We start from the raw sequence: 144,179 nt of genomic DNA on the forward strand, positions 1-144,179 counted from the left end.
AAAACAATTTCAAAACAGTTAGACAAAATGCACACAGGCAGAACTTAAAAACTAAAAGGAAACTTTGTAAAAATGGAGGGTGATGTTGGCAGTAACTGTAAAACTCTACAGTGAAACCAAGGAAAAAGGCTGCAACTACCACCTCAGGTTGTCTTTTTAGTCGATGCAGTGTTCAACTAACAGACACATAACAATAGATCAATGAACAGAAGTTTGCATTAACAGAAAATGTCAGGGAAACATATTTCAGTGGTATACCAAGCATAACTTTAAAGCAAGACTCAGTAAGTGAAAGTAAAAATATTTTTTTATTTGGGATTTTCTCTCACAATGTAGAAACATTGAATTAGCACTTTATAACCTTTCAAGTTTGTTGACATTTTGGAGGTGATTTCTTGGTTATGCAACGTGACGAAGCAGGGCATAATTGAAGCCAATGTAAAATCACGCTAACATGTTGACTAAGTTTTATGAAGCCTTGTTGAATCAAGAACAAAAATGCACTCACAAGTATGTTCCTTTTACATTATAATACACATTAGTTTGGCAGCAGTTCTAAAAAATACATTTGCATGACAGACTGTGTCAGTCCATTCCTACACTGCTCCAAACACTTAATCCCCTGAGTACTAAGCTTAAAATGTTTGGGTTTCACTACTTTTATATTTGGGCTTATAAACAATATGTAATGTAAATCGATCATTGTGTATTAGGCATCAAATTATTCCAAAGTACCTCAGCTAATATAAGCATGCTTGTTAATGTTCTTATAAGGTAGTGTTTTAGGGAAAAATCCACAATAAAGTAAATAATTTCATAAGCAAAATCAGATTTTTTCTATACATCATTGAATTCTAATCACAACACACCCATACAATACAATACAAATGTTCTGTGCAAACACAATGCACATTTGTGTAAGAAAAGGCTTCACAATGAATGTGAACAGAAAAATGAAATATTTCGCATTTTGACCAACATGTTTTTGACATCAGCCCAAAAATCCTTTTGGAACTGTTCTGCCATTACGCCAACACTTTTCAAACCCTTTTTCTTGCACGAAAATGCATTGTATCAAAATAATGTGAACAGAACAATGAAATTAGTCACCTTTTGTGCAAGCAATCCAATATGTTTATGACAGCCATAATTATGTCACTATTTATCCTTGAAATCAGACCACAAACAGCCTTGTGGAACTTTTCTGCCATTCCAAAAACACTTCTCAAACCCTTTTTCTTACACAAGAATTTGATGTATGTATGTGTGTATGTATGTGTGTATATGGATGTATGTGTGTGTGTATATGGATGTGTGTATATGGATGTATATGTGTGTGTATATGGATGTATGTGTGTGTCTATATGGGTGTGTATATGGATGTGTGTGTGTGTGTATATAGATGTATGTGTGTGTATATGGATGTGTGTGTGTGTGTGTATATAGATGTGTGTGTGTGTTTATGGATGTATGTGTGTGTGTATATGGATGTATGTGTGTGTGTATATATGTGTGTATATGGATGTATGTGTGTGTGTGTATATGGATCTGAGTGTGTGTATATCGATGTGTGTGTGTGTGTGTCTATATGGGTGTGTGTGTGTGTGTGTGTATATGGATGTATGTGTGTGTGTATATATGTGTGTATATGGATGTATGTGTGTGTGTATATGGATCTGTGTGTGTGTATATCGATGTGTGTGTGTGTGTGTATATGGGTGTGTGTGTGTGTGTGTGTGTATATGGATCTGTGTGTGTGTGTATATCGATGTGTGTGTGTGTGTGTGTGTCTATATGGGTGTGTGTGTGTGTGTGTGTATATGGATGTATGTGTGTGTGTATATATGTGTGTATATGGATGTATGTGTGTGTGTATATGGATCTGTGTGTGTGTATATCGATGTGTGTGTGTGTGTGTGTGTCTATATGGGTGTGTGTGTGTGTGTGTATATGGATGTATGTGTGTGTGTTTATATGGCTGTATGTGTGTGTGTTTATATGGCTGTATGTGTGTGTGTTTATATGGCTGTATGTGTGTGTATATGGATGTATGTGTGTGTGTGTGTGTGTGTGTGTGTGTGTGTGTGTATATGTATATGTGTGTGTATATGGTTGTACGTGTGTGTGTGTATGGATGTATGTGTGTGTGTGTATATGGATGTATGTGTGTGTGTATATGGATGTATGTGTGTGTATATGGATGTGTGTATGTGTATGTATATGGATGTGTGTGTGTGTATATATAGATGTATGTGTGTGTGTATATGGATGTATGTGTGTGTGTGTATATGGATGTATATGTGTGTGTATATGGATGTATGTGTGTGTGTGTATATGGATGTATGTGTGTGTGTGTATATGGATGTATGTGTGTATATGGATTTGTGTGTGTGTGTATATGGATGTATGTGTGTATATGGATAGGTGTGTGTGTATATGGATGTGTCTGTGTGTGTATATGGATGTATGTATGTGTGTATATGGATGTATGTGTGTGTATGGATGTGTGTGTGTGTGTATATGGATGTATGTATGTCTGTGTGTGTGTGTATGGATGTATGTGTGTGTGTGTGTGTATGGATGTATGTATGTGTGTATATGGATGTATGTGTGTGTGTGTATGGATGTATGTGTGTGTATGTATATGGATGTATGTGTGTGTGTGTGTGTTTATGGATGTATGTGTGTGTGTGTATGGATGTATGTGTGTGTGTGTGTGTATGGATGTATGTGTGGGTGTGTATGGATGTATGTGTGTGTGTATATGGATGTATGTGTGTGTGTGTATGGATGTGTGTGTATGTATATGGATGTGTGTGTGTGTGTGTGTGTGTGTATATATAGATGTGTGTGTTTATATGGATGTGTGTGTGTGTATATGGATAGGTGTGTGTGTATATGGATAGGTGTGTGTGTGTATGGATGTATGTGTGTGTGTATATGGATGTATGTGTGTGTGTGTGTATGGATGTATGTGTGTGTGTGTGTGTGTATGGATGTATGTGTGTGTGTATATGGATGTATGTGTGTGTGTATATGGATGTATGTGTGTGTGTATATGGATGTGTATGTATATGGATGTGTGTGTGTGTGTATATATAGATGTATGTGTGTGTATAAGGATGTGTGTGTGTGTGTATGGATGTATGTGTGTGTGTGTATGGATGTATGTGTGTGTATGTATATGGATGTATGTGTGTGTGTGTGTGTTTATGGATGTATGTGTGTGTGTGTATGGATGTATGTGTGTGTGTGTGTGTATGGATGTATGTGTGGGTGTGTATGGATGTATGTGTGTGTGTATATGGATGTATGTGTGTGTGTGTATGGATGTGTGTGTATGTATATGGATGTGTGTGTGTGTGTGTGTGTGTATATATAGATGTGTGTGTTTATATGGATGTGTGTGTGTGTATATGGATAGGTGTGTGTGTATATGGATAGGTGTGTGTGTGTATGGATGTATGTGTGTGTGTATATGGATGTATGTGTGTGTGTGTGTGTATGGATGTATGTGTGTGTGTGTGTGTATGGATGTATGTGTGTGTGTGTATGGATGTATGTGTGTGTGTATATGGATGTATGTGTGTGTGTATATGGATGTGTGTATGTATGTATATGGATGTGTGTGTGTGTATATATAGATGTATGTGTGTGTATAAGGATGTGTGTGTGTGTGTATGGATGTATGTGTGTGTGTGTGTATGGATGTATGTGTGTGTTTATATGGAGGTATGTGTATGTGTGTTTATATGGAGGTATGTGTGTGTGTGTATATGGATGTATGTGTGTATATGGATGTATGTATGTGTGTATATGGATGTATGTGTGTGTGTATATGGATGTAAGTATGTGTGTATATGGATGTATGTGTGTGTGTATGGATGTATGTATGTGTGTATATGGATGTATGTATGTGTGTATATGGATAGGTGTGTGTATATGGATGTATGTGTGTGTGTGTATGGATGTATGTGTGTGTGTTTATATGGATGTATGTGTGTGTGTGTATATGGATGTATATATGTGTGTATATGGATGTATATATGTGTGTATATGGATGTATGTGTGTATATGGATGTATGTGTGTATATGGATGTATGTGTGTATGTGGATGTATGTGTGTGTGTGTATATGGATGTATGTGTGTGTGTGTGTATATGGATGTATATATGTGTGTATATGGATGTATATATGTGTGTATATGGATGTATGTGTGTGTGTGTGTTTATGGATGTATGTGTGTATATGGATGTGTGTGTGTGTGTATATGGATGCGTGTGTTTAAATGGATGTATGTATGTGTGTATGTATGTGTGTATATGGATGTATGTGTGTGTGTATATGGATGTGTGTGTGTGTGTGTATATGGATGTATATGTGTGTGTGTATTGATGTATGTGTGTGTATATATGGATGTATGTGTGTGTGTATGTATGTGTGTATATGGATGTATGTGTGTGTGTGTATATGGATGTATGTGTGTGTGTGTATATGGATGTATATATGTGTGTATATGGATGTATGTGTGTGTGTGTGTTTATGGATGTATGTGTGTATATGGATGTGTGTGTGTGTATTGATGTATGTGTGTGTTTAAATGGATGTATGTATGTGTGTATGTATGTGTGTATATGGATGTATGTGTGTGTGTATATGGATGTGTGTGTGTGTGTGTATATGGATGTATATGTGTGTGTGTATTGATGTATGTGTGTGTATATATGGATGTTTGTGTGTGTGTATGTATGTGTGTATATGGATGTATGTGTGTGTGTGTGTATATGGATGTATGTGTGTGTGTATATGGATGTGTGTGTGTGTATGTATATGGATGTGTGTGTGTGTATATATAGATGTATGTGTGTGTATAAGGATGTATGTGTGTGTTTATATGGATGTATGTGTGTGTGTATATGGATGTATGTGTGTGTTTATATGGAGGTATGTGTGTGTGTGTTTATATGGAGGTATGTGTGTGTGTGTATGTGGATGTATGTGTGTATATGGATGTATGTATGTGTGTATATGGATGTATGTGTGTGTGTATATGGATGTATGTATGTGTATATGGATGTGTGTGTGTATGTACATAGATGTATGTGTGTGTTTAAATGGATGTATGTATGTGTGTATGTATGTGTGTATGTATGTGTGTATATGGATGTATGTGTGTGTGTATATGGATGTGTGTGTGTGTGTGTATATGGATGTATATGTGTGTGTGTGTATTGATGTATGTGTGTGTATATATGGATGTATGTGTGTGTGTATGTGTGTATATGGATGTATGTGTGTGTTTATATGTATGTATGTGTGTGTGTATATGGATGTATGTGTGTGTGTATGGATGTGTGTGTGTGTATATGGATGTATGTGTGTATATGGATGTGTGTGTGTGTGTGTGTGTGTATATGGATGTATATGTGTGTGTGTGTATTGATGTATGTGTGTGTATATATGGATGTATGTGTGTGTGTATGTGTGTATATGGATGTATGTGTGTGTATATGGATGTATGTGTGTGTGGGTGTTTTTGGATGTATGTGTGTGTTTATATGTATGTATGTGTGTGTGTATATGGATGTATGTGTGTGTGTATGGATGTGTGTGTGTGTATATGGATGTATGTGTGTATATGGATGTGTGTGTGTGTGTGTGTATATGGATGTGTGTGTGTGTATATGGATGTGTGTGTGTAAATGGATGTATGTATGGGTGTGTTTATATGGAGGTGAGTGTGTGTGTTTATATGTATGTATGTGTGCGTGTATATGGATGTATGTGTGTGTGTTTATATGGCTGTATGTGTGTGTGTTTATATGGATGTATGTGTGTGTGTGTATGGATGTATGTGTGTGTGTATATGGATGTGGAGGGGTCTGTATTATATTTGAGGAGGGTGGAGGGGTCTGTATTTTATTTGTAAGGGTGGAGGGGTCTGTATTATATTTGAGGAGGGTGGAGGGGTCTGTATAATATTTGTAAGGGTGGAGGGGTCTGTATTATATTTGAGGAGGGTGGAGGGGTCTGTATTATATTTGAGGAGGGTGGAGGGGTCTGTATTATATTTGTAAGGGTGGAGGGGTCTGTATTATATTTGAGGAGGGTGGAGGGGTCTGTATTATATTTGAGGAGGGTGGAGGGGTCTGTATTATATTTGTGGAGGGCGGAGGGGTCTGTATTATATTTGTAAGGGTGGAGGGGTCTGTATTATATTTGTAAGGGTGGAGGGGTCTGTATTATATTTGTAAGGGTGGAGGGGTCTGTATTATATTTGAGGAGGGCGGATGGGTCTGTATTATATTTGTAAGGGTGGAGGGGTCTGTATTATATTTGTAAGGGTGGAGGGGTCTGTATTATATTTGAGGAGGGTGGAGGGGTCTGTATTATATTTGTAAGGGTGGAGGGGTCTGTAATATATTTGTGAGGGCGGAGGGGTCTGTATTATATTTGTAAGGGCGGAGGGGTCTGTATTATATTTGTGAGGGCGGAGGGGTCTGTATTATATTTGTAAGGGCGGAGGGGTCTGTATTATATTTGTAAGGGCGGAGGGGTCTGTATTATATTTGTAAGGGCGGAGGGGTCTGTATTATATTTGTAAGGGTGGAGGGGTCTGTATTATATTTGAGGAGGGTGGAGGGGTCTGTATTATATTTGAGGAGGGTGGAGGGGTCTGTATTATATTTGTAAGGGTGGAGGGGTCTGTATTATATTTGAGGAGGGTGGAGGGGTCTGTATTATATTTGTAAGGGCGGAGGGGTCTGTATTATATTTGTAAGGGCGGAGGGGTCTGTATTATATTTGTAAGGGTGGAGGGGTCTGTATTATATTTGTAAGGGTGGAGGGGTCTGTATTATATTTGAGGAGGGTGGAGGGGTCTGTATTATATTTGTAAGGGTGGAGGGGTCTGTAATATATTTGTGAGGGCGGAGGGGTCTGTATTATATTGGTAAGGGCGGAGGGGTCTGTATTATATTTGTGAGGGCGGAGGGGTCTGTATTATATTTGTGAGGGCGGAGGGGTCTGTATTATATTTGTAAGGGCGGAGGGGTCTGTATTATATTTGTAAGGGCGGAGGGGTCTGTATTATATTTGTAAGGGTGGAGGGGTCTGTATTATATTTGAGGAGGGTGGAGGGGTCTGTATTATATTTGAGGAGGGTGGAGGGGTCTGTATTATATTTGAGGAGGGTGGAGGGGTCTGTATTATATTTGAGGAGGGTGGAGGGGTCTGTATTATATTTGAGGAGGGTGGAGGGGTCTGTATTATATTTGTAAGGGTGGAGGGGTCTGTAATATATTTGTGAGGGCGGAGGGGTCTGTATTATATTTGTAAGGGCGGAGGGGTCTGTATTATATTTGTAAGGGTGGAGGGGTCTGTATTATATTTGTAAGGGCGGAGGGGTCTGTATTATATTTGTAAGGGCGGAGGGGTCTGTATTATATTTGTAAGGGCGGAGGGGTCTGTATTATATTTGTAAGGGTGGAGGGGTCTGTATTATATTTGTAAGGGTGGAGGGGTCTGTATTATATTTGTAAGGGTGGAGGGGTCTGTATTATGGTTAACTATCGCTGGGGAATAGATGGTGCAGTGCTATCAACACACTGTTCACCAGACATGGAGCTACTGATTTTGATATTTGTAAATATTTTATTCTAATATTTTGAGACACAGCATTTTTGATTTCCATGAGCTGTAAGACATAATCATCAAGATTGAAACAAAAAAGGTTTGAGATGTTAACTTTATGTGTAATGAATCTAGAATATATGAAGGTGCTACTATTTGATTTGAATTACGGAAAAAACTTTTCCACAATATTCTAATTTTTGGAGATGCACCAGTACGTAAGTAAAGTATAGGCCTCTGAGTTCCCTAGATCAGTGTTTCCCAATCCTGGTCCTCGGGACCCAAAGGGGTGCATGTTTTTGTTTTTGCCCGAGCACTCACACCTGATTCAAATGTTGCCCTACCACTTAAACACTTGATAGACGTAATCAGTAAGTCTTTAATTTGAATCAGGTGTGTGAGTGCTTGGACACAAACAAAACATGCACCCCACTGCTCCAGACATTTTCAAAAGAGGTGCTTAAATGGTTCAGTACTCTAGTGTCTACAGACTAGTCAGAAGAGTGCAATGCCTTACTTTCCATCTGGATATATATTTTTTTTAATAGTGCATCTCCCTCACTGTGAAAATAAGAACAGTATTCCATACCCATAAAACAGTCTGTACAGGGTCGCTACAGTAGGGTAACATGGGGCAAACACGCACCCCCCCTTTATTTTTTGTATGTTGAAGATGGCTGTGCTCAAGGCACTGGATTATAAAGTAAAATAAATGGCTACAGTTGACAGATTATTTTGCATTTAATAAAATTACTACTTTTTTTCCAGCTACTGGGGTAAAATTCCCCCATAGGGTTATCTGCCACATGGGGAATCTTGTCCCAAAAGAAGATAATGCCTCAGGGTTTTTATGAATTGGTCCTATTTTTATACACCACTTACATTTTCCTTACATGCCATTTCATACAGTTAAACAAAATGTTTAATCATTTAAATAAGGTAACATTTTGAATCCCAGCAGTCCTTAAAATGAGATACAGAAGAAAACGTTTTTAATAGTTGGCGGAGAAGGTGTGATGATACAGAGGATATTTGTAGTGGATTAGGACTTGTGGCAGCCAGAGGTGTTGAAACAAAGAACGGTGACATTTTGTGTTTTTTGTGAGAGTTACATGGAGGGGGGGGGGGCGATATACCCCTCGTTACCATACTATTCTTTGTCAGGAATAGACCGTTGCTTTTACCTTTTCCTGTCTTGTTTCGCAGGGTTGGGAATTGAAAAAACAACAACGTTCAATTAAATCTTCAGGCATCCACAGAGGATTTTCGATTGCTCAATCAAAATATTTGACCAATCAAAGAGCGCTTTCGACTCCACCCGATCGTTCCACGGCTGCTTCCGACCGCTCCAATCTTCTCGACACGGCCATTTCAGACAACAGCTATGCAGTTGGCCATATACTTGCAGTGCTCAGTCTCAGATGAGGCTTCCGCCTTCTTGTTCCGCAATTGATGACATCAGCGTCTTAATACATTTTAGGCAAATAATTCATTTCAAATGGGTTTTACACAAATGTGTCAAACAGAGTTCACTTGTTGGAACTATTGCATTTCATACCACCGTAGCCTATTAAGTATAAACGGGATTTCAATAGATGTTGTTTTGATGAGTATTTTAAACAAATCACCACACCCTTTTCATCAAAACACAGACGGCTTGTGCTTGTATCTGTTTTTAATTACAGTAAATACGTTAACTTTAGTGTGACATAATAAATAACTTGAAAGAATTGTGAGCCAGGCCTACCTGTCGTTATTAGAGAAAACCCGATGCACCAAACCAAAAAATACCAGGTCGACGACTTCATCTCGCAGTCAGACAAAACAAATTGTTGAAGAAAAATAGTAACTTAAAGCTGTTTTAACATATATTTTCGTTTCTCAGAGTTTACAAAAAAACAAGACCAACTTATAAAAGTCAAATGTGAAAACTAAAGCGCTGAAGAATACCATGCAGCCCAGTGGCAGTTCTAATACGTTTTAAAGTTTCACTTTCACTTTCCCCTGAATATGGTGGTCATAAAAAAAGCAAGCGCTCCATCTAGTGTTGTTATGTAGAGATTACAGTAACACGTCTTAGCCAATACTACTTACACTTAGTAGTTAAAATGAACTGAATATGCAGTTAAGACTGCAATGAAAATGCTTTGTGGGTCTTTTTTTCTTTCATAAAGACAGGCAGCCTACTTAATATTAGGGTTGTGTGGAAGATGTTACAGAGAGTAATGGAAAATAGAAAACTGTGTGGGTGTGAAATGAAGGTGGCTGATATGATACAAGCAGATTGTCTTGGGCGATGTACATAAAGCAGAAAATTTAAGTGAAGAATGTCAGAGACTTATTAAAATGTAAGGTAACATGGAGTAAGGCAGTATCTTATTTCTGTCATACAAACGTTTTGTGGGGGGAGATGGCCATGCTTTTAAATAACAAACTGTAAAGGAAATTAAATTGCTGTTCTTTCACAGATTTTTTTTGGTTATTTCATCAAATGTGTTTTTTAGGAGAGTGGTGTTTTGCTCAGCTAGCGTCGTACGATGCCCCTGGGGTTAATTGACCCCTTATTCTTCCCAGTTGAAGACTATACCATAGGGCATACCTGCCAACATTTGGGAGGGGGTGGAAGTATTATTTACATTGCAATATCAATGATCTGTCTGTCCTTTCATGATGAAGGATGAAATCCCCTGTTTGCCCTTGTGTGCCTCTTCTGTGCGATGGTGCCACTTTGTTTTAATGTGCTGGGTAATGTCATTTTTACCGCCGTGGGCTACATTAAAATCAATGCCACAAACCATGGAGGTTGTATATATCAAAATTAGAATATCATCAAAAAGTTTATTTATTTCAGTAATTCCATTCAATAAGTGAAACGTGTTTATTACATTCATACATTACACACAGACTGATATATTTCAAATGTTTATTTCTTTTAATTGTGATGATTATAACTGACAACTAATGAAAATCCCAAATTCAGTATCTCAGAAAATTTGAATATTACTTAAGACCAATACAAAAAATATATTTTTAGAAATGTTGGCCAACTGAATAATATGAACATGAAAAGTATGAGCATGTACAGCACTCAATACTTAGTTGGGGCTTCTTTTGCCTGAATTACTGCAGCAATGCAGCGTGACATGGAGTCGATCAGTCTGTGGCACTGCTCAGGTGTTATGAGAGCCCAGGTTGCTCTGATAGTGGCTTTCAGTTTTTCTGCATTGTTGGGTCTGGCGTATCGCATCTTCCTCTTCACAATACCCCATAGATTTTCTATAGGGTTAAGGTCAGGCGAGTTTGCCGGCCAATTAAGAACAGGGATACCATGGTCCTTAAACCAGGTACTGGTAACTTTGGCACTGTGTGCAGGTGTCAAGTCCTGTTGGAAAATGAAATCTGCATCTCCATAAAGTTGGTAGGCAGCAGGAAGCATGAAGTGCTCTAAAACTTCCTGGTAGATGGCTGCGTTGACCTTGGACCTCAGAAAACACAGTGGACCAACACCAGCAGATGACATGGCACCCCAAACCATCACTGACTGTGGAAACTTTACACTGGACTTCAAGCAACGTGGATTCTGTGCCTCTCCTCTCTTCCTCCAGACTCTGGGACCTTGATTTCCAAAGGAAATGCAAAATGTACTTTCATCAGAGAACATAACTTTGGACCACTCAGCAGCAGTCCAGTCCTTTTTGTCTTTAGGCCAGGCAAGACGCTTCTGATTCTGTGTCTTGTTCAAGAGTGGCTGGACACAAGGAATGCGACAGCTGAAACCCATGTCTTGCATACATCTGTGCGTGGTGGTTCTTGAAGCACTGACTCCAACTGCAGTCCTCTCTTTGTGAATCTCCCCCACATTTTTAAATGGGTTTTGTTTCACAATCTTCTCCAGGGTGCGGTTATCCCTATTGCTTGTACACTTTTTTCTAACACATCTTTTCCTTCCCTTCGCCTCTCTATTAATGTGCTTGGACACAGAGCTCTGTGAACAGCCAGCCTCTTTAGCTATGACCTTTTGTGTCTTGCCCTCCTTGTGCAAGGTGTCAATGGTCATCTTTTGGACAGCTGTCAAGTCAGCAGTCTTCCCCATGATTGTGTTGCCTACCGAACTAGACCATTTAAAGGCCTTTGCAGGTGTTTTGGGTTAATTTGCTGATTAGAGTGTGGCACCAGGTGTCTTTAATATTGAACCTATTCACAATATTCAAATTTTCTGAGATACTGAATTTAGGGTTTTCATTAGTTGTCAGTTATACTCATCAAAATTAAAAGAAATAAACACTAGAAATATATCAGTCTGTGTGGAATGAATGTATAAATTATACAAGTTTCACTTTTTGAATGGAATTACTGAAATAAATCAACTTTTTGATGATATTCTAAGTAAGATGACTCAGTAAGATGTAAGATGCACTCAGTAAGATGCATGTAAATTGTTGCGTCCAACACTGTTGAAATGTACAGCTGTATTTTGATTTCTTTGCGGGAACACCGCCTTCACCTGCCATTATTATTGCTCGCTTTCGGGTCTGAAGTTTCCGCAAAGCTTCCACAGAGATCAACTGCGCAACTGGGTTATAGGTTGCCAGGTTGAGGTGACAAACGTATTGAAAATTGTATGGTGTTTGGATTGTGTGATTAGGATGCTTTTCATACAAGATCTGGCAACTGGTCAATATTAAACAAACATATTGGTCCGATTATTTATAAAGGAGTTTGGGCCATGCAAATTACGGGAGTTTCCCGGGAGAAATAACAAACCGGGAGGGGTCCGGGAGATAGAGCTAAAAAACTGAAGAAAGCCGGGAAAAACTGGAGTGTTGGCAGGTATGCCATAGGATTTCACAGAAGAATACCTTTTTTATTTACCTCACCTGCACATACCATTTTTTCTTTTACTTTTCCTTTCACTCCAGTATGTACAGTTAAACAAAACGAATCACCCTTTAAATAAGTCAGGATTTAAATTTCCAGCAGTCTTTAGACACATGAACAAATGGTTTTAATTAGTTTGTTATACTGTAGGCAATTAATTGAATTGTGATTGACTGAAGGAATGAGAGAGTTTTAACACCCTGTTGGGGCCAACATAATTTCTGGAGGACCTTCTCTTAGACAGACAAAAAAATATGACTTTCATATTGAGCTAGACTGGTATTTGAAACCAGGGGTGATATAAAATGCTTTATACTAAGAATAGTTTTAGTTCTTTTAGTTTTTTATGTAGCTAATGCAAACATCTATGGTACTGTATCAGAATGAGACAATATTCCTTTGACCAAAAAATCTATCCGTGACAAAAAAATCTATGCTTGTGGAAATGGTCATTTAGAAATCTCGAAATCACATCATTAAATGGCATATTCAACGTACCTACTCAAATGGAACACCATAGGAAAGAGCCAATATAAAAAGTGTGCCCCCTGTCTCATAAAAGCCATAAAACACATTTTCTTCTGTTTCAAAAACTTACAGTTCCATTGACGGACTGTTGCCACAAAGAAGTTCTCTTCCACTAGGGGGTGTCATTTTCCACCTCTCCTTCTCCTCCACTAGGGGGTGTCATCTACCACCTCTCCTTGTCCTCCACTAGGGGGTGTCATCTACCACCTCTCCTTCTCCTCCACTAGGGGGTGTCATCTACCACCTCTCCTTCTCCTCCACTAGGGGGTGTCATCTACCACCTCTCCTTCTCCTCCACTAGGGGGTGTCATCTACCACCTCTCCTTCTCCTCCACTAGGGGGTGTCATCTTCCACCTCTCCTCCTCCACTAGGGGGTGTCATCTTCCACCTCTCCTTCTCCTCCACTAGGGGGTGTCATCTTCCACCTCTCCTTCTCCTCCACTAGGGGGTGTCATCTTCCACCTCTCCTTCTCCTCCCCTAGGGGGTGTCATCCATAGACATAATAAAGAGTAGACGCCACATGGCTGCTGGGCGCGAGAAATACTGCCGCCATCTTTGACCGGTCATACTCCTATTTGCGTAGCAGCAGAAGCAACGATGCCAGAGCACTGTGCAGCATACTCCTGCTCATATCGGCGGACCATCGAAAGCAGGGCTTGGGGGATTTCTTTTAACAAGTTTAACTATACTGTACTATTGGTTGTATTTTGTGACTAGAATATTACCAGAGAGTTGAGAAGGAGCAAGGATCTTTGATATTACTGTACTGAAATCGTATCCAGCTAGCTGTTTACTGCACCAGCCGGTGTTCACCCAGCGAATTGAGACTTGATAAGTCATATTCTATAACACTGACTTAGATTACAACTGACACAAGAATGCTATTGTAGAAATAAAGCTAATATTACTGGTATAACATTGGCCAGCTAATTTTACCCAAAGTGGCACAGACTGTATCATATATATTTATATAAATAAAAGACGGTATTATCATTGTTGGGCAGTACTAGCGTAGCTAGTAACTTAGTATTTTGGTGGTAGCTTCACTATTTCCAGAATCAAGTAACTTTTCAGTAGTTGTAACTCCTTTATTTACCGAGTAGCTTGGCCACACAAGCTACTTTCTTGTCATGTGAAATTAGCACAACTTAAAGTAGCTTCCTATGTAATGAACTAGCTGTCACGTCCTGGCTGTGCCCCTAGCCATCTCTGCGCTGGGCTCGGGGCATAGCCAGGACAGGACAGGAGGTGGCCTTTAGCCACCTCTACTGCTTTTTTTGGTTTCCCCAATTGGAGGCAGGTGTTAGTTATTGCCTCCAATTGGGGACCCTGTTTAAGTTTAGTTTGTAGGCCCCGAGGCGTGGTTCATTTTGGTTTTGTTTATCCTGTGTAAGGAATACCCACGTCACTGTTGCTGCCTTTCGTTTTGTTGAAGTCCTTCTTTATTTTGCATTAAACATGGATTATCTTCACCAACTATACTCTGCGCCTGTGTCCTTCTCACCCCACGACTGTGACACTAGCCTACTGCTGTGTTTGTGTTAATTAGCTTGCTACATTTGACTGGGTGGTAGCTTTTGTGTAGTGAAGCTTTATTCATGGCAGAGTAACTAATAGCTTAGCTCACTGCAATTTCCAAGTAACTTGCCCAACACTGTGTATTATTCACATGTAATTCACCCTAACAAAAGTAAGTTACCTCTCATGTCTCATACCCACCACACTTAAAATAAAGGCAACAGAACATCTGATAGTAGAATGGTTTTCAAACAAGCTTATTATTTAGTTCAGCGGTATGTGCTCACCTACAGGTTCAGCCAAGATCACTTGGAGCTCCTATTTAATTCAATCAGATCGTCAGGTAGGGTTGGTGTTCTTTTAATTACAATTCGGAAAATATACCTAATGAATATCTTGTCTTGTGAGTAATGTATGTATTGTGTGCCTGTTTTCCATACATGGCGCCTTGAATAACAATCCTTCGACACGCCAGTTCCAGGCCATCTTCCGCTGCCTGATGGTTTGGTGTGGTGTCTCACATTGAGGAGACTCAGTTTGGCATCGACAACCATCATTCTGACTTGTTGTCATTGGTTGTGTCGGTGTTTCTCAAAATAAGGCTGCACCACATTACCAAACTCACCTCTCTTGGACTACAGAAAGGGAGCTTGAGGAAGAAGCTCTGCAAAACTGTCCTCTTTCAGGGGTTTTAGAGCGTGTGCATGTGTGTGGTTCCACGACAATTCAAGACTTTAATCCTAAATTCCAGCATCCCAAAACTAATTCTAAGCTTTATATCTGTACTTTAACCTTACTCATCACACATAGTATCTTTATGTCATATCTGTCATCATTCTGACAAGATTAACACTGAAACTGAAAGCAATGGCTTAAAACTGCCTGGAAACAGTGGTCTGTCACATTATATGTGAATACTGCTGTAAGTGTTGGTGGGTCTGTAAATACCTCTGTTTGTTTGTGTTTCATGAACTCTAGCCTCATGGTGTGTGTCTCCAGGAATCAAAATGTTGGTCTCCTTTGCCTTACACTGGGTTTGTGAGCTTGTGTATAATGACGTTTATCTTTACATTATGTCTTTGTGTTTGTGATTGTCTTAGCCCTGATCTCTTTCCCTCTGGGTTCTGAAAAACACTTGTAACTGTGTTTTGATAATTGCTACATGAATTAAGTTTGCAGACTTTTCAAGGGAGTTTCAACAAAGTAAATGTGCAGTTTAAATAAAAACTGTCACTTTTTAGACTGGGACCCATGTGTTTATGTTGGGAGGGGGGCTGTGAAAGGAGAGAGAGAGAGAGAGAAATATATATTTTACTTTACTGCCACTATTTACACATTAGGTAAATTAGGTCAATCAGAATAATAGTCAAACTGGAAATGTCCCTGTTTTTCTCCCTTTTTGGGGATTATGTTCACAGTTTTGATCTCGGACGCCTGGTCCCTTTATATCATACATCAGAATATTCTCTTACTGTTAAGCCCACTATAAATATAAAAATACGCCGAACCATGTGTCCTGTATCATAGCTACATGTCTGACCTTTGCAGCAAAAAAACAGCGTGAAAATCAGGAAGGTATTCACTGAGGTATGATTAATTAAATGCGCTGACAGCTAGTTTCACCTGCCAAAACAGATTACACTGAGTGGAGCGGCGGACCGGTCCAAGATGGCGGCCCCACGGCTCGTCAGCGCCAGTAGATAGTAGCGGTCGATGCGGCGTCTACTCTTTATTATGTCTATGGTGTCATCTACCACCTCTCCTTCTCCTCCACTAGGGGGTGTCATCTACCACCTCTCCTTCTCCTCCACTAGGGGGTGTCATCTACCACCTCTCCTTCTCTTCCACTAGGGGGTGTCATCTTCCACTTCTCTTTCTCCTCCACTAGGGGGTGTCAGGTGTCAGAACAGGAAGTAGGAGGGTCTAGAAGTCTAGTAGAGCTGCTGTAGAAACAGAGACTCACTCATCATCAACCCAGGATGGAACTGACACCAGTCTATTGGATTCTCTGTAAGTACTCTTCCTCCTTGTCTCCCTCTTTTCCTTAGTCTTTTCCTTAGTCAAGCATTATTAATGTTTATGTGTACAGCACACTAATTGTTCATTCCATGTTTATGGAGAATGAACAATTACTGTGTTCATCAATTACTCCGTTCATACAAGTTCATAAAATTTTCTATACACTTTATATCTGGTTAAAGTAATTTTTATTTACACAGATTTGTACCCACACAAATGTTCACTTTTACATGTTTTCATTGAACAAACTGCATAGGCTGGAAAATGATGTGAACCTCTAGGATAATGACTTCTTTCAAAGTGAGTAACTGAAGTCAGTTGTTCCCTGTCATATAATAAACCCACAAAGTTCATTGTCTGCCCCTAAAAACAGAGACCTGTTGAAGTGGAATACGACCCAGTGAAAATAAATATCAGCAGACCTCAGAACAGTTGTTGAGGCTCATAAAGTTAGAGAAGGATACAAAAGCATTTCTTGAGACTCTGCCTCCATCAGTCTACAACCAGACAGACTGTCTCCAACTGGAGAAAAGTCAGCATCACTACTCATACTAGCAGTGGATGTCCAGCAAAGATCAGAAATGTGGAAGAAATAATAGATCACACTGGTCAGTTGATTAGATTCACCTTTATTGTCATTGAACAGTACAAGTACAGAACAACTAAATGCAGTTAGCATCTAACCAGATGTGCAAATAGAGGGCACATTTTTTTGTATTAAGTATATGTATATTACAAGTGGAATGTGTAGATGTGCAATGAAGGCAAATGCAGTACAGATGGCAATACTAAATGTGCAGAATGTACAAATAGAGGAGGGCATAAAATGTGCAAATATTAAGTATAGCATATATTACAAGTAAGATAATATAGTAGAAATGGTCATTCTAAAAGGCACTTTAGATGTGCAATTGAGGCAAATTGAAGGAGTAAGGTAGCATGTGCAACTGAAATGCAGGGATAGCAGCAGAGGGGTTCCTTAGGTAGACACGTACCTTTAACTAGGTCCCTGAGAGGCAGGGGGTATGTGGTTAGTGATGGTTCACAGTTAACCAAAACAACACCACTGATCCACATGATGAACCTTTCACTATTATATCTTCTTTCTAGATGAATTGTCTTACAACCAGCTAGTTCAATGTGTTAGAGGATGGAAAAACACTCACTCTGTATGAGGATGGAACAACACTCACTCTGTATTTCTCTGTGTTTCAGTGCTTTTCATCTCCAGAGTGGCTGCAGGTGATTATTTACAGTATTTATGTTTCCTCTCTCAGATCATTTTCATGCTAATATACTATAAACTATTTACTACTTACTCTGTCAGTGTAATGCAGATGTGAAATCCACTCAAATCATGTTCACAACTCAAAGACTGATTTTTTTGGGAGTGATATTTTTGCAGTGCAGGAGAATATCATATCTCTATGAATCTTACAATTGACTGAATCAGTTGACTGACTCGAGTCAGACTTGAGTCAAGTCATGTGACTCGAGTCCCCCACCTCTGGTATATTGTTCTGTGTGTAATACTGGACATGTCATCTACCTGCTCCTGTGTTGTACAGATGGTCATGTGATCCTGGAGAGCCCCGCCCTTCCTGTGACTGAGGGATTTAATGTGACTCTGAAGTGCAGAAATAAGACAAATCCCTCTGACCTCACAACTGATTTCTACAAAGATGGATCCCTCATCAGGACTGAGTCTACAGGAGTGATGACCATCCCTGCAGTATCACAGTCAGATGAAGGACTTTACAGCTGTAGACACCCTGAACTAGGAAGATCACTAGAGAGCTGGATGACTGTGAAAGGTGAGAATATGAACTAACAGAATCACCAGATAGATGGATGACTGTGACAGGTGAGAATATGAACTAGAAGAATCACCAGATAGATGGATGACTGTGACAGGTGAGAATATGAACTAGGAGAATCACCAGATAGATGGATGACTGTGACAGGTGAGAATATGAACTAGGAGAATCACCAGATTGATGGATGACTGTTACAGGTGAGAATATGAACTAGAAGAATCACCAGATAGATGGATGACTGTGACAGGTGAGAATATGAACTAGGAGAATCACCAGATAGATGGATGACTGTGACAGGTGAGAATATGAACTAGGAGAATCACCAGATAGATGGATGACTGTGACAGGTGAGAATATGAACTAGGAGAATCACCAGATAGATGGATGACTGTGACAGGTGAGAATATGAACTAGGAGAATCACCAGATAGATGGATGACTGTGACAGGTGAGAATATGAACTAGGAGAATCACCAGATAGATGGATGACTGTGACAGGTGAGAATATGAACTAGGAGAATCACCAGATAGATGGATGACTGTGACAGGTGAGAATATGAACTAGGAGAATCACCAGATAGATGGATGACTGTGACAGGTGAGAAAATGAACTAGGAGAATCACCAGATAGATGGATGACTGTGACAGGTGAGAATATGAACTAGGAGAATCACCAGATAGATGGATGACTGTGACAGGTGAGAATATGAACTAGGAGAATCACCAGATAGATGGATGACTGTGACAGGTGAGAATATGAACTAGGAGAATCACCAGATAGATGGATGACTGTGACAGGTGAGAATATGAACTCGGAGAATCACCAGATAGATGGATGACTGTGACAGGTGAGAATATGAACTCGGAGAATCACCAGATAGATGGATGACTGTGACAGGTGAGAATATGAACTCGGAGAATCACCAGATAGATGGATGACTGTGACAGGTGAGAATATGAACTAGGAGAATCACCAGATAGATGGATGACTGTGACAGGTGAGAATATGAACTAGGAGAATCACCAGATAGATGGATGACTGTGACAGGTGAGAATATGAACTAGGAGAATCACCAGATTGATGGATGACTGTTACAGGTGAGAATATGAACTAGGAGAATCACCAGATAGATGGATGACTGTGACAGGTGAGAATATGAACTATGAGAATCACCAGATAGATGGATGACTGTGACAGGTGAGAATATGAACTAGGAGAATCACCAGATAGATGGATGACTGTGACAGGTGAGAATATGAACTATGAGAATCACCAGATAGATGGATGACAGTGACAGGTGAGAATATGAACTAGGAGAATCACCAGATAGATGGATGACTGTGACAGGTGAGAATATGAACTAGGAGAATCACCAGATAGATGGATGACAGTGACAGGTGAGAATATTAACTAGGAGAATCACCAGATAGATGGATGACTGTGACAGGTGAGGAAACATTCTGTATATAAACTCTAGTGTACTGGTGTCTGATTGTGATGTATGGGTTTGTTTATATGTAATTGTGTGTCTCAAATTGTAAGGCTTGTATCTATGAATTTTTCTTTTTCCTCTTCAAGCTCCTATTATTAATTCCTTAGATGCATCCTCATCTCCACTTCCGTCCTCATCTCCATCTAATGTCCTAGGGGTGTCAATGTCTCTGTCCAGACTGTTGAGTAGTCTACTGGTGGTGTCTCCATACCTGGTGGTGACCACTGTACCGATGGTGAAATACAGCATGAACAGGAACAGAGCTAAAGGTGAGAACCCTACTTTTACACAACACTACCCTAGGGTGGACAACTTATACAACCTTTGATTTGATCCAGAAATCACAACTAGAATCTTAAAAATTCCAAGTTCAAAATATTTTCCAGTAAGCTGGACAACTTATACAACTTTTGAATTGATCAAAATAGTACACTTAACTTTAATACACATTTTCAAACTTGGAAATTTACTGTTATATCGTAATAACTTTTTTTCAAAAAGTATCATAGAAACCTCATTCCAAGTTCACAATATTCTACCCTAGGGTGGAAAACTTTTACAACCTTTGATTTGATCCAGAAATCACAACTCGAATTTTCAAACATTCGCAAACTTTGAGAAAGGCAGTTTTATTGCAATAACCTTTTCAAAAAGATTCGTAGAAACTTCATTTCAAGTTCGAAATATTATCCAGTAGGCTGTGCAACTTTAACAACATTTAAATTGATCGAAATAGTACACTTTAATTTAATACACATTTTCAAACTTTGAAAAATACAGTTTAATCACAATAACATTTAGAATTTTCATCATAGAAACTTAATTACAACTTCTAAATATTCTACCATAAAGTGGACATCTTTTACAATCTTTGATTTGATCCAGAAATCACAACTCAAATCTTCAAAATTCCAAAAACACAGTTTTATTCCAATTACTTTTTAAATAGCATTTATCAAAGTTTGAAAATGTGTATACATTTTCAGTGTACTATTTCCATCAAATTAAAAGTTGTAAAAGTTGTCCAGCCTACTGGAGAATATTTGGAACTTGGAATGAAGTTTCTATGATAATATTTGAAAAGGTTATTGTGATATAACAGTCATTTTACAAATTTGAAAATGTGTTTAAAACCTATGTGTACTTTTCCGATCAATTTAAAGGTTTTAAAAGATATCCAGCCTACTGGAGAATATTTTAAACTTGGAATGAAGTTTCTATGAAACTCATTGAAAAAGCTATTGCGTTAAAACTGCGTTTTTCAGAGTTTTAGAATGTGTTTTAAATCTAAGTGAACTATTTCCATCAAATTAAAGGTTGTAAAAGTTGTGCATTCTACTGTAGAATATTTTCAGCTTGGAATGAAGTCTCCTTGATACATTGTGAAGATGTTATTACATTAAAACCATTTTGAAAAAGTTATACAAAAATATAAAAAGAGCGATATAATATATTTTTTCAATGTTAAAGAATGTGTGTAAAATCTAGGTTTTATTGTTTGATCAATTAAAGGCTTGTAAAAGTTGTCCAACCTAATATAGAAGATTTTGATAAGTCAAAATAGAGTAATCAGTGAAGACTGCAAGTAGTTTTTAATATTTAAATGTTTACTTCGAATGTCTGTAGAATCTCTGTGGAATGTCTGTTAAATCTCTGAATATAAAACCAACTTTACCTCGGTGCGATTTGAGATGTTTTCGATTTACATAGTAGTAAACAGAGTAGTAGGAGAAGATGGATGGATGGATGGATAAACAGAGTAGTGGTTGGTTATTTAACTGTCATTGTTTTCTAAAAAAAAAACTAACCCGCAATTTTTTCATTATAGGTACTGTATAGATAGACTAAAAATGTGCTGGCTACAAGTTTCAGTAGCTATGTAATACCATACCATACCATCATCTTCCGCTTATCCGGGGCCGGGTCGCGGGGGCAGCAGTCTAAGCAGGGATGCCCAGACTTCCCTCTCCCCAGACACTTCCTCTAGCTCTTCCGGGGGGACACCGAGGCGTTCCCCGGGCCAGCCGGGAGACATAGTCCCTCCAGCGTGTCCTAGGTCTTCCCCGGGGTCTCCTCCCGGTGGGACGGGACCGGAACACCTTCCCAGGAAGGCGTTCCGGAGGCATCCGAAACAGATGCCCAAGCCACCTCAGCTGACCCCTCTCAATGTGGAGGAGCAGCGGCTCTACTCTGAGCTTCTCCCGGGTGACCGAGCTTCTCACCCTATCTCTAAGGGATCGCCCAGCCACCCTGCGGAGAAAGCTCATTTCAGCCGCCTGTATCCGGGATCTTGTCCTTTCGGTCATGACCCAAAGCTCATGACCATAGGTGAGAGTAGGAACGTAGATTGACTGGTAAATCGAGAGCTTCGCCTTGCGGCTCAGCTCTTTCTTCACCACGACAGATCAAAACATCGACCGCATTACTGCAGAAGCTGCACCGATCCGTCTGTCAATCTCCCGTTCCATCCTTCCCTCACTCGTGAACAGGACCCCTAGATACTTAAACTCCTCCACTTGAGGCAGGCACTCTCCACCAACCTGAAGTGGGCAAGCCACCCTTTTCCGACTGAGGACCATGGCCTCGGATTTGGAGGTACTGATTTTCATCCCCACCGCTTCACACTCGGCTGCAAACCGTCCAAGTGCATGCTGAAGGTCCTGGCTTGGGGGCCAACACGACAACATCATCCGCAAAGAGCTGAGACGAAATCGTGTGGTCCCCAAACCTGACACCCTCCGGTCCCTGGCTGCGCCTAGAAATTCTGTCCATAAAAATTACGAACAGAACCGGTGACAAAGGGCAGCCCTGCCGGAGTCCAACATGCACAGGGAACAAGTCTGACTTACTGCCGGCAATGCGGACCAAGCTCCTGCTTCGGTCGTACAGAACCTGACAGCCCTTAGCAAAGGACCCAGGACCCCATATTCCCAAAGCACTCTCCACAGGATGCCGCGAGGGACACAGTTGAATGCCTTCTCCAAATCCACAAAACACATGTGGACTGGTTGGGCAAACTCCCATGAACCCTCCATCACCCTGTAGAGGGTATAGCTGGTCCAGTCCAGTGTTCCACGGCCTGGACGAAAACCATACTGTTCCTCCTGAATCCGAGGTTCTACTATCGGCCGTATTCTCCTCTCCAGAACCCTGGTATAGACTTTCCTGGGGAGGCTGAGAAGTGTGATCCCCCTATAGTTGGAACACACCCTCCGGTCCCCCTTCTTAAAAAGAGGGACCGCCACCCCGGTCTGCCATACCAGAGGCACTGTCCCCAACTGCCACACGATGTTGCACAGGCGTGTCAGCCAAGACAGCCCCACAACATCCAGAGACTTGAGGTACTCAGGGCGGATCTCATCCACCCCAGGTGCCTTGCCACCGAGGAGTTTCTTGACCACCTCAGTGACTTCAGCCCAGGTGATGGACGAGTCCACCTCTGAGCCCTCATCCTCTGCTTCCTCAATGGAAGACGTGACGGCAGGATTGAGGAGATCCTCAAAGTACTCCTTCCACCGCCCGACGACATCCCCAGTTGAGGTCAACAGCTGCCCACCTCTACTGTAAACAGCGTTGGTAGGGCACTGTTTCCCTCTCCTGAGGCGCCGGATGGTTTGCCAGAATCTCTTCGAGGCCAGCCGATAGTCCTTCTCCATGGCCTCACCGAACTCCTCCCAGGCCCGAGTTTTTGCCTCCACAACCACTCGGGCTGCAGTCCGCTTGGCCTGTCGGTACCCGTCAGCTGCCTCAGGAGTCCCACAAGCCAACCAGGCCTGATAGGACTCCTTCTTCAGCTTGACAGCATCCCTTACTTCCGGTGTCCACCACCGGGTTCGGGGATTGCCGCCTCGACAGGCACTGGAGACCTTACGGCCACAGCTCCGAGTGGCCGCTTTGACAATGGCGGTGGAGAACATGGTCCACTCGGACTCAATATCTCCAGCCTCCCTCGGGATCCAGTCAAAGCTCTGCCGGAGGTGGGAGTTAAAGATCTCTCTGACAGGAGACTCGGCCAGACGTTCCCAGCAGACCCTTACAGTACGCTTGGGCCTGCCGAGTCTGTCCAGCTTCCTCCCCCGCCATCGGATCCAACTCACAACCAGGTGGTGATCAGTTGACAGCTCCGCCCCTCTCTTCACCCGAGTGTCCAAGACATGTGGCCGCAGGTCAGATGAAACGACAACAAAGTTGATCTTCGACCTGTGGCCTAGGGTGTCCTGGTGCCACTTGCACTGATGGACACCCTTATGCTTGAACATGGTGTTCGTTATGGACAAACTGTGACTAGCACAGAAGTCCAATAACTGAACACCGCTCGGGTTCAGATCAGGGGGGCCGTTCCTCCCAATCACGCCCCTCCAGGTGTCACTGTCGTTGCCCACGTGGGCGTTGAAGTCCCCCAGTAGAACGATAGAGTCTCCAGTCGGAGCACTTTCCAGCACCCCTCCCAGAGACTCCAAGAAGGTCGGGTACTCTGCACTGCCGTTCGGCCCGTAGGCACAAACAACAGTGATAGACCTATCCCCGACCCGTAGGCGCAGGGAAACGACCCTCTCGTTCACCGGGGTAAACTCCAACACATGGCGGCAGAGCTGGGGAGCTATAAGCAAACCCACACCAGCCCGCCGCCTCTCACCATGGGCAACTCCAGAGTGGTGAAGAGTCCATCCTCTCTCAAGGAGTGTGGTTCCAGAGCCCAAGCAGTGCGTAGAGGTGATCCCGACTACCTCTAGTCGGAACCTCTCAACCTCACGCACGATCTCAGGCTCCTTCCCCGCCAGCGAGGTGACATTCCACGTCCCTAGAGCTAGTTTCCGTGTCCAGGGATCGGGTTGTCTAGGCCCCCGCCTTCGACTGCCGCCCGATCCTCTCTGCACTGGCCCCTTATGGTCCCTCCTGTGGGTGGTGAGCCCACGGGAGGGCGGCCCCATGTCGCTCGTTCGGGCTGGGCCCGGCCGGGCCCCATGGGGAAAGGCCCGGCCACCAGGCGCTCGCGAACGAGCCCCAACCCCGGGCCTGGGTCCAGGGTGGGGCCCCGGCTGCGCCATGCCGGGCGACGTCACAGAACACACGATTTCTTTCATCATTAAGGGGTTTTTGAATTTTAGCTATGTAATAGTAAGCCTAAAATTATTTATGGTGATGGTGTGATGGACGAATTGCATCGAAAAAGAACACATTTCTCTCTGTTGTGCTTTACAAAATGTAGTTCACATAGCATAGTGGAAACAGCCACGGAGTGATTGTAGTCATTGTTTTCATTACTGTATAGCTATTAGCGAGCCATTTACAGTAATCTCTTTCTAATTTAACACGTAGAATGTAGTGTTGCGATCCTGTTATACAGTGGGGAGAACAAGTATTTGATACACTGCCGATTTTGCAGGTTTTCCCACAGGTTTTCCCACAATAATATAGAAATTCACATTGTGTGATTTTTAAGTAATTAATTTGCATTTTATTGCATGACATAAGTATTTGATACATCATAAAAGCAGAACTTAATATTTTGTACAGAAACCTTTGTTTGCAATTACAGAGATCTTATGTTTCCTGTAGTTCTTCACCTGGTTTGCACACACAGGGATTTTGGCCCACTCCTCCATACAGATCTTCTCCAGATCATTCAGGTTTCTGGGCTGTCGCTTGGCAATACGGACATTCAGCTCCCTCCAAAGATTTTCTATTGGGTTCAGGTCTGGAGACTGGCTAGGCCACTCCAGGACCTTGAGATGCTTCTTACGGAGCCACTCCTTAGTTGCCCTGGCTGTGTGTTTCGGGTCGTTAGTGCCTGTTACATAATGCTCAGGTATCCTTGTCAATCCAAGGAATACAATGCTGTCCTGTCTAAACAGGACATGAGCCCTTGGACCTCAGGACCAACAAGCCCAAATGACTCGCAGCTGTCCCTGCCCGATGTCCTGTTCTGTCCTGGATGTGTCGCTGACCAAGTTGCTGCCTGAGGATTCCTGTGGCCACTGCCCAAACCCACCTGATTGTCTGTGTCCTTGTCCACCTGGCTGTGCAACTGACTTCTGTTCAAGGACTCACAGCCCACTTGAAGTTATTTACATGCTTGTCTTCTGATCATTAAACAACATTGACGTGGGCCATGAGGTTATGTTCTCTCATAATCTTCACTGGGCACAGCTAGAAGACTGGCCACCCCTCAGAGTCTGGTTCCTCTGTAGGTTTCTTCTTAAGTTTTGACCCTTCTATTGAGTTTTTTCCCAGTCATTGTGCATTAACTTTTGTTGTTTGCTCTTTGGGGTTTCAGGCCAGGTCTCTTTTTAACTTTCAAAAAGGGAAATACATTTATTTTCTAATAGCTAGCCAATGCCAAAACCTTTGTAAATTTACATGTACATTTGTTATCTCATAATCTGTTGTTTGGAAAATATTGTAATGTCATACAAACCTTCACAATTTTAACAAAGTGCGCGCTGTGAAAAAGTGCTATTACAATTTTTCTCAATCACTTTGCCTTAATTCTCTAATGAGAATATTTTTTTTCAAAACACATCTCTGAACAATTAGTTTCTTGATTTGAATTTCTTTTTCACTCTAGCAAATTGCACAGGTTTTGTCACATGTCTGTAAAAGAGTAAGTACAACTGTCTACAATTTGCATAAGACCTACATGCACTTGGCTGATTCTCATATCAACGCCTGAACATTCATTGTGTGAGCCATCACATGCGAAATGATCCATCTAATAATCAAAATCTGTCAAACATACATGTATATTCCATAAATATCTATGACATGTAATGTTGATGTCTGCTAAATTGCAAATTACCTGCCAGGTGACATAGTAATGATATCTCAAGGGAAAACATCAGATATGATGTTGACGAAAATCTCTTGCCAGACCAACACGAGCGACAGGATGTCCACCAGGAAGATTGGAAGTTGTAGTGTTACGTACTGTGAGGAGGTACAATTCATTGTTTTTTACAGAACTACCACAGGTTTTGTTATTGTTGTTGCAGATTTTTTTTCCTTGCATGGATTTCATTGTGTGGCAACATTTCTGTTCACCTTTTATGACTTTACATGTAAGAAATATCTTAAAATGGACATGCAAATGTCCATTTTAGCAATGTCCATTGCTAGAAAATAAATTTACAGTATATATACCAATGTGTATATATATATACCTTTTTCTGTTTTGGTATGGAAACTTTGAATTAAGGAATTGAGAAATGTCTGTCTTTCCATTGGCTGGTATGTAAATCTTTACTCTGATTGTGACACACATGTCTGTATAATATCAGAGGATTATTAGGTATTTGGGCCATATCCTCCTGCCTAGACAAAGAAGGGTGTCAGTCTTTTGTTCCTCAGGAATGTGGTCCTTGGGGGGAAGTAAGATCAGTTGGCCCCTTTAGGTAAACACAAAAGTAAACATTATGGCAGGATGGATAAGGTGGGGGGACAGCCCGCCTTTTGGGTAAAGCCTTTGTGACACAAGACGGATGGGCAACAACTTACCACACTCCTTTTCACTGTAATAAATACGGATTGTGCATGTATGGAGTCAGAGACTCCTCGGACGATTATCTTGGTAAGCGTTTGACGTGTCTCTCTTATTTGCAAATAATTAATAAACTGTTAGAAGGTGCCAAGAGAATTTTGTCTCTGTTTCTTACTCCTTTAAGAGTCGATCGATGATATTACCATCACAATTTGGGGGCTCGTCCTTGGTTACTGATCCTGGGGTCCCCTACTTAAATCTTGGCTGGTTATCCGTGCACGGCCGGAGACTAGGTTTCTGGAGCCCGATCCCCCCCCCCCCCCCGCTCGTGGATTGGGGGCGCCCAGCTTCAATGGTTTTTGGGATTCCTCAGTATAGGTACCTGGGTTTAATTTTCGAACTCTGGAGGTATGTGCACATTACAGTCAGCGTTTCAGGTAAAACTATTAACATTATGGTGGTTGGACCACTGTGTAAAACACTGGTGTAAGGTATATCTTGCAAAAGGGCTGACGAGCTTATCAACACATGCTGTGCACGTTGATCGACGTACCAGGCTGACTGGTAGCGGCTTGATGGCCGCACCTTTGTGTTCGCTATGGATCCGGCGTTTTCACCGCGCTTGGGTTTGCTGGGTTTAATTATGGGTAAGTACGGCAGTACATCTTTGACGGACTCTCGTGTTTACGCTGGACTGGCAAACATTGTGTCTGTCGGTTATGGTGTTTGGACATGTGAACAAATGTTTCTTTGAGTGTTATTTGGTTTTCCGGCGACTAGCGTTTTCGTTTGGTGACGGATGCGCAGCCTGCCGGGCTGATTGGTGGTTGATGGCCTTGGTAATGTATGGAAGTTGCTGAAGGCGTAATATAAAGTTGTTTGGAATGCGTAGGCTACGGTGTGTAGCACGTGGTGACTGATGGAAGCTTCAGGTAAGTTTGTGTGGAGTGTATTGATCTGTGTTGTAGTCCTTTTTGATCATCCCCTCTGACCGCCCTCGCCCTCCCGCAGTGTTTCCGCCGATCGCTGGGACTCATCGTCCCATCAAGCCCGGCGACTCTGCTTCGTTGGAGACCGTTTTTTGCTCCGCTTTGGAAGTGTTGAGCGTGTCTACGCGTTTCAAAAACAGGTCCAAAAGTGGTCTGCCTCTTTGGCCTCTCCGCGAGTGATCCCACAGGAACACGCAGGAATGCTGAACTGCCTGAGGGAGGGGTGCGGACGGTCAGACAGGAGACGGGAGCATCGACCGGTGAGATCATTCCTTAATACAGCTTTCATATGCTTTAGTGAACTGTGTGGTTGGTTTTTGTATGTCGGATTTGATGGTTTTGTGGAAGCTGATAGATGGATTTGGGACAGTATGGTAAATAGAAGTTATTTTTGAGGTGTTTTGGTTATAGCGTCTGTAGTTCGGAAGATGTCGTTTTTGTTCCGTGTCATGACAACCATTCCCATGCAGCTAACCTATTGCGTTGCGATTTCGTGCAGGATATTAAGCAGTTGGACTGCGGCAGTTGGACTGCTTGGAAATATGCAGTTTAGGTTGGACTTAAATATGCAGTTGAGGTTGGACCTCATCCTTAACATATAAGTGCCTGTAGAAGGGAGTAGGGATTGCTCCTGTAAATTGCCAAAATTGTTGGTCAGCTTATGGTTTGAATCAGTAGTTGTGCTACTGAAGTTGTATATGTACGCGCCGATTGTGTTTGTTCTGTATGTGGTTGTGGCCCAGGTCACGGGGTTTTGTCGATATCTGTTTTTGGTCGACCTAGTAAATGCATTTGTCCATTTTGGTATTCCCTGTGCACGAGAGATCCGATTGGCTGCATCGTGTATTCCTTAATATAATATTTGATCTTGTTTCCCGAGGTTGGTGTTAACTTGGAAGTTTTGTAATCGCAATGTTTTGTCTTGTTTGGTGTCCGTTTTGGTGAGCGCATTCATTGCGTTGTTAATATGGTTATTTTGTGGGGCTCGCTTTTTCGGCTTTTGCCTTGGTTGCGAATCTGCGAAATTGTATTTGCATTCTAGTGTTGTGCTGATGGCTGGCACAAGTGGAGGTGTTCGCCTGCTAGTTTAGGATTGTATACGTGTATATTATCCTGCATTTATTTAGAGGGATAGATTAGAAATAGGTATAATGATGCTTCTCTACTTTGGTGAAATATGCTCTCGGGGTTTCGTAATGAGGGGTTAAAATAGTGTTTTCTCTCTCCTTGTATGGAGTAGAATACGGACCATGGCGATCGACTTTAATATTAAGATAACATGCTGTTTTCCATAAAGACTGGATTTGCAGCCAATATGGTCATAGCCTGAAAAAGAGGGTGAAATGGCCACGGCCAGTTTGTTCCCTGAATACATAAACCGTTACAATTGGATGTCCTATTGAACATTTTCAATCGGGTTTCGTTAATTGATGTAGTTTCACTTAGTTTGTATTTCAAATGATACCTGGGTTAATACTTTTCGGGCCTATGCCTGATGCCTGTTACTGCCGTTTAAATTCTAGCCTGGTAAACTGGGTTGATTGATGTGTCTGCATTTGGAGATCTAGCCTGGGGTATCATGGGGTTCACTCACTGATTGTTCCTTGATTTGGAGACTTCATGCATCTGTTTTCTGTTAACTTGCCTTTATTTTGAAAGTTTTTTCCCCTTGTTGCTGTGTTGATAAGAAGCACATTTTTTTGGCGAACAGCAACAATATTTGGTGGGTGGAACAATAACTCTGAACTTTCAAGTTAACGTGGGAGATCGGCTAGGTTGTAGGCATGACGTCTTTTACTCCAGGCAGTCTGAAGACCATGTCAGGTTTTCGTGTGGGGACTTTCATTGGCTCCAGGAAGGGGGGCAGCCCCCTGGGTTGGCCTTTGCTCTAAGTTTTCCGTTCAAGTTTTCTGCCTGTCCTCACCTGTGGTGATTTCCCCTACATGAGTATGTTTAGTTTTGGGATGGTCAACCATTAAGTGACAACTAAATACATTTTCCTCTCAATAGCCTTTATGGTGAACTTGTTGATTTTGTAACCAACTGTTGTAAGGGTGGAGAACTCCAGTGATCCACCATTGTTAATTGCTAGGACAATCTTGATGTCTTTGCATGACATTTGCGTGGACGTAGCGATTTTGGCAGTCCGCCACTATTTAGTATAACATAGACATACATCTAAAGTTGAGAGAATTCCCTAGACTTTAGGAGGTAAATTGAGTCATGATGCTGGTTTTGTTTCACCTTGGTTTGGCCGTTGCCGGTGGAAATGCTAATTTTTATATGCTAATTTGGGAGTTGTTTCAATATGCTTCCGAGCGACACGATGTGGTAAGTTTTTAGATTTTTTTTGTGGGTGTTTTTCTCATTTTCGCATTTGTTTTTCTTAGATTTTCAGTTTGCAACTTTTTCTAACTCTGGAGGTACGTGCACATTACAGTCAGCGCTTCAGGTAAAACTGTTAACAGTACGGTGGTTGGACCACTGTATAAAACACTGGTGTAAGGTATATCTCGCGAAAGGGCTGATGAGCTTATCAACACATGCTGGGCACGTTGATCGAGGTAGAATTTTCTTTTTCATGTCGGTCCTGTAATGGTTCTGCTTTCACTTTGAGTCAATTTCCGTTGACTCTGTCGTGAAAGCAGGGGGGGACTGTATGAAATGATTATCTATGATGAAAAAGAGTTGAATTTAGAGTTCAAAGTGAATTAAATAGGTATTTAGAGAGTTACATGAAGAATTTTGTTTTTCTGTTTCCATAGTTATAGCATTGGAACATCCCTTAAAGTGTCCGTTCACAGTGGTTGTCTAATTGGGTTTTTGAAACTTTTGTTTTATACAAAATCTAACATGGTTATGGTTGAGTGGAATACATCTTACCATTTTGACTTGGTTTGGATAAGAAATAACTAATTTGATGGGAGTGTTACTGTTCAGTTTGTTTAATATTTTATTAGAAGTAATCATATTAATATCATGCATTATGGAATAAGTGGGTAAAAACGTGCATGGAGCACATTTTGTTATTCCTTACATGTTTACTACATTTTGCCATGTATTCTAATTCTAATTTAATTTCTGTCCTATTAGGCAATCATTGGAATGTTAATGGTTAACAGAGGTTTATTTGAGGTGAATGATGAGAAGAAAAAAAAGGGTTTGTTCACTATTGTCTGGCCTGGGTTGTTTCTCAAGATAACAACGTGTCCCTTGATTTATGACAGAATTACAGAAGTGTCTTTTATGTGTTAGGATTATAAGAGACTTGGAGATATTCACACTGAGTTTCATCTTGTAGAGAAATTAGACTAAATAACAGTTATGTTAGCTGACCTTCAAAATGGTGTGACATGTTTTGATTTGCAATAAGGTATTTGATTTTTATGTGAAAAAATTGTGAATTTGATTGTAGTTCCGATACAACACAATCAGATGTAAATGATATAGGTGAACTGAGAATTGTCCATTAACTACTCTTTGAGAGTTATACTTCAATGCAAGCAATTGGATTAAAGGACAACTGTGAGGTGGCTGAGATGAGATGGATCTCACAGACACACAGACAGACTGTCCTACAGCTACGAGCGGTTTCTACCCTGGCGCTGCACGTCTACAGTGATGCCTGGTTCCTGACAGTTGGACTAATTCTAGTCCTGACGATTCTGCCATGTGATGGAGAAGGCAACCTCCAACCGAGAGGATGGAGGCAAAGGAAAGCTCCGGTTCTGGACAACGTTTACGGGGGCACGGAAAGACCAACTGCACGACATCATGCCACGCTGATTGGGTCCATACCAGGTACATCTCATCTGCTGTCCAGGTAGTAATTGACATGAGAGGACTCTGTAACAGTGACAAATTGAAGGATGTATTCAGTGATAGGTGATAACACACCCACGTTGATGATGCATATCCCATATTGTCATTATATGTGTCACTTGAAATCATTTCCTTTGACCAATGGTTTTAACATAAAAGGTTTTGCTGTACTATGTTATAATTCTGTATAATGACAATGTGTGATCTTGGAGTTAATATGAAGGTAATGATCTAGAAGCATTTAAATGAGGAGCCAGACATTTCAGATTTGTTCCGTTCTCTAATCATTAAGGGTAATGGTATTGACTGGGTCATGTTGTTAAAGAGTACTGGTTTGTTGCAGTCTACATCCTAATGAGTGAACTGTTTAAGGTTTGATACCAAGGTTTGACATGGTATCAAGAGGATGGATTGTTATGGAAACTTTGAATTAAGGTGCATTTGAGAAATGTCTGTCTTTCCATTGGCTGGTATGTAAATCTTTACTTTGATTGTGACACATTGTTATGGAAATTTTGAACTAAGGTACATTTGAGAAATGTCTGTCTTTCTATTGGCTGGTATGTAAATCTTTACTTTGATTGTGACACACATGTCTGTATAATATCAGAGGATTACTAGGTATTTGGGCCATGTCCTCCTGCCTAGACAAAGAAGGGTGTCAGTCCTTTCTGTTCTTTATGAACGTAGGAGAGAGGGATCTGGTATATGTCTTAGGGGTCATTCTTGATTGGTCACAATGGGTTGTGGGGTTAATCATCTGCCGACCTGTAGGTTGTCTTGATGCTTTAAGTTTTCCTTAAGGGTTGAGAAAGTTAACCACATGAGGGAAGACACCATGTCCCTTGTGTCAAGCCCAGGACATGTGATAGAACAAAGGGCATGTGTTTGATTGACATGAGACCGATGGGCAACAACTTACCACACCCCTTTTTCTATGTAATAAATATGGATTGTTCATGTATGGAGTTAGAGACACCTCAGACGATTATGTGTGTGTAAGCGGTTGACGTGTCTCTCATAAAAGTCTCTGTGCATAATAATTAATAAAACGGTTATGATGTACAAAGATAATTTAGTCTCTGTGTCCCTTACTCCGAGTGTCGATACATTGTAAATTGCCATCACACACATACACTCACCTAAAGGATTATTAGAAACACCATACTAATACTGTGTTTGACCCCCTTTTGCCTTCAGAACTGCCTTAATTCTACGTGGCATTGATTCAACAAGGTGCTGAAAGCATTCTTTAGAAATGTTGGCCCATATTGATAGGATAGCATCTTGCAGTTGATGGTGATTTGTGGGATGCACATCCAGGGCACGAAGCTCCCGTCCCACCACATCCCAAAGATGCTCTATTGGGTTGAGATCTGGTGACTGTGGGGGCCATTTCAGTACAGTGAACTCATTGTCATGTTCAAGAAACCAATTTGAAATGATTCGAGCTTTGTGACATGGTGCATTATCCTGCTGGAAGTAGCCATTAGAGGATGGGTACATTGTGTTCATAAAAGGATGGACATGGTCAGAAACAATGCTCAGGTAGGCCGTGGCATTTAAATGATGCCCAATTGGCACTAAGGGGCCTAAAGAGTGCCAAGAAAACATCCCCCACACCATTACACCACCACCAGCCTGCACAGTGGTAACAAGGCATGATGGATCCATGTTCTCATTCTGTTTATGCCAAATTCTGACTCTACCATCTGAATGTCTCAAAAGAAATCGAGACTCATCAGACCAGGCAAAATTTTTTACAGTCGGCCCATTCTCCTCTGACCTCTAGCATGTGATGGTAATTTTTAAAGTTTAAACAGTTCTATGAAAATGGTAGGTAAGACAGGAGAAATCAATTGCCCAATAAACGGTTTAATATACTTGCAAGGAGAGAGTACGCAAGTTACAAAGTAACAGTGAATAGTCTCTAAAGCATTGGGAAGTACATTCAGTACTTATAGAGAAATGGGTGGGGTTAGGAATCCACATAGTCGCACCATAAAACCACCTATGTTCCTTATCCTTCCTACCCCCTGTTGTGTATCTTCCTCTATCCTGTCCTAAAACCCATGGATCTGCATCCACCCCCGTCCTGCTGGAGCTTTATGTTTACCTCAACACCTCATACTTCCTTTCCCACAGCACAACCAACATTCCTTTTCTCATCTAAACAGTTGCTCAGTCATTTAATCAGTAAGAATACATTGTAAAAAGAAATTTCTCTGACAATCCGCCCTATATCATAAAATGTCATGTAGTGGTCACATGCAACTTTTAACCAATTTTATTACTAAAACATGAAACTTCAACTCACTAATCTTTAAACACAATCTTACACAACATGATTATTTATGATATCATCATCCCAGTAGTTTGGGAACGGAAACACATCTGAAATGCCTGACTCCTCATTTACACGCTCCAGGACCATTACCTGTGTAGTAAATTTAGAAACACAGTTTTATTAAACAAGACAAAAATATACCACAAACAGACAATAGGGCAATAGCGACTAAGGCAGTTGTCAATAACTTGTATATTGTCATCCCCCAGGGACTAATCATAGAAGATAACCCTGAGAATGGGTCCCACCCATGAACTGTATTAAGTTCCTCTATTCCTTTATTAGTTTCTTGGACTAAATTAATTACCTTTTGTGATGCATCTGAAATGTATGTACAACACTCGGATCCCACCACCTTACAGACACCGCCCTGGGAAGCCAAAATCAAATCTAGTGCCATCCTATTCTGTAAAGCAACTGAACGGGTTTCACTCAGCTCCATACCTATTGCCGCAATTGTGTCAGTTGTCAAATTCATGTGTTTCTCCAACACTTTGGACAAGGCCATTATCTCTTCCTGTGAGGTGTATGTGCCATATCCTGGGATCAATACACTGAATATACGTTGAGTTCTAGTAAGTGTTCGCTTATGGCGAGGTTGGAATTGATGTAAAGCAGCCATTTCCCTGTGGTCAGCCCGCCTAATCAAAGGGACCAAGTATGCCATGTAGCATACTCCACCTGCGTCTCTAGGAATGCAACTGTATGCAGTCCCACCACAGACTATATAGACCTGCTCCAGCAAAGCTCCTAGAGCCGTGAAGTTGGCTTGAGTCGTGGTGGGACAATCACTTTGTCCTAAACTCTGTGTGGCTCCTGGAGCATCTGCAATACAGAGCGAGACATTATGCAATTCATAAACAGGTATTGGTGGCCAAGTCTGGGCACAATCACGCAAACTGAGCTGCTCAGGTATCAAGGGAGTAGAACAATCATGCAAATTGATGGTCATTGAATCTATGTTCACGTATGTTTCCCATGGGATAGAGTTAACCACTGCATCAATACGAATAGAGAAACCTGAGGGTAAGGGAGTACAGGTCCTACCTGTTCTGATTCTATCCTCCTTAGTGCGACAGTCTGTCTGCACCAGGGTCATTTGTATCCTTACAATTAAGCCACCTTTTCCTATTTGCTCATTGTAGGTTAACTTAAATAATTTGGATAAGTTTATCACCATAGGACGACGGTGGTTATTAAATTCTATTATCACCATATAGACCAAATCCATGTTAGCCCCACTCTGCCGGTCAGGAATGGCTGACGGGGAATAACTGTCCTTATCTGGCGGCATCATTTGTGATGCCACATCCGCCCAACCATATGCCTGCCAGTTTGCTACTGAAAATGGGATAGGGGTTAACATAGGATAATGTGAAGATGTTGGTATGTGTTGGCAAATCCAACAATTACTCATGTTCTTGTATTTTGCATAGTCAACCATTATCCTAAGGGCTATGTTGTCTGGCTCTAACAGTGCTCTCCTTACTCTACTTGGTTCAGGACGACGTGGTGCAGGAGTAGGAACTACAGTAGTACGTGCAACTGTTAAGGGACATATCATAGCGGGTCTACCTTTAGGGTGGTCAGGTGATCTGCAAGGGGCGTCATCCTCATCGGTCCTGAAACACCAGTAATCCTGGATTACTCCTAGAGGTTTGGAAATGTTAACAGTACAATAAACATATCATAACATCTCACCTATTCACATGGTTGGGAAAATGGTATGAGGGGAACATAGTGTTCCCTCCTGTATTTAGGTGAGTCCAATACCACTTATTATCCTTCAACACTGGGCTTGTCAGTACATAGCAATCCCCACCCGGGGGGCAGTTCATCATGTCACAAGAGATTAACCTAGTCTGTTCAAAATCAGGCCCTATCTGTCGTTCTGACCTTTTCTCATGGTGTACAAATGTCTCTTTCCTTGCTTCATTAGGTGTCATATTTACAATCTGTCCAGAATCATCACAGAGTGGTTTGGAAATCCACACTATCGGTATGATGGTGATAATACTTAAAATCAGCAGGCACCCGATGGTGCACCTCATTCCTCCAGACCTCCTGAAGGGGTTCCATGGTCCTGGTCTCTCTGGCTCCATGGTTGCAGGATGTGTTGGAGTTGTTGGTTACTAGCACCACAACCCACGCCGCCCTTAGGTAACTTCAATTTACCTATTCTTTCGCCGTATCTTCTAACGCTGGAGCCTTCTTACAGTGTGTGGCGTGGACCCAGGTTCCTCGTTCAGCAACCTTGACAGCAGACTGAGTGACCAGTTGAACTTGGTATGGACCCAACCAGCGTGGCTTGCTCCAGTGCTTTCTCTTGCAGTCCTTGATGACTACCCAATCCCCAGGCTTGATGTCGTGCAGCGGGCCGTCAATGGGAGTTGGTAGAGCAGCTTTCACACTCCTATGGATGTTGTTCAGAACCTTTGACAGATTAGTGCAGTAAGTTAACATTGTATCATTCACATGTTCTGTGGTGAGGTCTGTGTGAGTAGGGGCACCTAAGCCTGTGTTCATTGGTCTCCCAGTGATGACCTCATGAGGGGAGAGGCCTGTTTTCACCCTGGGCCTTCCTCTCATGTATGTAAGCACAAGGGGGAGTGCTTTAACCCAGTTTAACCCTGTCTTTTCACCCAGCTTTGAGAGTTTCATTTTAATTGTTCCATTTTCTCTCTCCACTGCCCCTCCACTCTGCGGGTGATAAGATCACAGTGGGTCTTAAGATCAACTCCTAGGTACTCAGATATCTTCTGAATAGCTCCGTTCACAAAGTGTGATCCATTGTCACTTGACAGTTTCTTAGGAATACCCCATCTGGGTATGATTTCAGTCAATAATGCCTTAGCAACTGCTGTCGCGTCGGCCTTCCCAGCCAGGAAAGCCTCAACCCATTTTGAAAACATATCAACAAACACAACACAGTATTTCTTACCCTCGCAGGGGTTCAACTCAATAAAATCCATCATCACATGATCAAAGGGGCCATCAGTGGGAGGATGGCTGGACTGGGGGACTGCTTGTCCCCGACCTATATTAATCCTCAAACACACTAGGCATTTTGAACAAAAATTCTGAGCATAATTTGTAAAGCCCTGTGTGTACCAGTACTTATTTACTATATTCACCATCCCCCCTTTTGAAGCGTGATCTCTTCCATGTGAGAGCACCACATAGAAGTGGAAAAGACATTTTGATAAACAGGGGTTACCATTAGGACCTATCCAAACCGTATTTACATAGTACGCCCCTGCTGTTTTCCAGGCGGTTCTCTCCTTAGGTGAAGCCTGAGATTGCGCTTTAACAAGATCAGAGAGGGAAACTGTGGGGGTCAGATGGGTCATCTGCAAAGCAGAATGAGGGGGGGTCTGAGCAGCAGCTTTAGCAGCTGCATCTGCCCTGCGATTCCCAAGAGAAACAACATCTCTGCCTGTAGTATGGGCCTCACATTTACAAATGGCCACTTCCCTAGGTAACAGGACAGCTTCTAACAGGTTACGAATAAGTTGGCCATGTTGGATCTGTGTACCAGAAGACGTAATAAACCCCCTCATTTTCCACAATGTACCAAAGTCATGTACAACACCAAAAGCATATCTACTGTCAGTGTAAATGGTAACACTTTGACCCTCAGCAAGGATGCAAGCTCGAGTGAGAGCAAACAGTTCTGCAGCTTGAGCAGAGAGATGGTGTGGCAGTCTGTGACCCTCAATCACATCATGATCAGTGACAATGGCATAACCCACATTATTAACAGTGGAAATAGGAGATTTACTGGCAGACCCATCAACATAAAAAACAAATCACAATTCGGCAGAGGTTCATCAGACAAGTCATCACGAGGGGTACACTGTTGGTTAATAGCAGCAAGGCAGTCATGCGTAGGGAGGAAAGTGGCTGGATTTAAAACAGGACTACTTACAACAGTGAGATGGGGCAATGACAGCAAAATGTTATGGTAATGCAGAAACCTAGCACCTGACAGATGACTAGTCTTGTGTTCTAACAAAATGGAGGCAACAGAGTGAGAAACCCGTAGCTCAAGTGGCTGATAACACACCAGAGGTCGTGATCGCAGAACAGCATCTGCTGCCACAGCCTTCAGACAATAGGGAAGGCCTTGTGCCATAGCATCCAGTTTAGAAGAAAAGTATGCAATTGGCCTCAACTTATCTCCATGTTTCTGCATTAAAACAGAGGACCTATGTGATGGAAATTCCAATGCATCGACACTCGGAGTAAGGGACACAGAGACAAAGTTCTCTTTGTACATTATAACCGTTTTATTAATTATTATGCACAGAGACTATTATGAGAGACGCGTCAACCGCTTACACACACATAATCGTCTGAGGTGTCTCTAACTCCATACATGAACAATCCGTATTTATTACATAGAAAAAGGGGTGTGGTAAGATGCTGCCATCGGTCTTGTCACAAGAGTTTACCCAAAGGGCGGGCTGTCCCCCCACCTTATCCTTCTCAACTCCTGAGGAGACACAATGTCTGGATAGTCAACAGAGACACTAAAGGGTTATACAGATTTACGAGTACCCCTCTAATCCACCCGTGCCAGTCAAGGATGTCTCCTATTCAAACACCAGACCCCTCTCTGCATCTTTAACTAGTAACTCATTCATACATGTATATGACAACAAAGAATACATCCTTCTTCTAGGCAGGAATACCTAATAATCCTCTGATATTGTACAGACATGTGTGTCACAATCAAAGTACAGATTTACATATCAGCCAATAGAAAGACAGACATTTCTCAAATGCACCTTAGTTAAAAATTTCCATAACACCTATAACCATCCTTTTCACACACTGCTTGAATAAACTTATTTTTAGGATCAGGGAGCCCTAAGGTAGGAGAGGTAGCTAGGACCTGTTTCAGAGAAGTAAATTAAGCATCCCCCTTAGGAGTCCACACTACTCTATCATTTGAAGCGAGCTTCTGGCCATAGGCCATGTCCTGCAAGGGCTGTACCAAACGGGCATATTCAGGAACCCATTGTCTACAGAAACCTGTCATGCCCAGAAAGGACACAACTTGAGTTTTAGTAAGAGGTTTTGGGATGCCAACAATGGCTTCTATTCTGTCTGTACTGAGACTTTTACCCTCTGGTGTAAGTTTATGGCCCAGAAAAATAACCTCCTTCTGGACAAACTGCAATTTATTTAAACTGGCTTCATGACCTTGTGAGGCCAAGTACTGTAACAACAGCACAGTGTCTTTTTCACACGTATCCTTATCTGGGGAACAGACAAGAAGATCATCAACGTATTGGATAAGGGTACTACCATGTTTAAATTGGCCGCAAACACGGCAGGAGATTCACAATAACCTTGAGGTATTCTCGACCACGTGTACAATTGGCAGGAAAATTCAAAAGCGAACCAAAATTGTGAATCCTTGTGCACAGGAATGCTAAAAAAGCGTTAGCTAAGTCGACTGCTGAGAAAAATTACTATTGCTCGGATCTTGAGTCATGATTGTAAATGGATCAGATACAATCGGTGCGCGCGCATATACAGCCTCATTAACTTTTTTAAGATCTTGTACAAATCGCCAAGCCACAGGTTGTCCAACAACCTTGGCTTTCTTAACTGGGAAAATAGGAGTGCGACAAGTGCTGTTTGGACATGAAACAATTATGCCAATTTTTCTAACAATGCTTTAAATACAGGAGCTATCCCTTCAATAGCCTCCGCTTTCAGTGGGTATTGAGCCTGGCATGGTCTATGGGGTCCTCTAGGTGTAACTACAAGAGGCTGTGCATTGTTAATTAACCCAACATCATATTTATGCTGTGACCACAAGGAGGGTGGAACTTCCGCTAACCTAGGATCTGTAGCAGCCACCTGGACTGCACAGACCTGACGGACCCAGTCGTCATGCGGCACAAGATGTACTTCCCATTTACCCAAAACGGTGCACCCTCTCCCACCATGTGACAAGGGACCCAGTCCAGTACTGTATTGCACCCCTTCACCCAAGGACCCAGGCTAGCCCACGTGCCAAACACAGGTTTAGCAAGGGGGACATGGGGGTCTGAACCCTCCACATCAAAAAAGCGAGACACCTCTCTCACATTCCGCACAGACCATGCACAAAAACCCTCCAAAGACCAGTATACATATTCACCCGCCAAAAAATTACTTTTACCATTGTCGAACCACACCTTCTCAAAACCAACATCCTGACTTTCTGAAACCTTTGCCGAGCAACGCAAGTCGCTAATATCCGTAAACAAAGCCGAACCTGTTTCTACTCTATTCATCGCCTTATTTACCAACTCATGTGAAACAGCTCTAGGCCCTGTTCTTTCTAAATCCCATGAATAACAATAATCAACAGCCTGAACACCATTTTGAACTGCTTGCAAAACAGTATGTTTAATTTGCATGCCTTTGTCTGAACATTCTAGTGTGATCCCTAACTGTGTCATCAAATCCCTAGCTAACAAATTAACTGGGCAACAACTGGAAAACAGAAATGAATGTCTTGGATAACACTTGCCCTGTTTATCCATCTCGGGAAAAAGGCACCTATCCGTCCACACAGCGCCATGATGGTTATCCTGTATTGAGAACCAGCACCCCAATTATACGGGCCATTCTGTACGGGCCAGTCTCCTTTCACCCTTCCCCATCTGAGCTGTAAGGCTTTCATCATGACCATTTCCACTTCAACTATATTTGGTTTATATTGTTCAATCATCTGAAGAAAAACACGATTGAATTCTTCTCCTCCTTCCATTTCCGGGTTGGGTAGTGAGGCGGCCACGTCTTTAAGGTCGGCAGGCGACCATGGCCGGTAGACGAAAATAGTTTGGGGCGCGTCGTTTTCACCTCCTGGGGCCGGATTTGCAACTTCTACCATGCATGATGTAGAGCTCCTGGTCCTCCCAGCAGTTGGGGATGTGGCACCAAGTCGGCCGCGAGTGAAGGGTAAATCTTCTGGACAGGAGTGGAACTATCTCGCGACATTTTCGGCGACTTTTCTGCTCTTGGTTCAGGATCTGCTGCGGATCTTCGTGGTGAGGCAGCAGCACATGACGGGGGTCGGCCAGAAGGAAGGCAATCCAGGTCCACATCCACTCTAGTAAGAGGAGCCAGAACACATTGATCAGTAGTCCCTACACTGCTCTGCCTAAATCTTTTATCAGTCTCTTCTTTCCACATACCATAAGCTTACCAATCTACTTTCCGTCTCCCTTTCTGTATTTTCTTAATTTTCCCCTGCTTGTATTGCTCCAACTTCTCTTTCAACCCATGCAACTGTCTTTGGCTAAAGCTGCCATTCTTTGGAAAACCCAAAAACTCCCAGAGATACAATTGTTCACATGTCCAAACACCATACTTATCTTTCATTACCTCTGCCGGCCCAACGTAACTACGAAGGACGTTCAATGGTTTACTGCCGCACTTCCCCATGTTCCCAATTTACCCAGTAAATCCAGTTTACCTCAACCAACATGCCCAGCATGCGTTGATAAGCTTGTCAGCCCATAAGTGAGATATTATAAAAGGTCCAACCTTTTACTGCAGTTTTTAACTATAAAGTCCAACTTTAACTGCAGATTTATTTGAAAGGTCCAACCTTTACTGCAGATTTTAAACCGCGGTCCAACCGCTAACCGTATTGCGTTCTTACCTCCAAATTCAATTTCCGCAGGAAACCTGTACTGATCAGGCACGAGTCACAGCTCCAGTCAGGTACTCTCTCTCAACCCCTCAAAGGATAGCCTATTAGGGGGATAATAGAGTTCCAGAGATTGTTCTCTGGCCGTGCACGATAAACCTGTTGTGGAAAAAGACTCGAGCCGAGCAGGATTAGGATCACGAACGTGCCCCCAAAATGTGATGATAATTTCTAAAGTTTAAACAGTTCTATAAAATGGTAGGTAAGACAGGAGAAATCAATTGCACAATAAACGGTTTAATATACTTGCAAGGAGAGAGTACACAGGTTACAAAGTAACAGTGAATAGTCTCTAAAGCACAGGGAAATACATGGGGTTGGGGAATCCATATGGTCACACCATAAAACCACATATGTTCCTTATCCTTCCTACCCCCTGTTGTGTATCTTCCTCTATCCTGTCCTAAAACCCATTGATCTGTATCTACCCCCGTCCTGCTGGAGCTTCATGTTTACCTCAACACCTCATACTTCCTTTCCCACAGCACAACCAACATTCCTTTTCTCATCTAAACAGTTGCTCAGTCATTTAATCAGTAAGAATACATTGTAAAAAGAAATTTCCCTGACAAGCATCAACAAGGCATTTTCGCCCAAAGGACTGCTGCATACTGGATGTTTTTCCCTTCTCACACCATTCTTTGTAAACCCTAGAAATGGTTGTGTGTGAAAATCCCAGTAACTGAGCAGATTGTGAAATACTCAGCCACGCTCAAAATTGCTTAAATCACCTTTCTTTCCCATTCTGACATTCAGTTTGGAGTTCAGGAGATTGTCTTGACCAGGACCACACCCCTAAATGCATTGAAGCAACTGCCATGTGATCGGTTGATTAGATAATTGCATGAATGAGAAATTGAACAGGTGTTCCTAATAATCCTTTAGGTGAGGGTATAACCTACTGTATATGTTCATCTGTTTAAACGATATAGAACCTACTGTATGCTCATCTGTGTAAACATTATTTGTTAGTCTCTCTCTTCCTCTTTACCATCTCTACACCACTTGTTCCTCAGAACAAACAATATATTTATGGAAACTCTCTTCAGCGGTTGATAACCACAACCCCTCTCTGTCCATCTCTCTCTACACTTCTCTCTCTGTCCATCTCTCTCTACACCTCTCACTCTGTCCATCTCTCTCTACACTTCTCTCTCTGTCCATCTCTCTCTACACTTCTCTCTCTGTCCATCTCTCTCTACACTTCTCTCTCTGTCCATCTCTCTCTACACTTCTCTCTCTGTCCATCTCTCTCTACACTTCTCTCTCTGTCCATCTCTCTCTACACTTCTCTCTCTCTGTCCATCTCTCTCTACACTTCTCTCTCTCTGTCCATCTCTCTCTACACTTCTCTCTCTGTCCATCTCTCTCTACACTTCTCTCTCTGTCCATCTCTCTCTACACTTCTCTCTCTGTCCATCTCTCTCTACACTTCTCTCTCTCTGTCCATCTCTCTCTACACTTCTCTCTGGTTTCGGTCTGTCTCGCTCCATCCATTTGTTTAACACATACAATCACGTTTTTCAGCTTTGAAACAGTGTTTAAAAAACATCAGCAAAAGAGAAGTGTGAAGTTTCTACTACATATTTAGTGTTAGTTTTAGTATCACATATTTCACTAGTGGAACCAGTTCATAATATCAGCTGTGCTGTTTCACACTGTGAGAAAGGGAGAGTTGTAGTTCATTATAAATGTTTTAAAGCCTTTAAACTTTTTTTTTTAATGAGCAGCCAAATGCTGTTTTGTAAAATTAGGAAATAAATATATTGTTATCATGTTGTTTTCTACTTAAAATAATCCAGTGTAAAGCTTCCTAGACCTGGTGGTTGTGTGTGTAGTATCCTGATTGTCCAGTAGTTGGCAGTAGTCCATGTGTAATAATGCAGAATAATGTCTGATGGGTATTAGCACCCACTGTGGATGTCTGTGGTATTACATCTACAGATACAGCTCCGGAAAAAAATAAGAAACCACTGTCTCTTAATTTTAACCCTTCTATTCCTCACTCAAAACCTTCCTTTTCGACTTTTTTGGAGAGGAAAGAAAAAGGTGCAGTGGTCTCTTTATTTTTTCCGGAGCTGTTTTTAGAGGAACATAGGTATAGCCAGAATTGTAGGCAGTGGGATGTTTCCACGGAATACTGTAGATGCTCAGAATAAGCATAGAATCAGAATTTAACCTCTGTAATGACCAACCAGTTTTTTTCTCAGTGGTTGATTTAACACTGTAATATATGAGGGAGAAACAGCCTTTCTGACCAAACATCTTCCTGGACCCTCCAATATCTGCTTCCTCTAGCGTGGAAGGTAGAGTGAAAGGTGGAAGGTAGAGTGATAAACGTGGAAGGTAGAGTGATTAACGTGGAAGGTAGAGTGATAAACGTGGAAGGTAGAGTGATAAACGTGGAAGGTAGAGTGATTAACGTGGAAGGTAGAGTGATTAACGTGGAAGGTAGAGTGATAAACGTGGAAGGTAGAGTGATGAACGTGGAAGGTAGAGTGATAAACGTGGCCTCCAATCTACATTCAGTTCAGATATGAGCAAAAAGTAACATAAGAATGTCTGGTTTTCAGTAACTTTATTCGATGATGTAAAAATTATCATAGTTGTGTCCGTCATACTGCTCATATCCATAACAATATTGGTTTTGTCAGTGTCCTTGTCAAATCCCTAGTAGTGTTGATGGCTTAAATTATAGCGTTTAGACCAACGATAGCAATCAGAGAATAATTTAGCCTAGCAGAATAATTTACGGTGGCTATCGTTGGTCTAAACGCTATAATTTATGCCATCAACACTACTAGGGATGTGACGAGTACTCTGGGACCAAGCCTTCTGAATGGGACAAGTCTTTCCTGCCTCTAGTAGAATTACTGGTCATCACTCCAAATAATGTGTATTTGGCACAAAAGTACTGAAAAAAGTAGTTAAGGGTGATTTTGGTAAAGAGTTTTGGAGCTCCTGTTATCATCCAAGCAGGTTATGTCAGCAGTTGTCCTCTCATTTGGTTTTCTAAAATATTGATTTTTATTTGCAATCTGTAAATTCACAGTTGGAAGGAGATCTCAGAGGATTTTCATGAGACTGTAGGACCCTTCTTATATTGTTAGCATATTATAATCTGTATTCTGTCTCTTCCTTTACCTCCTCTACAACCTTTATTCCTCTGAATAAAGGATGTGTTTTAAGAAGCTCTTTTGTGAAGTGGTTATTAACCACAAACCCTCTCTGTCCATTTCTCTATTTAGACTTCTGTCGGCTCTCCCTCCATCTCTTTCTTCACATGCACACTATGTTCTTATTTTTAGATGTTCTGGTCTTGACCGCTATCAACAACATCAGAGAATTGAAACGGCAGAGGTTAAAATAGAAGTGTGAAGTTTCCACAACAGAGTATAAAGTGTTAGTTTATCACGAGCACAAACACACATCACTGATACAGCCTTTTATAATCTTAAAAATTTAGCTAGAAGTAGAGGATTCCACGCTTTGATCTCCAGTAGTTTGGACTAATGTAATGGCCTGTTTTTAGGTCTCCCTGAGAAAAAAATTGCAGCTCATTCAGGATGCTACTGCTCGGGTTTTAACTAAATCTAAGAAAGTTTAACACATTATACCAATTCTTAGGTCTCTGCAGTGCCTTCAAGTATTTCAGAAATTATTTTAAGATACTACTAATCTATCAAGCACTGAACGGTTTAGTGTCAAGAAACATCTGACCTACTCTCTCAGTATGAACCTCTACAGGTCATTACTAACTGGAGGTACCTGGTACCAGCAGCACTCATCAATATGTCATTACTAACTGGAGGTACCTGCTACCAGCAGCACTCATCAATATGTCATTACTAACTGGAGGTACCTGGTACCAGCAGCACTCATCAATATGTCATTACTAACTGGAGGTAACTGGTACCAGCAGCACTCATCAATATGTCATTACTAACTGGAGGTACCTGGTACCAGCAGCACTCATCAATATGTCATTACTAACTGGAGGTGTTAGGGAAATTTCTGTAACCTGATAAAATATATTCTGAGTAAAGGACTGAGTCCCAATGTTTAAATGCATAGAGGAGTGTGGGAGAGGGGATCTGGGTTTTGTCCTAGGGGGCATTCTTGATTGGCCACGAGTAACTTTAGGGTTAATCATCTACCTATCAGTAGGTTGCTCAGATGCTTTAATTCCCCCTTAAGGGTTAAGAAAGTTAACCACATGAGGGAAGACACCATGTCCCTTGTGTCAAGCCCAGGACATGTGATAGAACAAAGGGTGTGTTTGGTTGACATGGGACAGAGGGGCAGCATCTTACCACACCCCTTTTCCCCTCCTTATATACTGATGCATTTCCTATACTGATTTAGAGATTATTCATTGTTACTTTGTAACCTGTGTATTCTCTCCTTGCAAGAATAAAACTGTTTATTGTGCATTTGAGTTTTCCTCTGTCTTACCTACCATTTTCGTAAATAGATTGGACTTTAGAAATAGCCATCACAATTTGGGGTGCTCGTCCGGGCTCCTAATCCTGCTCGGTTTGAGTCTTTTTCCAAACAGGTTAACCGTGCACGGCCAGAGAGAGATTTTCTGGAACTTCCATTATCCCCCTAAAAAGGAGTGCCTGGCTGGAGCTGAGACTCGTGCATGATCAGTACAGGTTGCCCGTGGAAATTGAATTTGGAGGTAAGGGCACAATACAGTTGAAAAAAATAATAATATATATATTTAAAAAAACAAAGGCCATTGGATATGTGTTAGGGCACATTTTAAATCTGCAGTTATATTATCTCACTTACGGGCCGACGGGTCTATTAACAGGTGTTAGGAACACGTTAATTGAGATAAGAGTGTTAGGGCACTTCAGCGTTAGGGCGCGAGTATACTAAGAGTTAGGACTCCTTTTTGCGTTAGGACGCAAGTATATGTGTTAGAGCACACTATTTAGACTAAAATAGATCTTGCATTTCGCCACGTTAATTTGCCAGGTTTTCTGAACATGGGTAAGTCCGGCAGTAAACCATTAAACGTCCCGTTGGGCCAGCAGAGATAATGAAAGAGAAGTATGGTGTTTGGACTTGTGAACAATTGAATCTCTGGGAAATCTTGGGTTTTCCGAAAAATGGCAGCTTTAGCCAAAGACAGTTGCATGGGTTGAAAGAGAAGTTGGAGGAATACGAGCAGGGGAAAATTTAAAAAATACAGAAAGGGAAACGAAAAGTTGATTGGAAAGCTTATGGTATGTGGAAAGAAGAGACTGATAAAAGATTTAGACAGAGTAGTGTAGGGACTACTGATCAATGTGTTCTGGCTTCTCCTACTAGAGTGGATGTGGACCTGGACTGCCCTCCCCGACGACCTCCTCCTTATAACACTGTGCAAAAGTCTGCAGCTGTACCTGAATCAACGGCGGAAAAGCCACTGAAGCTGTCTCAAAACAGTCCCCCTCCTGCCCGGAAGTTTTATCCTTCGCTCGTGGCCGACCTTGGTGCGACATCCCCAATTGCTGGGAGGACCAGGAGCGTCACGTCGTCTGGGAAGCCTGAAGGTCATTTCCCGATGGTAGAAGTTGCGAATCCTGCTGCAGGAGGTGAAGGCGACACGCCCCCAACTCTTTTAGTCTACCGCCCATGGTCTCCTGCCGACCTGAGAGACGTAGCCGGTTCGCTGCCCAACCCGGAGAAAGAAGGTGGAGAAGAATTCAATCGTGTTTTCCTCCAGATGCTTGACCAATATAAACCGAATATAGTTGAAGTAGAAATGGTAATGATGAAAGCATTACAGTTACGGTGGGGTAGGGTAAAAGGAGACTGGCCCGTGCATAATGGCCCGTATAATTGGGCCGTTGGTTCTCAATACAGGCTGATAATCATGGCGTTATGTGGACGTATAGGTGTTTTTTTTCCCGAGACGGATGAACTGGGAGAAAATGTCTGACTGCAAACAGAAACAGGGAGAAAAAGTTACAGACTATCGTAATAGATTTGAGAAATAATTCGAAATTCACAGCGGAATGGGCCGCAAGCCAGATGGAGGTAATGATTCTCCCTGGGAACAACAGTGTAAGATGAGACTGTTTGCGGGTCTGCTCCCAACATTACAGAAAAATGTAAAGGAGCACTGTGTGGCCTTGGACGAGGGCCGCATGGAAATCGTTTGGCCATATATCAAGCACGCTGAAAAAGTCTGCGAGGACCAAGAGGACAAGAGACAAACCGATAAAGGGAAACGTGAAACAAAATTACAGATGACCCAGCTAGGTTTTTACAGCGGCTACGACCAAAGAGGCCGAGGACGGGGCAGAGCGAGAGGACGAGCACAGACTAGAGGCAGAGGACGAGGGTCTGCTAACCGAAACAACTATGACAAAGGTTGCCATCGGTGTGGCTCGTTTGAACATTGGGTACGCGATTGTCCTGAAAAAGACACAAGGGAAGATGGACAAAACAATAGAGACAATTTTAATTCCAGTGGATTTACAGTGAACAATCCAAGGGGAACTCGAAGAAACGAAGGCTACCAGGAGGAGGGGTTTTGACGCTCGGAGGGGGCAGGACAGGACACATCTACCGGTGAGATCAATCCATTACATGACCCCGCATATATTGATGTTATGCAGACACTTAATGTACAAGCATTTAGAGAAAACGTAGAGTACCAAGTTAAACCCACAATGTTTCTTACAATTAATGGTAAACAGATAGAATTTTTGGTTGATTCTGGAGCTGGATATTCTGTCCTTAGAGCCCAGGATTGGAATCCGCTTCCGAAATTGAGTGGTAGAACTATAATTACGGTAGGGGCTAGTGGAGGATAGACTACGGAGCGATTTACAACCCCTCTGTCGGTTGTAGATGACGAGGGCCAGCGTTATCCGAGACATTCATTTTTGTTTTCCAATTGTTGTCCAGTTAATTTGTTAGCTAGGGACTTGATGACACAGTTAGGGATCACATTAGAATGTTCAGACAAAGGCATGCGAATTAAACGTACTGTTTTGCAAGCAGTTCAAAATGGTGCGCAGTCTGTTGATTATTGTTATTCGTGGGATTTAGAAAGTACCGGTCCTAGAGCTGTTTCACATCAGTTAGTAAATAAAGCGATGAAGAGAGTAGACACAGGTACGGCTCAGTTTATGGAAATGGGCGACTTGCGTTGCTCAGCGAAAGTTTCAGAAAGTCAGGATGTTGGTTTTGAGAATGTGTGGTTTGGTGATGGGAAATGTGATTTTTTTGACGGGTGAATATGTATACTGGTCTTCGGAAGGGTTTTGTGCATGGTCTGTGCGAAATGTGAGAGGTGTCTCGCTTTTTCGACATTGAGGGGTCGGACCCCCATGTCTCGCTGGCTAAGCCTTTGTTTGGCATGTGGGCAAGTTTGGGTCCTTGGGTGAGGGGATGCAATGAAGTAGTGGACTGGGTCCCTTGTCACATGGTGGGAGTGGAATTTTCCGTGGCAGCCCAAGCCTATAGAGAGAGGTTTGGGTGCACCGTTTTGGGTAAACGGGAAGTACATCTTGTGCCGCATGACGACTGGGTCCGTCAGGTCTGTGCAGTCCAGGTGGCTGCTACAGATCCTAGGTTAGCGGAAGTTCCACCCTGCTTGTGGGCTCAGCATAAATATGATGTTGGGCTAATAAACAATGCACAGCCTCTTGTAGTAACACCTAGAGGACCCCATAGACCATGCCAGGCTCAATATCCACTGAAAGCGGAGGCTATTGAAGGGATAGCTCCCGTGTTTAAAGCATTGTTGGAAAAAGGCATAATTGTTCCATGTCCAAACAGTCCATGTCGCACTCCTATTTTTCCAGTTAAGAAAGCCAAAGTGGTTGGACAACCTGTAGCTTGGCGATTTGTACAAGATCTTAAAAAGGTTAATGAGGCTGTATATGCGCGGGCACCGATTGTACCTGATCCATATACAATCATGACTCAAGTTCCGAGCAATAGTCAGTTTTTCTCAGTGATCGACTTAGCCAACGCGTTCTTTAGCATCCCTGTACACAAGGATTCACAATTTTGGTTCGCATTTGAATTCTCTGGCCAATTGTACACATGGACCAGATTGCCTCAAGGTTATTGTGAATCTCCTGCTGTGTTTGCATCCGCGCTAAAAGATAACTTGGAAGGGTTCCAATTTCAACATGGCAGTACCCTTATTCAGTACGTTGATGATCTTCTTGTCTGTTCTCCAGATAAAGATGCATGTGAAAAGGACACTGTACTGTTGCTACAGTACTTGGCCTTGCAAGGTCATAAAGCTAGTTTACATAAGCTACAGCTAGTCCAGAAAGACATTATTTTTCTGGGCCATAAACTAACACCAGAGGGTAAAAGTCTCAGTGCAGACAGAATAGAAGCCATTGTTGGCATCCCAAAACCTTTAACTAAAACTCAACTTCTGTCTTTTCTGGGCATGACAGGTTTCTGTAGACAATGGGTTCCTGAATATGCTCGTTTAGTACAGCCCTTGCAGGACATGGCCTACAGCCAGAAGCTCGCGTCTCATGATAGGGTAGTGTGGACCCCTGAGGGAGATGCTTCCTTTACATCTTTGAAACAGGCCCTGGCTACCTCTCCTACTTTAGGGCTCCCTGATCCTAAGAAGAAGTTTGTTCAAGAAGTGTGTGAAAAGAATGGTTATATGTTGAGGCCTATTGCATACTTTTCTTCTAAATTGGATGCTGTGGCACAAGGCCTTCCCTACTGTCTGAAGGCTGTGGCAGCGGCAGCAGATGCTGTTTTGCGGTCTCGGCCTCTGGTGTGTTATCACCCACTTGAGCTACAAGTTCCTCATTCTGTTGCCTCTATTTTGTTGGAACACAAGACTAGTCATCTGTCAGGTGCTAGGTTTCTGCATTATCATAACGTTCTACTGTCTTTACCCCATGTCACTATTGTAAGGAGTCCTGTTTTGAACCCGGCCACTTTCCTCCCCACTGAGGTGGATGGTGAGCCGCATGACTGCCTCTCTGTTATTAATCAACAGTGTACTCCTCGTGATGATTTGTCTGATGAACCTCTACCGAATTGTGATCTTGTTTTTTATGTTGATGGGTCTGCTAGTAAATCTCCTATTTCTGCTGTCAATAATGTGGGTTATGCCATTGTCACTGATCATGATGTGATTGAGGGTCACAGACTGCCACACCATCTCTCTGCTCAAGCTGCAGAACTGTTTGCTCTCACTCGAGCTTGCATCCTTGCTGAGGGTCAAAGTGTTACCATTTACACTGATAGTAGATATGCTTTTGGTGTTGTACATGACTTTGGTACATTGTGGAAAATGAGGGGGTTTATTACGTCTTCTGGTACACAGATCCAACATGGCCAACTTATTCGTAACCTGTTAGAAGCTGTCCTGTTACCTAGGGAAGTGGCCATTTGTAAATGTGAGGCCCATACTACAGGCAGAGATGTTGTTTCTCTTGGGAATCGCAGGGCAGATGCAGCTGCTAAAGCTGCTGCTCAGATCCCCCCTCATTCTGCTTTGCAGATGACCCATCTGACCCCCACAGTTTCCCTCTCTGATCTTGTTGAAGCGCAATCTCAGGCTTCGCCTAAAGAGAGAACCGCTTGGAAGAAAGCAGGGGCATCCTATGTGAATACTGTTTGGATAGGTCCTAATGGTAACCCCTGCTTACCACAATGTCTGTTTCATTTCTATGCGGTGCTCTCTCGTGGTAAAGATCACGCTTCAAAAGGGGGGATGGTGAATATTGTAAATAAGTATTGGTACACACAGGGCTTTATGAATTATGCTCAACATTTTTGTTAAAAATGCCTAGTGTGTTTGAGGTTTAATATAGGGCGGGGACAAGCAGTTCCCCAGTCCAGCCATCCTACCCCTGATGGCCCTTTTGACCATGTAATGATGGATTTCATTGAGTTGAACCCCTGCGACGGAAAGAAATACTGTGTTGTGTTTGTTGATATGTTTTCCAAATGGGTTGAGGCTTTCCCGGCTGGGAAGGCTGATGCAACAGCGGTTGCTAAGGCATTATTGACTGAAATCATACCCAGATGGGGTATTCCTAAGAAACTGTCAAGTGACAATGGATCACACTTTGTGAACGGAGCTATTCAGAAGATGTCTGAGTACCTAGGAGTTGATCTAAAGACTCACTGTGCCTACCACCCGCAGAGTGGAGGGGCAGTGGAAAGAGAAAATGGAACAATTAAAATGAAACTCTCAAAGTTGGGTGAAGAGACAGGGTTGACCTGGGTTAAAGCACTCCCCCTTGTGCTTACATACATGAGAGGAAGGCCCAGGGTGAAAACAGGCCTCTCCCCTCATGAGGTCATCACTGGAAGACCAATGAACACAGGCTTAGGTGCCCCTACTCACACAGACCTCACCACAGAACATGTGAATGATACAATGTTAACTTACTGCACTAATCTGTCAAAGGTTCTGAACAACATCCATAGGAGTGTGAAAGCTGCTCTACCAACTCCCATTGAAGGCCCGCTGCACGACATCAAGCCTGGAGACTGGGTAGTCATCAAGGACTGCAAGAGAAAGCACTGGAGCAAGCCACGCTGGTTGGGTCCATACCAAGTTCAACTGGTCACTCAGTCTGCTGTCAAGGTTGCTGAACGAGGAACCTGGGTCCACGCCACACACTGTAAGAAGGCTCCAGCGTTAGAAAATACGGCGAAAGAATAGGTAAATTGAAGTTACCTAAGGGCGGCGTGGGTTGTGGTGCTAGTAACCAACAACTCCAACACATCCTGCAACCATGGAGCCAGAGAGACAAGGACCATGGAACCCCTTCAGGAGGTCTGGAGGAATGAGGTGCACCATCGGGTGCCTGCTGATTTTAAGTATTATCACCATCATACCGATAGTGTGGATTTCCAAACCGCACTGTGATGATTCTGGACAGATTGTAAATATGACACCTAATGAAGCAAGGAAAGAGACATTTGTACACCATGAGAAAAGGTCAGAACGACAGATAGGGCCTGATTTTGAACAGACTAGGTTAATCTCTTGTGACATGATGAACTGCCCCCCGGGTGGGGATTGCTATGTACTGACAAGCCCAGTGTTGAAGGATAATAAGTGGTATTGGACTCACCTAAATACAGGAGGGAACACTATGTTCCCCTCATACTATTTGCCCAACCATGTGAATAGGTGGAGATGTTACGATAATGATTATTGTACTGCTAACATTTCCAAACCTCTAGGAGTAATCCAGGATTACTGGTGTTTCAGTACTGATGAGGATGACACCCCTTGCAGATCACCTGACTTCCCTAAAGGTAGACCCACTATGAAATGTCCCTTAACAGTTGCACGTACTACTGTAGCTCCTACTCCTGCACCACGTCGTTCTGAACCAGGTAGAGTAAGGAGAGCACTGTTAGAGCCAGACAACATAGCCCTTAGAATAATGGTTGACTATGCAAAGCACAAGAACATGACTGATTGCTGGATCTGTCAACACATACCTACATCTTCACGTTCACCTATGTTAACCCCTATCCCATTTTCAGTAGCTGACTGGCAGGCACACGGTTGGACCGAGGTGGCAGCACAAATGATGCCGCCAGATAAGGACTGTTATACCCCGTCAGCCATTCCTGACCAGCCGGGTGGGGCTAACTTAGATTTGGTCTATATGGTGATAGTAGAATTTAACAATCACCGTCGTCCTGTGGGGGTGAATATATCCAAATTATTTAGGCTAACCTACACCGAGCGAGTAGGAGAACGTGGCTTCATTGTAAGGATGCAAATGATCCTGGTGCAGACAGACTGTCGCACTCAGGTAGGACCTGTAATCCCTTACCCTCAGGTTTCTCTATTCGTATTGATGCGGTGGTTAACTATATCCCATGGGAGAGATACATGAATTTAGATTCAATGACCATCAATTTACATAATTGTTTTACTCCAGCTATACCTGAGAAACTCAGGTTGCGTGATTGTGCCCAGATTTGGTCACCAATACCTGTTTATGAATTGCATAATGTCTCGCTCTGTATTACAGATGCTCCAGGAGCCACACAGAGTTTAGGACCAAGTTATTGTCCCACCACGACTCAAGCCAACTTCACGGCTCTAGGGGCTTTGCCGGAGCAGGTCTATATAGTCTGTGGTGGGAAAGCATACAGTTGCATCCCCAGAGACGCAGGTGGAGTAGGCTACATGGCGTACTTGGTCCTTTTGATTAGGCGAGCCGAACACAGGGAAATGGCTGCCTTATATCAGTCCCAATTTCGTCATAAGCGAACACTTACTAGAACTCAACGTATATTTAGTGTTCTGATCCCAGGATATGGCACATACACCTCACAGGCAGAGATAATGGCCCTGTCCGTGGTTTTAGAAAAACACATGAATTTGACAACTGACACAATTGCAGCAATAGGTACGGAGCTGAGTGAAACCTGTTCAGTTGCTCTGCAAAATAGGATGGCACTAGATTTGATTTTGGCTTCTCAGGGAGGTGTCTGTAAGGTGGTGGGATCTGAATGTTGTACATACATTTCAGATGCATCACAAAAGGTAATTAATTTAGTCCAAGAAACTAATAAAGGAATAGAGGAGCTTCTTACAGTTCATGGGTGGGACCCATTCTCAGGACTTTCCTCTGTGGTTGGTCCCTGGGGGAGGTAACCTGTACCAGCAGCACTCATCAATATGTCATTACTAACAGGAGGTAACTGGTAATCATGTAGCTTAGTTAGTAGAGCATGGCGTTTGCAGTGCTAAAGGTTTTGGTTTCGATTCCCGCAGGGGGACAAATTGGAAATGTATTCACTCAATTGCATCGAAAGGAGCCAGTTGAGGTGGTTTGGGCATCTGGTAAGGATGCCCCCAGGACGTCTCCCTAGGGAGGTGTTCCAGGCACGTCCAGCTGGGAGGAGACCTCGGGTTAGGCCCAGGACTAGGTGGAGAGAGTATATTTCGACACTGGCCTGGGAACGCCTCGGGATCTCCCAGTCAGAGCTGGCAAATGTGGCTCTGGAAAGGGAAGTTTGGGGTCCCCTGCTGGAGCTGCTGCCCCCGCGACCCGATACCGGATAAGCGGATGAAGATGAGTGAGTTAGTGAGTATTCACTCAATACTGTAATATACTCTATAAAAGGGTGCCACTAAATGACTAAAAATAAAGTTGTAGTTTAATATGTTAATAATAATGTTGTGTACAGCTGTGGAGTTTAGTTATTTCTAAATAACAAAGTGTGTGTAACTTTAACAAACATGTAAAAACAGGAGAAAGTATGAGACAGGAAGAACATGGATGGTTTGCAGGGAAAAAAGCCTTCTTAAGATTAGAGACCGCTGATGGCTACTCATTCCCTACTCACATCCTACACACACCCTACTCACACTGGACAACAAAAGACCATTTTGAGATGCTTTTTTGAAAGCATTTAGACATCCTTCCCTTTAGACATTTTGGACTTGACTGAGATTGTAAAATCCTGAGTATGTTAACGAGTTTACCAACATCAAGCAGAAAAGTTAAATAACATATATAATAATAGTATTAACACCCCTGTGATATTTCATCTATAAAGAACACTGGAACAGCAAGGTGACTTAGCAGCCTGTTGCCTATCTACATCTATAGATGGAGGTATTGGTGACATGAGACATTAAATAATGTAATGTAAAATCATGCAATATGACACAAATTATTGTTTAATTTACAGTTGATTTTTATCACAAACCATGTGTACTGCCTGACTGACTGAAGGAACCGGGGTTAATGTGTAAATCATTAAACGAGTTACAAAGCGACTGTCCCAAATGAGCTCCAAAGAGTTTGTTTGAATTTTGCCTGGTCAAATAGAACAGTTTCTTGAATGCGATTGGCTGAGCTCACATCTTAATCTGAAAAGGCTCCACCCCCTCAGACATGGTTAACGGCAATGCTTCTGGGGTATTCACCCCTGTGCCTGAATCAAAAGAGAAAGAAAATCATGTAATACCGAGTGTAAAGACATGGTCCTTAATGTGGGCCTTGTCTGGTGACCTGGTCATTAATGTGGGCCTTGTTTGGTGACCTGGTCATTAATGTGGGCCTTGTCTGGTGACCTGGTCATTAATGTGGGCCTTGTCTGGTGACCTGGTCATTAATGTGGGCCTTGTCTGGTGACCTGGTCATTAATGTGGGCCTTGTCTGGTGACCTGGTCATTAATGTGGGCCCTCTCTGGTGACCTGGTCATTAATGTGGGCTTGTCTGGTGACCTGGTCCTTAATGTGGGCCTTGTTTTGTGATGTGGTGGTCAATGTGGACATTGTCTGGTCTTAAATTCTGTCAGGCTTCAAATGGGAATGAGGCACAGAGAAACGTGGAGTTGTGCAACTGTCTTTAATTATCCCAGAAATGGCGTAGCCCAACAATGCTCTTAAAGGCGAGACAGTAACACACAAAGACCAGTGGAGCAGAGGGAACATATATACTGGGGGGAATGTTTGTGAATGAGGATCAGGTGCGCTAAACAAGACAACAGGTGAGATGAACTGATGGGATGGACGGTGGTGTCAGAAGGCCGGTGAAGTCAACCGCTGGAGCCTGGAGGACAGGCAGCAGTTGTGTGCTAGGGTAGTTGTGTGATGGGGTAGTTTGTGTGATGGGGTAGTTGTGTGATGGGGTAGTTTTTGTGATGGGGTAGTTTATGTGATGAGGTAGTTTATGTGATGGGGTAGTTTGTGTGATGGGGTAGTTGTGTGATGGGGTAGTTGTGTGATGGGGTAGTTTTTGTGATGGGGTAGTTGTGTGATGGGGTAGTTTATGTGATGGGGTAGTTTATGTGATGAGGTAGTTTGTGTAATGGGGTAGTTGTGTGATGGGGTAGTTTATGTGATGGGGTAGTTGTGTGATGGGGTAGTTGTGTGATGGGGTAGTTTATGTGATGGGGTAGTTGTGTGATGGGGTAGTTGTGTGATGGGGTAGTTTTTGTGATGGGGTAGTTGTGTGATGGGGTAGTTGTGTGATGGGGTAGTTTTGTGATGGGGTAGTTTATGTGATGGGGTAGTTTATGTGATGAGGTAGTTTGTGTGATGAGGTAGTTTGTGTGATGAGGTAGTTTATGTGATGGGGTAGTTGTGTGATGGGGTAGTTGTGTGATGGGGTAGTTTGTGGCAGGCAGGTTTAGAGGTGTAAAGAAGCTCAGGGTCTTTTTGTATTGTTTCTTTGATTTGACAGACCGCTGGCCAACTCCTCCTACTCCTATTGCCCAACTCCAAACCTTTCACCTGCTGCCCTCTTTCCCTCGTTTAACTGTGTTGTTTTGTGTTCTCCATTATATCACTTTTAAACATATACATACAAATTAAATCCCAACGTCTGTTTCTCATTGTCCCACATTCAGTCTGAACACAACCGCCACGGTCAGAACATCCAGACCATACTTCACCAGAACCTCGTCCCCGGAAACACGGGCCATGTCTAGTGCTGTAGAACCTATTGCTGCCTAGAATCAACAGAGTCATCAAAACCTGAACCATGTTTAATGTGTATTTACCTACTGTGTTGGTAGTTCAGTGTAGATAGTGGTAGTAGTAATATTATAGTAGCATGGTGCATTTAGATACTGTGTTGGGGTTCAGTGTAGATAGTGGTAGTAGTAATATTATAGTAGTATGGTGCATTTAGATACTGTGTTGGGGTTCAGTGTAGATAGTGGTAGTAGTAATATTATAGTAGTATGGTGTATTTACCTACTGTGTTGGGGTTCAGTGTAGATAGTGGTAGTAGTAATATTATAGTAGTATGGTGCATTTAGATACTGTGTTGGGGTTCAGTGTAGATAGTGGTAGTAGTAATATTATAGTAGTATGGTGTATTTACCTACTGTGTTGGGGTTCAGTGTAGATAGTGGTAGTAGTAATATTATAGTAGTATGGTGCATTTAGATACTGTGTTGGGGTTCAGTGTAGATAGTGGTAGTAGTAATATTATAGTAGTATGGTGTATTTACCTACTGTGTTGGGGTTCAGTGTAGATAGTGGTAGTAGTAATATTGTATTATGGTGTATTTACCTACTGTGTTGGGGTTCAGTGTAGATAGTGGTAGTAGTAATATTATAGTAGTATGGTGTATTTACCTACTGTGTTGGGGTTCAGTGTAGATAGTGGTAGTAGTAATATTATAGTAGTATGGTGTATTTACCTACGGTGTTGGGGTTCAGTGTAGATAGTAGTAGTAGTAGTAGTAGTAGTAGTAGTAATATTATATTAGTATGTATTTACCTACTGTGTTGGGGTTCAGTGTAGCTGTTACTGTGGCCTGGAGATGTTATTAACATGTTATAAAACTGAATAACAAAACTATACAACTTTACAAAAGATAAGTTATATGTTGTACCCCTTCCTGAAGACATTATTAAAACGTATAACCTCAAAAACAACAGAAAGTGTTACAGAATTTCATGAAGACATCATAAACATTTAATAAGCATTTACATGTACTACCAGGGAGGTGGCTTGGGCATCTGTTTCGGATGCCTCCGGAACGCCTTCCTGGGAAGGTGTTCCGGTCCCGTCCCACCGGGAGGAGACCCCGGGGAAGACCTAGGACACGCTGGAGGGACTATGTCTCCCGGCTGGCCTGGGAACGCCTCGGTGTCCCCCTGGAAGAGCTGGAGGAAGTGTCTGGGGAGAGGGAAGTCTGGGCATCTCTGCTTAGACTGCTGCCCCCGCGACCCGGCCCCGGATAAGCGGAAGATGATGGATGGATGGATGGATGGATGTGCAGTAGATAAAGACATTATAATCAGTTTATAAACAACACAAATGCTAGAGCTCGAAAATAACCTAGTTAAGACTTTATAATGCTTCATAAACAACCAGTAGACAAACAATAGACAAGTTATAATACCAGTGTAATATAAAAACCTATTAATGATGTTAAGAACATTACACTCCTTGGAAAGAGGAAAGGCATCATAAATAATATTTACTAATTATTACTGTACATATGGACTTCCTGCATAGGTTACTGACACTGACCTTCTCCATCCCCCAGCCCAGGGAAGCTAGGAAGGCCGTGACCAGAGTACAGAGACCTCCTGCTCCAGGGAAACCAGCCACTCGACTCCCAAACACAGCAAAGACAGCCAGACCCAGCAACATGGCACTCCTCCTCAGAATCACCTCCTCCTGGGGAGATGAATGACAGATGGAGGGAGACAAGAGTGAGTTAAATTCAAAAAGACATTTTCACATTTTGACCAGAAGATGGTGTTGTAGGACCAGTTACATTTCAAATAAACATGAATGTTTTTCCAGATATAATACAGTTATAACACATTTATGTCCCAGACACACTACTGTTATAACTCAACTAAGTCCCAGACACACTACTGTTATAACTCATCAAAGTCCCAGATACACTACTGCTATACCTCAGTTGCTATACCAACAGGTCTGTGAATGACACAGTCAACATTTCTCTTCACTTGATTCTTGTTAGATTCTGTCCAAGTTTGATCCATGTACAAAATAAATGCAACCAGAAGTCAGGGGAGAACCATCTTTATTCAGCATGAGTCTATGATGTTGTCCTTCCATTTCTCATTTCTATCTCTTCCATAATTACAGAGGCAACACTGTCTTTATGCCAGAATACATAGGAGGTGGCCAGTGGTCATAACCAACCATTACACAGTCCATTACCCTCCAATAAGAAAGGTTTATCCTACAACAGACCCTTGTATGGTATGTTCCAACCTATGGTCAATGGACCTATCCATATAGCCTATGTCAGTCACATGGGCAACTCCTAACAGGAGGAATGGACAGGATGTATGGACAGGATGTGTGGGGCCCATCAGTAACAGGCAACACGTCCTGTCTATGGTCCTTCTTTCAGAGTTAGTCAGCACATATGTGTTGTGTTAAGTTTCTCATGCCCATTTCCTATCATTCTCCAGTATCTGGACTCGCCTGGAACTTACGCCAGAATCCTGTTTGTGGACTTCAGCTTGCATTCAACACCAACACCAATTCCCGCTTTGCTCCAGGATAAGCTATCTGAACTGGGAGTGCCTGAGTCCACATGCAGGTGGATCACAGCCTTCCTGTCCAACAGGAGGCAGTACGTGAGGCTGAGGAAGTACTTTTCTGACCCCCTGACCATCAGCACCAGCTCCCCTCAAGGCTGTGTCCTGTCCCCCCTACTCTTCTCCCTGTACACCAACAACTGCGTCTCCAGTCACCACTCTGTCAAGCTCCTGAAGTTTGTTGATGACACCACCCTCATCAGACTTATTTCTCATGGAGACGAGTCTGCCTACAGGTGGGAGATTGACCATCTGGTATCAACACCCTAAAGACTGTGGAGATGATAATGGACTTCAGAAGAAGCCCAGCTGCCCTTCCCCCCATTTACCTGGGTGTCTCCCCAGTCAACTCTGTGGAGCGCTTTAGCTTTCTGGGCCATTGCCCAGGACCTCAAGTGGGAGCTGATAGATATTGAAATGAAAAGTAATGGAATTAATCATGACACAATGTATGAGAGTATTAACGATTTCGGTACGAAGGACACTAGGTAGGAAATGTGATGCCCCATTACTGATGGGTCCCAAACACCCTGTCCATACCACCTGATAGGAACTGTGTATGTGACTTTCATAGGACTCTCTGAATAGACCCTTGGGTCATAGGTTGGAATACACCATACAAGGGTATTTTGTAGGATAAACCTTTCTTATTGGAGGATAATGGACTGTGTAATGGTTGGTTATGACCACTGACCACCTCCTATGTGTCCTGGCATAAAATACTGTTAACTTTGTAATATTTGGAGAACGTGTAAGAACTATGGAAGATCGACATTTTGGACTCATGCTCCAATTAAAGATTCTCCCCTGACTTGTTTGTTTAAAGACTCTGTTCATGGATCAAAATTGGACAGAAGCTAACAGAGCTGAACAACACCTCTCTTACAAAGAAAGCACAGCAGCAGATGTACATGACAGCTTAAAAGGTTCAGCCTGCCAAAGTCTATGATGGTGCATTTCTATACTGCCATCATAGAGTCCATCCTGACCTCCATCACTGTCTGGTACACTGCCATCATAGAGTCCATCCTGACCTCCATCACTGTCTGGTACACTGCCATCATAGAGTCCATCCTGACCTCCATCACTGTCTGGTACACTGCCATCATAGAGTCCATCCTGACCTCCATCACCGTCTGGTACACTGCCATCATAGAGTCCATCCTGACCTCCTCCATCACCGTCTGGTACACTGCCATCATAGAGTCCATCCTGACCTCCTCCATCACTGTCTGGTACACTGCCATCATAGAGTCCATCCTGACCTCCTCCATCACTGTCTGGTACACTGCCATCATAGAGTCCATCCTGACCTCCTCCATCACTGTCTGGTACACTGCCATCATAGAGTCCATCCTGACCTCCTCCATCACTGTCTGGTACACTGCCATCATAGAGTCCATCCTGACCTCCTCCATCACTGTCTGGTACACTGCCATCATAGAGTCCATCCTGACCTCCATCACTGTCTGGTACACTGCCATCATAGAGTCCATCCTGACCTCCTCCATCACTGTCTGGTACACTGCCATCATAGAGTCCATCCTGACCTCCTCCATCACCGTCTGGTACACTGCCATCATAGAGTCCATCCTGACCTCCTCCATCACCATCTGGTACACTGCCATCATAGAGTCCATCCTGACCTCCTCCATCACCATCTGGTACACTGCCATCATAGAGTCCATCCTGACCTCCTCCATCACTGTCTGGTACACTGCCATCATAGAGTCCATCCTGACCTCCTCCATCACTGTCTGGTACACTGCCATCATAGAGTCCATCCTGACCTCCATCACCATCTGGTACACTGCCATCATAGAGTCCATCCTGACCTCCTCCATCACTGTCTGGTACACTGCCATCATAGAGTCCATCCTGACCTCCATCACTGTCTGGTACACTGCCATCATAGAGTCCATCCTGACCTCCTCCATCACTGTCTGGTACACTGCCATCATAGAGTCCATCCTGACCTCCATCACCGTCTGGTACACTGCCATCATAGAGTCCATCCTGACCTCCTCCATCACCGTCTGGTACACTGCCATCATAGAGTCCATCCTGACCTCCTCCATCACCGTCTGGTACACTGCCATCATAGAGTCCATCCTGACCTCCTCCATCACCGTCTGGTACACTGCCATCATAGAGTCCATCCTGACCTCCTCCATCACCGTCTGGTACACTGCCATCATAGAGTCCATCCTGACCTCCTCCATCACCGTCTGGTACACTGCCATCATAGAGTCCATCCTGACCTCCTCTATCACCGTCTGGTACACTGCCATCATAGAGTCCATCCTGACCTCCTCCATCACCGTCTGGTACACTGCCATCATAGAGTCCATCCTGACCTCCTCCATCACCGTCTGGTACACTGCCATCATAGAGTCCATCCTGACCTCCTCCATCACTGTCTGGTACACTGCCATCATAGAGTCCATCCTGACCTCCTCCATCACCGTCTGGTACACTGCCATCATAGAGTCCATCCTGACCTCCTCCATCACTGTCTGGTACACTGCCATCATAGAGTCCACCCTGACCTCCATCACTGTCTGGTACACTGCCATCATAGAGTCCACCCTGACCTCCTCCATCACCGTCTGGTACACTGCCATCATAGAGTCCATCCTGACCTCCATCACTGTCTGGTACACTGCCATCATAGAGTCCATCCTGACCTCCATCACTGTCTGGTACACTGCCATCATAGAGTCCATCCTGACCTCCATCACTGTCTGGTACACTGCCATCATAGAGTCCATCCTGACCTCCTCTATCACCGTCTGGTACACTGCCATCATAGAGTCCATCCTGACCTCCTCCATCACTGTCTGGTACACTGCCATCATAGAGTCCATCCTGACCTCCTCTATGACTGTCTGGTACACTGCCATCATAGAGTCCATCCTGACCTCCTCCATCACCGTCTGGTACACTGCCATCATAGAGTCCATCCTGACCTCCTCCATCACCGTCTGGTACACTGCCATCATAGAGTCCATCCTGACCTCCTCCATCACCGTCTGGTACACTGCCATCATAGAGTCCATCCTGACCTCCTCCATCACCGTCTGGTACACTGCCATCATAGAGTCCATCCTGACCTCCTCCATCACCGTCTGGTACACTGCCATCATAGAGTCCATCCTGACCTCCTCCATCACCGTCTGGTACACTGCCATCATAGAGTCCATCCTGACCTCCTCCATCACTGTCTGGTACACTGCCATCATAGAGTCCATCCTGACCTCCTCCATCACCGTCTGGTACACTGCCATCATAGAGTCCATCCTGACCTCCATCACCATCTGGTACACTGCCATCATAGAGTCCATCCTGACCTCCATCACCATCTGGTACACTGCCATCATAGAGTCCATCCTGACCTCCTCCATCACTGTCTGGTACACTGCCATCATAGAGTCCATCCTGACCTCCATCACTGTCTGGTACACTGCCATCATAGAGTCCATCCTGACCTCCTCCATCACCGTCTGGTACACTGCCATCATAGAGTCCATCCTGACCTCCTCCATCACTGTCTGGTACACTGCCATCATAGAGTCCACCCTGACCTCCTCCATCACCGTCTGGTACACTGCCATCATAGAGTCCACCCTGACCTCCTCCATCACCGTCTGGTACACTGCCATCATAGAGTCCATCCTGACCTCCATCACTGTCTGGTACACTGCCATCATAGAGTCCATCCTGACCTCCTCCATCACTGTCTGGTACACTGCCATCATAGAGTCCATCCTGACCTCCTCCATCACTGTCTGGTACACTGCCATCATAGAGTCCATCCTGACCTCCATCACTGTCTGGTACACTGCCATCATAGAGTCCATCCTGACCTCCTCCATCACCGTCTGGTACACTGCCATCATAGAGTCCATCCTGACCTCCATCACCGTCTGGTACACTGCCATCATAGAGTCCATCCTGACCTCCATCACCATCTGGTACACTGCCATCATAGAGTCCATCCTGACCTCCTCCATCACTGTCTGGTACACTGCCATCATAGAGTCCATCCTGACCTCCATCACTGTCTGGTACACTGCCATCATAGAGTCCATCCTGACCTCCTCCATCACCGTCTGGTACACTGCCATCATAGAGTCCATCCTGACCTCCTCTATGACTGTCTGGTACACTGCCATCATAGAGTCCATCCTGACCTCCTCTATCACCGTCTGGTACACTGCCATCATAGAGTCCATCCTGACCTCCTCCATCACCGTCTGGTACACTGCCATCATAGAGTCCATCCTGACCTCCTCCATCACCGTCTGGTACACTGCCATCATAGAGTCCATCCTGACCTCCTCCATCACCGTCTGGTACACTGCCATCATAGAGTCCATCCTGACCTCCTCCATCACCGTCTGGTACACTGCCATCATAGAGTCCATCCTGACCTCCTCCATCACCGTCTGGTACACTGCCATCATAGAGTCCATCCTGACCTCCTCCATCACTGTCTGGTACACTGCCATCATAGAGTCCATCCTGACCTCCTCCATCACCGTCTGGTACACTGCCATCATAGAGTCCATCCTGACCTCCTCCATCACCATCTGGTACACTGCCATCATAGAGTCCATCCTGACCTCCTCCATCACCATCTGGTACACTGCCATCATAGAGTCCATCCTGACCTCCTCCATCACCATCTGGTACACTGCCATCATAGAGTCCATCCTGACCTCCATCACCGTCTGGTACACTGCCATCATAGAGTCCATCCTGACCTCCATCACTGTCTGGTACACTGCCATCATAGAGTCCATCCTGACCTCCTCCATCACTGTCTGGTACACTGCCATCATAGAGTCCATCCTGACCTCCTCCATCACCGTCTGGTACACTGCCATCATAGAGTCCATCCTGACCTCCATCACCGTCTGGTACACTGCCATCATAGAGTCCATCCTGACCTCCATCACCATCTGGTACACTGCAGCCACTGACAAGGACAAGGGCAGGCTGCAACACATCATCTGCTCTGCAGAGAGGCTGACTGGCTGTAATCTGCCATCTCTACAAGACCCACACACCTCCAGGACTCTGAGGCGAGAGGCAAAGATTAGTGCTGATCCCTCACACCCTGGAAATGGACTATTCAGAACTCTCCCATCTGGCAGAAGGCTGAGGTCTATCAGGACCAAAACCTCTCACCACAAGAACAGTTCCTATCCAACAGCAGTAGGCCTCCTGAACATGCCCCCCTGGAACCAAACTGACTATACCCCGCTCCCCACAAACACACACAACCCTCAACTGGACAAATATATAACCCCTCCCCACATACACACACAACCCTCAACTGGACAAATCTATAACCCCTCCCCACATACACACATAACCCTCAACTGGACAAATCTATAACCCCTCCCCACATACACACACAACCCTCAACTGGACAAATCTATAACCCCTCCCCACATAGACACACACAACCCTCAACTGGACAAATCTATAACCCCTCCCCACATAGACACACAACCCTCAACTGGACAAATCTATAACCCCTCCCCACATACACACACAACCCTCAACTGGACAAATCTATAACCCCTCCCCACATACACACAACCCTCAACTGGACAAATCTATAACCCCTCCCACATACACACAACCCTCAACTGGACATATCTATAACCCCTCCCCACATACACACACAACCCTCAACTGGACAAATCTATAACCCCTCCCCACATACACACACAACCCTCAACTGGACAAATCTATAACCCCTCCCCACATAGACACACACAACCCTCAACTGGACATATCTATAACCCCTCCCCACATACACACACAACCCTCAACTGGACAAATCTATAACCCCTCCCCACATACACACACAACCCTCAACTGGACAAATCTATAACCCCTCCCCACATAGACACACACAACCCTCAACTGGACAAATCTATAACCCCTCCCCACATAGACACACACAACCCTCAACTGGACAAATCTATAACCCCTCCCCACATAGACACACACAACCCTCAACTGGACAAATCTATTACCCAGAGACAGACAGGTTATATCAACTACAACCAGTAGGGAGGGACAGACAGGTTATACCAACTACAACCAGTAGAGAGAAACAGACATGTTATACCAAGTAGAACCTTAATGAAAGGACAGACAGGTTATACTAACTAGAACCTATAGATAGAAATAGACAGGCAGGGTTGGGTAGGTTACTTTTCAAATGTTATCCGTTACAAGTTCCATTTTAGATTGCTCAAATGCAGTAATGTAATCTTGATTACTTTCATAATAAGAGGCATTATCAATCAATCAAATGTATTTATAAAGCCCTTTTTACATCAGCAGTTGTCACAAAGTGCTTTTACAAAACACCCAGCCTTAGAAAACAAATAGGGATAGCCTATAACCATTTGAACACCCTTTGAGGGATCAATCAATGTTAGAGTATACATAGCTGGCCAAAAATGGAATTAGCATTTAACCTTATGGATCTTGTACAGTGCCTTTGGAAAGGGTTTCTAAACCATTGCTTTCTACTTCAATATGATTGGCCTACATCTCTACATTACATGCTAAAGGTCTGTCAGATATTCAGTCATTCCAATTAATCCAGTAACCCTTGATCTTCCAGAATCTGGCTGTTTATTTGAACATAACCCAAAATCTAATGATGGATTAGCCTTTTCTGTTATTTGTTTTATTCGTGTTTTTAATAGCTTCAACAGATGGTTGAAAAATAAATGGCAATTTCTCAAAAAGGGGATTGACATAGTTGTATATAGAAATCTAAATATCCGTAGCTTTTTGCGCGTACACTAAATCTGTAGTAGTCTGATGTTTTGCTCCACAACCACCAACATGGTCAAAACGTTGCAGAAACCCGAGACACATGAACTCACGTTTGAAATTATGAACACCGCACACAAACACGTTTTACTCGTGAGAACGTAACCTGTGATTATTAGGGCCACCAGTGATGGATTTTCAAAACGCAAATGAAAGAAATAAACTGTGATTATAAACTTGCACACTTAGCTTAAATTCAATGTCGTCAGCAGCCAATGATCACCAATGGATGCAATATTCTGAGATGCAAAGCAAGCAGAATCACATGGCTTACCTGTATTGACGAAGGTGAGGTGGTTGTGTCAAAAGCAAATAATAATCCTTTGGCAGAGTGCTTCACAACACACATTTTCCCCTCAAATATCATGATTAATTCCAAATAATGTTTATCTTGAAGGCAGCACCATGTTACAGCTATCTAACAAATAGTTGCCTAATCTTCAAAAATATTTCCTGTCTGGGTCTTTCAGTGCAACTCTTCTCGGCTGTGTTGTTCGGTGCAGTTGACAAAGAATCTGTGAAAAGATAGCTATAATACATATAACACTACACTTTTGCGCGCATGATGATCACACAAGAACAGAACAGGAACAGAGACGCTCAATTGTTATTTGGTTTTAAAAACATTAAATAAAAAAATCAATCATGCAATGTGTATAATTATTTCATATTCTTTATAATTGAAGTAATCCAAAAGTAATCATATATTTTTTCAAAAGTATCTGTAATCCTATTACAATATTTTAGTTGGTAACATAACGGATTACAGTTACTGTTTTACTTGTAATCAGTTACTCCCCCAACAGGTTAAACCAACTACAACCTGTGGTGGAGACAGACAGGTTATACCAACTACAACCAGTAGGACGCCAGACAGGTAAAACCAAGTAAAACCTGTGGTGGAGACAGACATGTTAAACCCACTACAACCTGTGGGGAAGACAGACAGGTTATATCAACTATGAAATTTGAGTGGGACAGACAGGTTAATCCAACCAAAACTGGTAAGGAAAGACAGACAGGAAAAATAATAATAAAATAATATACACAATACAGATTTGGTGTAAACAGGATATTTGGTGTAACCAGAACATATACACTTCTCCAGATAACAACCATAAAGAGTCTCTAGAGCACCACATGGCAGGGCAACCATGTCCAACTTCCCTTCCACCATCACATGAGACAATTGGCATCACCCATTCGCAGGACTCCCGGATAACTATTTATAACAACCAGGATGACAACCCGGGTTGCAATGAAGATGCAGTGCTTCTATACATTTTATCTCACTGTGTTCAATCACCTGAAGCAAAGGCCACACCCAGACAGGTCGTGAACCCTGTGATGGCCAGGATGTCATCAAAACTCCCAGCAGCCATCAGGAGGGTGGGGATTCCCTTCTCCACCCCATAACCATCCTTCTGGAGCAACAACATGGAGGGAACGACCACCGCTGGAGAAACCGCACTGAGGATAAACCTACAGACAGAGACAGACAGCACTCAGGACAAACCTACAGACAGAGACAGACAGCACTCAGGACAAACCTACTGAGACAGACAGCCCTCAGGACAAACCTGCTGAAAGAAACAGACAGCACTCAGGACAAATCTATAGACAGAGACAGACAGCACTCAGGACAAACCTACAGACAGAGACAGACAGCACTCAGGACAAACCTACAGACAGAGACAGACAGCACTCAGGACAAACCTACAGACAGAGACAGACAGCACTCAGGACAAACCTACAGACAGAGACAGACAGCACTCAGGACAAACCTAGAGACAGAGACAGACAGCACTCAGGACAAACCTACAGACAGAGAAAGACAGCACTCAGGACAAACCTACAGAGACAGACAGCCCTCAGGACAAACCTACAGACAGAGACAGACAGCCCTCAGGACAAACCTACAGACAGAGACAGACAGCACTCAGGACAAACCTACAGACAGAGACAGACAGCACTCAGGAAAAATCTATAGACAGAGACAGACAGCACTCAGGACAAACCTACAGAGACAGACAGCCCTCAGGACAAACCTACAGAGACAGAGACAGACAGCACTCAGGACAAATCTAAAGACAGAGACAGACAGCCCTCAGGACAAACCTACAGACAGAGACAGACAGCACTCAGGACAAACCTACAGACAGAGACAGACAGCACTCAGGACAAACCTACAGAGACAGACAGCCCTCAGGACAAACCTGCTAAAAGAAACAGACAGCACTCAGGACAAACCTACAGACAGAGACAGACAGCACTCAGGACAAACCTACAGACAGAGACAGACAGCACTCAGGACAAACCTACAGAGACAGACAGCCCTCAGGACAAACCTGCTAAAAGAAACAGACAGCACTCAGGACAAACCTACAGACAGAGACAGACAGCACTCAGGACAAACCTACAGACAGAGACAGACAGCACTCAGGACAAACCTACAGAGACAGACAGCCCTCAGGACAAACCTGCTAAAAGAAACAGACAGCACTCAGGACAAATCTATAGACAGAGAGATAGACAGCACTCAGGACAAACCTACAGAGACAGACAGCCCTCAGGACAAACCTACAGAGACAGAGACAGACAGCACTCAGGACAAATCTATAGACAGAGACAGACAGCACTCAGGACAAACCTACAGAGACAGAGACAGACAGCCCTCAGGACAAACCTACAGAGACAGAGACAGACAGCACTCAGGACAAACCTACAGAGACAGAGACAGACAGCACTCAGGACAAATCTAAAGACAGAGACAGACAGCCCTCAGGACAAACCTACAGACAGAGACAGACAGCACTCAGGACAAACCTACAGACAGAGACAGACAGCACTCAGGACAAACCTACAGAGACAGACAGCCCTCAGGACAAACCTGCTAAAAGAAACAGACAGCACTCAGGACAAACCTACAGACAGAGACAGACAGCACTCAGGACAAACCTACAGACAGAGACAGACAGCACTCAGGACAAACCTACAGAGACAGACAGCCCTCAGGACAAACCTGCTAAAAGAAACACACAGCACTCAGGACAAACCTACAGACAGAGAAAGACAGCACTCAGGACAAACCTACAGAGACAGACAGCCCTCAGGACAAACCTACAGAGACAGAGACAGACAGCACTCAGGACAAATCTATAGACAGAGACAGACAGCACTCAGGACAAACCAACAGACAAAGACAGACAGCACTCAGGACAAACCTACAGAGACAGAGACAGACAGCCCTCAGGACACACCTGCTGAAAGAAACAGACAGCACTCAGGACAAATCTATAGACAGAGAGACAGACAGCACTCAGGACAAACCTACAGACAGAGACAGACAGCACTCAGGACAAACCTACAGACAGAGAGACAAACAGGGCTCAGGACAAACCTCCAGACAGAAAGACAAACCTACAGACAGAGATAGACAGCACTCAGGACAAACCTACAGACAGAGAGACAAACAGGACTCAGGACAAACCTCCAGACAGAAAGACAAACCTACAGACAGAGACAAACAGCACTCAGGACAAACCTACAGACAGAGACAAACAGCTCTCAGGACAAATCTACAGATTGAGACAGATAGCACTCAAGACAATCCTACAGATAAAGAGACAGACAGCACTAAGGACAAACCTACAGACAGAGAGACAAACAGCTCTCAGGACAAATCTACAGATTGAGACAGACAGCACTCAGGACAAACCTACAGACAGAGAGACAAACAGCTCTCAGGACAAATCTACAGATTGAGACAGATAGCACTCAAGACAATCCTACAGATAAAGAGACAGACAGCACTAAGGACAAACCTACAGACAGAGAGACAGACAGCACTCAGGACAAACCAACGGACATAAAGACAGGCAGCACTCAGGACAAACCTACAGACAGAGAGACAGACAGCACTCAGGACAAACCTACAGACAAATATGACGGTACTCCTGGTAAATGTAGTGGGTTCCTTACATAATGTACCATGTTCATGGCTGAGCACCCTGACCATTTTGCTACCCATACAACATAGGGCTGGGGCTAGGGATAGGCTTGTTTGAACAGATGAGACTTGAGGTGGTGGATGAAGATGGCAACAGATTTGGAGTCCCAGATGAATTGTGGAAGTGCATTCCAAAGTCTTGGAGCAGCCCGTGAAAAAGCCCTGTCTCCAAAGCTCCGCAGCTTGGATCGAGGAATGATAAGGAGGCCAGCAGTGGCAGAGCGGAGTGATCTGGAGGAATGGTATTGGGGGATAAGGTCAGAGAGATAGGGTGGAGCAAGCTGGTGGAGGGCTTTATACGTGAGAAGGAGAATTTTGAAGTCAGTGTGTTTAGAGATTGGGATCCAGTGTAGTTCTTGTAGGTTGGGGATGATGTGCTGCCAGGATTTGGAGTGTGTGAGAAGTCGTGCAGCTGAATTTGAACTAGTTGTAGTTTATGGAGAGATGAAGTGTTAATGCCAGAAAAGAGAGAATTGCAATAGTCAAGATCGGCAGAAATGAATGCATGTATTAGGGTTTCAGCAGCAGTGACAAAACAATACACTCACTTTTTCAGTTTATTCCTCTACCGCAAATCCATCAAATTCTTCATCTTCAGTGTCTGAGTTTAACAGTTGGGCGATTTCGGCATCAAGCATGCCCGGATCCCTCTCATCATTATCCGAGGCAGTCTCGTTGCCGTTACTTAGTTGTTCAGTGATGATTCCAGCCTTCCTGAAATCTCGGATGACACTGGAGACTGATACCTTCGCCCAGGCATCCACGATCCACTGGCAGATAGTGGCGTAACTCGCCCGGCATTGCCTCCCTGTCTTGGTGAATGTGTGTTCGCCTTATGTCATCCAATGCTCCCACGCAGCTCGCAATTTAACTTTAAACGACCTGTTGACACCAATATCTAGCGATTTGAGTTCTTTGGTGAATCCACCCAGAATGAAGGCAAGCTCCGAATTAGTTTTCTTCATTTGGGCTTTGACAGTATCGGTCAGATGTTAATTTATACATTAGCACAACCAGAATTAATTCGTACATTAGGCGCACCGTATTTTAAGGCGCACTGTCGATTTTTTAATTAATTAAATTAAAGGATTTTAAGTGCGCCTTAAAAAATACAGTAGTAGAAGTTCAGTTTTGTCACCGTTAAGCCTGACGAAGTTCTACTGCAGCCAGGTTTTTATTGTTGCAAGTTTCAACATGAGACAGAGGAGGGTTGTGAGGGATTTAGTGTTGAGGTAGATCTGAGTGTCAGTTTCAATATGAGACAGAGGAGGGTTGTGAGGGATTTAGTGTTTAGGTAGATCTGAGGGTCAGTTTCAATATGAGACAGAGGAGGGTTGTGAGGGATTTAGTGTTGAGGTAGATCTGAGGGTCAGTTTCAACATGAGACAGAGGAGGGTTGTGAGGGATTTAGTGTTGAGGTAGATCTGAGTGTCAGTTTCAATATGAGACAGAGGAGGGTTGTGAGGGATTTAGTGTTGAGGTAGATCTGAGTGTCAGTTTCAATATGAGACAGAGGAGGGTTGTGAGGGATTTAGTGTTGAGGTAGATCTGAGGGTCAGTATCAATATGAGACAGAGGAGGGTTGTGAGGGATTTAGTGTTGAGGTAGATCTGAGTGTCAGTTTCAACATGAGACAGAGGAGGGTTGTGAGGGATTTAGTGTTGAGGTAGATCTGAGTGTCAGTTTCAATATGAGACAGAGGAGGGTTGTGAGGGATTTAGTGTTTAGGTAGATCTGAGGGTCAGTTTCAATATGAGACAGAGGAGGGTTGTGAGGGATTTAGTGTTGAGGTAGATCTGAGGGTCAGTTTCAACATGAGACAGAGGAGGGTTGTGAGGGATTTAGTGTTGAGGTAGATCTGAGTGTCAGTTTCAATATGAGACAGAGGAGGGTTGTGAGGGATTTAGTGTTGAGGTAGATCTGAGTGTCAGTTTCAATATGAGACAGAGGAGGGTTGTGAGGGATTTAGTGTTGAGGTAGATCTGGAGATGGGGCTGAAGTTATTGATGTTGGTAGTGTCCAGGCCAGGTTTCTTTAGGATGGATGTGACCGCAGCATGTTTAAAGCTGGAGGGGACAATGCCATGGTAGAGAGAAAGATTGACTATTTGAGTGATGGAAGGACCGAGAGCAGGAAGACAGGCCTTAATGAGAGTGTCAGGAAGGGGATCCAGGGAGCAGGAAGGCAGGCCTTAATGAGAGTGTCAGGAAGGGGATCCAGGAAGCAGGAAGGCAGGCCTTAATGAGAGTGGCAGGAAGGGGATCCAGGGAGCAGGAAGGCAGGCCTTAATGAGAGTGTCAGGAAGGGGATCCAGGAAGCAGGAAGGCAGGCCTTAATGAGAGTGGCAGGAAGGGGATCCAGGAAGCAGGAAGGCAGGCCTTAATGAGAGTGGCAGGAAGGGGATCCAGGGAGCAGGAAGGCAGGCCTTAATGAGAGTGTCAGGAAAGGGATCCAGGGAGCAGGAAGGCAGGCCTTAATGAGAGTGTCAGGAAGGGGAACCAGGGAACAGGAAGGCAGGCCTTAATGAGAGTGTCAGGAACGGGATCCAGGGAGCAGGAAGTTGTTTTTGAAGATACAATACGTTTTGTGATAAATGCTGAGTCGACTAGGGTGAAGGAGCTCAGGAGGGTTTGTATAACAGGTGGTTGACAGTGGAAGAAGAAACGTAGCTTTAATGTGAGTAATAATTACACTGCAGCGGCCATAAACACCTGGTAAACTCCTGCCCCATTCGATCGCCACGGAGAGAGGAGAGAAGACCAACATCTGGACATCAGGTCAACTCCTGCCCCATTCGACCGCCACAGAGAGAGGAGAGAAGACCAACATCTGGACACCAGGTGTCAGGTTTTAGTTCTGAATATGTCTCAGACCCAGTTCCATGTACCAGCCACAGTATCTGTTAATCAGATATCTCAGTCAGAACAGTAACTATTTGATTCAGGGGCAGCAGGTAATTCTCGTCAATCTCGTATTTTGAGTGTAATTCATTTTCCAAAAAAGAAACAAAATACACAAAGTTAAAGATTAAATTGACTGATAGGATTATTATTATTTAAATATCTTTATAGATATCCCAATAATATATTTATCGTGAATTATTTAGGCCACAATAATCGTGTAGTGAAAATCTAATATTGTGACAGCCCTACTATATACACCAAACTCTATACAATATCTCCGCAGCACTTATAATCTGACACTTATCCGTGTAGGGGATGAATAGAAGACTACCTTCATTACCAATTGGGGGCACTATGAGTACTTGGTGATGCCCTACGGGCTTACTAATGGTCCTTCAGTATTCCAGTGATTCATGAATGACATCTTCTGAGCCAAGCCAGTGGTTTCCAGCCCATCACCCAGCTTTTTGTACTGTTGCTCTATGTGGACTGTCTACCTGTGTTTTTGATTCCTTCTGCCTGCCTCTTGACTTTGAATCCTGCCCTGCGTTCTGTTCCTTTGTTTAATAAACGGTGCTTCTGGGCTTGGATCTGACCTTCTGACTCTGAATTCATTACATTTGCTTTATATGTCTTTGTTCTATTCCCCTGCATTGTTGGACAGGACACTGCTATTAAATAGCACATGCCAGACTAATATTTAAAGCAATATCTTGCCCTAAATCACATATTTTGCCGCTCAGATGCATATTCTATGCAAAGCTATACTGTGTCATTGCCATTTTCACACACCAATGTGACAGAATTCCTGAACGTTGTCTTATCGCAATATTTGAGATTGGCTTTTTATTTTATAGAGGTCCAGATTCAGAGTTTTGTAATGGTATATAATGCAATACTGTTTGATAAAGTTATGGGAAATATATGCTGCTTTAAAAGTTTATTATCTGCTCTACTTAGTTCTGAGAAAAGAGTCTTGAAAGATTCACCCTTGCCAGAGACCTGGTCTTTGTTTATGCCCATTCAGCGTAGTTCACACCCTCTTAGGCCTTAACCACACCCAGCTATTTAAGTATTCAAATGGGGACAGTCTGGCCTTCTGCTAAACTGGTCTGGTTGGTCTCTAATATCAAACCAAATAAAATTAAATAAATGTTTTTTCACATGGACTTGATACATCAGATATAAACAGTACAGTCAAAGGTAAAGTAGTTAAGCAGCAGGATTTCATAATAAATAGTAGCAGCCATGTAAGTGCAGATGGTTTGAGTGCAGGTGGACAGCCACTGAGCCATTATAGGGTTAGAGATTAGGCATAATAACACACCTGGATGAATGTCAATCAGGATGCTTACCAAACTAATTGACTTGCTCGGTTTTGTGAAGACTATGCAAACATAATAGCTAAGCATAATCAAAACAAGCTAGAAACCAGGAAATATTAGCAAGCTGGTAAGTTAATGTTGATACCTAACTAATTAACGTTAACAGTAACAGCTGTAGCTAGATTACTAGTAATACAAAGGACTTTGACAACTTTTTGAAAATAAATTATCTGTAGCTAGTTACCAAATGTTACACCTACCAGTATACATGTAGGAATGTTTTGCGGCAGTCACATGAAAGTTATTAAGTCACATGAAAGTTCACATCTTCAGGAATGCATTTCTGGAAAAAAGACAAAATGTCCCAGAACATTTCTTAAAAACGTCTCTCCTGACAAGTAGTGAAATGCGACATCTGCCGTTCAGGAATTCTGTCACAAATATTTTACTTAATACATAAATGCATTCAGTGTTGGGGAGTAATGGATTACAAGTAATCAATTACATGTAACGTATTACAAAACCAGAAAAGGGACCAGGCAAGCCTAGTTCAGCCGGCCCACAATTAAAATTGATAAATGTTGTTGCCCTCACTGTTTCAAACCCATGTCTCCCACATGAGAGTCTCTGTCTGTAACCACTACGGTACAGTGCTATACATTTACACAGTTGTTAGACACCATTAAGCATTGTGTTAAACTGACTAACATTTCTTAATATGTTTACCTCCAACACAAATAGCATCTGTGAACTGTATGGCTTTTGCTACTGGCCGTTTTAACAGCTTATTTGCCAGAAATAGGCTTACTAGTATCAACAAACGTACTAATTGGAATAGTCATAAGAATTGAGCTTTGCTACCGAAACCGAAAATGAACTGTGCACTGTCAAAGCTAATTCATTTCATGGCACAAAAACATTTGTTTTTCTATCATTCGTGAATGACATTGATACAATAACTTTCAATATAGGTGACAATAACTACATTTTTCATCAAGTGAAAAGACGAATTGTGGAACGCCTACTCTTTTACTGCCCAAGGGGTTTTGATAAAACCTATATTACCCCAAAAAGCATGCCGTCATGGTACGATGAGCAGCAGCGCCACCGTTCCGTGCATCTTCAGTTTCCCATATCTTACGAACACATCCCGGACTTGTTTTGCCACATGTCTTTAATCATTCACACCAGGTCCCAATTGATATTGTTTGTAAGTGTTTAAATGTTTCCCCTCTGCTCCCAAAAGTGTGGATTGTTGTCATGTTTGCTGGCGTGTGTGTTGCTGTTAACTGTGAGTACGTTATACCTGTGTCCTACCTACGTTTTGCTGCTTTAGTCAGTCCTTTTATTTTGTTGTTTTGTTTGCTCTGTGTTTGTTTATTCAATTAAAATATCTACACCGACTACCTCTGCCTGCACCTGGTTCTTTGCTCCCGCAACACTACACCCATTCATTACACATGCACAGTATTTTGAAAATCCACCAGAAATAGTCGCAATATAACTGTAAACTGTTTTATTTTAGGTTTACTATGAAATAGTTACTGAAGGTTGAAGCCAGCAAAGTTTTTGTCTATCCGGAACAAATCCTAATGTATATTTTGTCTTGACTTTGACAAGATTTAAACGTTCACAGGTCCGCTCCTCTAACCACTACACTATTTAACAAGGGGTAGTCAGTCACTCAGTAAAATAAATGTGCTCTTTTTGGCTGGCTCCACTTACGCGGTCTGGCAAAAACAGTAACTGTAATCCTTTACATTACCAGCTAAAATATTCAAATTGGATTACAGATACTTAAAGAAAAATATGGATTACTTCTTGGATTTACTGTTACTGAAAAAGAATAGGTGCACGAAATGATTATGACACATGGCATGTTTGGTTTTTTGATTTCATCATCTCAACTCATCTCATCATCTGAGATGAGATGATTTCATGTTTTAGAAACATTGTTATTTGAACCCAAGAATGCCCCCTAGGACAAATACCAGATCCCCTCTCCCCCATTCCTCAACTTATCTAAGCAATGGGACTCGGTCCTTTAATCAGTAAGAATGCATCAGGTTTCAGAAATGTCCACAACAATCCATCCTCTTGATACTGTTGAAGACTAACACTTCCCCGAGTTGGTTTGTTGGAAAGGAGAATAAAACACCAGGAGTCAGGTCAATTACCGTATCGTATATCCATTTATTACAGAAGCTTCTGGAGACAAGTGTCGCCGCACAATGTCTAAGGATCAACAGTCAAAACATCATTTTTATACTTCTACTACGCCCAAAAAGATAGAGTCGTTAACTTACAAAGCAAGTGTGTCCTTGGCCCAATCCCAGTTCTATTCCTTATAGGATAACTGCAAGTATCCCCTTGCCCCCCTTGTGGTTTCTGTGTTGTCTGTCCGACTATGTGTGTGCGCCTCTAACCTGTGTCCTGTTTCTCACAAAACAGACATACTAAATCTTTCTCTCCCCGGCAACCGCTTGAACAGGGTTTCCTATTCTCCTACTTGCACCTTCAGTTTCAGCTCATATTACAAACAATTAATATTCTGCTTCATTGGTTACAACAGCTTATAACAGTTCACTAACTAATACAATCAATACATCTACAATACCAAGTCAAACCTTGGTATCAATCCTTAAACAGTTTACTCATTAGTATCTAGACTGCAACGAAACAGTACTCTTTAACAACATGGCCCTGTTGATATCATTACCCTTAATGATTAGAGAACGGAACAAATCTTAAATGTCTGGATCCTCATTTTCATGCTTCTAGATCATTACCTTCATATTAACTCTAAGATCACACATTTTCATTATACAGAATTATAACATAGTACAGCAAACCTTTTATGTTAACATCAATGGTCAAAGGAAATGAATTCAAGAGACACATATATTGACAGTATGGGATATGTATCCTCGACACGTAAATGTGTTACCACCTATCACTGAATACATTCTTCAATTTGTCACTGTTACATAGTCCTCTTATGCCAATTACTCGATTCACTGAAAAGTCCTCTCCATGGTTCCAATTAGACGTACTTCCAAAGTCATCACAAATGTTCTGCTCCTCCAAATGTCAGATAGTCAGTTATGAACCATTTCTTGGCAGGCCGGTGTAACAGAACGTGAAGAACGTGACCTTCATAGCTCAAATGTAGATACAGCTGGAGGTCTTCATTCTAGCTGCTTTATGAACCAGGTCAGGAGAATCTGTGTGTTCTCCCTTGAGAATGCCAAGAATGCCAAGAAGGCTCTTTAGCTGCAGGTCGGAACTGAGAAAATTCACTTTTCCCTCAGTGACTTCAATCAACAGTCCCAACATTCCAATGATTACCTACTAGGACAGAAATTAAGTACAAGGGTATATATGTCTATAAAAATAATGATGAGTCATTGAATATGCAAATAAACATGGAATTGACACTTCCGGTTCCTTCTAGTCAAAACCAGAATAATGAACACCAAGTATTCAATGTAGCCAAATTAGAATACTCAATTTTCATAATGTCACCAGTAAGTCTGTTTCTCTTCTAAAGAGTTCAAACAAGTCAAAAACCCATTTCAAACAGCCCCCCACCCCACACACTGGTGTTTGTGTGAGTGAGTTGAGTACTCCAGGGGGTTTGTACCTCTCTTTATGCAGAATTACTTTCTCAATATCAAATAAAACATGGCAAAATGTAGTAAACATGTAAGAAATAACAAAATGTGCTCCCTGCACGTTTTTACCCACCTAATCCATAATCCATGAGCTTAATATGATTAAGTCAAGTATCAAACAAACTGAACAGTTACAATCCCATAGTCACTTATTCATCCCATCAGATTAGTTCTTTCTTAGCTAAACCAAGTCAAAATGGTAAGATGTATTCTACTCAACCATAATCATGTTAGACTTTGTATCAATTTTCAGAAAAACTCCATTCTTCATGTAACTCTTTAAATACCTATTTAATTCGCTTTGAACTCTAAGTTTTACTCTTTATCATCATAGATAATCATTTCATACAATCCCCCCTGCTTTCACGACAGAGTCAACGGAAAAATGACTCCAAGTGAAAGCAGAACCATTACAGGACGGACATGAAAAAGAAAATCGATAGAAAAAATAGTTAGTTTTCTCAACTTAGATGCATGTCCATGTTATTCAAAATAGCGGCGATCAGGCAAAAACCATTACGGTCATGTAACTGTCAGGCAAGACATCAAGATTGTTCTAGCAATTAACAATGTTGGATGACTTAAGGTCTCCACCCTTACTACAAGTAGGTTGCAAAACCATACATTTCGACATGAAGCCATTTAAAGGAAAAGAAAGCTAGCTTGCACTTAACGCCTGATTATCCCAAAAGCAAACATATGAATGTAGGGGAAATTAGCACAGGTGAGGACAGGCAGAAAACTCGAACGGAAACCTTAGTGCAAAGGCCAACCCAGGGGGCTGCCCCCCTTGCAGGTGCCAATGAATATTCCCACACAAAAACGTGACATGGTCTTCAGACTGCCTGGAGCAAAAGACACCATGCCTACAACTTAACCAATCTCCCACGTTAACTAAAAGTCCAGAGTCAATGCTCTACCCATCTAATATCGTTGCTGTAAGCAAATCTGCTTATCCTGTCAAAACAGCAACAGTAGGGGGAAAAAACTCTCAAAATAAAGGCAAATCAACAGAAAACAGATGCATGAAGTCACTCAAATAAAGGAACAATCAGTGAGTGATCCCCATGATACCCCAGGCTAGATCTCTAAATAAAGTCACATCAATCCACCCCATTTGTCAGGTTACCAGGCTCGAATTTAAATGCCAGTAATGAATCTTTTTTTCCCCAAAGACAAATGTAAAAAGTTCTTCTGGAGAATCCTCATCCTGTTCCCCATCCCAGGTGTCCATCTCCTGGATGGCTTTTTTTTCTTCTCTGTCCATCGAAAGGTATGACACACAGAACAATATACAGTAATACATTTAACAACACCATATACTGTACTTGACGTTAAAACACAATATAGAATATTTACACTGTGAGTTTGAGGGACAGGGGTGTGGGGTTGGGAGAGGGGAGGAGTTTGAGGGACAGGGGTGTTGGGTTGGGAGAGGGGAGGAGTTTGAGGGACAGGGGTGTGGGGTTGGGAGAGGGGAGGAGTTTGAGGGACAGGGGTGTAGGTTTGGGAGAGGGGAGGAGTTTAAGGGACAGGGGTGTAGGTTTGGGAGAGGGGAGGAGTTTGAGGGACAGGGGTGTGGGTTTGGGAGAGGGGAGGAGTTTGAGGGACAGGGGTGTGGGTTTGGGAGAGGGGAGGAGTTTGAGGGACAGGGGTGTGGGGTTGGGAGTCAGTTGCAGAGGTCACATCCTGCTTCAGAGCATTTCACTCTCCTCTGTTTATTAAATAAATAAAAGGATCTGACAAGGCCATGGTAGTCTGTAGGACTGGACAATATTTTTGTTTTTACATTGTAACATTGTAATATCAAGCACATTGTGACATTAAGAAAGGTGCTATATGAAATAATATTTATAAAGCACCTTTTAAACACATGTAACCAATTGTTTAACAAGAATCAGCACAGAAAAGAAAAAAATCATTAAAAACATTAGACATTATCATTTATGACACATACAGACAAACACAAAAATAATATAGCAGCCTGTCACCACCCAGATATCCCCAGTTAGATTATTGAATATTATAGCATTGTAATATTCAATGCTATAAAATCCAATGCTGTTAAGCTGATGTGCTCTTACCGATTGCCAGGTGCAGCCTGTGTCCAGAACACTGCTGCCGTGTCCATCCACTCAGCTGTGTAGCTTTGACAACATTAGTGCTGTTGTCTGTCATTATGGCCACGAGGTTCTCTTCTGTGAGTTCCCACGCAGAAAGCATATCTCTCAGGCCTTGTGCAATCATCTCTGACGTGTGATTGACTGGAAAATATACTGTTTCAAGGCCTCTGTTGTGCAGCTTCCATTCATCGTCAATGTAGTGCAAAATAAGGCTCAAGTATGGGTCCATCGTCCTACTTGACCAGACATCAGATATGGCTGCAAAGTGCTGAACAGACTTCAGTTCAAAAGCTACCTTTTTACAAAAAATGTTCTACACATGTTGGGCATCACAGTTGAGGAATAATATGGTCACGATGGCACAGTGTATCTTCTGTCGAGAGTTTTAACGAGGTGTTTAAACCCACTGCGCTCCACTGTAGCTATGGGAACCATATCCTTCGTGATGCAGTAACAAATTGCGTCAGTTATTTATTTATATTTCTTTCTTTCCATCTTCTTGAATCCTTTCCATAATGTGTAACATTTGGAAATGCTTGTGTTATCGACACCTGCTTTGTGGAGGCACTTGTTGCTGGGTGCTTGTCAGTCTCTCTCTTTTTGAGCCACGCACTGTTCATATTTGGTAATGTGATTGTTCTCCAAGTCTTGAAACACATTTAAAGTATTACCTTTGGTCGCTTAAACTGTTTTTCTGCAGTGTTTACATTTAACTGTTAGCCTTTGGTTTATGTTCTGCTTGTTCAACAGTTGTTTGATAAATTGCTTTTAAACACATTCAGAAAGGATTTGAAATGCAATTTTTTTTCAGTTCTTATCATTGTGGCGCTGGTAATTTTCCTTTGGCGCTCGCTAAAACCTCTTTGGGGGGCGCCAAATATTCCTCTATGCTGGAAAAACCTGGGTGAGGTTGTGATACAGTTAACTACCATGATGTATCATTGTGAGGTTGTGTTACAGTCAAACTAGCATTGTGTATAATTGTATCATTGTAAGGTTGTGTTAAAGTCAAACTAACATCATGAGGTTGTGTTGCTGTCAAACTAACATCTTGTGTCATTGTGAGGTTGTGTTGTGTTAGTACGGGGGTCTGCAACCCACGGCTCTAGAGCCGCATGTGGCTCTTAAGCGCCGCCCTAGTGGCTCCCTGGAGCTTTTTCCAAAATATGAAAAAAAATTAACATTTGTTTTAATATAATTTCTGTATGATATAAATTAATAAACATTCTTAAAGTTTTTTAACGTTGTAAAAATGTGTATAATAAATATTTAATTTTAACATTTCTGTCAACGAAGATTTACTTCATAGACTGCGACACATGTTTCAGCGTGATGCTGAAAAACAAACAAACCGGCGGGTGTGTCAAGGGCCATGGATCCCAAGGGAAAGATGGAGGTGATGAACCTTGTCATCGAAATGGTGAACAAGATAATGCAAAAGCATTAAACCACCGTCAGTTCTGTGCATTGCTAGATGAAGTTGACAGCGAATATTCCGATCTCCTGCTACACAACAAAGTCTGATTAATTTCATCAATGCAACAAAACATAATACATTAAAATTATAATGGAAGTTAAACTTAAAGCACCATGGTACAGCAGAGTAGTCACGTGGTGCCTCATTCTCTCCAGGATGCCCTGCAGGGAAAATAAACATTTAATCATGAATGCTCACTATGTATTTGTAGCCTACTTATCATTTTGATACGAAGGGGGTAATATAGACACTTACATTACCTTCATTATAAGGCTGATATAAGGCCTTTAATTTTTTGCGGCACCAGACAGATTTTTTTTTTTTGGTCCAATATGGCTCTTTCAACATTTTGGGTTGCCGACCCCTGTGTTGGTCAAACTAACATAATGTATCATTGTGAGGTTGTGTTACAGTCAAACTAACATAATGTATCATTGTGAGGTTGTGTTACAGTCAAACTAACATAATGTATCATTGTGAGGTTGTGTTACAGTCAAATTAACATCATGTATCATTGTGAGGTTGTGTTACAGTCAAACTAACATCATGTATCATTGTGAGGTTGTGTTACAGTCAACTTAGCATCATGTATCATTTTGAGGTTGTGTTACAGTTAAACTAGCATCATGTAACATTGTGAGGTTGTGTTACAGTCAAACTAACATAATGTATCATTGTGAGGTTGTGTTACAGTCAAACTAACATCATGTATAATTGTGAGGTTGTGTTACAGTCAAACTAACATAATGTATCATTGTGAGGTTGTGTTACAGTCAAACTAACATAATGTATCATTGTGAGGTTGTGTTACAGTCAAACTAACATAATGTATCATTGTGAGGTTGTGTTACAGTCAAACTAACATCATGTAAGGTTGTGTTACAGTCAAACTAGCATCATGTATCATTGTGGGATTGTGTTACAGTCAAACAAGCATCATGTATCATTGTGAAGTTTGGTTGTGTTACAGTTAAACTAGCATCATGTATCATTGTGAGATTGTGTTACAGTCAAATTAACATCATGTATCATTGTGAGGTTGTGTTACAGTCAAACTAACATCATGTATCATTGTGAGGTTGTGTTACAGTCAAACTAACATCATGTATCATATGTAGCCCACCACCCAATCAGGTTTATCATAGTAGAAATGTCCATGTGTAGCCCACCACCCAATCAGGTTTATCATAGTAGAAATGTCCATGTGTAGCCCACCACCCAATCAGGTTTATCATAGTAGAAATGTCCATGTGTAGCCCACCACCCTATCAGGTTTATCATAGTAGAAATGTCCATGTGTAGCCCACCACCCAATCAGGTTTATCATAGTAGAAATGTCCATGTGTAGCCCACCACCCAATCAGGTTTATCATAGTAGAAATGTCCATGTGTAACCCACCACCCAATCAGGTTTATCATAGTAGAAATGTCCATGTGTAGCCCACCACCCAATCAGGTTTATCATAGTAGAAATGACCATGTGTAGCCCACCACCCAATCAGGTTTATCATAGTAGAAATGTCCATGTGTAGCCCACCACCCAATCAGGTTTATCATAGTAGAAATGTCCATGTGTAGCCCACCACCCAATCAGGTTTATCATAGTAGAAATGTCCATGTGTAGCCCACCACCCAATCAGGTTTATCATAGTAGAAATGTCCATGTGTAGCCCACCACCCAATCAGGTTTATCATAGTAGAAATGTCCATGTGTAGCCCACCACCCAATCAGGTTTCCTAAATTTTGGAAAAAAGCTGCGACACAACCATCTCCAGCTGAACACCACGCCTCGTTTTCAAAGCTTATTGCGCACACAAAATTTGCAGTGTGTATACCACCCACAGGATTGGCAATTGTCTCAAAATCATAATATATGTAGTGCTCACTGGGGTCCTGGGGCTTAGAGGGTTTTATAAAACACCACCAACACGAAATCATTTAGAAATCATCTGGGTCGTCGCAATGAGTTTGTGTCAGAGAGTTTGTGGAGGAGTCAACTAGATCATGTAAAATTGGGGCTATTAATCTTGGCTAATAAACCTTGCATCTGTGGATTAATGTCTGTATCGCTATGTAACAAAGTATTGACCGGATCATTTGTATTTCGGGGTGTGGTCTGTTCAGTATGTGTAGATGTTGATGGTTGTTACGTGTCTGGTCTGTTACATCATCAGTAAGAATTTCTATAGGTTCACACATTCTGGATTGTCGATCAGGTTTTTTATGTTTCATGTTTCCATGTTTACAAGTTATCCACTTACAAGTTAAATTTTATATTCTGTCTCAAGCACATTTACATAAATCACAGTTTTGATGAGTTGACTGTAAATATGTATTACCTTAAGCTGTCAAGCATTGTGTAATGGGGGAAACAATGAAACAAAAATCCCCTGACCCACAATATGGGGGGGGTCCATAACTGAAGCCATTATGGTGATGTACTCTTTATCATCACCAGGTCCTCACACTGCTGGTTGATATGCAGAGTACAAAGATCCAGCTGTATGCATATTGTGGTAAAGTTAATAACATTTTAGTACAATTGTGAATATGTCTGTAAATAAATAGACTTACACAAAAAGTATCTGTTCAGGATGTGTAAGATCACAACCGCGTAGTCCAACAGACACTGATGCTGGTTACTTGGTCTGAAATAAACACAAAGAGGGTTAAAAGAAGACCAAGCGTATACAGGTATTTAAAGCTGATTATAAATAATGTTAAGTCTATTTACCAAGATTAGAAGGTGCATACATTTTGAAACCTGGAAACCCGCATCCGCACACACACACACACACACTAACACACACACACACACTAACACACACAAACAAGTATTCTCAAACTCACAAATACTACAGTTTGTACTAATGGCTATTTTAGGGACCATTACAATGGGCAAATTTGATCTTAAAGCCCATCTTATGTTAAAATAAAAAAATGGGCAGAAACTCTCCAAAATCGTAAGTCCTGACCCCTTCTTTATTTCTTAGATAAATAAGCAAGATTTAGTAAATGCTATCTCACACGAAATTCGGTGCTTGTGGAAATCTCCTTTCTACACACGCATTGTAAAACATGAAAGGTTAAAACCCACTGGTTGTATGACATCTGTTGTAACACTTATCGGAACATAAAATGCCAGGGAATTTAGCATTGATGAACCATGGAACCGTTTTGTTAAACACTAAACATCTTCCCGCTGATCCATCCATCATCTTCCGCTTATCCGGGGCCGGGTCGCGGGGGCAGCAGTCTAAGCAGGGATGCCCAGACTTCCCTCTCCCCAGACACTTCCTCTAGCTCTTTCGGGGGGACACCGAGGCATTCCCAGGCCAGGCTCCCAGGCTCATTTCGGCCACCTGTATCCGGGATCTTGTCCTTTCGGTCATGACCCAACGCTCATGACCATAGGTGAGAGTAGAAACGTAGATTGACCGGTAAATCGAGAGCTTCGCCTTGCGGCTCAGCTCTTTTTTCACCACGATCGACTGCATTACTGCAGAAGCTGCACCGATCTGTCTGTCAATCTCCCGTTCTATCCTTCCCTCACTCACTCGTGAACAAGACCCCTAGATACTTAAATTTACCAATCACATTCAAACTCATGTTAAAAACAAGTCATTACACACCTGCTATCATTTAAATTGACTCTGAATAATCACAAATAAAGTACAATGATTTTTGGGGCATCACTGCCAGAGCAAAGGGCAATGATGGCCATGGCCGTTGAGAAATTCCTACGCTGTTTCAAACTGTTGTCACGGTTGTGGGATGAAGAGGACACAGGCGCAGAGTAGAGGTAGGTAAGGTAATCCATTTAATACAAAATAAAGAATGCAGGACTCCAACAAAACAAAAAGCAGCAACCAGTGACGTGGGTATTCCTTACACAGGATAAACAAAACCAAAATGAACCACGCCTTGGGGCCTACAAACTAAACTTAAATAGGGTCCCCAATTGGAGGCAATGACTAACACCTGCCTCCAATTGGGGAAACCAAAAAAAGGAGTAGAGGTGGCTAAAGGCCACCTCCTGTCCTGTCCTGGCTATGCCCCGAGCCCAGCGCAGAGATGGCTAGGGGCACAGCCAGGACGTGACAGTACCCCCCCCCAAAGGCGCGGGCTCCCGACCGCAAGACCGGGACGACCACACCCGGACCGGCGGAGGCTCAGCGCCCGGAGCCGCCGGCACAGGCCGGGGAGGCGGAGCCGCAGGGACAGGCCAGGGAGGCAGAGGGTCAGGAGACGGGAGAGCCGGCGGAGGGACAGGAACCGGCAGGAGAGCCGGCGGCGGGTCGACAGCCGGCGGAGAAGCAGGAGCCGGGGGAACCGGCGGAGGGTCGACAGCCGGCGGAGGAGCAGGAGCCGGGGGAGCCGGTGGAGGAATAGGAGACGGGGAAACCGGCGGAGGGTCAGGAGCCGGCGGAAGAGCCGGCGGAGGAGCAGGAGACGGGGGAGCCGGCGGGGGAATAGGAGCCGGCGGAGGAGCAGGAGCCGGGGGAGGCGGCGGAGGGTCCGGAGCCGGCGGGAGAGCCGGCGGAGGAGTAGGAGACGGGGGAGCCGGCGGGGGAATAGGAGCCGGCGGAGGAGCAGGAGCCGGGGGAGGCGGCGGAGGGTCCAGAGCCGGCGGAAGAGCCGGCGGAGGAGCAGGAGATGGGGAAAACCGGCGGAGGGTCAGGAGCCGGCGGAAGAGCCGGCGGAGGAGTAGGAGCCGGCGGAGGAGCAGGAGACGGGGGAGCCGGCGGGGGAATAGGAGCCGGTGGAGGAGCAGGAGCCGGGGGAGCCGGCGGAGGGTCCGGAGCCGGCGGAAGAGCCGGCGGAGGAGTAGGAGCCGGGGGAGCCGGCGGAGGAATAGGAGACGGGGGAGCCGGCGGAGGGTCAGGAGCCTGCGGAAGAGCCGGCGGAGGAGTAGGAGACGGGGAAACCGGTGGAGGGTCAGGAGCCGGCGGAAGAGCCGGCGGAGGAGTAGGAGCCGGCGGAGGAGCAGGAGCCGGTGGAGGAGCAGGAGCCGGGGGAACCGGCGGAGGGTCCGGAGCCGGCGGAAGGGCCGGCGGTGGGTCCGGAGCCGGCGGAAGAGCCGGCGGAGGGTCCGGAGCCGGCGGAAGAGCCGGCGGAGGAGTAGGAGCCGGGGGAGCCGGCGGAGGAATAGGAGACGGGGGAGCCGGCGGAGGGTCAGGAGCCTGCGGAAGAGCCGGCGGAGGAGTAGGAGACGGGGAAACCGGTGGAGGGTCAGGAGCCGGCGGAAGAGCCGGCGGAGGAGTAGGAGCCGGCGGAGGAGCAGGAGCCGGTGGAGGAGCAGGAGCCGGGGGAGCCGGCGGAGGGTCCGGAGCCGGCGGAAGGGCCGGCGGTGGGTCCGGAGCCGGCGGAAGAGCCGGCGGAGGGTCCGGAGCCGGCGGAAGAGCCGGCGGAGGAGTAGGAGCCGGGGGAGCTGGCGGAGGAATAGGAGCAGGCAGAGGAATAGGAGACGGGGGAGCCGGCGGGGGAATAGGAGCCGGCAGAGGAATAGGAGACGGGGGAGGCATAGGAGACAGGGGAGCCGGCGGAGGAATAGGAGCCGGCAGCAGGTCGGCAGCCGGCGGAGGAGCAGGAGCCGGGGGAGCCGGCGGAGGGTTGACGGCCGGCGGGGGAGCAGGAGCCGGCGGAGGAGCAGGAGACGGGGGAGCCGGCGGGGGAATAGGAGCCGGTGGAGGAGCAGGAGCCGGGGGAGCCGGCGGAGGGTCAGAACCCTGTGGGAGAGCCGGCGAAGGAGCCGGAGACAGGGAAGCCGGCGGAGGGTCAGGGAGAGCCGGCGGAGGGTCAGGGAGAGCCGGGACAGGCGAGGGCGCCGCTGAGGCCGGGACAGGCGAGGGCGCCGCTGAGGTCGGGACAGGCGAGGGCGCCGCTGAGGCCGGGACAGGCGAGGGCGCCGTAGGACGATGCGGGGGCTCCTGGGCAGGTGAAGGCGCTGCGGGACAAGGCGGCCAGTCCACCGCGGGCTCGGGCGGCGGCCAGTCATCCGCGGCCTCGTGCGGCGGCGGCCAGTCATCCGCGGCCTCGGGCGGCCAGTCAACCGCTGGCTCGGGCGGCGGCGGCCAGTCATCCACGGCCCCGGGCGGCGGCGACCAGTCATCCGCTGGCTCGGGCGGCGGCGGCCAGTCATCCGCGGGCCCGGGCGGCGGCGGCGGCCAGTCATCCGCGGGCCCGGGCGGCGGCGGCCAGTCATCCGCGGACCCGGGCGGCGGCGGCCAGTCATCCGCGGGCCCGGGCGGCGGCGGCCAGTCATCCGCGGACCCGGGCGGCGGCGGCCAGTCATCCGCGGGCCCGGGCGGCGGCGGCCAGTCATCCGCGGGCCCGGGCGGCGGCGGCCAGTCCACGGCGGGTCCTGGCGGCGGCGAAAACAGGGCAGCGGGAGGAGCTGGCGGCTGAGGCCACTGGGCAGCGGGTGGAGCTGGCGGCTGAGGCCACTGGGCAGCGGGTGGAGCTGGCGGCTGAGGCCACTGGGCAGCGGGAGGAGCTGGCGGCTGAGGCCACTGGGCAGCGGGAGGAGCTGGCGGCTGAGGCCACTGGGCAGCGGGTGGAGCTGGCGGCTGAGGCCACTGGGCAGCGGGTGGAGCTGGCGGCTGAGGCCACTGGGCAGCGGGAGGAGCTGGCGGCTGAGGCCACTGGGCAGCGGGAGGAGCTGGCGGCTGCGGCCACTGGGCAGCGGGAGGAACTGGCGGCTGCGGCCACTGGGCAGCGGGAGGAGCTGGCGGCTGAGGCCACTGGGCAGCGGGAGGAGCTGGCGGCTGCGGCCACTGGGCAGCGGGAGGAGCTGGCGGCTGTGGCCACTGGGCAGCGGGGGGCGCTGGCAGCGCTGACTGCGTCTCCCAGGCAGCGGGGAACGCTGGCTGCGGCTCCCAAGCAGCGGGGGGCGCTGGCTGCGGCTCCCAAGCAGCGGGGGACGCTGGCTGCGGCTCCCAGGCAGCGGGGGGCGCTGGCTGCGGCTCCCAGGCAGCGGGGGACGCTGGCTGCGGCTCCCGGGCAGCAGGGGGCGCTGGCGGCGCTGGCTGCGGCTCCCAGGCAGCGGGGGGCGCTGGCTGCGGCTCCCGGGCAGCAGGGGGCGCTGGCGGCGCTGGCTGCGGCTCCCAGGCAGCGGGGGACGCTGGCTGCAGCTCCCAAGCAGCGGGGGGCGCTGGCTGCGGCTCCCAAGCAGCAGGGGTTGCTGGCGGCGCTGGCTGCGGCTCCCAGGGAGCGGGGAGCGCTGGCTGCGGCTCCCGGGCAGCAGGGGGCGCTGGCTGCGGCTCCCAGGCAGCGGGGGGCGCTGGCTGCGGCTCCCAGGCAGCGGGGGGCGCTGGCGGCGCTGGCTGCGGCTCCCGGGCAGCGGGGAGCGCTGGCTGCGGCTCCCGGGCAGCGGGGGGCGCAGGCTGCGGCTTCCGGGCAGCGGGGGGCGCAGGCTGCGGCTTCCGGGCAGCGGGGGGCGCAGGCTGCGGCTTCCGGGCAGCGGGGGGCGCAGGCTGCGGCTTCCGGGCAGCGGGGGGCGCAGGCTGCGGCTTCCGGGCAGCGGGGGGCGCAGGCTGCGGCTTCCGGGCAGCGGGGGGCGCAGGCTGCGGCTCCCGGGCAGTGTGGGGCGCTGGCGGCGCCGGCTGCGGCTCCCGGGCAGCAGGGGGCGCTGGCTGCGAGAACCGGTACGGCGGGTCCCGATAGCCCCACCAGTCCTCACATCTCCCAACATCAGGGAAAGCCCTCATAGGCCCCCCCGGCGTTGTTGCCCGACGCCTAGGAGCTGGCACCGGGCAGGGCTGGGGCACCTGGACTACCCCACACGTGAGCACGGGTGGCACGGCCGCGTCCTTCCATTCCGCCTGCCCCCACAGCACCCCGCCAAGAAATTCTTGGGGTGGACACACGGAGGTTTGCTTACGTCGCCTCCGTCGACGTCTCCTCCGGGGTGGATGCTGTGGAGGCCCGGTGTGCCGCAGAGGACAGTAGGGGTTCTCCTCCTCCTCGGTGTCGCTGTCCGGCCAACCGAGGAGTTCCCCTACCGTCCATTTCTGCTGTGTCTCTTGGTGGTGGTTCATTCTGTCACGGTTGTGGGATGAAGAGGACACAGGCGCAGAGTAGAGGTAGGTAAGGTAATCCATTTAATACAAAATAAAGAATGCAGGACTCCAACAAAACAAAAAGCAGCAACCAGTGACGTGGGTATTCCTTACACAGGATAAACAAAACCAAAATGAACCACGCCTTGGGGCCTACAAACTAAACTTAAATAGGGTCCCCAATTGGAGGCAATGACTAACACCTGCCTCCAATTGGGGAAACCAAAAAAAGGAGTAGAGGTGGCTAAAGGCCACCTCCTGTCCTGTCCTGGCTATGCCCCGAGCCCAGCGCAGAGATGGCTAGGGGCACAGCCAGGACGTGACAACTGTTGATTTGTCCACTCCTAATGTTCCTGCTCTGATGGATTTTGTTTTGCAGTCTAATGCCTTGGCCACACCAAATGCGCCATTTCATATGCGTAACTACGGAAGTTCTGTCATTTTCAATAAAATAGTGCGTTATGATGCAAAGACATGCAGCACTATGCGTTCCCTTTGTGGATGCATCACATTTCGGATGCAACAAAACGTGTGCATAAATAAAAACGGAAACTGTCAATTTATAAGTTATGCCTCTAATCTCATTAAAAAATGCACTGTCAGAATGGAATTAAGTGAATATATATATATAAATATATTCATATTATTTGTATTATTTGTTTTTTTTTGTATCTGCGAAGTATGGCCTACATAATTGTAATGACTAAAATGAAATAAAAGCTACCAAATACACTGCTCTACACGCACTCAAACTACCTATACAGCTTCTGTAGCTAGAACAGAGTTTGTATTGCTAGCAAGTTATCCCCAAGTGGCAGACATTCGCTAAAAAACATGCAGTTGCTAGCGTAAACAAAACTTTCAGAATATAGCGAACAAGTTAAAGTTACTGACATGGTAGGCGACTATCGGACGAAATCTTCCTCCATGCAATATTAGTAGCATTCGTCTCTGACAAATCGAAAAGGGCAGAAAAACCAACGACTGCACATATCAGCCTCTATTTATTGATGCGGCGTAAATCAAAAAATAATGTGTAGCGATGTGGAAAGGGCTTGCAACAAAACGATTCATTCACAACACACTTGTCAGATCTGGTCTGGCCAAGGTTTTAGTCTGGCCGGTTTCACTGGCATTGAGAGCTCCTTTGACCACATGGTGTGGGTTCACAGCAACGTCTTTATGTGAATGCCACACCTGGAATCAACTCCAGACATTTTTCCTGCTTAACTGATTAAGAAATAATGAAAGAATAGCCCACACCTGTGTATGAAATAGCTTTTGAGTCAATTGTCCAATTACTTTTGGTCCTTTGAAAAAGAGGGGTCTACATATTAAATAGCAGTAATTGCTAAAGCCTTCCTCCAATTTAGATGTGAATACACTCAAATTAAAGCTGAGACTGCACTTTATGCCCATATTCATTATTTAACTGTAACTTGAATATAGTTTGGTAAACAGCCAAAATAACCAAACTTGTCTCAGTGTCCGAATATTTCCAAACCTAACTATATGTAATATGCGATTTGAGATTCAGCAATTGTTTTTGATTTACATACTAGTTCACATAGCATAGTGGTTCCACTATTCAACTGTTATTGTTTTCTAAAGAAACAAAGCAGTGATGGAGTGAATCTAAAGAAACAAACGTGCCACGTTTTGACTAATTGGTTTAAAAATTGAGAAGTATAACGACACACTGTGTACATATCGCTTAGTGTCGTAGTGGACACAGTCTGTTTTACTGGAGATTCATACAAGAAACCCTGGTTTGATTCCTGTTCACAACTTCATGGACTGGCTGAACTTATTGCCTGGTTCCTTTTCTTGATAATGACTCAATGTTGGTTTCACCTTCATACACTTGTCTTTCCACCTCCTCTTCCACTAGGGGGTGCCATCTTCCACCTCTCCTTCTCCTCCACTAGAGGGTGTAATCTTCAAGGTCTCCTTCTCAACTAGGGGGGTGTCAGTGGGTCAGAACAGGAAGGAGGAGGAGGGTCTAGAAGTCTAGTAGAGCTGCAGCAGATCACAGAGACTCAGTCAGCATCAACACAGGATGGAAGTGACACCAGTCTATTGGATACTCTGTAAGTACTCTTCCTCCATGTCAACCTGTCTCCCTCCTTCCCTTCCTCCCCCCAACCCTCTCTCTCTCTCCTTCTCTCTCTCTTTTTCTTTGTCTCTTTTTCTCATTATCTGTTTCTCTCTCTGTGTTACAGGGTTGTTCATCTCTGGACTGAATTCAGGTAATTATTACTTTCTATTAACTGATTATGGTAAAACATTTTAATACAGAGGAGCTACAGTTCTTAGTTTCTGGAATCCAGGTTTTTGTTTTGTAATGAAATAGTTTCTTTGTATTTACATGATTCACTACTACTTTTTCCACATTCACATGTTGGGTACAATGGGATGTAATAATGACTAACGAGAAATGCTTGCTCACCACAGTTCAACTATTAATTACATATAAAAAAAAACATCATTTGTTTTTCTCTCACATGCATTTCTCCCAGTAGGACAGAGAAATGCATGTGAGCATGCAGCATGAAATGGTAACAAACAGGACAACTATTTACAACTCAACATATTAAACAAACATCATGCAGTCAGTCCATAGTGATTTCATGTTCACAATCTGGTTATTAAGTTATTTTATAACTCTGGCTATATGTTGATCTGCAAAGTTGACACCAAACATCAATATAATCTTTCTTAAGGGAAACTCTGTATAAACTGTTATTCTCTTCTCAGATCTATTTAATCCTCAACATTTTCTACTTGTGTTTTGAAACATTGTTAATTGGTGTCAAATCCAAAATCCCAATATGATCACAACATGGAAGCATGGAAGCAACTATATTACTATATTGGACGCTGTGTAAAATGTAACAGAATGAAATGATGTGCAAATCATTTATTCCTATATTCAAAAGAAAATAGTTCAAATACAACATATCAAATGTTGAAACTGCGAAAATGTTTTTTTTCTTGAAAAATATATACCCACTTCAAATTTGATGCCAGCAACACATTTCAAAAAAGATGGGACAGAGTCAACAAAAGACCAGAAAATTTGGATAATGTTAAAAAACAAAATCTAGGGGAACATCTTACAACTATTTAGGTCAACTGGCAACATGTCAGAATCTGAATCAGAAAGAGTTTTATTGCCAAATAAGTTTCACAACAAACAAGGAATTTGTTCAGGTCCCTTAGTGTAGCGATTACAGTTTTTCTCAAATGCTAAAACACATTTCACAAACATTTCCTCCATGTTCCCCAATGTCTAAACACAACACCCTTTTCTAAAGCTACATAAACACAACCACACCTTCTCACTTCAAAACTCAAACTTTCACACCAAAAGAGCAGCTCGAAGCTTTAAAAAATGTAAACACTATACACATCATTACACACTACAGCAAAACAATTGAAAACACAATGCTCAATTTGTGAGAAGGTTCTTTGTTTCATAACTGTCAATGCATATTTTTAGAAACTTTACAGTAATGGATCTTCTTAGATCTCTGCAGAGGATTAGGCATTTAGATTTGTGAGTTTCATATGAAGAGTATAAATCTATAGTAAATTCTGCATGTACACTACTGTAACACAACTCAATGCAAAAACAGAATCTATTGCACACAACAGTACTCTTGAAAACATGATCAGGGTGTGAAGCTTTTTTTATTTACTTTATTCACACCACACACACACCACAATTACTGTGCGGCATCTTGTCGCTGAGCTGCATCGGGCCACATCACCTCATCCACATCGCAGGCTATATTGTCTCCTGCCAGACACCGCGGGAAAAACACCCTGGAATGGCGAATCCATCCTTGGAAGGCCTCCACTGGGATGTCAACACAGGCCAGCTCCATTGCCCTTAGGAGGTTCTCTCTAGTGTATGGTTGTCTGTCATAAACCTTCCATCACCACGATGAGAAGAACTCCTCTATAGGGTTCAGGAAAGGGGAGTAGGGTGGCAGACAGACGTTTAAAAAGTGGTTACTGTTGGTGGTGAACCACTCTCTGATTTGGTTTGTTCTGTGGAAGCGTACATTGTCCCAAATGATCACATAAATGTGATGTGCGGGCCCAGGATGGTGTTGTTGGCGGTCCAGGAGGATGTCTTTTAGCTCCTCTAGGAAGGTGAGGAGACGTTGGGTGTTGTAAGACCCAAGGACAGCATGTGATGGCTCTTTGGCCAATGATGTTACGGCCTCTTTGCCTTCGTTTCTGCAGGTTGAAGCTAGCCTCATCCAGGAAGAGGTACTCATGAGGTTTGGCCATCGCGTCCAACTGTAATATCCTCTGTGAAAATGTGAAAGTGCACATGTGTTCAGAACAACAGTCAATCAGGTAGCACAGTATTGTCCAGAAGTAATGTAGGCCACTGAGCAACACAGTATGTCCACTAACTGTACTGTGAACATGGATGTATACTTACTTGCACATACTCGTAATGTAGGTCTTTGTGTGGCGCAGAGTTGCGCTCAAAGGGAACCCTATAGACCTGTTTCATCCGCATCTTTTGGCGCCGGAGAACTCGATCTATTGTGGCCAAGCTGACATCATCAATGCTCTCAAAGTTGACATTATCGGCAATGACTTTGTCTCTGATCTCCCGGAGTCTGATGAGGTTGTTCTCACGAACCATATCCACAATGAGGGTTTCTTGTGCCGCTGTAAATATGGCAACCCTCCCACCTCTATGTGGCATTCTTTCAACTCTAAAGAAAGAAACGTGTTGTCAATTGACATGTTTTACAATACAGTAACAACTGATTTGAAACCAATAGACTACTTTCACAGGCTTGTAAAATTGTATTGTGACAAAGAAAGCAATAGAGTACAATACCGGTTGTGTTGTCTGAATGCCCTGATAATGGTGGCCACGGTGAACCTACTCAGGTTTGGACGGACTCTTAGTCCTGCTTCAGCCATTGTCATGCCATGGACAATGACATGGTCAATGACTGTTGCTCGCATCTCATCCGTAATGATGGTGCGAGGTTGTCTTGCTCTCCCTCCTGGACCTTCTCCTCTCCCTTGTTGGCCTCCTCTCCCTTGTTGGCCTGCTCCTCTTCCTCCTCTGATTTGAACTCCTCTTTCTCGTTGGCCTGCTCCTCTTCCTCCTCTGATTTGAACTCCACTTCCTCGTTGGCCTGCTCCTCTTCCTCCTCTGATTTGAACTCCTCTTCCTCGTTGGCCTGCTCCTCTTCCTCCTCTGATTTGAACTCCTCTTCCTCATTGGCCTGCTCCTTCCATGGGCAGCTCTTCTCCCTTGCATCACATGAGCTTTCATTTGAGAATATGAGCAGAGTTCTTTTGCAACTTGTGTTATGATATTGGAAAATGATGGCTAGATTTAGTAAATGTGTTTAGACAACTGGTCATTTGGTTTAGAGGATTGGCTTTTGTGTTAGCATTTGAGAAAATCTGTAATGCAAAACAATGCAAAAGGAATAAGGTAATTAAAAACAAATAAGAACAGTGGACTGAGCATATAAACAGTAGATTGTACATTAGGGATGTGCATGGACCATATTTTACTATCCGAATAGTGTGTTGTTGTTCGAATAGTATTCGGTTAACCGAAATACATGTTTTTAAAAACTACCCGCTACTACATAACGTGTGAAGGACAGGGTGTTCTCATGTAACATCGGCTGGATGACCGTTCGTGTGACATAAAAGCGACTGTGTGCATGGAGGAAGCCGTGTCGTTGACACCCAAAACTACAGAACTAGAAGTCAATATTAATCAACACACAACATTGACATTATTGGATGGAAGAGTTTAGAGAAGCTAGTTAGCTAAGACAGACAGCTATATGCTATTTGCTAAACTCACCGTTTTCTGAACTTTACGTAGCGTTTTGTGGCCAAATATTTTTTCCGGAGGTAACATTAATTCAGTAAATATATTCCCTTGAATGAGTTGACTTCAATCCACTTGCTAACAGTAGGCAAGGAAGTATATATTGCATTATTCTGACTGACTGGACCCGACTACACTACTTTTTTTAAATGTCATGGTATATCGTCGTATGTAAAAAAAAAAGTTTTAAAAGTATGTAGAAAAATAACTATTTCAACCAACAAAATACATATACGTAAAAAATGTGGGTTAATTGAGTACACACGCAAGTATTGGAATACTAAATACATTTTGGGTATTCAAACATTCAACTATCCGTGCCCATCCCTACTATGCATGAATACATTCCTAAAAATTACTAAAAAATATATGTAAGGTGCAAGACTTTGTCCAGTTGAGGGTTGTGTGTGGATTTGGGGAGGGGTTACAGATTTGTCCAGTTGAGGGTTGTGTGTGTATGTGGGGAGGGGTAATAGATTTGTCCAGTTGAGGGTTGTGTGTGTATGTGGGGAGGGGTTATAGATATGTCCAGTTGAGGGTTGTGTGTGTATGTGGGGAGGGGTTATAGATATGTCCAGTTGAGGGTTGTGTGTGTATTTGGGGAGGGGTTATAGATTTGTCCAGTTGAGGGTTGTGTGTGTATGTGGGGAGGGGTTATAGATTTGTCCAGTTGAGGGTTGTGTGTGTATGTGGGGAGGGGTTATAGATTTGTCCAGTTGAGGGTTGTGTGTATGTTGGGAGTGGGTTACAGTCATTTTGGTTCCAGGGTGGCATGTTCAGGAGGCCTACTGCTGTTGGATAGAAACTGTTTTTGTGGCTAGAGGTTTTGGTCCTGATAGACCTCAGCCTTCTCCCAGAGGGGAGAGTTCTAAATAGTCAATTTCCAGGGTGAGGGGGATCAGACCCAATCATTGCCGCTCGCTTCTGTGTCCTGGAGGTGTAGGTCTTGTAGAGACAGGAGATTGCAGCCAATCACATCTCTGCAGAGCGGATGATGCATTGCAGCCTGCCCTTGTCCTTGTCAGCGGCTGCAGTGTACCAGATGGTGATGGAGGTCAGGATGGACTCTATGATGGCAGTGTACCAGACAGTGATGGAGGTCAGGATGGACTCTATGATGCCAGTGTACCAGACGGTGATGGAGGAGGTCAGGATGGACTCTATGATGGCAGTGTACCAGACTGTGATGGAGGAGGTCAGGATGGACTCTATGATGGCAGTGTACCAGATGGTGATGGAGGAGGTCAGGATGGACTCTATGATGGCAGTGTACCAGATGGTGATGGAGGTCAGGATGGACTCTATGATGGCAGTGTACCAGACAGTGATGGAGGTCAGGATGGACTCTATGATGGCAGTGTACCAGACGGTGATGGAGGTCAGGATGGACTCTATGATGGCAGTGTACCAGACGGTGATGGAGGAGGTCAGGATGGACTCTATGATGGCAGTGTACCAGACAGTGATGGAGGAGGTCAGGATGGACTCTATGATGGCAGTGTACCAGACAGTGATGGAGGTCAGGATGGACTCTATGATGGCAGTGTACCAGACAGTGATGGAGGAGGTCAGGATGGACTCTATGATGGCAGTGTACCAGATGGTGATGGAGGAGGTCAGGATGGACTCTATGATGGCAGTGTACCAGACGGTGATGGAGGTCAGGATGGACTCTATGATGGCAGTGTACCAGACGGTGATGGAGGAGGTCAGGATGGACTCTATGATGGCAGTGTACCAGATGGTGATGGAGGAGGTCAGGATGGACTCTATGATGGCAGTGTACCAGATGGTGATGGAGGAGGTCAGGATGGACTCTATGATGGCAGTATACCAGACAGTGATGGAGGAGGTCAGGATGGACTCTATGATGGCAGTGTAGAAATACACCATCATAGTCGTTGGCAGGTTGAACTTTTTCAGCTGCCACAGGAAGTACATCCCCTGCTGATCTTTCTTTGTAAATGAGGTGATGTTCAGCTCCCACTTGAGGTCCTGGGTGATGATGGTGCCCAGAAAGTGAAAGGACTCCACAGAGTTGACTGGGGAGCCACCCAGGATGATGGGGGAAGGAGAGCTGGTCTTCTCCTGAAGTTCACTATCATTTCCACTGTCTTTAATGTGTTGAGCTCCAAGTTGTTCTGATTGCACCAAAACACCAGATGGTCAATCGCCCACCTGTAGGAAGACTTCACCATCAGAAATAAGTCAGATGAGACTGGTGTAACCCACAAACTTCAGGAGCTTGACAGAGTGGTGACTGGAGGTGCAGCTGTTGGTGTACAGGGAGAAGAGCAGGGGCACCAAACACAATCTTGAAGAGACATGTTGACCGCGTCATCCACAGACCTTTTGGCTCTGCAGGCAAACTTTAGTGGATCTAGTAGAGGGTTGGTGATGGTCTTGAGGTGGGACAGCACAATTTGCTCAAATTACTTCATAACCACAGAGGTCAGGGTGACGGTTCTGTCGTCATTAAATACTGTGATCCTTGGTTTCTTGGGGACTGGGATGATGATGGAGGATTTGAAACAGGCCAGGATGCAGCATGTCTCCAGTGAGGTGTTGAAGATGTCAGTAAACCCAGCAGAAAGCTGATCTGCACAGTGCTTTAGGGTGGATGGAAAGACACCGTCAGGCCCTGCAGCTTTTCGTGGGTTCTGTATCTTGAATAGTCAGTTAAAGTCCCCCTCCAGGATTGACAGTTCCTTTATAGTGGCAGAGGTGGAGATGATTGGATGGGTGATTGTGAATGGGCCCCAATGGTGGGGATGATTAATTACTCTGAAAGACTGCGCTGGGAAATAGTGCAATAATTCAAGAATAACGTTTCTCAATGTAATTTTCCGAAGAGTTTGGGGATCTCACCGACGGTGCGTATTATCATTAAACGATTCAGAGAATCCAGGGGAAATCTCTATACACAAGGGAACATGGCCGAAAACCAATATTGGATGGCTGTGATCTTTGGGCCCTCAGGTGTTAAAAACAGACACAATTCTGTAGTGGAAATCACTGCATGGGCTCAGGAACACTTCCGAAAACCATTGTCTTTGAACTGCATCCTCAAATGCAAGTTAAAACTCGACCATGCAAAGAAGAAACCATATAAAGAAAATACAGAACCCCTGCCTTCTCTGGGCCTGAGCTAATTTAAGATGGACTCAGGCGAAGTGGAAAACTGTACTGTGGTCTGACAAATCAAAATCTTTGGGATTCGGGAATCATGGACACCACGTCCAGGGGCGTCGCTAGGAATTTTTGGGACCTATAAAAATATATCACATCGGGCCCCATCCAGGGGAGCCAGTGGGGTGATCGGCAGTGGAATTGATAATTTGATGCTATGACGGATGCAAGACGAAGAAATGGGATAAATTCTCAACATTAAGGAATAACTTCCAATTTAATATAACTTTTATATATACATTAACCTCCTCAAATAAATAAATTATCATTAACATTATCATCTATAGAATGATGTAACAAACGAGGGAATCAGAAGCAGAATTTTTTTAACTAACATATCATTTAGAAAATTAGCTGTCAATGTCACTAATACAGACTGAGTCACTAACGGCCACATTGAGGTATAGAATCTTCCACTGGAGCCAATGGATCGGGTGGATAAGAAAGTGCTGCTGGCTATATCCTTTATATCCTTTATCACCCAAATGGCTCTGATCAAATGTTTACATACCCTTAAATGTTTGGCCCTGTTACAGACACATAGGTGAAAAAGGCAAATAAAGGTGAATTTCCCACACCTGTGGCTTTTTAAATTGTAATTAGTGTCTGTGTATAAATAGTCAATGACTTTGTTTGGTTTCACATGGATGCACTGAGCAGAACTGCCAAAAGACCTGCATAACAAGATAATGGAACTTTATAAAGATGGAAAAGTATATAAAAACATACCCAAAACCTTGCAAATGTCAATACAGTCAATACTGATCAATCACTTATTAAGAAGTGGAAAATTCGGGGATCTCTTGATACCAAGCCAAGGTCACGTACACCAAGAAAGATTTCAGCCAAAACTGCCAGAAGAATTGTTTGGAATACAAAGAAAAACCCACAGGTAACCTCAGGAGAAATACAGGCTGCTCTGGAAAAAGACGGTGTGGTTATTTCAAGGAGCACAATACGACAACACTTGAACCAAAATGAGCTGCATGGTCAAGTTGCCAGAAAGAAGAAATTACTGCGCCAATGCCACGAAAAAGCCCATTTACAATATGCCCGACAGCACCTTAACATGCCTCACAGCTTCTGGCACACTGTAATTTGGAGTGACCAGACCAAAATAGAGCTTTATGGTCACAACTTTAAGTGCTATGTTTGGAGAGGGGTCAACAAGGCCTTTAGTGAACAGAATACCATCCCCACTGTGAAACATGGTGGTGGCTCACTGATGTTTTGGGGGGGTGTGAGCTCTAAAGGCACAGGGAATCTTGTGAAAATGTATGGCAAGATGAATGCAGCCACTCTGGGGAGATCTCAAACGTGCGGTTCATGCATGACGACCAAAGACTTTGCATGACATGTAGGCATTTTGCCAAGACGAAAGAAATCGGGGACTTATAGACAACTATTACTAAAGACTGCATGCTGTCATTGTTGCTAAAGGGGGCAATACACAGTATTTAGAACTAAGGGTATGCAGACTTTTGAACAGGGGTCATTTCATTTCTTCGTTGTTGTCTTGTTTTGTTTTATGATTGTGCCATTCTATTATGATGTCACAGTACGGTAAGCAGCAGCCTCGGTTCCCGTCACTTATGAACGCATCCCGGACTTGTTTTGTGTCACATGTCTTTAATCATGCACACCATGATTTAAATGTTTCCCCTCTGCTCCCTGCATTTGTGGATCATTGTTGCTGTGTTTGATGTTTTTGGTCGTGTTTAATTAAAAGCTAAAATCGACTACATTCTGCCTGCACCAGGTTTTCGCTCTCATCTTGTACCTGATTGATTAATGAGTTCACTAATTGGTTAATTTCTACCCCCACCTGGTTGTTCAGGTCTGACCTGGGAACCAATTTAAAGGAAAACCCAAAGACCTGCAGACACTCGGCCCTCCGTGGAACCGGTTTGACACCTCTGGTTTAGTGTGTAATGTAGAGATGTAGCCCAATCATATTGAAGTAAAAACCAGTGGTTTAAAAACCAATTTCCAAATGCAAAATGTGAATTCCGTTTTTGGCCAGCTATGTAAACTCTAACTCTAATTGATTGATCCTGAAAAAGGTGTTCAGTTGGTTATATCCCAGCAAGCAACACTAGCTTTTGGCCGTCGCTTTTTTCATAGCGCATCACAGTTGGGCCGCTTTCAAGACAATACCTTGATCAGCGGCTCACCAGCAGCCCGACGGCGGCTAGCCGCTTTTATGCAATAAACCCAGCAGGATGCCTTGCCCCAATATTAGGTTTTATTTATAATAATCCTTAATAATAATTTGTCATATCACAAATGACAATGAACTTAATAAAATCTTAACAATTTATTTAAAATAGTGCAAGATGCATACAAAAAAAACATGCATTATAAAGCAAGCATACAAAATAAACATGTGCAAATGAATTGAAATAAAAATGTTACCAAATCAAATAGTGCAAGAAAACGTGTCCAGTAACAGATAGTAAAATTACAGTATTTCAATGTGAAAGTACAAATTAAACATAATACAATACAAAATAAACAAGGGCTAGAATGGCAGTAATATACATAAGTGTGACCTAGCTGCAATCAATAGTTATTGAATATCATAGATACATCAGTGCAATAAGCTTATGAATGGTGGCATAACACTACAACTACAGTCAGAATTAAGAACATTCACAAAGAGCTATAAATATATTAGGATAATGCAATCATATATATATATATAACACTGTACATAGCAGCAGTAAAAAAAAATACAGTACTCCAGCTTAGCAGCAATATTGGTTGTGCTGGAGATGTCATTCATTCACGGGAGGTCCCTTGTACCGCCGCGACGTCTTCTCCCACCTGCACGGTCAGCTGCCCCTTTCTGGTACCTGGGGACCTGGTTCTGGACAGCCTCATCAGTGGCATCCCGGTTGGAAGGATTCTTCCTTATGGCTCCTGTAATACAGTAATCAGATATAGTACTTAAATGGCCTGACATGACTTAGAGAACTGCATGACATTCTAGATAAATATTTCATGAAGACAACATGCTAGCACAACTATAGTCTTGTTTTTACCTGATTATAGAGCCAGCTGTGCCCTCAGCTTGACATTCTTTTCAGTCAGACATTTATCAGAAGCTAAAAAGGACAATGAAATGTCAATAGCTTAATAGTGAAATAAAAAAAAAACTGCCATATACATGTAATTTCAGAAAGGCTGTACAATATTGCATTTCAGTAATGGGCTCACGTTCAGACAAATGCAGTTTCATTAAGACAAGATGCTAGCATAATTATAGTCTTGTTTTTACCTGATTGTAGAGCCAGCTGTGCCCTCAGCTCGACCTTCTCTTCAGTCAGCCACTTGATCTTCTCCAAATGCTCTGAAAGTAAAGACAGACAGTTAATTATTCAGTCCTAAATATCAGGTTATTTTACAATTAGAACTCAAATCGCAATGTCCACCAAAATTTTCATTCTTACCTACATGTGCAGAGCTAAAACTTCCCCCTACCTCTGCCTTCTTAAAAATAAATTGAAATTGACAAATAAAATTGGAAGCAACATGCTTTAATAACAAGTTAAGCATCTGGGTTAAGTGAATGAAACCACACTTACCTATGTAGCAATCCTCTACATGGTGGCGTGGAGTACCTCTCTGGTGCCTTGGAGTACTGTGCTTGCTCCATCCTAAAAATAAACATAAAAGTAGGTGAACAGGTAAATATGGTGAAACCAAGTAAACATTGCAGCAATTACGAGATCAACATGTAATTCACATACCTCCAGGGCTGCAACCCACAGGGTGTTGTGGTGTAGATGTGCATCCTTGGGGTGATAAGGGCCCACACTGGAACTATTTTCGCTCCTCTGGCGATACACACGTCCGGTCTCTCACGTGTCTAGGAAAAGTTAAGGTTTGGTAAGCATTTACCCTGCAAAACATTTTTCAAACTGTTATTATGTTTTCAAATTCACCTGCATGCTTGATGAGCTTATAAGGGACAGCCTCCCAGGTGTCTCTGCTGGTGGTGAACAAGTTCTGGCAAACACGATTTAGCTAACGTTACCTATCAGTTGATAAAAGTTACAAGGAGTAAGCACATATTATAAAATTCTAACTTGTTGATACACTAAAAAACACGATATAGGCAACTGTTGATATGCGAAGAAGCACAAAACATCCGAACTTGAGGATAAACTAAGAAACAAAAAATAGTAAGCAACCAAACTTGTAGACACACAAAGAAACAAGGGTTACTGTAGGTATTTCATCTCAGGACAACGCTGTTTTTTTCAAGCTCAGTTTCTATAACTTGTTTTCCTGCCAATGGCTTAGAACTTGCATTCAGCTACCAGTAACTTGACTAAAGAATTTGAATGTTAATATAATATTGCAAACAGTCCTTGTTTAATACAACAAGGTCTACGTCATTACGTTCTTACTCAGTATCCTAACAACACTTAACGCTAGATATTTCTAATAGAACAGAACTCACCATAGCTATGTAGGTGACTCTGCGTTCAACAATTTTCAATCGTTTTTTCCGGGTGTTCACCAATTCAGAGCATATAGCTTATACCTTACACCCTTTGAACAAGAGTTGACAAAAAAGCCAAGTCACTAAAATGAATGATCACGGTACTACAGCGTGGGGTTCCAAATGGCGATTGTCTTGGCTTACACATGTGCAATTCACATTTGCTATAGTGCCATCTACGGACATGGCGGTGTTTAACCACAGTAAAGAACTGTCCCCCATGAAGCAAAACTCAAAAACTCAAAGTCTATTTTATTTATAAACTACCAATGTTGACCAAAGTTCTGTACACTAAGATCCCACCCCATTTCTCTCCCAGGTCAGTCTCCAGGTTCTCTGATTGTCAGACCCAACAGACATCAGTTCTTTGAATATGAGTCTGTCTCTCTGAGCTGTGAGGTTCAGGGGAACACTACTGGATGGAGAGTGGTGAAGAACCCAGCACATGGAAACCTTACACAATGTGGTGATGTCTGGGGAAAGTTAGAAGGGATCAACTGCAACATCGCCTCAACCAAATCAGTAGACAGTGGAGTTTACTGGTGTCAGTCTGAATCTGGAGAACACAGTAATACTGTCAACATCACAGTAACTGGTACTGTATGTGAATAATTACCATTTACTCACATCACAATACATGGTTTGTTAATAATCACCATGTACAAACATCACAGTAACCTTTATGTTAATAATCACCATTTACTAACATCCCAGTACATGATATGTTAATAATCACCATCTACTAACATTGCAGTACATGGTATGTTAATAATCACCATCAACTAACATCACAGTACATGGTATGTTAATAATCATCTACTAACATCACAGTACATGGTATGTTAATAATCACCATATACAAACATCACAGTAACCTTTATGTTAATAATCACCATCTACTAACATCACAGTAACCTTTATGTTAATAATCACCATCTACTAACATCACAGTAAATGGTATGTTAATAATCACCATCTACTTTCTGCATGATGTTAATTTTTTATGTACAGATGCTCCTGTGATCCTAGAGATTCCCATCCTCCCTGTGACTGAGGGACATTCTGTGACTCTCAGCTGCAGACATCAGGAAACTCCCTCTGACCTCACAGCTGATTTCTACAAAGATGGATCCTTCATCAGGACTGAGTCTACAGGAGAGATGACCATCCCTGCAGTTAACAAGTCAGATGAAGGATGGTACTTGTGTCAACACTCTAAAGGAAACTCCCCAAACAGCTGGATGAATGTGACAGGTGACGGATGTTATAATACATTTAATGTTTTATTTAAATTTGTTCTGTAAAAGTCATTTATTAATTGATATTGCCTCTCTATACTGTATATATATTTACAGGGGAAAGTCACCACCCCCTTTCAAAATGTTCAAATTTTTTTACAGCCTGAAATGAAAACGTATTGAATCAGACTTATTCCAGCTTTTTTCTAAACACAATTGGTTGAGTTCTGGAGGACTGGGCAGTACCCTTCAATGAATATGTCAGAGTTACGTTCTCAAGTTATCGTTGCTAATGGAGGTGCCACTAGCTATTAAATTAAAGGGTTAACATATTTTTGCACACATTAAATCTGAATTTTTATTGAGAAAACCATGTTGGTTAAATAAACTCTGAAATTATATCTAATGTTTGGCTTGGATAAAGATTTTATGCGTGTATTTTAATATTTAATACACAAATAATGACCATCCCTGTTTATTGATATTGGGATGTTTTGAGTCATCTTTAATAACTTTGCAGATGTCCTCATTCAAAGACAATTAGGAGTTTCATGGCAGGACATTGGAATCCAACTTCTTTTCTCCCAAATTTGGATTACAGTCACCTGTTTGTTGTTATGGTCCTTACCTGTGTTCCTGATCACTGTCCCTATTTAATTACAGACACCTGTTTGTTGTTATGGTCCTCACCTGTGTTCCTGATCACTGTCCCTATTTAATTACAGACACCTGTTTGTTGTTATGGTCCTCACCTGTGTTCCTGATCACTGTCCCTATTTAATTACAGACACCTGTTTGTTGTTATGGTCCTCACCTGTGTTCCTGATCACTGTCCCTATTTAATTACAGACACCTGTTTGTTGTTATGGTCCTCACCTGTGTTCCTGATCACTGTCCCTATTTAATTACAGTCAACTGTTTGTTGTTATTTTCCTCACCTGTGTTCCTGATCACTGTCCCTATTTAATTACAGACACCTGTTTGTTGTTATTGTCCTCACCTGTGTTCCTGATCACTGTCCCTATTTAATTACAGTCACCTGTTTGTTGTTATTGTCCTCACCTGTGTTCCTGATCACTGTCCCTATTTAATTACAGTCACCTGTTTGTTGTTATGGTCCTCACCTGTGTTCCTGATCACTGTCCCTATTTAATTACAGTCACCTGTTTGTTGTTATTTTCCTCACCTGTGTTCCTGATCACTGTCCCTATTTAATTACAGTCACCTGTTTGTTGTTATGGTCCTCACCTGTGTTCCTGATCACTGTCCCTATTTAATTACAGTCACCTGTTTGTTGTTATTTTCCTCACCTGTGTTCCTGATCACTGTCCCTATTTAATTACAGTCACCTGTTTGTTGTTATGGTCATCACCTGTGTTCCTGATCACTGTCCCTATTTAATTACAGTCACCTGTTTGTTGTTATTTTCCTCACCTGTGTTCCTGATCACTGTCCCTATTTAATTACAGTCACCTGTTTGTTGTTATTTTCCTCACCTGTGTTCCTGATCACTGTCCCTATTTAATTACAGACACCTGTTTGTTGTTATGGTCCTCACCTGTGTTCCTGATCACTGTCCCTATTTAATTACAGACACCTGTTTGTTGTTATGGTCCTCACCTGTGTTCCTGATCACTGTCCCTATTTAATTACAGACACCTGTTTGTTGTTATTGTCCTCACCTGTGTTCCTGATCACTGTCCCTATTTAATAACAGGCACCTGTTTGTTGTTATTGTCCTCATCTGTGTTCCTGTTCACTGTCCATATTTAATTACAGACACCTGTTTGTTGTTATTGTCCTCACCTGTGTTCCTGATCACTGTCCCTATTTAATTACAGTCACCTGTTTGTTGTTATTTTCCTCACCTGTGTTCCTGATCACTGTCCCTATTTAATTACAGACACCTGTTTGTTGTTATGGTCCTCACCTGTGTTCCTGATCACTGTCCCTATTTAATTACAGACACCTGTTTGTTGTTATGGTCCTCACCTGTGTTCCTGATCACTGTCCCTATTTAATTACAGACACCTGTTTGTTGTTATGGTCCTCACCTGTGTTCCTGATCACTGTCCCTATTTAATAACAGGCACCTGTTTGTTGTTATTGTCCTCATCTGTGTTCCTGTTCACTGTCCATATTTAATTACAGACACCTGTTTGTTGTTATTGTCCTCACCTGTGTTCCTGATCACTGTCCCTATTTAATTACAGACACCTGTTTGTTGTTATTGTCCTCACCTGTGTTCCTGATCACTGTCCCTATTTAATTACAGACACCTGTTTGTTGTTATTGTCCTCACCTGTGTTCCTGATCACTGTCCCTATTTAATTACAGACACCTGTTTGTTGTTATGGTCCTCACCTGTGTTCCTGATCACTGTCCCTATTTAATTACAGACACCTGTTTGTTGTTATTGTCCTCACCTGTGTTCCTGATCACTGTCCCTGTTTAATTACAGACACCTGTTTGTTGTTATTGTCCTCACCTGTGTTCCTGATCACTGTCCCTATTTAATTACAGACACCTGTTTGTTGTTATTGTCCTCACCTGTGTTCCTGATCACTGTCCCTACTTAATTACAGAAACCTGTTTGTTGTTATAGTCCTCACCTGTGTTCCTGATCACTGTCCCTATTTAATTACAGACACCTGTTTGTTGTTATTTTCCTCACCTGTGTTCCTGATCACTGTCCCTATTTAAGTACAGACACTTGTTTTTTGTTATTGTCCTCACCTGTGTTCCTGATCACTGTCCCTGTTTAATTACAGTCACCTGTTTGTTGTTATTGTCCTCACCTGTGTTCCTGATCACTGTCCCTATTTAATTACAGTCACCTGTTTGTTGTTATGGTCCTCACCTGTGTTCCTGATCACTGTCCCTATTTAATTACAGACACCTGTTTGTTGTTATGGTCCTCACCTGTGTTCCTGATCACTGTCCCTATTTAATTACAGACACCTGTTTGTTGTTATTTTCCTCACCTGTGTTCCTGATCACTGTCCCTATTTAATTACAGTCACCTGTTTGTTGTTATTTTCCTCACCTGTGTTCCTGATCACTGTCCCTACTTAATTACAGACACCTGTTTGTTGTTATTGTCCTCACCTGTGTTCCTGATCACTGTCCCTATTTAATTACAGACACCTGTTTGTTGTTATTGTCCTCACCTGTGTTCCTGATCACTGTCCCTGTTTAATTACAGACACCTGTTTGTTGTTATTGTCCTCACCTGTGTTCCTGATCACTGTCCCTATTTAATTACAGTCACCTGTTTGTTGTTATGATCCTCACCTGTGTTCCTGATCACTGTCCCTATTTAATTACAGTCACCTGTTTGTTGTTATTTTCCTCACCTGTGTTCCTGATCACTGTCCCTATTTAATTACAGACACCTGTTTGTTGTTATTGTCCTCACCTGTGTTCCTGATCACTGTCCCTATTTAATTACAGACACCTGTTTGTTGTTATTGTCCTCACCTTTGTTCCTGATCACTGTCCCTATTTAATAACAGGCACCTGTTTGTTGTTATTGTCCTCATCTGTGTTCCTGTTCACTGTCCATATTTAATTACAGACACCTGTTTGTTGTTATTGTCCTCACCTGTGTTCCTGATCACTGTCCCTATTTAATTACAGACACCTGTTTGTTGTTATTGTCCTCACCTGTGTTCCTGATCACTGTCCCTATTTAATTACAGACACCTGTTTGTTGTTATTGTCCTCACCTGTGTTCCTGATCACTGTCCCTATTTAATTACAGACACCTGTTTGTTGTTATTGTCCTCACCTGTGTTCCTGATCACTGTCCCTGTTTAATTACAGACACCTGTTTGTTGTTATGGTCCTCACCTGTGTTCCTGATCACTGTCCCTATTTAATTACAGTCACCAGTTTGTTGTTATTTTCCTCACCTGTGTTCCTGATCACTGTCCCTATTTAATTACAGACACCTGTTTGTTGTTGTTGTCCTCACCTGTGTTCCTGATCACTGTCCCTATTTAATAACAGGCACCTGTTTGTTGTTATTGTCCTCATCTGTGTTCCTGTTCACTGTCCATATTTAATTACAGACACCTGTTTGTTGTTATTGTCCTCACCTGTGTTCCTGATCACTGTCCCTATTTAATTACAGGCACCTGTTTGTTGTTATTGTCCTCACTTGTGTTCCTGATCACTGTCCCTATTTAATTACAGTCACCTGTTTGTTGTTATGGTCCTCACCTGTGTTCCTGATCACTGTCCCTATTTAATTACAGTCACCAGTTTGTTGTTATTTTCCTCACCTGTGTTCCTGATCACTGTCCCTATTTAATTACAGACACCTGTTTGTTGTTGTTGTCCTCACCTGTGTTCCTGATCACTGTCCCTATTTAATAACAGGCACCTGTTTGTTGTTATTGTCCTCATCTGTGTTCCTGTTCACTGTCCCTATTTAATTACAGACACCTGTTTGTTGTTATTGTCCTCACCTGTGTTCCTGATCACTGTCCCTATTTAATTACACACACCTGTTTGTTGTTATTTTCCTCACCTGTGTTCCTGATCACTGTCCCTATTTAATTACAGACACCTGTTTGTTGTTATTGTCCTCACCTGTGTTCCTGATCACTGTCCCTACTTAATTACAGACACCTGTTTGTTGTTATTGTCCTCACCTGTGTTCCTGATCACTGTCCCTGTTTAATTACAGACACCTGTTTGTTGTTATTGTCCTCACCTGTGTTCCTGATCACTGTCCCTATTTAATTACAGACACCTGTTTGTTGTTATTGTCCTCACCTGTGTTCCTGATCACTGTCCCTATTTAATTACAGACACCTGTTTGTTGTTATTGTCCTCACCTGTGTTCCTGATCACTGTCCCTATTTAATTACAGACACCTGTTTGTTGTTATTGTCCTCACCTGTGTTCCTGATCACTGTCCCTATTTAATTACAGACACCTGTTTGTTGTTATTGTCCTCACCTGTGTTCCTGATCACTGTCCCTATTTAATTACAGATACCTGTTTGTTGTTATTGTCCTCACCTGTGTTCCTGATCACTGTCCCTACTTAATTACAGACACCTGTTTGTTGTTATTGTCCTCACTTGTGTTCCTGATCACTGTCCCTATTTAATTACAGACACCTGTTTGTTGTTATTGTCCTCACCTGTGTTCCTGATCACTGTCCATATTTAATTACAGACACCTGTTTGTTGTTATGGTCCTCACCTGTGTTCCTGATCACTGTCCCTATTTAATTACAGACACCTGTTTGTTGTTATTGTCCTCACCTGTGTTCCTGATCACTGTCCCTACTTAATTACAGACACCTGTTTGTTGTTATTGTCCTCACTTGTGTTCCTGATCACTGTCCCTATTTAATTACAGACACCTGTTTGTTGTTATTGTCCTCACCTGTGTTCCTGATCACTGTCCCTATTTAATTAAAGACACCTGTTTGTTGTTATGGTCCTCACCTGTGTTCCTGATCACTGTCCCTATTTAATTACAGACACCTGTTTGTTGTTATTGTCCTCACCTGTGTTCCTGATCACTGTCCCTACTTAATTACAGACACCTGTTTGTTGTTATTGTCCTCACCTGTGTTCCTGATCACTGTCCCTATTTAATTACACACACCTGTTTGTTGTTATTTTCCTCACCTGTGTTCCTGATCACTGTCCCTATTTAATTACAGACACCTGTTTGTTGTTATGGTCCTCACCTGTGTTCCTGATCACTGTCCCTATTTATTTACAGACACCAGTTTGTTGTTATGGTCCTCACCTGTGTTCCTGATCACTGTCCCTATTTAATTACAGTCACCTGTTTGTTGTTATGGTCCTCACCTGTGTTCCTGATCACTGTCCCTATTTAATTACAGTCACCTGTTTGTTGTTATTTTCCTCACCTGTGTTCCTGATCACTGTCCCTATTTAATTACAGACACCTGTTTGTTGTTATTGTCCTCACCTGTGTTCCTGATCACTGTCCCTATTTAATAACAGGCACCTGTTTGTTGTTATTGTCCTCATCTGTGTTCCTGTTCACTGTCCATATTTAATTACAGACACCTGTTTGTTGTTATTGTCCTCACCTGTGTTCCTGATCACTGTCCCTATTTAATTACAGACACTTGTTTTTTGTTATGGTCCTCACCTGTGTTCCTGATCACTGTCCCTGTTTAATAACAGGCACCTGTTTGTTGTTATTGTCCTCACTTGTGTTCCTGATCACTGTCCCTATTTAATTACAGACACCTGTTTGTTGTTATTGTCCTCACCTGTGTTCCTGATCACTGTCCCTATTTAATTACAGTCACCTGTTTGTTGTTATTGTCCTCACCTGTGTTCCTGATCACTGTCCCTATTTAATTACAGACACCTGTTTGTTGTTATTGTCCTCACCTGTGTTCCTGATCACTGTCCCTATTTAATTACAGACACCTGTTTGTTGTTATGGTCCTCACCTGTGTTCCTGATCAGTGTCCCTATTTAATTACAGACACCTGTTTGTTGTTATTGTCCTCACCTGTGTTCCTGATCACTGTCCCTATTTAATTACAGACACCTGTTTGTTGTTATTGTCCCCACCTGTGTTCCTGATCACTGTCCCTATTGAAGTGCCTCCTTCTCTCTTTAATCTTGTTAGACATTGTTTTGGATTTCATACAGCCTTGTTCTGGTATTACTATGTCTTTTTATTTATTATTAAAAGTCTTCCTACCTGCACCTTGGGGGGGGGGGTGAGTTTGAGTAAGTGAGTGTGGGTTGGTGGGGGTTTAGGGGTGTTTGGGGGGGGGTTAGGGGTGTCTGGGTGTGGGTTGGTGGGGGTTTAGGGGTGTCTGAGTGTGGGTTGGTGGGGGTTTAGGGGTGTTTGGGTGTGGGTTGGTGGGGGGTTAGGGGTGTCTGGGTGTGGGTTGGTGGGGGTTTAGGGGTGTCTGAGTGTGGGTTGGTGGGGGTTTAGGGGTGTTTGGGTGTGGGTTGGTGGGGGTTTAGGGGTGTTTGGGTGTGGGTTGGTGGGGGTTTAGGGGTGTTTGGGTGTGGGTTGGTGGGGGTTTAGGGGTGTTTGGGTGTGGGTTGGTGGGGGTTTAGGGGTGTCTGAGTGTGGGTTGGTGGGGGTTTAGGGGTGTCTGGGTGTGGGTTGGTGGAGGTTTAGGGGTGTCTGGGTGTGGGTTGGTGGAGGTTTAGGGGTGTCTGGTTGTGGGTTGGTGGAGGTTTAGGGGTGTCTGGGTGTGGGTTGGTGGGGGTTTAGGGGTGTCTGGGTGTGGGTTGGTGGGGGTTTAGGGGTGTCTGGGTGTGGGTTGGTGGGGGTTTAGGGGTGTCTGGGTGTGGGTTGGTGGGGGTTTAGGGGTGTCTGGGTGTGGGTTGGTGGGGGTTTAGGGGTGTCTGGGTGTGGGTTGGTGGGGGTTTAGGGGTGTCTGGGTGTGGGTTGGTGAGGGTTTAGGGGTGTTTGGGTGTGTGTGTTTGTGAGGAAATGTGGATATGTGTGTCCCACAGGTCCCTACAAAGACAGATAAAGTGTCTCTCCTGACATGTAATCCAGGACTTTCTGGTGTCATCTGCACTGAGTGTGTTGTTGTCCTATTATTCTTTCTCCAGTGGCAACCCCATCTACACCTACATCTCTACCTCCATCTGTGTCTCCACCTCCATCTCTACCTCCGTCCCCAGAGTCATCTATCTCTCTGTCCAGACTGTTGTTTAGTCTACTGGTGGTGTCTCCATACCTGGTGGTGACCACTGTACTGATGGTGAAATACAGCAGGAACAGGAACAGAGCTAAAGGTGAGAACCCTACTTTTATACAACAAAGAAAAATTATTATTGGAAACCAACCAAAATCCAACTTCTTCTTTAAGGTTGGAGAAGCCTGTCATGCTGAGGGAAATGGGGGTTAATTGCCTTGATCAAATTCATAAAATAATATTTTATTTCCCTCTTTGGCTCTGGGATTGGATCCAGAAGTCTTTTGGTTCAACTCTCTCTGGTTTGCTTAATTTTAGAGACAATAACATTCCCATCTCTGTAACATCATCGCTCTATCTAAAGAAGAGAAGTTGTGATGTCATCACAAAATCATGTGACTAACAGTCACATGTAATGCGTTAGTAGAGATGAGTGGGACAGTCTCACGTAAAGGGTTAGTAGAGATGAGTGGGACAGTCACATGTAAAGGGTTAGTAGAGATGAGTGGGACAGTCACATGTAAAGGCTTAGTAGAGATGAGTGGGACAGTCACATGTAAAGGGTTAGTAGAGATCAAGCGTGCCGCACAAGCCCTGAAAAGTGAAGCCAAAACGTCTCGATCGCCCCCTGGTGAGTGGTCCCAGTATAGGTCATAAACCCCGCCCTCCCCATGTTATTCAATGGGACGCGAGACCAACTAAACAATTAAATTACCCTTCAAATATCTTTTTTCCGAAGCTGGTTTCTGTCATTTACTGTAGTTTGTATCACGCTAATGTAAATTCAAGAGTTTGTTTTTAAAATAAGTTGGTTTTTAGTTAGTTATTTAATGCTCTAAATACGGTGGTGTGACGTCGTGATTCACAGCTGTGATTGACAGCTATCTGAGCCGAGGATCAGGCTTTTTTCGCGATCGGAGGACTGAGGAGATTGGAGCTTTACATTTAATCTCTAAATTTCTATAATTGATATAATTTCACACGGACATAATGGGTTGTTCTGCAGTACATTGTGCTAACAGATCTGGCATTTCCAATCGATCTTAGAATTTTTTTCGGTAAGTTAAATTTATAAGCTATTTAATTAGTAAATAAATGTAATGGGCTAGCTAACGTTAGCTAAAAGACAACAAGCCTCGTTAATAGCTAACACGTGATCGTTAGCTAGAAGTTACCAATTATTTTTGTATTAGGCCTATTCTAAATTAAGGTTAAACATGATGTAAGTTAGGCTATAACATATCGTCTAGGTTTAACAAGCAAAGGTTGTACTGTACTTGGACTTGCGATTGATTACGGTATGCGCATTCTGCGAGGGAGAGTGAGGGCGGGGCACAGGGGTGGGGCCGTTGATTTCGCAGCTTTATGGCTTTACTTCCTGCTCGCTACTGTGCATAATTACTGCGCAGAACTGGTCCCAAGATCGCTATCTGCGCAGGCGCAAGTCCAAGATGTCAGCGCCGTATCGGGACACTGGTGGCTTCAGTTTTCACCAATGGAAAAGAGCGAAAGGGCATCGTCCATTATTTTTACAGTCTATGGTAGAGATGAGTGGGACAGTCGCATGTAAAGGCTTAATAGAGATGAGTGGGACAGTCACATGTAAAGGGTTAGTAGAGATGAGTGGGACATTCACATGTAAAGGGTTAGTAGAGATGAGTGGGACAGTCACATGTAAAGGGTTAGTAGAGATGAGTGGGACAGTCACATGTAAAGGGTTCATAGAGATGAGTGGGACAGTCACATGTAAAGGGTTAGTAGAGATGAGTGGGACAGTCACATGTAAAGGGTTAGTAGAGATGAGTGGGACAGTCTCATGTAAAGGGTTAGTAGAGATGAGTGGGACAGTCACATGTAAAGGGTAGGTAGAGATGAGTGGGACAGTCACATGTAAAGGGTTAGTAGAGATGATTTGGACAGTCACATGTAAAGGGTTAGTAGAGATGATTTGGACAGTCACATGTAAAGGCTTAGTAGAGATTAGTGGGACAGTCACATGTAAAGGCTTAGTAGAGATGAGTGGGACAGTCACATGTAAAGGCTTATTAGAGATGAGTGGGACAGTCACATGTAAAGGGTTAGTAGAGATGAGTGGGACAGTCACATGTAAAGGCTTATCTACTAACCCTTTTCAAATAGTTGACAACCTCTCTCTCCCCATTCCATCTCTCTGTTCATATCTTCCCTCCTTTTTTTTAACTAAACTTCTCTCTGGATTAATTTGGGTTGACTACCATTTCATAAACAGAAATGACTCCTGCAAAGAAATGTGTTCATGATAATATTAGATATTGAGGTATACCAAACAGGTAGTGTGCCGTCCACGATATGTCTGCTTAATATCCTGACAGCCAGCTAAACTTCTTCCCAACACCAAGACTCTGAAGATTGATTCTTAATTCCACAGGTTTAATGGAGTTACAAGGAAAATAGTGAAACTGCAACACACAAAAGAGCAATGACAAATTACACATGAATAAAGGCAAATTTACACTACTACTGTTCTTACTCATTTTAAAACTAATAAGAAATATGTGAACTACATTCAGGACATCATAGCACCTTTAACGTGCAGCTCGTTAACAAATAAACACGTGAGAGCTAGCATATACATAGCCGACATGCATTCAAACCATCCTCAGATTACACTTTACAAACTTAAAATTATTGTCAAAAATAGCTAATAATACTTCCATGATAATTTCCCAAAACAAAGTATACATACCGACGATGCTACGTCAGACATGAGAAGTAGATAGATGGGACAGAAGCGTCGTGAAATTAACACACTCGAGCAAACTGCTGAAAATGCGCACGAAGAGCGTAAGTGTTCGCTTCCCAACTACGGATCACGCATAGGAAATTTAGAACCGCGCGATCATCAAGTGACCATGACCTAAATAGAAACACATAAGAAATGCATATTCCTGGAACACATTAGAATACTGAAATGCTGACTAAAAGTAAGCATGTTTATCTTCTAAAAACTTTAAACTTAATGCTGATTTACATGTTGCCATAATGTTGTTATTAAGAATAGAACAGGTAGTCTCATGATAATATTAGATATTGAGGTATACCAAATAGGTCATCTCATGATAATATTAGATATTGAGGTATACCAAATAGGTCATCTCATGTTAATATTAGATATTGAGGTATACCAAATAGGTAATCTCATGATAATATAAGATTATCATGACAGACATGACTGGTGAAACCAGATCATAATATCAGCTGTGCTGTGTCATTACTAACAGAAAGGCAGTTGTAGTATTGTAAAAGTCAATAATGTTAGCCAGCTTTCAAACTGTGTATGTAATGAGCTACATTGTAGAATAAGATTGTTTTAAATCAAATGTATTCATGTATTTTATTTTACTGTTGCAATGCGTGGGTTGAATGGGTTCTTCGTGCTACTGCTTTAGCCAGACTAAGAAAATTACCACAATGTAAAATTGCTGACCTAGAGATCTACACATAGGAAAGGCCTTGGTGTATGCATTTCGATAGGTTTTGAGCTAAAGTTAGATTTCGTCAGGGAGGCCAGGTGTGGAGTGTCTCTATGAGGAGACGAGGTCGTTCCTCTGCATCACACCATTCTTCCTCCACCGAGTAGAGAGGCGACAGACACGACACTTCCGTATCTCTCTAGGTAGCTCACGCTCATTCACCCTTTGCCTCCCCCCTCTCTCAGTTCACTGTTCCGGTCGAGTTCCCCGACTGACTTCCCTGTGTAAGGTGCTGGTAGATTCAGGCGCTGCTGGGAATTTCATCGTTAAGTCCTTCGCTTTACGCACACACATTCCCCTCAAGGTCCTTGCCACCCCCATACCCGTGAGCGTATTGGACAACCGGTCGTGAGGGTGGGGTTTGGTCACTGAGCATTTGGACCTTATGGTCACCGACGGCCGGCACAGTGAAACACTCTCCTTCCACTTTATCAACTCTCCCACCCTCCGTGTTAGGTTTCCTTTGGTTAGCTCTCCATGATCCCGTCATTTCCTGGCCTAGTCAGATTCTTTCAGGGTTTCACGGAAGTGTCGAGGTAGATGTTTGGGTGTTTCCGTCAGTGGAAAGTCCAGACAGTGCTCCCGCCGTGCCAACCCCCCGGAATACATGGACTGGTTTTCTCCAGGGCTAAGGCCTCTGTGTGACCGCCTCATAGGATGGGGGATTGTCCAATAAACCTCTCGGAGGGAGCCACACTCCCTAAGGGTCGCGTGAAACAGCGGCGATGGCCACGTACATTGAGGAAGCTTTGGGTCAGGGAAACATTAGGCCCTCCAAGTCGCTGGTCTTCTCGAGTTTCTTTTTCGTGAAAAAGTTGGATATTGGTTTGCCCCTCTTCATCAATTACAGGGTGCTGAACAAGATCACCATCCCGTTCAGCTACGCTCTTCCTCTGATCTCTGCTTTCTTTTAACGAAATTGGACCTCCGGAGTGCCTACAATCTGGTGCGTATCTGTGAGGGGGACGAGTGGAAGACAGCACCACCTCTGGCCACTATGAGTATTTAGTGATGCCTTACTGTTTGATAAATGCTCCGGTCCTGGCCATGGTTCATTGTGGAGGTGGACGTGACCGACTGCATGGTCGTGAATTATGATTTTATTGAGACTAAAAACAATTATGCATCCAGTACAGTATAGCACCTGATTTTAACAAGATCAACTATAATTAATCTACAGATTTATTATGAGCTGTTTTAAAGCTGTTTAAAGAGCATATTGTGCATCCTTTTTGCTTGTGTGATACTGCTTGGAATGTGAAGTTTAATACGTCTGAATGCCTATAATAGATAATATAATACGTATAATACCTATAGAGGTCTGAATGTCTATAATACGTATAGAGGTCTGAATGTCTATAATACCTATAGAGGTCTGAATGTCTATAATACGTATAGAGGTCTGAATGTCTATAATACCTATAGAGGTCTGAATGTCTATAATACGTATAGAGGTCTGAATGTCTATAATACCTATAGAGGTCTGAATGTCTATAATACGTATAGAGGTCGGAATGTCTATAATACGTATAGAGGTCGGAATGTCTATAATACGTATAGAGGTCTGAATGTCTATAATACGTATAGAGGTCTGAATGTTTATAATACCTATAAAGGTCTGAATGTCTATAATACCTATAGAGGTCTGAATGTCTATAATACGTATAAAGGTCTGAATGTTTATAATACGTACAGAGGTCTGAATGTCTATAATACGTATAGAGGTCTGAATGTTTATAATACCTATAGAGGTCTGAATGTCTATAATACCTATAGAGGTCTGAATGTTTATAATACCTATGGAGGTCTGAATGTCTATAATACCTATAAAGGTCTGAATGTTTATAATACGTACAGAGGTCTGAATGTTTATAATACCTATAGAGGTCTGAATGTCTATAATACGTATAGAGGTCGGAATGTCTATAATACGTATAGAGGTCGGAATGTCTATAATACGTATAGAGGTCTGAATGTCTATAATACGTATAGAGGTCTGAATGTTTATAATACCTATAAAGGTCTGAATGTCTATAATACCTATAGAGGTCTGAATGTCTATAATACGTATAAAGGTCTGAATGTTTATAATACGTACAGAGGTCTGAATGTCTATAATACGTATAGAGGTCTGAATGTTTATAATACCTATAGAGGTCTGAATGTCTATAATACCTATAGAGGTCTGAATGTTTATAATACCTATGGAGGTCTGAATGTCTATAATACCTATAAAGGTCTGAATGTTTATAATACGTACAGAGGTCTGAATGTTTATAATACCTATAGAGGTCTGAATGTCTATAATACCTACAGAGGTCTGAATGTCGGGGTTCTAATATATTTCCATAGACCTTAAGTTAACTATTGGAATCTCAAACTATTCACTGTGGTTATGCAGGCATCTGGGCACAAGTCAATAAAATATATATTTCACACATACATGAATATATTAGTAATAGCAACAATTTCTTTACAGGTGTGAAAACCCAAGGAAGACTTTAACACCCTCATAATCTGTTATGGAATTTTTTGAAATACGGTACTTTTGAGAAATGTCTGTCTTTGTATTAACTGGTATGTAACTCTTTACTTTGATTGTGACACACATGTCTGTATAATATCAGAGGATTATTAGGTACTCTGACCATGTTCCTCTGCTTAAACCAATAAGGGTGTCAGTTCTGTGTTCCTTAGGAATGTGGCCCTTGGGGGGAAGTAGGGGCAATTGGCTCCTTTAGGTAAACACAACTGTAAACATTATGGCAGGAAGGATAAGGTGGGGGTACAGCCCTCCCTTTGGGTAAAACCTATGTGACAGATGGGCAGCATCTTACCACACCCCTTTTTCCCATATAAGTACTGATGATTGTACTGTATTAAGTTAGAGACTCCTCAGATGATTATTCTGTAAGCGTTTGACGCGTCTCTCTATTTGCAAATAAACTTTTAATTGTGCCAAGAGAATTTTGTCTCTGTACTTACTCATTAGAAACTTATCAATGGAATTACCATCACATTTTGGGGGCTCGTCCTTGGTTACTTAACCTGGTGTCTCGACATCATATCCTAGCGGCTCAACCGTGCACGGCTGGAGATTGGGTCCCGGAGCCCAAATCCTCCCCCGCTCGTGGACTGGCTGCGAAAGGGGTGAGAGTCAGGGCGCCCGGCTTAAATTATTTCGGGATTCATCAGTACATGTACCCGGGCTGAAATTTAGAACTCAGGAGGTAAGAGCACAATACGCTTGCGGTTGGACAGCGGGGTAAAAATCTGCAGTTAAGGTTGGACCTTATAGAAAACAGTTAACAGTACGGTGGTTGGACCACTGTATAAAACACTGGTGTAAGGAATATCTTGCGAAAGGGCTGAAGAGCTTATTAACTCATGCTGGGCACGTTAATCAAGGTACCAGGGTGACTGGTGGTGGCATGACGACACCATGGTGTTGGCTCTTGATCCGGCATTTTCGCCGCACTTAGATTTGCTGGGTTTAATGATGGGTTGGTGCGTTGGAAAATTTTTGACAGCCCATCGTACTTGCGGTGTTGCAGTTCTTTTCCCTCAGGTTGGATGGATCGTCCCTCTGACCGCCCCCACCCTCCCGCGGTTGTCCGTCAGGCCGATCGCTGGGACTTCTTCGAAAGGGGGGAGAAGGACACACCAGTTACATAACCTCTGTTGGCCCAGTCAGTGTTTACAGCGGCTAAGAACAAAGAAGACTACCGACCCGGGGTTGAGGAAGAGACTATGCTAACAGCTACGTTTAAATTTATGAAGCTACCGCTAGTCATTCGACTGGACATTGGGTTTGGGAAGATACCCGTGGGAATCAAGACGATGGCTGTTTATGTAGTGTTCCTGCAAGAATAGAGACAGTTCCGGCTGCCTCTGTGGTCTCGCAGCAAGCGACCCAACAGGAACACGCAGGAACGCTAAACCGCCTGAGGGAGGGGTGCTGACAGTCAGAGGAGACGGACCAGAGAGCATTGTAGATGTAGTGATTGTATAAGTTAGTGAACTGTTATAAGCTGTTGTAACCAATGTAGATGTATTGATTATATAAGTTAGTGAACTGTTATAAGCTGTTGTAACCAATGAAACAAAATATTAAATGTCTGTAATATGAACCGAAACTGAAGGAGCAAGTAGGAGAATAGGAAACCCTGTTTAAGCAGTTGCCGGGGAGAGAAAGATTTAGTATGTCTGTTTTGTGAGAAACAGGTCACAGGTCAGAGACACACACACATAGTCGGACAGACAAGACAGAAACCAGAAAGGGGGGCAAGGGGATACTTGCAGTTATCCTATAAGGAATAAAACTGGGATTGGGCCAATGGCACACACTTTGTAAGTTAACGCCTCTATCTTTTTGGGCGTAGTAGAAGTATAAAAATGATGTTTTGAATGTTGATCCTTAGACATTGTGCGGCGACAACGTGTCTCCAGAAGCTTCTGTAATAAATGGACGTATAACTACGGTAATTGCCCTGACTCCCTGTGTTTTATTCTCCTTTCCAACAAACCAACTCGGGGAAGTGTTATACTTCAACAATTTGGGGGCTCGTCCGGGATTGGAAAGAGGAGAAGGAATTCGATCTTGTCCAGACAACCTACGCGAGATTCACAGGTTCCGAGCCGGCTCATGATAAAGGTAAGCAGAGCCTGTTATATCTAAATCTGCATATTGGCTATGAACTAAATTGTGGACCTGTGGAAAACGTATTGGGAGGCTGGTTTAAATTCAGGGGGTCAGGGGAACGGTCTGTGAGTTAGAGTCTCACTATAAGTCGGGTTAGAGGCCCGTTACCGGTGTGTGAGTTAGAGTCTCACTGTAAGTCGGGTTAGAGGCCCGCTACCGGTGTGTGAGTTAGAGTCTCACTGTAAGTCGGGTTAGAGGCCCGTTAATCGTTCTAGGGTTGACTACCCTACGCCACTTCCCGACGGGGACGGTGGAGAGTTGCGAGTTAGAGTCTCGGCAACCAGTCGGGTTAGAGGCCCGAGGACTTAGGGGCACCTCGAAGTATTTATTGTGTGTAAAGGTTCATCTGGGTTAGAGTCCCGGGGAGTTTTATGACTCCCCAAATTCTGTATCTGGGTTAGAGTCCCGGGGAGTTTTATAACTCCCCAAATTCTGTATCTGGGTTAGAGTCCCGGGGAGTTTTATAACTCCCCAAATTCTGTATCTGGGTTAGAGTCCCGGGGAGTTTTATAACTCCCCAAATTCTGTATCTGGGTTAGAGTCCCGGGGAGTTTTATAACTCCCCAAATTCTGTATTGGGTTAGAGTCCCGGGGAGGTTTAGAACTCCCCAAATTCTGTATCTGGGTTAGAGTCCCGGGGAGTTTTGGAACTCCCCAAATTCTGTATCTGGGTTAGAGTCCCGGGGAGGTTTAGAACTCCCCAAATTCTGTATCTGGGTTAGAGTCCCGGGGAGGTTTAGAACTCCCCAAATTCTGTATTGGGTTAGAGTCCCGGGGAGTTTTAGAACTCCCCAAATTCTGTATCTGGGTTAGAGTCCCGGGGAGTTTTATAACTCCCCAAATTCTGTATTGGGTTAGAGTCCCGGGGAGTTTTAGAACTCCCCAAATTCTGTATCTGGGTTAGAGTCCCGGGGAGTTTTAGAACTCCCCAAATTCTGTATCTGGGTTAGAGTCCCGGGGAGTTTTATAACTCCCCAAATTCTGTATCTGGGTTAGAGTCCCGGGGAGTTTTAGAACTCCCCAAATTCTGTATCTGGGTTAGAGTCCCGGGGAGTTTTGGAACTCCCCAAATTCTGTATAAGAGAACTGGGTTCAAGTCCCAAAAAGTGTTGGGTCAGGGACCCGTTCAGCTGGGTTAGAGGCCCGGGGAGTTTTGGAACTCCCCAAATTCTTTATAAGAAAACTGGGTTTGAGTCCCAAAAGTGTTGGGTCAGGTACCCGTTAATCATTTGTTAATTATTCTGAGTCTGGGACTCACAGTAACGTAAGTCAGGTTGAAATGGACGGGGAGTGTGAGAGAGAAGTTGATGACGATGGGCGGTGTCCAGGCACGGGAAAGTGGAAACAATTGGGGATACAGGTGGCAAATGTAATGACTGTTGTAGGCAGGATGGACCCAATTCAGAAAGAAAAAGAAGGGATAGAAGAGAAATTGCGACAAGTGGTGAGTGAGGCAGGATTAAGGATGGAGGAAAGGAGACCATTACATGTTATTTTGTGGAATAAGGAGAAGGAGTGTTCCAAAAATCGAGATAGAGTTAGAGACAAGAAGGAAACAGCCAATTTGGTCAAGAGAGGGAGATATAGAGAAAAGGAGAAGGAATGGGAAAAGCACAGAAAAGAATGGTGTAAATTAGCAGTGTGGTGTCAGGGCGTAGACCATGTGAACAAAGAGAAAAAGGGACAGAAAATTAAGGAGAAAAAGGGAGGAGAGATAGAACCCCCAGCATATGAAGATGACCTGGTGGTGCATGGTACCGTGTACCATTATATCCAGCGTTATGTTTAGAGAGTGGGATATTGTCTTCAGACACACAGAACAGCAAGCCCATAACTCAATTCACAGGAAAGCAAGATAAGAGAAAATTAAGTAGGAAGGCGGAGTCAGAGAGCGAGACAGACACTGAGGGGGAGGTGAAACCGTTCAAGGCAAGGGCAGAGAAAGAGGAGCGAGAAGGGGAGACGACTAGGAAAGAATAAACAAGAGGAGATTACAGGGGCCATAAAGAAAAGATCAGGCCGTACTAAAGGCAGGTTAGGTGAGGACTCAAGGTTGGGGTCGGACGATAGTGACACAGTAAGAAGGACCAGAATTAGGCAGAAAAAAGGGAATTCACATAGAGGACGGGTGGTACTCACGGGCAAAGCAGTAGGGAGATGGACTGACTCAGACGAAGACCCCGACACAGACAGTAGTGGAGACGGGAGTAAGGGAGACGTAGACGTATACCCTCTGCCGCGTACGCCCCCACCAGAACATAAACTACACCATGACACAGTAGAATCAATTCAAAAGACTCAAAATAAAATGTATACATGGTCACAAGCAGGGGAAGCTGGTTGCGCTGGGTTTCAGCTGCCTCTCTTTAGAGTGGGAGGTGGAGAACCGCGATATAAACCATTGGGGCTGGGAGACGTACAGGCACTGGTAGATAAATTACCCCCGATGGGAGAGGGAGGTGGACTATGGTTGTCACAATTTGATAAACTCACAGCTGGTCAAATGTTGGCACTGGGGGACTGGAGGGCAGTAGCCGCCCGAGCCATGTCCGCCCAGGCTATGACTGAGATAGAAAAAGGGGCCGCCACTAGGCGGAGCCCTGACGACACTCCTTTCAGTCAGGTGGTCGGGCGCATAGCCACGGCCCTGAGGGGACGATTTCCCTTGCCCGCTGGGGCCCCGATGCCCAAGTTACCTTGGGAAAAAGAGCAACACCCTAGACAGTATCTAGAAGCATGTAAGGACACATGGGCCAAACACACAGGGCACCACCCGGGGAAGGGGGGTCTGCAGCAGGAGTGGTTTAGAAGGGCGGTCTTAGAGGGACTTCCAGAGAAAATAAAGGAGGCAATGATGGCAAATCCTGACTTGCCGGATAGTGAATCACACGTATGGGAAAGACACATAGTACATCATTTACAGAGGGCAAAAGATGAGGAGACAGAGAAAGACAAACAGATACAGGGACTGAAAGAGAACCTGTTGCGCTTACAGCTGGGTGAAGCCAAAGGGAGGCTCAATGAAGGGAAAAAGAAACACAGACAGATGGCAGCTCTAGGCTCAGGAGAACCTGACACACCCGATTTATACCCTGTTCCCACATGGGCACCCCAACCTCACGGTGGCCGGGGGGCATTCACCGCGCCCTACCAATCAGGGAGGGGAGGTTATGGTAGGGGGAGGGGGCGGGGTAGAGGCAGAGGGGCTTCAGGAGCCCAAGTCCCATACGGAGCCTGCTTTGCGTGTGGTGACCCGAACCACTGGTCCAGAAACTGCCCACAGAACACTGCAGGGGGCAGAGGATACCCAAACCAAGGGGCAGCTCCAGTTCACAACCCACACGCCGTCCCACCACCTAGCACACCTGGACAATACCCACTCTCTTATGAGGGAGGGTGGGACCAGGAATGACGGTCTACAGGGAGGGGAGGGGACAGCGGGGGAAGGGCAGACCCTATGCTGTCCCTGAATGTCGACGGGAAGGACTTCTCCTTTCTGGTTGACACAGGGGCCACTTTTTCCACCATCACCGCCCCTCCCGTCACAGGACTACTATCCTCCAAGACAGTGGAAGTTGTGGGGTTTGAAGGAGTGGGACACACTTTGCCAGTGACATTTCCTCTTAAAACGATACTGGGTAAACAGGCCCTCAGCCATCCGTATGTGGTGTCGACAAACACACCAGTGAACTTATTGGGGAGAGACTTGTTGATAAAACTGGGGGCTAATATCTTGTGTTCTCCAGATGGACTAACTGTCACGTTACCAGACGGGACATCGACTTCAAGTGGAGGCCGTGGATCTCCCTCCTCGAGCCGTACTTTCCTCCGCCAGACCCCCCACATGTAACCCTATTTTATGATCGGCAGGGCGATGAGGTGTATAGAGAGGGGTTTGGGGATGTAGTGTGTGGGGACACGTGGCAGGTCGGGTCTAAATTCATATATGTAGGCCCTGAAGGGGTAGCGGCAGATGTACAGTTGACAGAGGAGCAGGATCAGTGGTACATGATGGCGGAGGAGTCCGTCCCACATGTGTCACTGGCACTGCATCCTAAACACCAAGCAAAAGACCTGGGGCCCATGGTTAAAAGGGCGGTCGAATGCACTGATTGGACACTCCCTCAGGCGCCAAACGTATGGTACTCACACAGCTGTAAGATGTAAAAATGGTTCACCTGCATTGACCTGGCTAATGTTTTTTCTGTCTCCCACTAGCAGAGGAACTTCGTGATATTTTTTCTTTCACACATAGGGGTCGGCAATGGAGGTACACGAGACTACCACAGGGGTTCGCGCTTTCCCCTGTCATATTCAACCAGGTACTGAGAGAAGCGCTGCAGTGATGCTGCCTGCCGACAGGGGTAACTTTGGTCCAGTACGTAGACGACCTGCTGCTGACGGCCCTGACGGTGGCCGCCTGCATCCAAGCTACAATGACGGTCCTCACCAGACTGGCTGAGAAAGGGTTCAAGGTGTCAAAAGGAAAGCTACAGCTGGTAAGGACGCAGGTCTCCTTTCTGGGCAGAGTAATCTCGCAGAAGGGAGCGGGGCTTTCCCCAGCTCACCGCACAACCATCCTCCACCATCCTAAACCCACTACGGTTCAGGAAATGTTATCATTCCTGGGGCTCACGGGGTACAGCCGCAATTACATCCCAAACTATTCAGGGCTCACAGAGCCACTTAGAGCGCTAGTTAAGGAGCAGGGAATGCGTAAACTTAAAGCCACTCTCAATTGGACTTGCCCGGCCGACAAGGACTTCATTTTGCTGAAACAACAACTAGCCACCGCAGCTGATCTGGCCATACCAGACTACACAACACCTTTTTTCTAGATTTTTCTGAAACAGGATGAGTCATGAACGGGGTCCTGTTTCAGAAAAAGGGGGGAGAAGGCTCTGAGAGAGACGAGCTAGTGAGACATCAAAAGGGGGCTTCCCCACAAGAGAAAACAATTTGGCAACAGAGAGGAGCAACAGAGACGAGCGGGCTCTGGAGAGGGCCAGACGGTAGAGTAATACTTCCACCAGCCATGCGGGGAGATAAATTTGCAGAAGCCCACGGGTTGGGCCATGTAGGGCCAGCACAGATGTTGAGGAACCCGTTTATGGTAGACATGGTACGTAACTACACTAGGACATGCACCATCTGCACACACCACAATCCAAAACCGACGATCAAACCTGAGATGGGGGCGTTCCCCATGACGACGAGACCTGGACAAGAGATAGTGATAGACTACACTGACATGGGGGAAACAGTACGGGGGTGCCGTTACATGTTAGTGTGTGTGGACATGTTCACAGGGTGGCCAGAAGCCTGGCCAGCAAGAAGGGAGGACAGTCAGACAGTGATCAAGTGTTTAGTGAACCAGTACATTCCCAGACACGGCTTCCCAGAGAAAATTAGGTCAGATAATGGGACTCACTTTAAGAACAGTGATTTACAGAAGGTAGAAAGATTATTGGGCCTAAAACATGCTTTTGGCACTGTGTACCATCCACAGTCCCAGGGAAAGGTAGAAAGGATGAAACAAAACTTAAAAAACAAGTTGGCTAAGATATGTGCACAGACTAAATTGAACTGGGTGGATGCACTGCCACTGGCACTCATGACGATTCAATGCTCGTTAATTCAGACCACTGGGTTCACCCCATACGAGCTGCTGACGGGGAGACAGTTTCCAGGACCAGCCGCGGGGCCTGCGGTCCCAGAAGGGGTAAAGTGGCCCAACGATCACAGAGTGTATTTTGATGAATTGCGAGCTCTCGTTTCAGAATTCACCAACAGAGTCGGAGAACGGAGGGACCTGCACCCGCTGGACCAGAACCTGCAGCCCAGGCGGAGTGGGTGTTGCTGAAGGTCATCAAGCGAAAGTGGTCGGAGCCAAGGTGGACGGGTCCTCATCAGGTGGTGGAGAGAACGAGTCATGCGGTCCGCCTGAGGGACAAAGGAGAGACGTGGTACCATTGGAGCCAGTGTACACCAGCGCAGGAGCCAGGGAGGTCGCTGACGGACCTCATCCAAACCGGAAAGGAGGAGCTTTCCCCAGCGTGGACGGAAGGAGGACCAACACCAGCCGGACCGGTGCCAGGAGCGGACCACAGGACACAGCAGGACCACGAGCGAGTGAAGGAGACAGAGGACGGCGCCAGGGGAATAGACTCTTAGGGGAAAGAACTGAAAAATACTGTAACTAAAGGGGGTATAGGACACCGAGTGGCTCATACCACTCGTACCAAGATGACAGGGTTACAGAGAAAGGTCTGGGGAGATGATAGTAGAATGAAGTAGTATATGGGAATTGGTAGAATAATGATATGTGTGTTGTGTGTTGATACAGGTTTCCCAGGTTGGCATCGGGTCTTCATTCCCCCAGCGAAGAGGTCAGCGACCCTACCTGAGGACACCTGTTTGAGGAAATTTGGGGGATTGAATTGGACTATGTCACGGGGTCGCATACGAGCATTCTGGGATAGATAATCCGCTGGAGGAATGGCTGACCTCGATGTTCGGCCAGTGGAAAGGTTTGATAATGTCTGTTCTTTTATCGCTTTCTACATTTGGTGCTATAATGGTTACTTGTGGGTTTTGTTGTATCCCATGCATAAGAGGGCTTGCCATGAGAGTGATTTCTACAGCCATTGAGAAGGCTCCAGGATCGCCATCAGGGATGCTGATGCCTCTACTGGAGCAGCATGACCCGGGAGAACTGGAGCTTGGCGAATAGGGGTGATCTCTCTGGGGAGAGATCAAAAGGGGGAATTGTAGATGTAGTGATTGTATAAGTTAGTGAACTGTTATAAGCTGTTGTAACCAATGTAGATGTATTGATTATATAAGTTTGTGAACTGTTATAAGCTGTTGTAACCAATGAAACAAAATATTAAATGTCTGTAATATGAACCGAAACTGAAGGAGCAAGTAGGAGAATAGGAAACCCTGTTTAAGCAGTTGCCGGGGAGAGAAAGATTTAGTATGTCTGTTTTGTGAGAAACAGGTCACAGGTCAGAGACACACACACATAGTCGGACAGACAAGACAGAAACCAGAAAGGGGGGCAAGGGGATACTTGCAGTTATCCTATAAGGAATAAAACTGGGATTGGGCCAATGGCACACACTTTGTAAGTTAACGCCTCTATCTTTTTGGGCGTAGTAGAAGTATAAAAATGATGTTTTGAATGTTGATCCTTATACATTGTGCGGCGACACGTGTCTCCAGAAGCTTCTGTAATAAATGGACGTATAACTACGGTAATTGCCCTGACTCCCTGTGTTTTATTCTCCTTTCCAACAAACCAACTCGGGGAAGTGTTATACTTCAACAGCATCTACCAGTGAGATCTTTTCTTAACACAACCCTGGTTTTTCTCTCTAACATATTTAGAGGATACAGGATTTATACCTTTTCATAGGGTTTTGTAAACTAGGTGGTTGGTTAATATAAAGTATGGTAATGGTTAATATAATGATTTTTTTAGGGTATTTCAGTTATAGCAAGTGTAGTTACGAAAACTTTATTTTTGTTCCGTGTCCTGACTGGTAAATTCCCAGGCAGTCATCCGATTCGTGCAGGATTTTAAGCAGTCTGACTGCGGCAGTTAACCTGTGAGATGGAGTAGAGATTGCTCCTGTATATAATGGTTTTCGGATATTGAATTGTAAATATCTGTTTATGGTCGACCTAGTAAATGCATTTTCCATTTTGGTATTCCCTGTGCACGAGGGGTCCGATTGGCTGCATTGTGTATTCCTTGGTGGAATATTTGATCTTGTTTACCCAGATTGTTAACTTGGAAGTTTTGAATTTGCTAGGTTTCGCTTTGTTTGGTGTACACTTGGGTGAACGCATTCATTGCGTCGTTAATGTGATTTTTTAGCGAGTCCCACTCTTTCGACTTTTGCCTTAGCGCAGAGTCCGCGAAATTGATATTTGCCTTCCAGTGTTGTGCTGATGGCTGGCACACATGGAGGTATTTGCATGGTAACTTATGATTCTATACGAGCATAATATCCTAAATTTCATCCGAGTGATTAATTGGAAATTGGTACAATGATGCTTTCCTAATTTGGTAAAATATGGCCTTGTGGTTTCATTATAATGGGTTAAAATGTTTTGTTTCTCTCTCCTTGTATGAAGTAGTAGAATGAAGAACCTCATGGTGATAGTCTTTAACGTTATGAACACACGCTGTTTCCCATGTAGACTGGATTTGCATCCAATATAGTCATGGCCTGTGTGACCTATGTGATATGTCTCTTGCATCACTCTCCATCCCATGGAGTCATTTTCTCTGTCGTGAAAGCAGGGGGGGAGTGTATGAAATGATTAACTATGATGAAAAGGAGTTGAACTTTAAAGAGTTACATGAAGAATTGTATTGTTCTGTTTAAAACAGAAAATGTACATATGTTAGAATCAGAAACCCTTAGTGTCCATTCACAGTGTTTGTCTAATTTGGGTTTTTGGAAAAAGTTTGTTTGATGTAAAATCTAACATGGTTATGGGTGAGTAGAATATATCTTACCATTTTGATTTGGTTTACCTAACAAATAACACATTTGTTGGGATGAATAGTGACTATGAGAATGTGACTGTTCAGTTTGTGTGTTTGATATTTGATTAGAAGTAATCATATTAATCTCATGCATTATGTAATAAGTGGGTAAAACATGGGTAAAATGGCGGGGGGGGGGGTCATGATTTATGACAGGATTAAAGAGTGTCTTTGATGTGCTAGGATTATAAGAAGAGACTGGGTGAAATTCACACTGAGTTTCATCTTGTAGAGAAATTAGGCTAAATTACAGTTATGTTAGCTAACCTTCAAGATGGTGTGAAATGTATTGATTTGCAATAAGGTATTTGATCATTTAATGTGAAACAATGGGGAATTTGATTGTAGTTCCGAGACAACACAATCAGATGTAAGTGTATATCAACTGAGATCTGCTTAGGTGAACTGAGAATTGTTCATTAACTACTCTTTGAGAGTGATACTTCAACGTAAGCAAACTATCTTAACTGATGAGTAATTGGAATAGGAATAGGAAATTGTTCTTCTGTTCTTTTTGTAGTTTTGTTGGTTGTTAAAGTGTCTGTCACATTCATGAACTAGGTAAAACTGGGTTTAGCTATCTAGATAACGGTTATGCCTTTAGATGTGAAGCCAAGTACTTCACAATGGCTTTTCTGTAGGTTTACTGTTTTGGTTGCAATAGTACCCATGTTGTATGGTTTTATAGAACATGGTTGTGTGCATGGCCTGGTAACTAAACATACAGCAAAAAGCAGCCAGTTTTAGAATTCAGTGAATTTCCCTGACAGTCATGTGACCTCTCTTCCCTACTGTTGTCCCTATCTGTACTCTCTTGCTATCAGTTTGTGCCATGTTTGACATCCCAGTTTAGTTGGTCTGACTCACCTGTTACTGTACAGTACATCATCTCCAGTGCATTGTTCTAAAGTAAGTATTCCCAAATCACACACATGCATTTCATTTTCAAATGTATTACAAACAACACTCTGTGTTTACAGAGACTGTGTTGCATCCAATTATGGATCTATTAGGCTTCCTCACACATCTCTGGGGTTGAAGGACAAAACCCTGTGAAAGCACTTTCATATACATCCCTCTACAAGTCAGGAGGATGATCACCACACAAGCCAACTTCCTGGACATACATGTTTGAGTCATTGGCCCTTTGGATGGTGAACAAGAACTTTGCAGAGGTTTCTGCTCAGTGACATTGAACCAGGGAAGCTCTTCCATTCCCCAATCCTTTCCAAACAAGAGACTGCTCACTTAAATCTCATGACGGTGTATTTAATGACACAACTACTTATGATTTTTAGCAGGATGCATTGGCCACACAGAATCAACACTGTCTTCACAACTATGGGCACTGGAACTTAAATGATTAGAATCAACTAACAGGCATGGGGGTCTATGATGTAAATAGTCAAGGCTGTGTCTTGTTGTTATTCTGTTTAGACATGTTAATACAATTCTTAATGTTGTCAAGTAAACAGTTCCAGAATAAAGTATTCCTGAAATAGGGGCCAGCTCTCTCTGTGCATTGCTCCTGAATATTGAACACAGTAGAAGCAGTCCCCAGGTGTTGATATGTAAGAACAACCTTTTGGCATCTTTATCCTGAGACTTAATTCTGTCTGCTGCACATCTTCAGATATCAAGAGATATCAAGAGAGGGTCTTCATGGCAAGGGGGTACATGTTCTCTCTAAATCTGAGGTAAAAACATTTGAAAAAGTAATTTAGTGGCATGGAATTGTTCACCATTAAACATTTCTATACATGGGTTAAACTGTTATGTTTTTGCCATCATCAAAATGATCATACAAAGACAATGTGCAAACATTTATAGGATACTTTAGGTCAGTGATAGCCAACAGTAGTCTTAATGAAGGAGTGTCTCAGTAAATGTACCTGTTGGATTGATAACACACTAAAAATAACACAAACATACAACCAATACCAAAGTTCTCTCGGACCGCAAAGTAAACATCAAGAGATATACAATAATATGTAAGATGCTTGTGTATAGAACAGGTTACTGTAGCCTTTTAACCAAAGGTGCTAAAACTACTTCCCCATGTTTCACCAGAGTACATGACTTTGTTCACTGCTTTTTACTATGACTAGGCTAAGAAGTACAAGAGTTTTTGCTATGACTAGGCTAAGAAGTGTAAGAGTTTTTGCTATGATTAAGCTAAGAAGTGTAAGGGATTTCACTATGACTAGGTTAAGAAGTATAAGAGTTTTTGCTATGACTTGGCTAAGAAGTGTAAGAGTTTTTACTATGACTAGGCTAAGAAGTGTAAGGGAATTTACTATGACTAGGTTAAGAAGTGTAAGGGATTTTACTATGACTAGGTTAAGAAGTGTAAGGGATTTTACTATGACTAGGTTAAGAAGTGTAAGGGTTTTTACTAGGACTAGGTTAAGAAGTGTAAGAGTTTTTGCTATGACTGGGTTAAGAAATGTAAGAGTTTTTACTATGACTAGGCTAAGAAGTATAAGAGTTTTTGCTATGACTAGGCTAAGAAGTGTAAGAGTTTTTGCTATGACTAGGCTAAGAAGTGTAAGAGTTTTTGCTATGACTAGGCTAAGAAGTGTAAGGGATTTTACTATGACTGTGATAAGAAGTGTAAGAGTTTTTGCTATGACTAGGCTAAGAAGTGTAAGAGTTTTTGCTATGACTAGGCTAAGAAGTGTAAGGGATTTTACTATGACTATGATAAGAAGTGTAAGGGTTTTTACTACGACTAGGTTAAGAAGTGTAAGAGTTTTTGCTATGACTGGGTTAAGAAATGTAAGAGTTTTTACTATGACTAGGCTAAGAAGTATAAGAGTTTTTGCTATGACTAGGCTAAGAAGTGTAAGAGTTTTTGCTATGACTAGGCTAAGAAGTGTAAGAATTTTTGCTATGACTAGGCTAAGAAGTGTAAGGGATTTTACTATGACTAGGTTAAGAAGTGTAAGGGATTTTACTATGACTATGATAAGAAATGTGAGGGATTTTACTATGACTAGGTTGAGAAGTGTAAGGGATTTTACTATGACTAGGTTAAGAAGTGTAAGGGTTTTTACTATGACTAGGTTAAGAAGTGTAAGACTTTTTGCTATGGCTAGGTTAAGAAGTGTGTAAGGGTTTTTACTATGACTAGGTTAAGAAATGTAAGAGTTTTTACTATTACTAGGCTAAGAAGTTTAAAGCTGTTTACTATGGCTTGGCTAAGAAGTACAAGGGAACCTGTTTAAACTATATAGAACCTACTGAATATATTCATCTATTTACAGTCTTTGTTAGTCTCTCTCTTCCTCTTTACCATTTCTGCACCACATGTTTCTGAGAACAAACATATTTATGGAAGCTCTCTTCAGCAGTTAATAACCACAACCCCTCTCTGTCCATCTCTCTCTCTTTTGAACTTCTCTCTTTTTGGTCTGTCTCACTCATCCCTTTTTTTCACTTTCAAGTAAATATTTCAGCTTTGACCGCTATCTGAAGCAAATGTTAAAAAACATCAGCAAAAGAGAAGTGTGAAACTTCCACCACACATTTAGTGTTAGTTCATCACATTATTTCACTAGTGGAACCAGTACATAATATCGACTCTACTGTTTCACACTGTGACAGGGGGAGAGTTGTAGTGTTATGTCCATGATAAATGTTTAGGTTTTATTTAGAGTAGTGTTTCTCAACCCCTGGTCCTGGACGCCGCCCTACATGTTTTAGATCTCTCTCTGCTCTGTCACACCTGATTCAAATTATCAGCTCATTATCAGGTCCTTCATGAGCTACATTAGGTATGTAGAGGAGGTAGAGATGTAAAACATGCAGGTCAGGGGCCGTCCAGGAGCAGGGTTGAGAAACACTGATGTAGAGGTTCATAGTACTTAATGTGTTTTCCTGAGTAGGTTGAACTCCTACATAGTATACCCCTCTGATATCTGTTCTGTCTTTAATGTGTGAGTAATATGAGTAGGGGGCATGGCCAGTGAAGAAGTTAACCAGAGAATGACCAGAGGGGTCGGTTCAGCACCCAGACTCTTTTAATATGGAGTCATACTGTTATGTAATACATGCAGAATGTGGTTTTTGCATTGTCTTGCTGAAATAAGCAAGGCCTTCCCTGAAAAAGATGTGGTCTGGATGGCAGCATATGTTTCTCCAAAACCTGTATATATTATTCAGCATTAATGGTGCCTTCACAGATGTGCAAGTCACCCATGCCATGTGCAGTAATGCACCCCCATACCATCATGGATGCAGGCTTTTGAACTGTGCGCTGATAACAAAGTTGGATGGTCCCTGTCCTCTAGCACAGATGACTTGGAGTCCATGATACCCCACAAAGCATGTCAAATTTTTATTAATCTGACCACAGGACAGTTTTCCACTTCGCCTCAGCCCATTTTAAATGAGCTTGGGCCCAGAGAAGGCGGCAGTGTTTCTGGATCTTGTTTATATCTAGTTTTCTTCTTTGCAAGGTACACTTTCAACTTGCATTTGTGGATGCAGCGACGTACAGTGTTCACAGACAATGGTTTTTGGAAGTGTTCCTGAGCCCATGCAGTGATTTCCACTACAGTATCGTGTCTGTTTTTAGAACACGGCCATCCAATATTGGTTTCGGCTATAGCCCTTGCATACAGAGATTTCTCCAGATTATCTGAATCATTAAATTATATGCATTGTAGATGATGAGAGCCCCAAACTCTTTGCAATTTTCTGTTGAGAAACATTATTCTTGAAATATTGCACTGTTTGCCTGTGCAGTGTTTCACAGAGTGGTGAGCCCGTCCCCATCTTCTGACAGACTCATCCTCTCTAAGATGCTCTTTTTATACCCAATAATAATAATTATAATAATACATTTTATTTGGGGGGACGCCTTTCAAAACATTCAAGGACATCTTATATAAAAATGGGCCAGTATAGGTGCGTTAACCAACAGTGCGAGTTAGAAAATAAGTCTAGAATCTGGACAAATAAAACAAACACACAGGATGGAGACAGGAAAGGCTAAATGTTGTAGGCAGTATGGAATAGATGGGTTTTAAGTGCTGTGAATGAGGTGACTGTGTCGGCCTGTCTATGGGAGGGGGGAGTGCATTCCAGAGTCTGGGTGCGGAGCAGCTAAAAGCACAGCCTCTCATGGTGAAGAGGTGGAAGGGGGGGTGACAAGGAGACCAGCAGAGCAGGGGTGTAGGGAGCGGGAGGGGGCATAGAGTGAGAGGAGGTCAGAGAGGGAGTTGGGTGCCAGGTTGTGGAGGGTTTTGAATGTGATCCAATATTGTACAGGGAGCCAGTGAAGTTGGATATGAGTTGGTGTGATATGTTCAGATGATCTAGTGTAGGTTAAGGTTCTGGACCAGTTGGATATGAGTTGGTGGGATATGTTCAGATGATCTAGTGTAGGTTAAGGTTCTGGACCAGTTGGATATGAGTTGGTGTGATATGTTCAGATGATCTAGTGTAGGTTAAGGGGTCTTCCTGCAGAGTTCTGGACCAGTTGGATATGAGTTGGTGTGATATGTTCAGATGATTTGGTGTAGGTAAAGGGGTGTTCCTGCAGAGTTCTAGATCAGTTGGATATGAGTTGGTGGGATATGTTCAGATGATCTAGTGTAGGTAAAGGTTCTGGACCAGTTGGATATGAGTTGGTGTGATATGTTCAGATGATCTAGTGTAGGTTAAGGTTCTGGACCAGTTGGATATGAGTTGGTGTGATATGTTCAGATGATCTAGTGTAGGTAAAGGGGTCTTCCTGCAGAGTTCTGGACCAGTTGGATATGAGTTGGTGTGATATGTTCAGATGATCTAGTGTAGGTAAAGGGGTGTTCCTGCAGAGTTCTAGACCAGTTGGATATGAGTTGGTGGGATATGTTCAGATGATCTAGTGTAGGTAAAGGCAGTCTTGCTGCAGAGTTCTGGACCAGTTGGATATGAGTTGGTGGGATATGTTCAGATGATCTAGTGTAGGTAAAGGTTCTGGACCAGTTGGATATGAGTTGGTGTGATATGTTCAGATGATCTAGTGTAGGTTAGGGTTCTTGCTGCAGAGTTCAGGACCAGTTGGATATGAGTTGGTGTGATATGTTCAGATGATCTCGTGTAGGTAAAGGTTCTGGACCAGTTGGAGTCAGTTGATGACTTTGGTGTGGAGATCGGTAAGAAGAGCTGGGTGTCATCAGAATAGCAGTTAATAATAATGTTGTGGTTTTGCATGATCATCCCCAGGGGTGGGAGGTATATTATGATCATCCCCAGGGGTGGGAGGTATATAATGATCATCCCCAGGGGTAGGAGGTATATAATTATCATCCCCAGGGGTAGGAGGTATATAATGATCATCCCCGGGGGTAGGAAGTTTATGATGATCATCCCCAGGGGTAGGAAGTATATAATGATCAGCCCCAGGGGTAGGAGGTATATAATGATCATCCCCGGGGGTAGGAAGTTTATAATGATCATCCCCAGGGGTAGGAAGTATATAATGATCAGCCCCAGGGGTAGGAGGTATATAATGATCATCCCCAGGGGTAGGAGGTATATAATGATCATCCCCAGGGGTAGGAGGTATATAATGATCATCCCCAGGGGTGGGAGGTATATAATGATCATCCCCGGGGGTAGGAGGTATATAATGATCATCCCCAGGGGTGGGAGGTATATAATGATCATCCCCGGCGGTGGGAGGTATATAATGATCATCCCCAGGGGTAGGAGGTATATAATGATCATCCCCGGGGGTAGGAGGTATATAATGATCATCCCCAGGGGTGGGAGGTATATAATGATCATCCCCAGGGGTAGGAGGTATATAATGATCATCCCCGGGGGTAGGAGGTATATAATGATCATCCCCAGGGGTGGGAGGTATATAATGATCATCCCCAGGGGTAGGAGGTATATAATGATCATCCCCGGGGGTAGGAGGTATATAATGATCATCCCCGGGGGTGGGAGGTATATAATGATCATCCCCAGGGGTGGGAGGTATATAATGATCATCCCCAGGGGGTAGGAGGTATATAATGATCATCCCCAGGGGGTAGGAGGTATATAATGATCATCCCCAGGGGGTAGGAGGTATATTATGATCATCCCCAGGGGTAGGAGGTATATAATGATCATCCCCAGGGGTAGGAGGTATATAATGATCATCCCCAGGGGTAGGAGGTATATAATGATCCTCCCCAGGGGTGGGAGGTATATAATGATCATCCCCAGGGGTAGGAGGTATATAATGATCCTCCCCAGGGGTGGGAGCTATGACCTGGGTCCACCAGTGATGTCTGTATGTTCTCATGATAAACTAACACTTCATACTCTGTTGTGGAAACTTCACACTTCTATTTTGACAATGCCGTTTCAGTTCTCTGATGTCGTTGACAGCGGTCAAGACCGGAACATCTAAAAATAAGAACATAGTGTTCATGTGAAGAAAGAGATGGAGGGAGAGCCGACAGAAGTCTAAAATAGAGAAATGGACAGAGAGGGTTTGTGGTTAATAACCACTTCACTAAAGAGCGGAATGTTCATGTTACTGTAGTTCCCTCATTATATTGGAATGTATATTTTCATCAGCATATGAAAATATACATTCCAATATAATGAGGGAACTACAGTAACATGAACATCCCACTGAAAATCTCCTTCCAACTGTAAAGTTACAGCTTGTAAAAATAAGAAAATAAAAGGAGAGGACAACTGCTGACAACAGGAGCTCAAAAACTCTTTACCAAAATGACCTAAACTACTTTTTTCAGTCCTCTTGTGCCAAATACTTATTCAGAATTCAAAACCCATAATTTGGAGTAATGTCCAGTGATTCTACTAGAACCAGGAAAGGCTTGGCTCAGTCCAATTTCAGAAGTATGACAACTGGCCTATATGCTGCCCTGGAGAAGAACATTTTTTTTAAATGTTTCTAATGGAAACATGTTTTCAAGGCAATTACTTCTTCGTCGTGCTGATCTGCAGAGCAACCAAGCCATGTTGGTCTGCAGAACAACCGACTTCCAAACATTAAACACACATTTTATACAGTATGGTTATACAATGATATTAGGTCCTCCCATTATGCTAATTTTTGGATGGATCCTTCTCGAATCTTCCATCAATGTTTTTCACAACCCTCTGGGATTCGCTCCCCCAGCCACTACTCATCATGACTCAGCATATTCTCTGAAATGGAAAGATTTCCTTATCTATGGGCTCACTCATCCTCCCAAGATTTTGCCAAGACAGTCAAGGACAAGCTACAGGTCCTTCTGTCCTCAATATGAGATAACAACAACCACTCATTACACTGACCACGAGAACAATAGTTCATCACTCTCTTAACAATTAAACTGTTTGGGAAAATAATATGAGCCCTGGTTAAATATTTTATCAATTAACAGTCAATTAATATGCAAGTAATCACATGAGACGTTCTGTCTACTCTTCAGGTTAATGTGAAATAACATTTTATGAAAATATCCCTACACAACAAGCTTCAGTAGCTGCATTATAGTAAGTCCAAAATAAAACTGTTTTTGTTTTTACTGTGACTATTTCTGGTAGATTTTTGAAGTAAACACCCATGCATGCTTTTTGGCGTAATATAGATCACAACCCCTTGCCCAGTAAAAGAGTAGGGGTTTCTACGATTCTCTCGACTTTTCACCTGATCAAAAAGACAGTTATTATCACCTGTATTGACCGTTATTACAAAATAAACAACTTGAATTGCTGATAAGAAAATAACATACAATATTCACTTTTTTAGTATAATACTTAGAATAATAACTTATTATAATTGTGTTTTTTTTACATTAAAAGTTAAATTGTCATGTTTTAATCCTTGAAATTACATTTCATTTCAGACATTTTGGGAGTGTTCACATGACAACAACAAACAGGCTACGGTATTGACAGGTAAATAAAGTAACGTTCAGGCTAGCTAGCCAGAGGCATTAAATTACCTCAGTTACCCAAAAGTAAACTGTGAAGTATTCTTTAACATCACAATCACCCGCGCTGATGATCTAAATAAAAAAATATAATAGACTTTTTGTGTGCGGAGCAAGCAATTCTTATTTTCTAATCTTTCACCACAAACACTGCCATGTCAAGTGATATCAAAACTAACGTTTTTTCTCTGAACTTTCTAAAAGTTCAGGTGTATTCTCTCACTCGGCGATCAGAACTTTCCCACCTCCCAGTTGCCCATGAACACACCTTCCAAAACAGAGCGGTTTGATTGATGTAATCACTAAATAAGTCAGATGTCTATTGATAACTAGCTAGCTTGCTTACCTGGATGTAGTCCGTTCTTGTGGTTGTTCTTAATTGCAAACTACAAACAAACTTTCAAACAAACTAGCGACTGCAAGTTTTTCAAAGTGGCAGGGGCACAAAGGCCATGGTGGCCATAGGGCGTACAATGATTTTTGGGTCATCACGGCCAAAGCTAAGGGCAACGACCACAGATAATAGAACAGTAGATGGGCTGATGTCATAGACCCCCTATAAACCAAAATGGAGCAATTTGACAGCCATCTTACTAGGGACCTGTTCTAAACAATCTACAATACAAACACATGGTAGACGTGGCCTTTCAGTTCTTTTAACAGTTACATTTACTTAAAAATATATAAATAGCCACTGTCATGCATAGAATAATACATACAATTACTGTACTTTTCAGAACATTAACAAACAAAACCATTTGAAAAAGTTGATTTTGTGATAAGAGTACAACATGGTTATGGTCTAATGTAGGAAGATATAGGATAGTACTTTAAATACAGTGCAAATGTATATTTCTCTATTTCCATAGATAACAATTAACTGTGGTTTTAAATTATAATACAAGTATGTATTATATCTACATATAAATATTATAATTTCATCATAGAAATCACTTTTAGTACCATTACACTAAACGGAGCAAGTGTAACCCTTCTATTGGGTAAATACACGGTAGGCTCATTATATGGAAAGTGATTTAAATTAAATTGGACCCAGGTGACCTCCTTTTTGGTGCAGTTGTGTTAAAGGTTTAACATAGTCTCGCCAATGCTTTTTCTCCCTATCTTTCAAAGTACCTATCATGCTGAGGAGCGTCCTGTTGAAGCGCTCGACCATCCCTCTAGGATGGTAAGGGGTTGTTCTGCTTTTACGGATGCCTGCCAAAGAGCACAACTCTTTGATTGATTTAGAATCAAAGTTTAGTGCGCTTGCTAACTATGGAGGCATTCTGGAAAGCCATAATGGACAAAGAAATGATTCCATAATGCATTTGCAACAGTGGTAGCCTTTCCATCTCTTGTGGGGACAGCAACGGCATATTTAGTAAAATGATCCATGATAACAATACAACGTAGGTAAGTATTGTTCATTACGATTGACAATAATTCTTAGTTACTGTCTCTGTGGATTGTGTATTGAACGGCAGGGGGGCAGTTACTGTCTCTGTGGATTGTGTATTGAACGGCAGGGGGGCAGTTACTGTCTCTGTGGATAGTGTATTGAACGGCAGGGGGGCAGTTACTGTCTCTGTGGATAGTGTATTGAACGGCAGGGGGGCAGTTACTGTCTCTGTGGATTGTGTATTGAACGGCAGGGGGGCAGTTACTGTCTCTGTGGATTGTGTATTGAACGGCAGGGGGGCAGTTACTGTCTCTGTGGATTGTGTATTGAACGGCAGGGGGGCAGTTACTGTCTCTGTGGATAGTGTATTGAACGGCAGGGGGGCAGTTACTGTCTCTGTGGATTGTGTATTGAACGGCAGGGGGGCAGTTACTGTCTCTGTGGATAGTGTATTGAACGGCAGGGGGGCAGGGGGGGTCCGTAATCTTTAGGATGGATTGGACGTGGATGTTGTTTAAAAGGCATTTCATCTTTCAACTTTATGTGGTGTCTTACTTTATGTAGCATGACCAAAGTCAAGGTCATGATGCGATAAAACATCTGGGAAAGTGTCACTTATCCTGCGTTTCCACTCCTCTGGAAGTGGGGAGATCCCAAAGTCAGAGATCAAGTCATGGAATTTGTCCATTTCCTGATGTCTGGGATGATCGTCTGTCTCCTGATGGCTGGAATGGTTCATAGTAACATCATGTCCTTTGCTCCCATTTGACAATTGACTCAGATTGTCTGGATTACTGAGTTGAGCAATGATGCAATTTGTAGGTAGTACAATCTCATGTTCGGTTTCATTTTTCAGTATGACAGGTACTCTTTGTCAGGCTTTGAGTGAAGGAGGAGCAGGAGAACGAAGCGATACATATTTGCTGTGTTCTTTATTTTAAGAGACAGCGGCGAAGCATAACAATGCTCTTTTAACGAGCGAGACAGCGACAGAGCTTAACAATGCTCTTTTACTAAGAGACACAATAACAAACAAAGACAGGGGGAGCAGAGGGAACATATATACTGGGATGAATGATGAGGTTGAGAACCAGGTGCGCTGAACAAGACACAGGTGAAATGCATAAATGAGATGGGCGGTGGTGTCAGAAGACCGGTGACGTCGAACGCTGGAGCCTGTCTGCTGCAGGGGGAGGAGAGGCAGCAGAGGGCGCAGTCATCACGCTCTTTGAGAACTCTGCTCAGGTAAGGAGGTAAGACAGCTCTCTACTAGTACACCACCTGGTAAGTTAGACGTGTCAGATTGCTCAAATAAAGCATTTTATTCAAGTGATTTTTTCAGTGATTGTTTTGACATTTATAAAACCGTCAACTCCGACCTTTTGACCAGGAGGAAGAGTTTCTTGTGCTCTGCCTTTGAGTTTTACTAACCCGAGTTTCCCACAAATTGCTTGTTTCTTTCTCAACTCAAGTGTTTTTAGGACTTGTCTATAACCATAACATGACGTGTGAAATAAAGTATTGTCATCACATTGCTCGAAAAGTGTATCAAGTGTGTTGGTGCCAATTAACAGTGGAACTTCACTATTGGACCTGTTGTCTTGGATTAGTAAGGCAAGAGTGCATATTTTTGGCTCTGACATAAAGTATTTTGGAAACTTGATGTTGACTTCAACATACCCCATGTAAGGGACAGCCTGACCACTTGCTCCTTCGACTTCTAGAAAATGACTGGTGAGCTTAATGGGTTGCTGGGAGAGATGATCTTTATAGAACCTGTGACCCAGTATCCAGTAACTAATTACAGCCTATCCCTGATATTTCTACTTTAGCTGTACACTTGGTTCCAGCTAGTTGGTTCTTCAAATCAATATGATGTCGAACTCTGTATTCTTTCAGTAGAGCTTTAGGTTTGTTCCCTAACCTGGGACTCTGCTTGTAGTTGCATCCCATTTGTCCCTCAACTGGAGCCGTAGCTGGTTTAAATCTGTAGTGTCTGAGGAACCATACTGTGACTCCCAGGCTTTTTTCCTCTGAGCTCTTTTTTCTTAACTTCTAGGTTGGGGTTAGGCCTGTTGCTGCATGACGAAGCGATCTGACCATCCTCACCACATTTAAAGCAGTATCAAGGTTTAGGCTTATTGTCAGTGGTGGCAACCTTTGGAAGCTGCTTTTCAACATTCGCTCCTGTGGAACCCTTTGATTCTGTTTCTTATTCTCTGCTGCTTTGTGTTTTACAGGTTTTTCTTTCTTTGATACACTTAAATTAGCTATTTGAGCCTGGAGATTTGCAATTTGCTTCTTAAGATCCTGAAACTCACCTGGAAGAGACTTGTTGGCTTGGGCAAGCAATGCAGATTCATCCAAAAAGGAGCACAAATACCTTGTGGGTTTGACTGTACCTTAACCTTGGTGACCCCAAGGTGTTGCTTCATCCGACAGGGTTTTGTTGCCTGCTTATCCTCTTCAGTACGTTAAAGCAATAAAAACTCAGGGAATGGCGGATGTTTGCTTTTACACTGCTCAAGCTGTCGAGCCAAATTCAGCAAATTTTCCCAGCATCCTCTACAGAAATGCTTGAGGAACTGTTTGTCAAAATCACAGGCAGAAGTGCCATTTCTCTTCACTACTAGACTCAATGCTTTTTGGAGTCTATGCAGATAGTCAGGACATTTCTCTCCAGCATTTTGATTGGTGTTCAGAAATTCAGCAAAGAGTTCATCTCCATCTTGAACTATAGCATATGCAGAATTAAGTAAGTCTAGGTAAGCTGATAATTGGTAGCTGTGTTTTGAGGCCCATCCCAACACTGCCGGCCTCTGGCTTGACGCAGTTCCCCAGGGTCTTGCCTCCCCCACATTATCTGAAACAGCGGCCCGTGGTTTGCAGCTTCTCTTTAGGTGGTGGTAACGCTGAATGTTTTTTAAAAGTGAGGCGTGGTTCTGGATCTAAAAATGTCTCACTAACCTCAGCTGGGCTTGTTCAATGGAACCGCTGATTCTAAGATATCTTCAAATAGTTTTCCACTTAACTTAACACTAAATCTTCTAGCTGGGACAGATAAGTATTAGTTGCAGTTGTGCCTGTCTTGACACTGTAAACACTAACCAGGCTCTGGACATGATGGTTAACGTTTCGGTTCTCTTCACATCTTCTATGGTAAGGTAGGAATCTATCTTCTAATACTTTTACAGCGTTACCTTGTTCAACTTCAACAATAACCTGACCTCTGGGTTCTAATTCTGTCTCAGGTACCTCAATTAATCTGGAGATTTTCCCATACTGTTTCAAGAAATTGAATATTTCCTCATCTATTTCATTATTTGTTAACCCACTAACTAATAGAGTTGGGAATTTTCACATTCTCTCTTGCTTTAATCTCCATTTCTCTATTCACCGTTCAGATCAAAAATACTTAAATGTAACACTTATTTATCGCCTGGGAATTTAACATTCCGGAACCCTAAGACCCATTTGTTAATCATCAATCATAACCCACCTGTTATCACCTCATCAGTCGTTGTAAAACATCAAACACGGACACATCAATGTAATTATAAATTACAAAGTCACCGGACATGAATACGTCACTCCAGATGTCCCGCCCTAACAAACGTCATACAGGAAGTCCCACCCTGCAAACCAGATGCCCCGGCCACCTGTCACATCAATCTGGAAGACCCGCCCTCCAGGGTTATAAATCACCATTCTGACACATTATACCCTACAATTACTACTAACAATCTTAATGCTGTTTGTGCTACCTTTATAACTGGACTATATTCCAAAGGGATACACAAGCTAGCTCACTGAATTTGGTATGCTAACAGCAGCATTGTAATCGGAGGACAGAA

General features: G+C 43.5%; 2 protein-coding genes across 2 annotated transcripts in view; one reads left to right on the forward strand and one right to left on the reverse strand.

Annotated features, from left to right (window-relative positions):
- LOC117593864 (butyrophilin subfamily 1 member A1-like) overlaps positions 1 to 9,608 on the reverse strand; it is an 11,316-nt gene extending 1,708 nt beyond the window's left edge. The window contains exon 1 of the mRNA XM_034290332.1: positions 9,380 to 9,608. Within this exon, the coding sequence (XP_034146223.1) occupies positions 9,380 to 9,440 (61 nt within the window). The 5' untranslated portion in view covers positions 9,441 to 9,608. The remainder of the gene's footprint in view (positions 1 to 9,379) is intronic.
- Positions 9,609 to 16,524: 6,916 nt separating this feature from the next.
- Positions 16,525 to 105,706, forward strand: LOC109615084 (low affinity immunoglobulin gamma Fc region receptor II-like). The gene is made up of 5 exons (XM_034290770.1): positions 16,525 to 16,568; positions 17,793 to 17,819; positions 104,621 to 104,896; positions 105,313 to 105,555; positions 105,702 to 105,706. The coding sequence occupies exons 1-5, from the start codon at positions 16,538 to 16,540 to the stop codon at positions 105,704 to 105,706; spliced, it is 582 nt and encodes a 193-aa protein (XP_034146661.1). The 5' UTR covers positions 16,525 to 16,537.
- The last annotated feature ends 38,473 nt before the right edge of the window (positions 105,707 to 144,179 follow it).

Source organism: Esox lucius, chromosome 24, assembly GCF_011004845.1.
Source record: "Esox lucius isolate fEsoLuc1 chromosome 24, fEsoLuc1.pri, whole genome shotgun sequence".
In the NCBI taxonomy this organism is placed as follows: Eukaryota; Metazoa; Chordata; class Actinopteri; order Esociformes; family Esocidae; genus Esox; species Esox lucius.

What these genes read in the sequence shown, in the direction of transcription:
- LOC109615084 (XM_034290770.1), top strand. Translation starts at nt 16,538, where the DNA reads ATGGAACTGACACCAGTCTATTGGATTCTCT. An exon ending in ACCAGTCTATTGGATTCTCT is followed by an intron (nt 16,569 to 17,792) that starts GTAAGTACTCTT and finishes TCTGTGTTTCAG; the next exon opens with TGCTTTTCATCTCCAGAGTG. An exon ending in TGTCAACATCACAGTAACTG is followed by an intron (nt 104,897 to 105,312) that starts GTACTGTATGTG and finishes TTTTATGTACAG; the next exon opens with ATGCTCCTGTGATCCTAGAG.